Here is a 144,179-nt window from a genome sequence, read left to right on the forward strand (position 1 = left end):
CATGAGGTGACACCAAGTTGTTTCAGGACAATGCCTTGCCAAAAGTTTCAGTGTACCAAGCGCGTGAGGAAGGGTAGAACAACTGAAGACGAGATGGGATGAGAGAGAGAGAGAGAGATAGAGATATATATATATATTTTTTTTTTTTGAAAAAATTCCCAGGATGAGTTGATGGCTGCTTGAAGACCCTGCCAGTCGGCTTGAGTGAAATGTTGGTGACAATTTGTTATAAAAGTTAAACGTGCTCATTTAAAGTGTTCATAAAGTGTTATAAAAGTTGAACATGCAGGTTAAAGTGTTCAATCTCATTTTTCTCTCCAGGACTTCAAGACAATAGCTCACCACAATCTCTGGTTCACTTATGATCTTCTTCACTCATTATCACCCTCCCCAAGTCCACTTGTTTTCGTGTTTCAAGGAATCAGCAACCCCCCCACCCCCATGCACACCTCCTGACTCACTCCTCCTTTTATTATTGTCCCATAGCTGCTTCTTCCTCAGTGTTCCCCTCCACTGAGTTTGTGTCTGTATACAGCTTGCTCACCCCCTTCCCCCACCCACCTCATCCTCAGGGTCTTCCTCCCGTATTTTGTACACAAGATCAAGGCTCATGGAAAAGCTAGTACTATGAACTAAATGAGAACAAAAGGTACAGTCGAGAGAGATTTGTGAGTGTGGGGGGGGGGGGGAGTTGAAGAGGGAGACTTGGATAAACTATGCATGGATGGAGGAATGATAGGTAGGAAAGGATGCATGGGGGTAGACGAGATGGATGCATAAGTAAACTCCCAGGACGGAAAACTGGACACCTGGACACCATTCCTTTCCAGGTTATTGTGCTTTCTCTACCCTTCCCGCCTTTTTTGTGTTTTTGTGAAGTATCGATTTTGTATTAATATGGTTTGGTTTGTATTTATTCTCATTGGAAGGATAAGTTAGTAACACCTTTCATGTCTGATTCCTACAACTAGGTCTTATTTTCAATTAAAAATTTTAACATCTAAAGATAAAGGTAAATGAAGATTGACACATATTACAAATGGAATCAGCACACTCAAATTATGTTAGTGAAATTTTTTCCAGGTTTTCCCCAAAATGATTCGAGGGTCCTGTTTTCTGGAAAATCCACCAACTATCCCTCCATTGTATCCTGAAACTACTGCTTATGTGTTTCCCCACTTTACACTTTTTCTTTTGTGTGTTCATATTGGATTAAAGACCAAAAGGATTTTATTTTCTCCCAACGTCTAGCATTACTCCAAGACATCACCAGATGAAGCAAGTCAATGCACCAATCTCCTCTAGTTTTCTCTGTTCATTTTAAAACCTGTTGTTCCTCTTCTTTTCTAATCTCTCAATCCTCACCAGGTTGCCACCTTAAAGTCTTGACCGCATTGAACAAGCTCAGACAGCTACAAGAGCTGGACATCCGTGACAATCCGATACATCCTTTGACAGTGCTGCAGCAGATCACTTGTATCGATCTTTCATGGCGCCTTGTGCTGCTGGCCGGCGAGCGGCTCGGGCCTAGCCAATGCCGCTGCTGGAACGACAGCCTTGCCAATGCGGTGAGTTACGGCAAAGGTGTGCAGATTCGAAGTGAGACAATGTCAACAAGGGAGTCGATAATTGACCTTGTCATGGCATTGGCAGATAAATTTTAAGGCAGAAAATGATTTGTGGAATTGAACAATTACGTTTAAAAAGGAAAACTATAACAAAAACAACTACATACAGCACACTGAACTACGTACATCCTCTTACCCAAAACTCAGCACCAGAGCAATTTGGTTTATTCTTCTTCCTTTCTTCCTTTTGTAAGGGGTGATGCCGAATGGTACCAAGCTTCTGCCCTGCTTTGAACACGATACTCTTCCACTTCCCTCTGTCCTCAGTCAACTCTCTCCACTCTCCAAGCACCCCTACCTTACGGATATCCCTTCTCACACAATCCTCCCATCGCAACTGCGGTCTACCTCTTTTCCTCCAACCTTGCTCCCTCAAGCTATCCACTTTGCTGTTCTCTCTTCCCCCATCCATAACACATGACCTGCTCACTTCTTACCAATCTCTTCATCAAACTTACTCACACACCAATCTCCTCTCGCGGTTCATCCAATCTCTTTCTATCAACCCTCTTCACTCCCGCAGTCTGCCTGAACCAGTTTTTCTCGCAGACCTGCAGCCTCTGTTGTTGTTTCTCTGTCAATGCCACCATCTCCAGACCATAAAGGTAGGCCGGCGTTACACAAGACACCAGAAATTTGCCCTTCAATTTCCTTGATATTTTTCTGTCTGCCATCAATCCCTCCACCCTCATCCATGCATTTTCACCTACCTGTATCCTCCTCTGCACCTATGTCTGCGAACTACCATCCCCAGTCACTGTTCCCCCCAGATACTCGGACCCAGCGGTGGTCATTTATTTATACGATTTGGGGGAAGGGGGACCGGGCATTGCGAGGACTTGTCATATGAGATCTTAGAGCCAATGCCACCAAAAGCAAGAACAAAACGGTGCAAGGGGTGTATGGACGGATGTTGTCGTTACTGCTGTGACAAACAAGATACACAAAATGCACATGACATACAATGTATATGTAAAGTTCACCTTCCCTTGGATGTATGCAGTGTGTTTACTCCATGTTAAAATCCCCCAAATGTGTTGCGGCAGGTCCTGGTGATGAATTCTTGTTATCCCCTGTAAGTCTACTTCATTTAGCCGATCTTTATGTACGTGGCATATTGCCGCTGAATTTAACCGCAGTTGCCCCACGGTGTTTCAGAGCCAGGTTTTCAGCCGACGCAGACAACTGAATGAGTGGTCTGCTCGATTGGAAGTAACAGGGCAAACGCGCAGTAGCCAGTAAAGTTTCTCCACCTGGTAGAAAAGATGCCTCATATCAGGTGACATGGTAAGTAAGTGCTCCACAAACATCAAACAGTTTCAGGGTGGAAATTCTGATGGAATATTTTCAACTGGATTGGAAGTGCTTCTCGGTCGAGTTTCAGGATACATCCTGAGACAATTGTTAAACACTTCAGAAGTTAACAGCATTGTTTCCAAATACTGATATACAGTCAATACAATAGTTGATGCTGTGTTCAGTAGCTCATCATCTGCTGAAGGGTAGTGTCTACAATTGCAAAGAATGCTCATCTGCAGTGCTCCTTTGGACTGTTGGCATGGTAACTTGGAGAGGCACCATAGCAACTTCATGGGGTCCAGCTTGTGAAGTTCAATTTTGTGGTTTACAAGAGCAACGCTTGAAGAAAATTCCTCTTCAGTTTGCAGACTCATAAGTGCATTATTGACAGTTTTCACATTGTCGAGCATCCCTGATATGGTTTGCTTTTCAGCCTGCAAAGTTTTGTTGAACTCATGGAAAGATCCTGTGACATCCATCGCAACTCGTAGACCCAGATATGTCACCCCTAAGCTGAATTTCACATCGAGGGATTGTGCTTTTGCTGATGACTTTTGCTGAGTTACTTGACTCAACCATCTCATGCAGGCTTTTCAAAACAGCCTCACAGTTATTGTTGACTGAAGATACAGCAGTCAGTCGACGCAGCCATTATGTTGGGTAAAGTGGCTTTATCTTTGCTTTTGATGGGAAGTTAGTTTCTGCGCTCATCACTGAAAACATGTGATTATATTTTCCACTTGTTCTGCACAAGTTCACAAGTTCCTGCACCAACTATGATACTGCGTTGAATTCCGTGAGAGAACGGTGTCTGCACTTCTTCCACGCACTCATGGGAAGTAAATTTTGTTGAGTGTTCAAGCCACTGCTTCAAATCATCATCTTCAGCTTGAAGCTTGAGCAGTTGCTGGAGGTTGCCCTCGCTCTCTAAATGTCCACGGTTTGCTAAACGAAAAGATCACTGATGAAGTGGATGTCACATCTTTCATTCATTCAACAATGACCTTTCTTCCACGCAGATTCACTGCAACGAAACAAAATTCACTGATAAGTTCCACGTTCGAGACGCACAGGTCAGCATGGCTTTCGGCGATGCATGTTAATCATAAAGCCAAAGGCACCAAATTACTCATTAAATTGACAAATGAGACTGTCGAGTCAGCAAGCCTGGGATGGCGGGAGGGCGAACCAATAAAAATACTGGACCAATGAAAACATGGAACCAATGAAAATACGGAACCAATGAAAATATGGAACCAATGAAAATATGGAACCAATGAAAATATGGAACCAATGAAAATATGGAGCCATTGAAAATACAGAACCAATGAAAATACGGAACCAATGAAAATACGGAAACAATGAAAATACGGAAACAATGAAAATACGGAAACAATGAAAATACTGAACCATTGAAAATACGGAGCCAATGAAAATACGGAGCCATTGAAAATACGGAACCAATGAAAATACAGAAACAATGAAAATACTGAACCAATGAAAATACTGAACCAATGAAAACACGGAAACAATGAAAACACGGAACTAATGAAAATAAGGAAACAATGAAAACATGGAACCAATGAAAATACGGATCCAATGAAAATACTGAACCATTGATAATACTGAACCAATGAATATACAGAACCAATGAAAATACGGAACCATTGAAAATACGGAACCAATGAAAATACGGAAACAATGAAAATACGGAAACAATGAAAATACGGAACCAATGAAAATACGGAACCAATGAAAATACGGAACCAATGAAAATATGGAACCAATGAAAATACGGAACCAATGAAAATATGGAACTAATGAAAATATGGAACCAATGAAAATATGGAACCAATGAAAATATGGAACCAATGAAAATACGGAGCCATTGAAAATACGGAAACAATGAAAATACGGAAACAATGAAAATACGGAAACAATGAAAATACTGAACCATTGAAAATACGGAGCCAATGAAAATACGGAGCCATTGAAAATACGGAACCAATGAAAATACAGAAACAATGAAAATACTGAACCAATGAAAATACAGAAACAATGAAAATACTGAACCAATGAAAATACTGAACCAATGAAAATACGGAAACAATGAAAACATGGAACCAATGAAAATACGGATCCAATGAAAATACTGAACCATTGATAATACTGAACCAATGAATATACAGAACCAATGAAAATACGGAACCATTGAAAATACGGAACCAATGAAAACACGGAACCAATGAAAATACGGATCCAATGAAAATACTGAACCATTGATAATACTGAACCAATGAAAATACTGAACCAATGAAAATACAGAACCAACTAGATGGTATTCATGAATACTTACCCCATGCAGTCTTGAGAAGGACTTGGTGGGAGCAGGGTCACTGAGAGGTGAGGGGCACAGGTGGGGTAACTACCCCAGGGCTCAGACCTAAAAGGAGCCTGTAATTATTCCTTCAATTTTTTGTTTCATATAATGATTGTTTGTGATGATAAAACACCCGGTTTTTTCTGCTTTATTTTGTGTATTCCTCCAAGCCACTTCGGGTGATGATCTGACACGCCATTGCCATGGACAGTGACACCCTTCATTGTAAAATAAACTACTGTGGGATCAATTTACATTATTGCAATCGTAGAAATGACATAAATGAACACAGGAGTGTTGGCCACACCCCATCCTGATGAAGCATATTAAACAAATCTGTATGTCGAAATAAGTGAATAACACCCTAATTTCCCTTAAACACGGCATGTGTTTCTGATGACGAAAATACGGAAACCTCCGTATCGGTTGTCAAATTTTTTTGAAGGGGTCCAGATGAAGGGGTCCCGTCACAATATTGCCCTGGAGCCCATCATGGCTCTCGGTGGCTGTGAGTGCAATCCAATCAACTCTTCTGGTGGCAAATTTGTAATTGCATCGATCGACACTTCCTTAGGTAAACATACTTGGCAAGTTAGAGTTGACAAAAAACGGGTTAGTAGGAATCAAAACCGGGTTAGTTCGTTAGCTAGTTATTTATTTATTTGTTTGTTTGTTTGTTAATTTATTTAACATGATCAGAAGTGATACTGCATGTGGAAATCCTGGAGGATGGTGACGTGACCTTCGGTGAGTGACGTCACAGCCAATTGACTGGAGGGATACATTGCGTATTTGTTGCAGGTTGCTCCAGAGGGTGTGTGTGTGTTCCATTACGAATCAGCTTGCAGAACACTTGCCGCCAAGTGGCTTAAGCACTCAAGTAAGCACTCCAACGAAACACTGGCTGCTTGATAACTAAACACATGCCTCCAGGGATGTGTTCCATTATCAATAAGCTTGCTATCGCTTGCCAAGCCAGACATTCTTTGACTGTGTCGAATGGAATGCTTGCTTGAGTGCTTAAGCCAGTTGGCGAATGCTCCATGTGAAACCTGGTAACTGAAGCACACATCCGAGGTCTATCAGTCTGTGTCTACATCAATCTGTGTCTCAATCCTTGCGAGTGGAATGGAAGCGAAGCATTGTGATTTTCAAAAATTCATCGAACTTTCCATCCAAAAAAGTATTGAATGATACTAAAACGGGTCAAACCTGTGAAATGCGGGTCACTTGCCATCTATGGGTAAATGTGTACAAATTATAGTTTGAAATTTTTTAATGAATGCTCAATATGCACAATATCAAATGGACATGTAACATGCGGTAAAGTTTCAGTTTCCTCCGGTAAACGGTTTTCGATGTACGCTCTTCACAAAATGCAGACGCATACGTATGTACATTTATAGATGTACTCGACCGATTGCTTAACCTCGCTTCTTGCTTCGCGGAAATGGGCTCATGAAGCATTGTACGGAACCAACGATGTACGGATTGCAAAATGCGACGGGAAAGCACAGCAAAGCACATCAAATCAACAGTTAATTGAATGCCGAGATTAGTAAATTCATGGTCTTCTGTAGCATTGGATATTTGTAATCATTCCAACCTCCAGCCTCGGCATCGCTCCCTCTCCATGAGCTTGTACGGGATTTTCGCCCATTCCTGCTTTCAATATTTCCTCGTGAGCGGCACAGACAGAAGGTGCATCAAGTCTTGCTTCATCCAAGCTTGCAGGTTTCGAGAAACATTGAAATCCGTCCACTCTTGAAATCTGCTTCAAATAATGAAGCAACTACTTTATGTTGAATTGTGGACGCCGAAGTACAGTCGTGTAGTTAATTTATGAAGATCAGAAATAGGATGGATCCTAGAACACTGCTTTGGGGCACTCCAGCCTTGACATGGAGAGGAGATGAAAGGGTGGAGTTGCTCTTGGATGCCATTGGCAGAGAGTTTGGAGAGTAAGGTGGGATGACAGACTGTATCGAAAGCTCAACATATATCTGGAAAGACGATCCTGATCTCATGTCTGACATTGAGGGACTTCATCCATTGGTGGCAGAGTAAGAGCACCATGTCCAAGGTGGACTGACCTGGACTGAATCCAAATTGGTGATCTGAGATGAGGCCGTTGGAGAAAAGGAACCAGATTACGTCCTTTGTGGTAATTTGGAAAACTTTTTTTGTGGTTTTTCTTCTATCATTTGGGGAAATCTACATAAGGAGAAAATACTTGTTGGAGCAGGGGTAAGGGAGAAATCTGCATTTCAATTGGCTGTCTCCACCATGTTTGGGTGATGTCTCGCGATCCCTGGATCCCTACGCACACGGGCCTTGGTTCAAATGAAGACGAAAAATCGTTTTCAAAATATTTATGGCACACATCTTGTCCCATCCCTTTCCTCTTACGATTGCCACTCATGGGTTAGTAAGATTTCATTCTTTCTTAGAACAGAAGGGAAATAACAGCTGGTATTGGGATCGGAAAATGTCCCATGTGCCCCTTCGGGGAATCGCTGTCGAGAATGAAGCTAAACAAAAGGCTGTGTTGGTTGTTTTTTTTTTTAATTATTCTTTTTTTGTGTGTTGTCCAAGATAATAATAGTCCTCACAATTTAAATTGAAGTTGCTCGTTTGTAAACCACATGGCTCTAATGTACGTCGGTCTGCCGATGATGCCATTTTCTGCAATGTCTTTGATGTTGGCTTGTTGTATTTTTTTATTGAGCATTGATACTGCAATTGTAAGGACTCGCATCCTATTTGTCCTTGTGTTTTGTTTGCAGCCACAGCAGTTGAAACAGCATCTTCTTTTAATATGTGACAATACGTGTGAGGACATGAGTGGGACCCGTTGCTTCATGACGAAGCAGAGCTGGTCCTATGATCTCTCTCGCTGCAGAGACACTGGGATAAGCCGACGTGTCATGCAGCCCGATTTGCCACCACGGCGCATCATTCACCCACCCGCAATTACACGGATATCAGATCAACCTACTACTAGCATCATTTGTAAGCAGTTATGATTTGTTACAACGCCATTTATTGATAAATGTTGTACATTTGTGTTGTTATTTTAACGAACATTATATTAATGCCACATTGAATAACGTGATGTTTCTGTGCTGACTTGCCTCCCAGGTGCTCTGACTTCATTGGTGGCTCTACTTATCACCGCTGGAGTTCTGTTCACACTGGCCAGGTGCCATTGCCAAATTATGCAGGCAAGTTCCAAGAATCCGAGCATGACTTTCCTGCAGGAAAATAGCAACTCCTCCGGGAGAGCAGTCTCCACATGTCAGGTCCCGCCGTCGATCCTGATTTAACGTACACAATCTGGAAGATGTTCCTTTGCCTTGCGATTCATTTCACGAATACTGGAGCTCACACCGACAGGGAGGGGATGGTAGTTTAGCAATTCTTTGTGATTCCTCGTGATTTCTAATTTGCCAGTTTTATAGATTGTGATTATTATTAATTAATTATTATTATTAGAAATTGTTAAGTCTGTAGTTCTGATTCAGAGGATGATTGAAACTCACTCATATTCATTGTTTATGCCAACTATTATCAAAGGGTATATTAATGGAAATCCCAAGCGATGGCAAATTGCGCTTTTCAATTATGTATTTAGCTCTTATTTTATTTTGGTAATTCTGTATGAGATGTTTTAAAATAACTCCATGTGGCTGAGATGTTGATTAATCGCCAGAGTGATTGAATTACTTACAAAATGAAGCACCATTATAATTATTATTTTAAGACATTGACCATAATTAAGGCTATAAAAGCTTTAAAAAAACTTTTTTTTAAACAATTAAGTGTGGGGAAAATCATTGAGAAACATGTCATACTTTCTTAAATCCCACCTGCCCTGACCTATCTAAGCCACACCTGTCCACATTGTTATGTTTATGGGGTACATGGCAGTCAATGGTTATGAGGCCTTCGCACTGTTTGTGTTTGAGTAGCTTACAGGACTTTTGAACCATGTATTAAGGACATGTGTTAGGGATCATTGTGTGGCGTATGGCTCAGAGAGGGACGGGACGAGCCTTGTCTATTTCAGATTAGTCAGGGTAAGATTGTCTTGTAGGTTCGTTGTGATTCTGTGCCATCTGTCCTGGGCCAATACAATTATTCTAGTAATAGGCGTCCACAGCCATCCACAGCCATCTCAATTTTTCACCTTTATTTGCTTTTACAGTTCGTTTTCTCCGAAACCGCTTGAACAATCGACACAAAACTTTCAACATAGGAGCGTCTACCCACGAAGAATGTTCTCATAAAGTTACATGATGATTGGATGGAAAATGTGGCCTACCTTCCAAAAAAAATCTGTTATCTGTAGGCACGGGTCGTTTCACATATCGGGAATAATCGGCCTCAACCTCGGCATAATTATTGATTATTTCTCAAAGGCTGTGTGTCCATCGAGTTCCCACCATCTTTCCTGCTCTGATGATTCGGTTTATTGATTGATAACCCCCTGAAGGCATTGATTGGGGAGTTGCTTCATTATAATTGAAGCACCATTAGACTGCATTCTGAATAGGATGTGACATAATGTGCTTGCTATCGCCTCGTCCAACTTTCGTTGTGGGATTATAATTCCCAGAATGTACATTTAACACCTGAATTGCCAAACACCCACTATCTTATTAATGTAAATGGTGTTTACTCACAATGCAATAAACTCGAAATGAAATCCTTCAGGTTTGTATTCTAAGGTTTTCTCTGTCTCTGTCTCTGTCTCTGTCTGTCTCTCTGTCTCTCTGTCTCTGTCTCTCTCTCTCTCTCTCTCTCTCTCTCTCTCTCTCTCTCTCTCTCTCTCTCTCTCTCTCTCTCTCTCTCTCTCTCGCTCTCTCTCTCTCTCTCTCTCTCTCTCTCTCTCTCTCTCTCTCTCTCTCTCTCTCTCTCTCTCTCTCTCTCTCTCTCTCTCTCTCTCTCTCTCTCTCTCTGTTGGATTCGCTATATATGCTAGATATCCCTTATTGTCGGGTTTTCCGTGTGTGTGTGTCTGCAATGCGAGGCTCCACAGCACGAACCAGCGAACCAATTTCGATGAAACTTTGCCAACAGGTGCCATATGGGGTGGGAATGTGCACGTTTGAATTTCGTTGCTGTGCAGCGGCCGAAAAACTGCGTACAGTATTTTCAATACTTGTCCTTCAGTTTTGAATGTAGAGAAACGAGACTTCGGAATTAAACACTTCGAGATATTTAGAAAATTTTACTCGAGCCGATTTTTGATTGAGGTTTTATTTTTCAAATGGTCGTCCTTCAAAAATCGGGTGTCCATTCACCGTCATTTTTATGAGGGGCTTTAGAAAGTGGGCGGAGCTTCGGGAAAGTGGACGTGGTTGATGAAAAGTGGGAGTGGCGTAGGTAAGTGGGAGTGGTGTAGGAAAGTGGGCGTGGCTTATGTAAAATGGGCGTGGCTTATGAAAAATATTGTGTGGCTGAGGAGGTGTGGTCAAACAAGAGCATTGAGAGAAGTTTATCGGGGTGTGTGTGTGTGTGTGTGTGTGTGTGTGTGTGTGTGTGTGTGTGTGTGTGTGTGTGTGTGTGTGTGTGTCTGCCTGCAACGCGAGGCTCCACAGCACAAACCAGCAAACCGATTATTTTTCAAATGGTAGTCCTTCAAAAATAGGGTGTCTATTTACCGTCATTTTTTATGAGTGCCAGTTGGCAAAATACACAATAGGAAAAATCTTGCCAGGCAGAGGAACAATTATATGTGAACCAATACGTCTTGGCAATGAATCTTCGTCGGTAGATCGGTCAGAATGAAAATCATCGTGTCCAGCGCTTCGATCCTAGCGAATCCCTCGTCGCCTACCGGCTTGTCTCTGTCTCTCTGTCTCCTCTCTCTCTCTCTCTCTCTCTCTCTCTCTCTCTCTCTCTCTCTCTCTCTCTCTCTCTCTCTCTCTCTCTCTCTCTCTCTCTCTCTCTCTCTCTCTCTCTCTCTCTCTCGTCACAAGTTACTTAATTGGAGTTATCTTTCATTCTATGCCTGGTGTTGGCTTAATGGTTCGGGTGGTGGGCTTGGGATCCAAGGATCCTGAGTTCAAATCCCCCTTGGCTGTTGAATTAATACCAGGTGGGGTTGACTGCCTGTCATCCTTCTGAGGTCAGCAAAATGAGTGCCAGCTTGCTGGTATCCTGTGTCGGAGTGGCGTCCCGTCCAGGACTATGTCCAAGAGCCAAGGAGACTACTTAGGCAACACCAACGCTCCGCACAGAGTGTGGTCCCAATGGATGGATGGATGTTTCATTCTGGATTTTATAGATCCTTTTGCATGATCAGATCACACCATATAGGATATGCAATTGATTACGGGCAAACGTGATAACAACCATAACTGGCCTGTAGACGTTGTGCTTTGTCTTTTCTCCAAAACATTTGCATTGAGAACAATAAGCGTTCCACATCATTGTGACCGTTATTGTTTTGTAACGGACAATGATGATTGGGTATAATGGCGTGGTGTGTCCTGGAAGCAAGAGGGTAATTGCTTGCTCTGGAATCCGGAGTTGAATTCTGGAGCTTCCTTTTACAAAGTGTGTATTGTGGGGTGGATGACACCACGGCAATTCAGGTGTTAATGCACACGTGATTAGAGCAATTTGATGGTCATGCACACCTCCATAAAGACATTGTGCTTGCAGGGAAAGCTTTGATGTACCAATAAAATCACAAAAATGAATCTGTGGTGTTCTTATTATTCCACCTAGGTGCAAGTGGCATCATTTTCTGGGTGCAGAGGTGTGCTGCTGATGCAGTGCCCCTTATAGTTCAGAGCAGGAATTTGTAATTTGTTTAGGGTGCCAGAGATAACCTGTTTGTACTTCATGAAGGACACCATAGGATCTTAACATCCACCAACTAATGCTGCCAGACAGGACACCCAGCTCAACATCCATCCAGTTTATAGCTCGGTCAGGATTTGAACCCAGGCCAGATTTGAACCCAGGCCAGACAGCTGGAAGGTAAAGATTGCATACCTCTCGGTTTTTCTGCCAGCACTTCAATTTGTGGTCTCTGTAATATTTGTTTGTTTTTGTTCTTTCAGATCTTTTTGAAATATTAATTTTGGAATAAAAAGTCTGTGTTGATTAGTGTTTCCATCATCGATTGTGTTTATAGATTAGACAGGTGGGTGCCATCTGTAATCCTTTTTCGTCATCGGATAATCGTGTGTATTTCGGATTCGGACATTGATGAAAACGACGTTTGCCCTCAACACCTGGACATTGTGTCATGTGATGCCTTCCACCGGCCCTCGAGTAGGTAGTGCTATTCGGTAGTAGGTAGGGTGAGGGTAGGTTGTAGGTAGTGGGGACTCCCCATGGAGAATATTTTATTGCTAACTCTGATGTCATCATTGACATGGTATGGCAGCCATATTGGATTAAAGTAAAAAATTTGGACATCATTTTCTCCAAAACCATTCAACAAAAAAATTTGAAACTTGGCATATGTCATCAATTCCTCACGGGTTATATAGTGATAATGATGATGTTATCGGTGAAGTGGTATTCCAGCAAAAATTGGTTAAATTTAAACCTTTATTTGAAAAATCTGATCTATGACCAGATGTGAGTGAAGAATTAAATTTATGACATAATCCATGCAAAGAAAGTATGTGACATAATGTGGTGCATGGATGATACGGGTATATAGGCTATGACAGCAGTGGGCCACAGCAGCAGCGTGTTCAGTTAACAATTATAGTTTTGTTCAGAATGAACACGCAAGGTGAGATTATGCGCCGTATGAGTGCTGTTTTAGTTTATTTTGTTATCACATCTCGCTGAATAAATTTCCTACCGGACTCATACTTTTCCATCCCACTGTAATATCCCAGCTTTCCCATTTAATCCAGGTAATGATAATTATGTAGCTCGCCCCAAGCAAAGAATTTGGGCATGGTCTGAGACACTCAAAATATACCGATGGAATTGTTCATATCGATGACCTTAAAGCAGATGGGATGGTCGACTTTACATCCCATGTTAGAATGACCGTCAGAAAGACTGCATGCTTCCAGAACAACACTCGCTTCTCGAAGCATTGCTTTGTAACAGCAAGTAGGAACATCATGAGGAGTGGACAACTCATAGGAGAGCTCACCATGTAAGCTTTGATTTGTACCAGCGTCAAGTGTCTCCCTGATTTAAAAAAAAAAAAAAGCTCAGTGTCACAGTTGTTCTAGCATCTAGAGACTAATTAATTAATTTTTAAAAGCAATGATAACTCCACATATTTGCACTCTGATTGACTTATAGTGTTAGTCGAACCTCAATTGCTTGGAGGTAGAGGAATCCAACTGTCGCAAGGTATCATATCTATCGGGTGCATCATAAGTCGCGTTACCCCACCCCCCTTAATCCCCCGCCCCCATAAGTGTCATATATGCACGAGCAAAAGTATCCATCCCAAGTGACAGGAAATGGTCAACTTAGACTATCAATTTAAATTATTTCATGGACTTTAAAAACGTTAATTGTGTTGCACTCTTGGTTTCACTCAGAGCCAAAGCTCTTTCACTGTGGAACACAAGATTTTCGGTTTCAGAATCAAGTCTTTGTTCAACTGAAATGGTAAAAACCTCTCAAAACCCCTGCCAGGAAACCCCGTACCAGAAAATGGTCTGATAAACCAAAGCTAAATCGTCGTTACGTACAGTATTACGATGCCTCTACACTGCTTCCCCTCCTCGTGCATTCATCGAACAGAAGGTACAAACGAAAAACAATATGGTGTCATTAGAGATGGAGACTCTCCATGCAAAAATAAATAAATAAATAACAATAATAATAATAATAATGATCAAAGTTACAGTAAAGAGAAATTGTCAACAAGCAAAATGCACTCTCATACATATGGTGCGGGGAAGTGTACATGATGCCCATAGCAAGCGGTATTTGACATTAAGGGTACTCTTGTAGAAAGTGTCCACCTGTTGGTCAGTAGGAGTGTCGGCTCTGGTGATACATCAAGAAAAACTGGTTACAAGCGATCTATGGAGACGTATCATGATCACTGTTCATGTTGAAGATGAAGGTCTTATCGGAGCATTGTAGAACCTTGCAAGGTCTGTCATGAGGTTGCTACAGGGGTTTCCCGACAAGTCACGCCGCATGAAAAAGTGGGTGCACGTAGAAAATTCCTAGGAAATAACAACTGAGCATGATGAAGGTGTACCTGTCGGTGTCGTCTGGAGGTCCCACATGGCCTAGTGAAGCTGGTTAATGTAGTTGGTGGCTTTGGGCAAGGTGTCATCAGATGCTGAGAAGAATTCTCCAGGGAGACAAAGCGGTGCACCGTACATTAGTCCTGCAGTAGAGCATCCAAGGTGGTCTTTTTGAGCAGGTCGTGTACCAAGCAGGACCATAGGTACATCATACGTGTACGACATCAGTCCAGTGTGTGTAGTTGTCATGCACTTTAACAGAAGACGAGTTGGCAGTGGAAACACTCCACCATACTATTCGCTACAGGATGGGAAGTGGTGGTTTGCACATGGTCGGTTCCTAGGAATTGAGTCAGGTCGTGAACTAGAGCTGATTCGAACTGGCTACCATGATCTGTTGTGATGGTTGATGGAACAACAAAACTTGTCATTCAGGTGTGGACAAGAGCCATGGCGATGGTAGATGCAGTGATGCCAGCGACTGGTGTAGCCTCCGGCAAATAGTTGAAGCGGTCAACAGAGGTCAGTAAATAACTCAAAAGGACGCCGAAGACCCTGACTACCCAAAAGTCCCTGTTGTGGGTGTTGCTACTATATCTTGAGGATCTGGAATTACCGGAACTCTTTGTCATTTTCCCTTCTGGGATTATTTAATGATGAAAGTCGTTGCTTTAATCCCGTGCGCTGGTTCAATCATTGCAGTCCCCAAGGACCAAAAAGACCCAAAAGTCACCGTAGACCCAAAAAGACCCAAAAGACTGAAGACCCAAAAGTCACCGTAGACCTAAAAAGATGCCGGAGACCCAAAAGACGCTGGAGACCCATGCCTTCTGTCAATACTTGTTGAGAAATGCGATACAGTCAGGCTCAGATGAAATCGAGTTTAATGCGGACAACGAACAAGACTTGGTCGATGCGGAGTCTCGAACCACAAGTGCCGGAGTTCGACCAGGATCCGAGAATCTTTCAAGTGATTCTTCTCCATTGATAGATAGGGACTGGGCCAAAAACATCATATAGCACAATATCTCAAAAGGTTATGGACCGGTTCCGACGAAACTTGGTGGACAGGTTGGAAGTGCCACTTGGAAGAATTGAATCAATTCTGGTGAAGATCCGAATACACATCTGGATGCGCGAATTATTTAATTTACAAACGGATTTTTTACCATTGAGTGATCGGGCTGAAACGATATGGACGAGAGAGCGTGATATCTGAAAAACTTATTGACGGATTGGGACAAAACTTTCTGGATGAGTTGGTGAGGTGACAAGAACAAGCCGATTACATTTTAGGTGAGGTCCGAATCCAGATCCGCCCTTTGAGTGAAATACAAAACGTAAACTGATCATGTCGCCTGGTCTGGGGGTTTGTCATGGAACACACCTCCGCAGTCAAAACCTTTTAAGCCAAAATTGGCTTCACGGGATTTGGAACCAAAAGGACCAAGTTACTTAATTATATTTCGTGTACGTGTAGAAAAGATATTATCTATCTATAATTCCAGCAATCCCCGTGTGTCTGTCTGTCTGTGACCGCTGTTCCTTGATAACCACTGGTCCGATCTAATTGAAACTTGCCAGGTATATTGCTGGGGACCTGAGTATGTGCCTTTTCAAGGTTTGATATTAATCGGACAAGTGGTTCCCAAGTTATGGCCATTTATTTACCAAACCAATGACAGGACATGGTGCTATGACGTCACAATTCTTATCCTTCCTTTTATATGACGTCACAATTGACGCTGGGGACCTCAGTATGGGCATTTTCAAGGTTTGACATCGTTCTTCTTCTTCCGTTTCAGCTGTTTCCCAAGCTATGGCCATTTATTTACCAAACCAATGACAGGACACGGTGCTTTTTTTTTGTTGCACGTACGGCCACGCACCTACGGGCACGTACTAGTTTTATAATAATATACCGTAATCACGTTGTACTGCATCAAATCGCAATTCTACGGCACATCGAATCGCAATCTACCTCGTAAAGACCGGGAAATCGAAAGGAATTCGACTATCCATACACCCATGTGACCTGTTTTGAAAAAAAATTCCCGCCATTTAAATACGATGACGTCATAAATCGCCCTCGGTCTGTTTTGCCGCTGCAGCGCACAGTTTACACTTATTCTACGAGACATGAAAAATCTTATAAACCGCCATTATTGTTTTCATTTGAAACCAACGTTATGTAATAGTGCCTGTTAATTAAAATTAATCCATTGTCTCGTTGCTTGTGCAATGTAGTTCGCCATGGTGGTATAGTAAGCGGCAGTGGCTTTGGCGCTGATTGTGGAGGTTTAAATAATATTTTCTCATTGCTGGTGAAAACTTAATGTTGCTATTGGTTGTTGTTTATTTTTCGATATTATTTATAATTTTCATCTGAAAATTTCGGCCGTACAAAAACAGACAAAAAAAAGTAATAATCTGAAAAACGGTAAAAACAAGACGTTGGACGCGGGCGGATTTGAATGAGGAACTACAACCAGGTGGTCATGCAGTAAAAGTGAGTGCGAAGTGACGGACCCATGCCTCATCGTGAGGTTATCGACCGCGTTTTGTTTGTTATTGAATATTTTGCTCGATTAACAAATTTGACGATGCATCGAATCGTTGAAAGGACGGATCTATTATTTTGGCATTTGTAGACAGGGCCGCGATATTATATTGTTAATTTTACTAACTTGTGTAAACTGGTCACCTTCACCTCGTGATCGAAGGTGCGGTTTGAGTTTTATTAATTAATTTACACGCAAATTGCAGCTGTAAAGGTTGGCGGTATTTTGTTTGTCACATGGGTTCACGAAATTCCGCGTCCCCCGACTGCGTCCCCCGACTGCGTCCCCCGACTGCGTCCCCCGACTGCGTCGTCGTCCTCCGACCTCGTCGTCCTCCGACCTCGTCGTCCTCCGACCTCGTCGTCCTCCGACCTCGTCGTCCTCCGACCTCGTCGTCCTCCGACCTCGTCGTCCTCCGACCTCGTCGTCCTCCGACCTCGTCGTCCTCCGACCTCGTCGTCCTCCGACCTCGTCGACACCACTCTCCGATAACATTTTGTCAGGAGGTGGAAAAACAACAGGTCTCTTTACACTTTAGACTTTCTTTCACAAATTTAATCACGGATTTTCAGTCGAGAGTACCTGTGGTCCAGTTGGGATAAAATATCCGGCAGTCTGGTTGTTTACACCGTCCTTCAGGTTTTTTTATTTACACCGTCCTTCAGGTTTTTTTATTTACACCGTCCTTCAGGTTCTTTACACCGTCCTTCAGGTTCTTTACACCGTCCTTCAGGTTCTTTACACCGTCCTTCAGGTTCTTTACACCGTCCTTCAGGTTCTTTACACCGTCCTTCAGGTTCTTTACACCGTCCTTCAGGTTCTTTACACCGTCCTTCAGGTTCTTTACACCGTCCTTCAGGTTCTTTACACCGTCCTTCAGGTTCTTTCTTTGCGCCGTCCTTCAGGTTCTTTCTTTGCGCCGTCCTTCAGGTTCTTTCTTTGCGCCGTCCTTCAGGTTCTTTCTTTGCGCCGTCCTTCAGGTTCTTTCTTTGCGCCGTCCTTCAGGTTCTTTCTTTGCGCCGTCCTTCAGGTTGCTCCTTTGCGCCGTCCTTCAGGTTGCTCCTTTGCGCCGTCCTTCAGGTTCTTCCTTTGCACCGTCCACATTTCCCGGTTGGGTGACATCCCATCCTCCATCAATAGGAACCTCGAGTACATCCTGTTCGTCTCATACTGCCCAAAATCATCTGATCTCTGTGGGAAGGTTAATTGGTGAATTTGACCTGGGCATCCTTGGGATCCAACGAATGGGTGAACACCACAACAGAGCCTCCCCGCTTGGTACACTTCCACCACTGAGTTTACGTTTTCTTATAAATCCGTTCCCAAATTATACTAAGAGCTGACAGGATGGTCTGGAGGTACCAGGTATGCACACTAGTCCAGGCCTGGGTTCAAATCTCGACCCAGGCATAGACTGTCATCCGAGTGTTTCACAAGCAGGGTGATTCATCGACATGTGTGCCGTCCATTGGATGGACATTAAGCTGGATGATCGGTCTGCAGGCATCAGTTGGTGGACTATAACGATCCCACGGAGTCCTTCGTGAAGAATAGGTGAACTATCGCCGGCACCATGAACAAATTCCAAATTCCTGCCTTGACTTCCTGTGTCGGAATGATAACCCATCCAGAATTGTAGCTTCGTCACTGATTTGGCAGCACTAACACTCTGCATATCGCATGGTACATGATGATGATGATGATGATGATTTATGGAAAGAAGTTCCCATGGCTCCAGAGGAGTTTTGGTTGTGTAATCCTGGTTTAAAGGCTTTGCCGACTGCTTGGTCACAAACCTCATTGTTTCTTATTGCTTCACGAGCAGGGATACAGCACAAATGAACAATTGACCCACTCCAATATGGCACTTTCGAAATGACGTAACCGCCCCAGATTGCTTGATGCAAATGTGCAGGAACCCCTGGTAACGGTCATTCGGGGCGGCCTGGATGTTTTTCACGTGTGTTCGATAACAATTGTAGAATGAAACGCTGAAAAAAACTTTTAAAGAAGCAAGTAAATACTTGCAAACGTACCTGCAAGAAAAAGGTGTGTCTGAGCAATGAAAAATTTGGAGAACTTCCTGATCAAGTTGTCCAAAAAGTTGATATGTTGCAGTCTGCATTGCAAAAACTCCCGACGATGTGGGCCAGTGCAAGGCCGAATATTCGTGGATGTGTGTGTGTTCTAACCAAACCTTTGTGCTTATTAACACTAATGGGAAGGTTATACTTGTGGATTGTCGATACACGTGGTCAGTTTAAAATGATGATATTTACTTTTTATCATGTAGGTGTGGGAGTTGTGGTTGTCAACTGTGATGGCCGTGAGAAATATTGTACACCACTGCTTCCCAATTCCGTATCCAGGCGATGCATGACATCGTCGCCGGGCGCCAAAGGGAGGGAGTACTCGGTGTTTACTCCGTTTGTTACTTACGAAATCTAAAGATTTCGTAAGTATATTGATGACTTCCGTCCTCTGTTTGTGTGTTTGCTTGTAGGCACGATAACTTGAGAACGGAAGAAGCTACCAATGTCAAATTACACCACGTGATTCAGGAGGGTGATGTCTAGCGCTGATTAGATTTTCGTCAAAGGTCAAGGATACCGTGAGGTCAAACATCCAAAAAAAAGTTATAACTCAAGAACGGAAGAAGCTACCAATGTCCAATTACACCACGTGATTCAGGAGGGTGATGGCTAGCGCTGATTAGATTTCGGTCAAAGGTCAAGGTCACAGTGAGGTCAAACATTCGATTTTTTTTGATGGTTTGGTACAGAATCATCGTAGAAACTTCTGCTTTGCGTCGCTACCTTCTCTGGAGACAGCTTTTATTAGACAAGGTCAGAGGTCAAGTTGACTATTTCGTAAGTACCAGTCCATGACTGCTTGTTTGTTTGTTTGTTTGTTTGTTTGTTTATTACCTGCAGGTCACAATTCTAAACCGATCATCATGACATTTTATCAAGTTGTGGAGGTCTATTGATTGAACCTCACCTGGATCAGGAACAACAATCACTCAAACCCCCCGCAGACCCCATTCGACCTTGGTTTTTTTTTTTAATGTCGTGAACAAACTTTGGTGCATCACTGATGATGAAGGTTGTTGTCAACTTTGAAATTGTGTCATTGAAATTGTGTGTGTAGTTTTGGAGAAGAGAGCAAATGCCTATGTTTGGCGGGGGCTTAAACCCCCAAGACGCTTGTGTTTTTTATGCCGTGAACAAACTTTGGTACATCATGGGTGATGAAGGTTGGGGTGAAGTTTCAACGAAATTGTGTGTGTGTAGTACTGTCGTTTCAGAGAAGAGAGCAAATACCTATTTTGTGGTGGTCAAACCCACCCACCCCCCCCCCATCCCCGAAGACCACCTTAACGAGTGCAGATTTTGATGCGGTCAATACACCCTCATTCGGCATCATACAGTATATGAAGCTCGTGGCCAAATTTCCTCAAAATTGTGTGTTTGGTTCAAGCGATAATGACTGACGTGTTTTCTGACTTACTCACTGATTCACACCTACAGATACTGCTCGATCACATAAGCTCACCGGACTAAAGTCCAGGTGAGGTTAAAAACGTTCAAGCATTGCTCTTAGTCTGAGCTGATCAACATCCAAACTACATCCTTGCACTCTATCATGGGATTTCTTTTCATTTGGTTTGTGATGTCATGCTTTGCCATTTTCTTAGATTCATCTGTTGGTTTTATTTGTGTGATTGCAGTGTCAAATCAGACTTCGACCACAGGCTCATCCAATGGATCTGAGGAAGGTGAGCAATGGAGTAACTGTTTTGCAACAGAGCATTATCCACTGTGACCTTGTATTGCTCAGATTATTCCTACCCTCTTGTGAGATCGGCCAGGGTAGTTTTTGGTCCAAGTGTTTCATGAACCATCAATCCAGGCTTGATTTTTGACTGGAGTCATTTTGGACTTAAGAATATTGTAATTTGTTCAGCCTGTTGGCGATATCTCCCCAACTCTTCATGAAAGCCCTTGTGGGATATTTGTCGTCCCATGACCGGTCCTCTGGCTTATTGTCCATTCAATGAGCGGCGAATGCATCGATGCCTTGGCCTGCATGGGAAACACCAAGGTGACGGTTTATAGCGCGGTTGTGATTCAAACCCGGTGAGACAGCTCAGAGGGCAGTGTACAACTGGACATACCTATCTGCTATCCGTCAGCACTTTTGCAGCAGATCTTTTGTGGAGTGTTGATCAACAATGAAGATTACAAACTTGTATAGCTACCTTGTCAACAAGGCTCAGGTGTGATGTTTCAACTCTTGTCTCTGAGATCTCCATCCGACCCAATTCAGAACTGTCGATGGTCGAAAATGTCGGGATGGATCCTTACTGACTTGGCAGTTATACTAGTTGGTGGTTGAAATGAGAGCGAGAGATGAACCTTCAGAGTTTAGGCTTTATTCCATTTGATTGGAGCCGCTTCTGTGGGCACACCAGGAAATACAGGTTCAGCTAGGAGTACATAAGCAGTAACGTATACATGTGCAGTTAACCATTGCAGACTAAATCCGCGTAAGCACGGAGTTCGATATAATCTCCATTCTCACCAGTCAATGAGCACCTTCAGTTAACGAGCATCAAGTGGACAGCCGATGTCAATAGCAATGCCCCGGGGACAATCACTCGTGCCGCAGAGAGACATCCCCTTATACGCGAGACGCACAGCATGTGATCCCGCGTCATGTCCCTCGATTCACGTTAATTCACCACATTCTCCTCACCTTTAAAATGTAACTAGGGGCCCATCTTACACACCATGATTGCTTTAGCACTATAGGAGTATACATTTCAAGCAACGCGGACTAATAGATCTACAGAAGCATACATGCCAAGCAGTGATTATTTTGAGTTGTAGGAGCATGGAAATGAGCATCGATATATGATATAATGGGCATATAGGAGCATGAGCAGCGAGAATGCCGATAATCCCCTTTACAGATTGAGTCGTCGAGGGGGCCTTATTCGTCGACCTCTCCGGGAGTAAACGGCAGTTTCACTTGAGGGAGACTCCCGATCCTCTTGGTGAGCCTCGACTTGTGCCGGGGATGACTCCTCGATCGCTCTCGGGTGGAACGCGGCAGCCCCGTCGCCTGGCGGAGTTCCTGGGGGGGAAATGTCAGAAGGAGGAGTGCCAGAAGGTGGTGTACCGGCGGGAGGAGTACCTGAGGGAGCCAGATGGCGAACCGACACAGTGGTCTCCCTGCCATCCGGGAGCCTGACATGAGCATACTCTGGATTAGTGTCAATGAGTTCGACCCCCTCCACCAGGGGTTCATACTTGCTTTGTCGTACCGGGCGTTTCATGAACACTGTACCGGGGTGGGTCAGCCAGTTGGGCACCGTTTGACCGTCAACATAACGTCGTTGGTGAGTAAACATACGTTCGTGAGGAGTGGCATTTGTGGACGTGCAGAGCAAAGAGCGTATGGAATTCAGAGCGTCAGGAAGAGTAACCTCCCATCGCTCGGGGCCCAGTCCTCTCGATTTCAGCGCCAGAGTTACGGCTTTCCAAATTACTCCATTATACCGTTCCACCTGCCCGTTTCCCTGTGGGTTGTAACCCGTCGTTCGACTAGTTGCTATGCCGTGCTCTAATAGGAATTGTTTTAGCCCGGCCGACATGAAACACGGCCCTCTGTCTGAATGTATGTACGAAGGTCTCCCAAACATAGCGAAGACGTCAGAGAGACATTTTACGACAGTGCCCGAGGTCATATCCGAGCACGGAAACGCGAAAGGGAACCTTGAATATTCATCAACAACGGTGAATATGTATCTGTTGTCTGTTTCGGTCGGTAGGGGCCCTTTGAAGTCGATGTTTAGTCTCTCGAAGGGGGAAGTAGCCTTGATCAGTCTGCCAGAAGCCGCGCCATAGAATCTGGGTTTTAGTTCAGCACAAACAGGGCATGAAGCATTCATTTGTTTAATATCTTCAACAGAATAGGGAAGATTTTGTCTGCGTACGAAATGTGCCATCCTGGTTACCCCTGGGTGGCACAGAGACACATGGAGGTCTTGCAAAGCCTGACTGATTGTTGCCGAACTGTAGACCCGGGAGAAGGTATCTGCAGCAGGGTTTTCTTTCCCGGGCCGGTAAACAATGTCGTACCTGTAGCAAGCTAGGTCTATCCGCCATCTCATAATTTTTTTCATTCTTAATTTTCCCGTTATTTTTCCCATCAAACATGAATGCCACGGATCGTTGGTCCGTAACGAGCGTGAAGTGGTTTCCCAGTAAATAATGTCTCCATTTACGCAGCGCTTCGACGATGGCGTACGCCTCCTTCTCTATTGCCGAGTGTCTCTGCTCGCTTCTAGAGAGAGTTCTCGAGAAGAAAGCGACCGGCCGCCCAGACTGATTAAGTGTAGCAGCTATGGCGTGATTTGAAGCGTCGGTCTCCACCACGAAGGGCACCGAGCTGTCGATCGATAAAACCACGGACTTACTGATATCATCCTTGAGATTGTGGAAAGCTTTTACGACAGCGGCATCTGGTGGAAAGTTTTTGCAATGCACTAGGGGATGTATTTTCTCGGAGTATTGCGAAATCCATCTTGCATAGTAAGCGAACATCCCGATCACCCGGCGCATTGTTTGCAAGTCCTGAGGTGGTGGAAGCTCACGGAGCGGGCCCAATCCGCTCAGGATCAGGCTTAATTGTGCCGTCGGCCAGTGTAGCCAAGAAGGTCAATTGACCTTGCCGAGAATACGCATTTCTCGTAGTTGAGAGTCAGATTATATTTTCCAGCAATGCTCAAGAATCTGTCCAGATTCCTATCATGTTCCCTCTGATCCCTACCGCACACTGTGACATTATCCACGTAAACAAAAGTGTCTTCGAGGTTTTCATCTGAGATGATGTCGTCCATAACCCGTTGGAAGCAAGCTACTCCATTCGTGACACCGAATGGTATCCTTCTGAACTGGTAGAGGCGCCGTCCTGCCTGGAATGCAGTGTACGGTTTGTCTTCCTCTCGGATGGGAATTTGATGATAGGCGCTTCGCAAGTCGATGGTACTGAATACCTTATAATTGGCCACGCGTTCGACCATCTCATCTATGCGCGGCAGGGGGTAGGCGTCGAGTTGGGTGAAGCGATTGACCGTTTGGGAATAATCGACAACCATCCGTTTCTTATGGTTCTGACTGCTGGTTACCAACACCTGTGCGCGCCATGGCGAGTCGCTCGGTTCTATAATTCCTTCTTCCAGTAATCGCTTGGTTTCTGAAGTGATGAAATTCATGTCAGCAGTGGTATATCGCCGCGATTTGATCGCTATCGGTTTGCAGACCGGCGACAAGTTAGCGAACAGCTGGGGGGACGTCACCTCCGCGGTGGTCAACGCATTTAAAATTAGACGAGGCTTGCTTCCTCCAAAGGGTATTTCGACGCTCGTGTGCTGCTTGAGGACATTATGACCCAGAATTACGTCTGCGCACAAATCACGAAGCACCAGCACCTTTACATCCCGATGCGTGTACCCTTTTACGTCCAATTCAACATTGCAGTACCCTCGTACGCGGGATTGTAGTGAGGTGGCGGCCATGCATACCGTATTGTCAGTCGGGTGGATTACCCATTTCCTGCCCTTCACTAGCGAGCTGTTGACGAAACTTTCAGAGCTACCGGTATCAATCAGTGCCTCAGCCATATGCCCGTTAATTCGTACGTTGATGATAGCCTTGGATAGATTCCCCGGGGAGGCTGCAGTCAATTTATTTTGCGAGTAGAGAGCCGCAGAAGTGGGTTTATTTCTCCTTAGAGTAGATTTACATACCCTGGCATAATGCCCTTTCTTGTCGCAATTCATGCATGTGGCATCTCTGGCGGGACATTTTTGTGAGGATGCCTTTTGTACCCACAAAAGAAGCATTTACCGACCGGAGCAGTTGCTGAGGAGTTTGACGTGGCCTGGGTATCCGGCTCCTCGGGTGTTTCTCCATCCCTCATGTCTGGCTGTGTCTGTGCCAGTGGGGTTCCTTGGGTTCCCATCGTAGCAGCGTTCATGAGCAGCATCGGTGTCCCAAATGACTCAGATTGCTGCTGAGCCGTATCCATCGCTCGAGCCTGATCGACTACCTTGTCAAGAGTGGGTTGCGCTTTCTCTAGTAAGCGTTGCCGTATGTGGGCTGATCTGAGTCCTTGGATGAATGCCTCCCGTGTGGCTTCCTTTCGGTGTTCCTCGGCGCTTACGGCCCGGAAGCTGCAGTCTTTTCCCAGCTGATTCAGAGCTTGCAGGAACTGATCGATTGTCTCCCCGGCTGCTTGCTTGCGTGTGTTGAGAAGATGTCGTATGTATACCTCGTTCTTGGGCTTCACGTAGAGCGCCTGCAGCACGTCGATCGCTGCTTCGTAAGTGTCGCACTCCGAGAAGAGCCTGTACATGCCGGGCGAGACATGATTCACGAGAGCGGCAAATTTGTCAGCTCCCTCCGCGATGATGGTCAGATAGTGTGAGAAGGAGCAGAACCAATGCGACCATTTCATTTCTGCGTCAGTCGCGTTCGGGTCTGCGTCGAACCTCTCTGGTTTGTAGATCTTGTCCATCTTTGGTTGAGAGAGCCGAGAAAATCAAATGGAATAAATTGAAATGAGAGCGAGAGATGAACCTTCAGAGTTTAGGCTTTATTCCATTTGATTGGAGCCGCTTCTGTGGGCACACCAGGAAATACAGGTTCAGCTAGGAGTACATAAGCAGTAACGTATACATGTGCAGTTAACCATTGCAGACTAAATCCGCGTAAGCACGGAGTTCGATATAATCTCCATTCTCACCAGTCAATGAGCACCTTCAGTTAACGAGCATCAAGTGGACAGCCGATGTCAATAGCAATGCCCCGGGGACAATCACTCGTGCCGCAGAGAGACATCCCCTTATACGCGAGACGCACAGCATGTGATCCCGCGTCATGTCCCTCGATTCACGTTAATTCACCACAGTGGTATCTATTTTTGAATGTATGGATCTGCCCAACCCTAACTGGTGTTCGGTGAAAGTAATTATATGTTCTCTTCTTTCTTTACCTTGACTATTTTTTTCACTTGTTTCACAGTTTATGGCTGGTCAGGTGATTGAGATATTTGTTTTCTTGAACCAATGTCCCTCGGCTATTTGCTTCCTCTTCCGCTTCCCATTGCAGATGCCCGAGAAAATGCTGCTCTTGCCCCAGATGGTGACTTTGACAGAAAACCCAGAAAGGAAAACAAAGAAGGAACCAGGTTTGCTGTCCTTGAGTTTGCCCCCCCATCATTGCACCTGTCTCTTCATTTCCTTGACATGTAACTTGCAAGCAAAGACGAGTTAACGCATTGACAGGAAGGGATGTTGCAAATTTAACTTTAGTCACAGTTTTACCTTGATGTATATACCTAGTTGGGTTGACATGGCGGCTTGGAGGATTACGCACACGCCTCTAAGCTGTCTAGCCTGGGTTTCAATCCCGACCCAGCTAAAAACTGTCGTCTCGGTGTTTCACAGGCAGGTTGATTCATCAATGTGTGTGCCGTCCCTCGGATGAACCTTCAATTGGGTGTCCCGTCTGCCAGCATTAGTTGGTGGGCGTTAAAGATCCCACGGTGTCATTTGCGACTCGTAGGCGAGTTTTCACTGGCACAGTGAACCAATTACAAAATCATGCCTGAACTACTGTTCGGAAGGCAATGGAAAACCTCCCAATGTAACCCTTGCTCGGGAAGCTGTTTCAACAGCACTGAACCTGCCTCTGGGCTCCAGAATACTAATATGTATACTGTACTGTACTTGGTGCAACAATGAGTACCTGGATACATGTTATTGTGTTTGAAAAGCTGCCGTATTAAACGATTTTTCACTTTCAATGCGTCCCCTTGTCAAATCGAGAGAAAGTGGAACTCTTATTTCAGCGACATACGGTGTTTAAATGATCTGCTCATTACACTTGACACGTCATGATTACTCGTTCCTAACTGTGATGTTGTTCATTGTTTTTACAGCAAACCTGTTGATCAAGCAGGTCCTGAAAAGGGATCAAAGTCTGTCAGAAAAGGTGATTGTAGAAAAAGGAGAAATTAACATTTGTACCTTCATATATCTGAATACTTCTTGAAATGGATTGCATCCTTCCCTATGATGATTTGCTTTTTTTTTTGTTTCCTGTGTCGAGATTGCTGGAATACTGCAACGTAAACATGATAGGCAAAGTAGAACCTCTGTTGAGCTCCAATGAGCTGAGTGGGAATGCTATTGATTGTATTGTGATGATGAACATCGATTTCCCCACTTGATCTTTCTTATCCATGTTGATGAGTTGACCATGTACTTGTAGGAAAGATGGTGTCATCTCGTTACATGAAGGCTGCAGCTGATGTGGTGGTGAAGAGGCAGGTAAGACCGGTGAGTTGTAACGCTGATACTTCCAACATATTTCTCGAAACCTTCAGGATATTTGAGTAGTTCCATGAGGCTGTGGGAGTATTTATGCTTATCCTGGGTTTTGAGGGTTGTACCTCCGCTGCCAAAGGCATTATGTTTTTGGGTTGTCCATCCATGCATTCATGATCGATTTTTTCTTGCTGTGATAACATGTGAACCATTGAAGGGATTTGTTTTTTTTTTAGCCAACTTGGTACTAAGGTGTATTATGATCCAAAGATGAACTGATTAGATTTTGGGTTCATAGGTCATGTGACCTTGAGCTGAAAGTAGCAGATTCTAGTTACCATGATAACTTGTAAACCACTTAAGGGATTTTGACCAAACTTGGCATAACTATGGACTAATACAAAGACGACGTGATGAAATTTTGGGTTCGAAATGAAAGGCCTAAAGTCAAGTGCCCTTTAATTTAAAATCTGTGATTACTGCAATTACCGATGAACCACCCAATATATTGCAACCGTACGTGACACGTATGCACTGTAATACAAAGATGAACTGATTCAATTTTAGGTTGAACAGCTCAACAGTCAAAGGTCATGTGCCTTTTGAAAATAATCTTGTACACCATAACGTGAGTTGGAAGCATATGATCATATGATGTTGAGTCTCTCTGTGTGTGTGTCTCTCGCTCTCTCGCTCTCTCGCTCTCACGCTCTCTCGCTCTCACGCTCTCTCGCTCTCACGCTCTCTCGCTCTCACGCTCTCACGCTCTGTCTGTCTGTCTGTCTGTCTCTCTCACTCAATTTGTGCCAAATTGTATATTTTAGTTTATTTTATTTTAAAGGGTGTTATTGTGTTCCTACCGGCCATTCTATGATTGCTCATCTTTTGTGTCATTGTATGTGCAGTCGAGGAATCCTGCAGAAATGGAACATCTGCAAAGTAGCTTTTCTGCTGCTACTTTTGGGAGGAAATCTCAGACACCGTTTGGTGCTTCCAGCAAAAGCCGGATACCAGACAGTACTCCCAAACACATTGTTGCTCAACAAGGTAAATTAACGTGATAATTTCAGAATCATGTAAGTGTATACCTGTTTGTCTGTGTGTTTGTTTTTTTTGTTTTCAATAGATTTCTGAACTGCTGAATGGAATGAGATGAAAACAGGTGGTTGTACCTGGGGTGTGTATGCCAATAATTTATTGGGTTCCAATTATTTTTAGAAGTCGGTATTACAAGTCAGAACTAGAATGGCACTTGGTAGAGCCCATACCTCCACCAGGTTGAATAGTTTACGTTTTGTAACCCACTCTGCATCCTGACCTTAAACCAAAAATCCAATTGGCTTACACTTGTCACCTACCCAATGCATCCACCGAGTTTCATCCAAATCCGTCCGTAACTTTTTGAGATATTGTGCAAGTCATCGTTTTTGGCCCCATCTCCTAATGGTGAAGAATCACTTAAAAAACACGAGAAGGGCATTCGGTAGAGCGCATATCTCCGCCACGCAATGCCTGATCCACAAGAACATATCGGGCCCAATACATTTTTTTAAATACACAACATGGCCAAAAGTATGTGGACACCTGCTCGTCCAACATCTCATTCCAAAATCATGGGCATTAATATGGAGGTGGTTCCCCCTTTGATGCTATAACAGCCTCCACTGTTCTGGCAAGGCTTTCCACTAAATGTTGGAACATTGTTGTGGGGATTTGCTTCCATTCAGCCACAAGAGCACTAGTCAGGTCGGGCACTGATGTTGGGCGATTAGGTCTGGCTCGCTGTCAGCGTTCCAACTCATCCCAAAGGTGTTCGATGGGGTTGAGGTCAGGGCTCTGTGCAGGCCAGTGAAGTTCTTCCACCCCGATCTCACCAAACCATTTCTGTATGGACCTCGATTTGTGCACGGGGGCATTGTCATGCTGAAACAGGAAAGGGCCTTCCCCAAATTGTTGCTACAAAGTTGGAAACACAGAATCATCTAGAATGTCGTTTTATCCTGTAGCGTTAAGATTTCCCTTCACTGGAACTAAAGGGCCTTGCCTGAACCATGAAAAACAGCCCCAGACCATTATTCCTCTTCCCCCAAACTTTACAGTTGGCACTATGTATCCGGGCAGGTAGCGTTCTCCTGGCATCCGTCAAACCCAGATTTGTCAGTCGGACTGCCAGATGGTGAAGCATAATTCATCACTCCAGAGAACGTGTTTCCACTGCCCCAGAGTCCCATGGCGGTGAGCTTTACACCACTCCAGCCAATGCTTGGCATTACGCAAGGTGATCTTAGGCTTGTGTGCGGCTGCTCGGCCATGGAAACCCATTTTGTGAAGCTCTCCACGAACAGTATTTGTACTGACGTTGCTTCCAGAGTCAGTTTGCAACTCGATAGTGAGTGTTGCAACCGAAGACAGATGATTTTTTTCGCGCTTCAGCACTCGGCGGTCCCGTCTGTGAACTTGTGTGGCCTACCACTTCATGGCCGAGTCTTGGCGATCACCCTTCCCTTTCCAGAGAGGGACAACAAGGCCCTCTTCCAGTCAGTTGAGATGATGCCTGTGTTCCAGGCAGAGCACAGAACTGCATGCAATGACACGAGTGCAGCATTTCCACCAGCCTTGAGAAGTTCAGCGTGGATGCCACAGATCCCTGGAGCTTTACCCCATTTCAACCGGTTCACCGCAGCCTGTGTTTTCACAAGCGAACTTGATTGACTGTGGACCACAGTTGATTGGAGGGTCAGCAGCAGGGATTGTGTAACACCCCTGACGTCCAACTCGACAGCTGGTGGATCAGCCTGGTACAACCGCTCAAAGTAACTGGCCCAGCGGGCCTTCACTTCGGACTCCTCTTTCAAGAGCCTACCACCCTTTGCTCTAACTGCAGTACACGGAGGGATGGGCTTGGATGAACGCAATGCGTGAATTCCCCTGTAAGCTGGATGTAACCTTTTCCAAGGGGGTGGTAGGAAAGTTCAGACAATAGAGGTATGCACACTCCCCTCTGAGTTTTCTAGCCTGGATTCACATCCTGACCCTGTGCTAAACTGCCATCTTGGTGTTTTCACAGGCAGGATGATTCATCAAAGTGTTTGCCGTCTGCCAGCATTTGTTGGTCGACGTTAAAGATCCACCAGTATGCTTTGCAAAGAGGATGCAAGCTCTCGCTGGCACCATGAATGAATCCCAATTTTTTGCTCTAACCTACAGGGGGCACTGCATCAGCAGCAACACAATGCCCCTCCCCGCATCCGCAGCCCCAGCAAATGATGTTAACCACAGTGATGTACTGCATGTGATAGAATAAGAATACGAATCTTCTCTGAAGTGGAATTGTTTCTGAACATGCTTATCATGTTCCAGGTAAAGTTGAGGTTCCGTTGCTCTTGAGTCTCGATCTTTGTGTCTTTGTGGATCTCAGTGGATCAAAACACTGTCCCGGTTTTTGTTTAATGGAGATACTACCTTTTGTTACAACATCCACAAATATGCAGAACAGTTTTCTTTTGCAAGATTCCCTCTACACGATACAATGTATGGTGCCAACAAATGCTGCTTTCAATGACAGTACAGTAAACCCTCCAATATCGCGGGTTCTTATATAATGGGTTTCTAACAATCATGGGCAACCTATTGTGTTCTGATTTCGTGATCGCGGTCTTCAATTTCAGCCGATCACAGTTTTTGAGCTAACAGCTCCACACATGTTGATGTATGTATATATATATGTCCAGTCAACCCCCGCTTTATCGCGGTTCATCGTGGGTTTTCCCTTGGAACGTAACTTTTTTTCTGCGGTTTCCCCCGGTATATCACGGTAATATATAAATTAGTTCAGCAATAAATTATCATGCGTGGTGCTCGACCAGTCACACACCACACGAGACAGTTTCGCTTGTGAACTTTGAATATTTTCTACGTTTTTTTTCTCCAAGCCCCACGATACCGCCCAAACGCCCTGCACCTTCCTAGGCTTCTGTCAAGGAACCGAAGCGCCAGAGGAAGGTCCTGACGCTCCAGGAGAAGGTTAAGGTGCTCGATATGCTTCGGGAAGGAAAAAGGTTTGCCGCCGTTGGACGAGCACTGCTCGTACCCAGCACCTCAAAACCGACCAGACCAGATGAGTCAATCTCCAGCACCTCAAACCCAATCACCGCCAAACCGACCAGATGAGTCGATCTCTGGCACCTCAAACCCAATCACTGCCAAACCGACCAGACCAGACGAGTCTATCTCAGGCACCTCAAACCCGATCACTCCCAAACCGACCAGACCAGACGAGTCGATTATTTTTATTTTTTTTCGGGGGAGGCGTCCATTTATCGCGGATTTTCGCTTAGCGCGGGGAAGTTTGGAACGTAACCCCCGTGAGAAACGGGGGATTACTGTATATGTATGTATATGTATGTATATATGTATATATATATGTATGTATATATGTATGTATATATATGTATGATGTATATATATGTATATATATGTATATATATATGTATATGTATATGTATATATATATATATATGTATATGTATGTACGTATCATTATAGATTTCTGAACATTCCTATAGCTTTTAATCCTCAATTTTCCATTACGTTATCTACTATACTAAAAAAATAGAATATGTTTGTTTGTTCGTCCGTCCTTTATAGGCGGCCGAACCATTGGATGGAATGAGATGAAACTTGGCATGAGTGATCCTTGGGACATGAGAACGGACATGGGGGGGGGGGGGGGTCAAGTCAAAGGTCACGGGGTCAAGGTCACCGGGTAACTTCAATTTCTCAATTTCATCCGATTGAGACGGAACCAACGCCATTTGACAGATAATCAAATTTAAATGACACAGTTGATTGACGACATTCACTTCCGACTTCCGGTTTTCGAGTTATGACGTCCTAAATTGACTAAAACGTCAATTTTTCATGTTTGTCCTTTATAGATGGCCAAACCGTTGGATACAATGAGATACCTAAGCTGTTGGGGTTAGGGTTAGTTGTTAGGGTTATCTAACCCCAACCCCAACACTGCCTTTCCATTCCCTCCCCTCATTCCCCCCCCCACCCTACGGGCAGGTACTGTCGAGTTCGTTCTAAAATCTTAATTATACATTTCTCCCAAATGTGTAATTATATATATATATATATATATATATATATATATATATATATATATATATATATATATATATATATATATATATTTACATACACATATACACACACATTTCTCAATGCGGTGTTTTTGTGTCTCGACAGGACTGCCTGATTGGACTTTCCTCTCAAGCTCCTTGGCCTCTGGTTTGACTCGCTCCATGCCAAGATGGGATGTATCTTCTGTTTTACCCACTTTGTGTAGGTTGCTCATCACCCATGTCATCTCACTGTTTTACACCCTTGGGTACCTTATCATTTGCTCTTGCTTGTCACTTATTAAGATTAGTGAAGAACCTGTCCTTACAGATGGGTTATTTTCCCCAGTTTTGTTCGACTTATAATACTCCCTCCTACCGGAAGCACTGCTATATCAAACATATTTACGCAGAGAGAATTGTGTTCTTCCCCCACCCTTAATCCCCGGAACCATGAAAATATTCACCATCCAATACCTTCCTGGACACATTCTGGGTAGAACCATCAGTTTTCAATTTACTCTGTCCAGCGGGTTAGGAATGCATCAAAATTAAGCAAACCAACATAAAAACAAACATTTTTGAATTTGTGTGATAAAGGGGTAGGGGGGGGGGCGGGAGGTTGGTATATGGATACATTTATGGCTTGTGTTGAGTGTGACAAATGGCATAAATGAAACGCCCACCCTCACCCCCCCGTAGGCGAGAGTGAGCTTACAAGTGAGGCACTGTTTGAAGCTGATGATCCAAACGAAATTCCCAAGGTGAGATGGTTAAATTGGTATTGCTGCTTCAGCCAGAATCCATTAATGACACAGAGGGAGGGGGGAGGGTTCAGGTGTCAATACCCCTCCTCCAGCCCCCAACACATGCTCTATAATTCTGATCAAAATATTGAATCTTAAAAATGAGCAAGTTATTGGACTAGATGGGGATGGTGGGGAAGGGTAAGGGGGGGGGGGAGTGAGTGACGTCCCTGTGCTTGCCCCACTATAAACCTGCCCTGGTCTGCTTCTGGTGTTCTGACCGGCCACACCAGTACAGTAATAACAAGAAAAAGAGCAATCAGAGATTGCAGACCCTCACCAGGACTTGTTTTGTGTGGTGTTTGTGTTGCTTTCTGTGGTGTATTTTATGTGGCGTTTGCAAAGTTTTGTGTGGTGTTTGTGTACTGGTGTGTTACAGAATAAGACGTAATTAGAACTGCCACTTTATAACTGCTGGCAGTGATGACCGGGTACGACGTCCCGCTTTGATTGGACACCTGACCCTGACCCTGACCCATGACATTATTATTCAATTGAATTCAGAATGGGATTACAATAAATTCAATTCAAATCAAATGGAAGACCAAATAGGTGCAGTCATGCATTGGAGTCATCAGAAGGAACCCAAATAAGGAAAAAGCAAAGATGAAGTCCTCAGGAGGAACCTGGATAGGATTCACATTTCAGCTGCTACTCCTCTACCCTCAAAGCCATCCAGGCACAGCCAAGTGAGCCTTAGTCAAAAACAAATTTTTTTTTTAAAAGAACCCAGATCAAAAAAAACAAAACAATTCTGCATGCCAGAGCATGCGTCTGATTAGGTTTAATTATTATTTAATTTATATTAGGGAAAACATGTATTCCCCATCACGACGAGAACATAATTGTGAAGTTTCACTTCGATTGATTGAGTGGTTCCAGAGAAACATTTATTATTTTGATTCAATCCTATATTGCTGCCAACCCGTGACATCAATTATTCCTTAACAACTTGTACACCCATAGCTTGGGGAACACATGTGTGATGTTTCCCCTCGATCTGTCCAGCCATTCTGGAGATTATTATTATTTTTTTTTTATAGGTTTTAGGGTCACTCCAATATGGCTGCCAAACCATGTGACCTATGATATGTGTGAACGTTTTGTTCCTCATAGATACGTGCTCAGATGTGTGAAGTTTCACCTCAATCTGTTCAGCCGTTTCAGACATCTTTGAAGGTTTAAAAAAATATGGCTGCCGAACCACGTGACTGATCATCAATTTTTTTCTGTGTACCAATTTATCCTGAGATGACCCTCAATTTTTCATAATGATTGGATGTAGGATGCAATTATGGATGCAATTATGATGTCATAACGAAGGCACCAATGACGTCATAAAATATATACCACTTATTCACCATGAGGAGTACTTGCTGTGTGCCAAGTATCAATTATTTCCTTGGTGCGGTTTCAGAGATAGAGGTCCAAAGTTTTTCGTTTTTTCCAACATGGCTGCCACACCATGCGACCTATGACATCATAATTATCATTAAAACATGATACATTAGTTACGACGGTGAAAAATTTGTTTCGATCCGACAAGTGGTTACAGAGAAAAACACTCATTTTCTGTGTGGATAAACAAAAAGACAAACGGACAAAGAAACGGAACCAAATGCAATACCCTCTCCTCTGGCGAGGCGATTTAACCAAGTTATTTACATCCAGCAATCCATTGTTCATGTGGAATATTGGATTTGCTGTACATGAATGTAAAGGTCACACTTTAGTGCGGTATACTACTGACTGGCCTTTTTCAGTCTCCGGCCTTTCTTCGTGTCCAACACCAATAGGATGACCGTTCGAAAAAGCACACAAAACGGAAGCATTTAATTCTGAAATTCGTTGGAATCTCGCTTCAACCATAAAATCAATTTTTAAAATATTTGGACTTTGTTGGCCAACAGGCCCCCATTGAATGGTCCTTTCCATCCCATTGTGTACAAAGGGCCAGCAGCATCATAAACGAAATCACAAGTCCAAAGGAAATGGCAATAGTGCCTGCATGAGGTTGTTGTGCTTTGACCTTGTGACCATGTGTGAGGTTGTACTAAACCATCTGAGAGAGAATTTGCAAGATCCTCAGGTTTGGGGATACAGAGTCGTTTGATTATTGAATAAGATTGAGCGTTGCAGATCCATCATCTGAAGAACAAGGATGTTGGAATGAACGTGTGGGCTCAGATGGGAATCAAATGGGATAACCAAACAGATGTTGCACTTTTTATTGTTTACCTAATATAAAGTGGACTGTGTGCAGTTTAATTACAATTCTGCTCATTACACGTCAAATGTCAAGCATGTGTTTTACTATAAAGTTTGTGCTCCATCGTGATGATCATCGACGCGTGTTTGTGTTTCTCTGGTGAGGTGAAGACCTCTGCTGTTCCTGTCACAGAAGAGGATCTGAAGCTCCTGCACACGGATTATCTGATGTCTCACTACGCCGAGATGCAGGTGTGATGCAGACCAGCCCGGCACTGCCATGGCAGTTCAGCCTTTACTTGCTAAACTCGAAGCAAACTTCGAACATTGATGTTTTTCTCCACCAAGGCCCCTTGACCTCCCATGTTGATCCTCAGTGGGTGACCTTTCACTTTAAGCCACACACACAGTAGTTTTGGCCTAAACGTCGATGTACATTACGCTTTTTATTTGCAGATGCAGGACTTGTCCCGGCGAATGAATCACGAAATGCGTTCTGCGTTGGTGGCCGTCTGGCAACAAAAGCAGGAAGCCTTGATGGAAAAGCATCGACTCGAGTTATTGTTGCAGCGAATAAAACAGGACCAACATCAGTATGCCGCTCTGACTGCCGAGGTTGCACTTTTTTATTTTAAAATAAATGTTCTAGGCTCATGGAAGAGCTATGACGCACAAAATCGGGACACAACACAACAAAGAGAACGGCAGAAGAAAGGGGAAATGCCAACAGCAAGGCGGAGGGAGAAAGTAGATGGAGATGGACAAACAAGGGATGCAGGTAACAATGATGGGTAAGGGAGAAAGTAAAGGGTGGACAAGATGGATAAATCAACAAAATTTTGGGAGGGGTGGTTAAACGGGTCTGGAAAACATCATGATTTTGGATGGGGGATGACTTGAGATGGGGGTGAACAGCTGTCTTGAAGACCTAGAGGAAAGAATGAGATTGAAGAGAGTATGGAAGGTGGTTCCACAGTTGGCAAAAAAGAGGAATAAATGAGTGGAGGTGAGCAATTATTTTGGATTTAGGTCGTTTCACCAGGAGGTGTGTCTTGGAGCTGGTGGACCGTGCGTGCCCTGCAAAAACCTGGGGGGGGGGGACGAAGCATGGAAGGAGCAGAGGATTGAAAGACATGTTTCAAGTGTTTGACCAGTTTGTGATTTTTGTTAAGGCCTGAAGAGAGGGAAGAGGCTGCTACCTGTCTGCAGGATGAGGAATGTCACGGCAGAGGGTGGAACCATCTCAGCAAATAGATGGAGGATTTTGTAGAGTCGGACAGATCATTAATGAAGATCAGGAATAGGACTGGGCTCAGAACACTGCCTTGGGGCATGCCAGCCTTGACAGGGAGAGGAGATGAATGGATTCCATTGAGTGCCACACTTTGGCTATGAGAGTAGAGGAAATAAGTAAGGGATGTGTGGAGTTAGTCTTGTATGCCATAAGCAGAGAGTTTGGAGAGCAAGGCAGGATTCCCGTTTCAAAAGCACGAGATATGTCGAGAGAGACGGCCCTGATCTCAAGTCTGACATTGAGGGCCTCCATGCATTGTTAGGTGTGTCTTGGAGCAGCATGTCTAAGGTGGGGTGACCTGGTCTGAATCCAAATTGGTTATCGGAGATGAGGTTGTTGGGTAAAAGGAAGGATTTCATATCAACTGCGTTGAAAGTTTATACAACCTTGCTGATTGGAAGGAAGCTGATAGATCTGAAGTTCAGGGGATCAGTTTTTGCACCTTTTTAATGCAATTTTTGCAGTGATTTTAGATTATTTCCAAATAGACTGAAGATAATCTCGTGAAAATGGCGGCAGAGAGAGCATGTGTAAGAGCAGGAGAACAGGTTTTTATGACTCGCGAGCTGATTCTGTCCATTCCAGTTGCAGAGTCGAGAGTTAAACCTTCTCCACCTTCTAAGCTGCAAAAGGCACAGAGTCCAGGAGCAGTTGGGTACGACTGGGAAGGATGGATACTGAGAGCGAGGGGTTGGGGACACAAGATTTGGAAGCAAACACGGAATTGAAACATTCTCGAGTCGACCACCATGTGTGTATCATGGTTAGACAATATGCGCAACAGGGTGGTGGGGATCCCTCCAAATGTCATTGTGAAGAAAATGTATTTTTATTGATGATTTGATAATGGTAGTTTTCCTTCGAGTATCTTGTGTCCGGTTTGGAATTTAAACCTTCATTATTGGTGCCTCAGCTGCATTTGAACCCACAACTTCTGGTGAAGACACTGCTCTGCTGGTGATGTGTCCTCACCATGAGAACACCAGACCTGAAATGTGGAATGAATGGCAGTTTGTGCATAAATTGATTTTTATCTTGCCAAAACGAAGTTTTTACAAGATATGTTAGCCAGCCTGTATGTTTTTTTTTTTTCTTTTTTTGACGTGCATGAAACTCGTTTTATTTTCATTCCAGAAAGCCTTTTTGACGGAACAATTGAAGAGTTTTGAGGACGGGTTTATCGCCACATTTACCGAGTGTGGACGCGCTTTGGAGACTGCAAGTCGCTCCTTACCCACTCGTAACCTCCACGGTTCTGAGGAACCTTGCTATACTGGTGAGGAATTGCTGTCGTGGAGAACCTTGGGAATGGTCTACTTATTATGAAAGCAAGTACGGGGTTGGGAGTGAGGACATAGTATTGAAATGGGAATGTGAGGGTGAAAAACGGCAAAAAGGAAAGGTTTGAATTAAGATGGTACTGTATATAGGATAAGGGGAGGGTGGCTCAAAGATTTTCCGTAATAGGTATGTAAAGAGATTCGTTTAACCCTCCAATGACCAAGGGATACTATGTCCCTTAACTCTAAATTGGTGTATTTACAATATTTTCCCTGCAAATTTAGATTAATTTGTTTGTACATTGGTAAACATTGTAGCCAACAATGGGTAAGAGCCTTTCGTAGTTTCCATCATTTGAAGCTCACCTGGATTTTAGTCTGACCACGATCAAGCATTTTGCAATCGAGCAGTGTCTGAAGGTGAGTGAGTGAATCAGTCCATATTGCTTGAACCAAACGTATGATTTTGATGAAACTTGGCCACAAGCTTCATATCTGACATCCAGCGAAGTTTTATTCACCGTATCAACATCTGCGCTCATTAAGGGGATTTAGGGGGTGGGTGGGGCGGGGGGGGGTTAACCATCAAAATTGATATTTGCTCTCCGAAACCACACACAATTTCAATGAATCTTCACCCCGACCTTCATCACCCATTATGTACCAAAGTTTGTTCACAGCAGAAAAAAAAATCAGGATTTATGGGGGCTTGCGGGGAAGGGGGGCCCGCATTATTGTTCATGCACAGCCGAAGGGGTACATCGATGAGGGAGGGACTGGTCCAGGACTGGGTGTGCACTGACTGGGGTAGTAGGTAATGGTGGTCTCACCCGACAATGGAGCATGCTAGGCCTGGACGCGTTCATTTGTCACAAGACTGACACCAAAGCGCTGCTCCGTCGGACCAACACCGATCTCGTCATCACTCCTGCAGCCCCTTGATGTGTCCATCAACAAGCCGTTCAAGGATGGGTTACGTCGCTGCTGGTCCGACTGGATGAGTGGGGAGAAGACCTCCACCAAGAGTGGGAGGATGAGAAAGGTCGACCTTCTGGATCATCAAGTGATGGGAGGAGATACCGTCGGACATCATCAAGCGAGCATTTCTGAAATGCTGTATCTTCAACAATATGGACGGCAGAGGATGACATCATTTTGGAGGAGGAGGCTGCAAATGACGGTGACAGCGATGGGGACTTGCTCTACCCTGATTCGAACAAGGACTTACGTGCCGTCTTCGACAAGGAAAGCATTGACGAGGATTTCCTCGGGTTTAGTTGTAAAGCTTCGTCAAACCCAAACGGCCCTTTTCAGGGCCACAGATCCACAAGAAATATGAATGATATGGGTAAGAATCCCTTTTCTTCCCTTTTCTAGTACAAAAAAACCAAAAAAAACCCTGTTTATGATGTTAAAAAATAAGAAAGAAAAATAAAAACTTCTTGGTATCCTCTCCTCTCTTTCCAACTTTTTGAAAATAAGAATAAGAATGTTGGACTAAATTAAGTTGACATGGGAGTAAGCATGTTGATACCTCCGTCACTTTGTTCTGTACAAAGTTAATGTACAAATGTATTCAGATGTGTTGTTGTTCGTCTTTCAGCTGCTCCCGTTAGGGGTCGCCACAGCGGATCATCCGTTATGATCCGCATACTGATTTGGCAGAGGTTTTACGCCGGATGCCCTTCCTGACGCAACCCTGGTCGCCTCTTACGACACAGGGATATGGATTGGGTTTCGCCATGATTCCGGGCTGCCCTACACCCTCTCATAGCGCGGCCCAGTGCAGAGCACCTGTCCTCAAGCGATCCTCCAACCCAAGCCTCCGAGTAGCCGGATTACAGGCGCACGCCACTACGCCCGGTGTACAAATGTATTCAGATCTAGATGAGAAAATATAATGATTAATATATTCATTTCTTTTGAGACTGAAAAACAGGAGTGCAGTTGATGCACTGGAAAATACCATAATAAAATTGGACTTTAATCTGAAAATTATTTTCAAAATACTTGTGGTCCTCAAAGGGTTAAGACTTGCTTTCTTTGTTACCTTTTTACTGAGAGTGGAAGAGATTCGGGAGTTAAAGGGACTGTTTCGAAGTTTGATTGACATTGTGGTTTGTCTACACCTTGGTTTTTCAAACCCGGGGGCGTGACCCCAAGTGGGGTCGCCGAGCAAATTTTGTGGGGTCGTGGGCGTCCGCTTGCAACGAAAAAAAATTGTCGATTTTCGATCGGTGTTCGCTTTTACGGGATGTAATATAAACGGTTCGTTCAAAGTATGGGAACTGGCGCAACATGATGCTTGGAATGGGATCCAGCCGATGCCCGGGCTCGCTGAAGGGCGGTTCATTTTGGCGGGAAATTAGTGGTTTGATCCACGGCCTCTCAGACTCTGACTCTATCATTAACGTCCATTCACGTCTCCACGTACGACTCGAAACCTTATTTGTGATGGCAGCACCGGCCACCAGCAAATCTCGAACATTCTTACCAGGATAAATTTCTGGACCTTGGATTATACTACGTGGTGGATGAAAGTGGAGCACAGAGGCCTCAGTGTGTGATTTGTTTCGAAGTGCTTTCTACAGAGTCCATGAAACAAAATAAGTTGCAGAGGCATTTGACTACAAAACATGCACCTTATCAGGATAAGGAGAGAGCGTTCTTTGAGAGGAAATTTCTTGCACTCAAGAATACGCGTCTTGACAGAGAGGGTACATGCCATCAGACCAATTAGAGGCCTCGTATCGAGTGTCACTCCATGTTGCCAAGACTAAAAAGCCTCACTCCATTGCGGAAGAACTCGTGCTGCGATGTGCAAAGGACATGGTATCTCTGATGGTTAGGGAGGAAGCGGTAAAGAAACTGGCAGTTTTTCTCCCTCTCTGACAACACCATCCAATGCAGAATTGAAGATATGAGTCTGGACGTAATGGCTCAGGTCGTACAGAAGATCAAGGAATCGCCGTGGCACGCCATATAGTTGGATGAGTCCACTGATATCGCATCGTACGCACAACTCATCGTCTGGGTCTGCTTCATCAAGGCTGATAACTTTGTCGATGAGCCTCTGCTCATCAAACCATTGGAGGCCACCACCAAAGGCGAGGACATTTTTGAGAAAGTAGAGCAGTTTTATCGTGACCATGATCTGGACTTCGGAAAGTTGCTCGGTTCTACAACAGACGGCGTGCCAGCAATGTTAGGAGTGCGTTCTGGATTCAAGGCTAAATTGCTTGAGGTGGCTCCCCAGACCTCCATGGTACACTGCATGATTCACCGAGAAGCGCTCGCCTCTCGTACTTTGCCAGAAACCTTGCAGAGCGTGCGCTCAGAAGTCGTAAAAATGGTGAATCACATCAAATCGAGCGCCCTCAACACTGGGTTATTCAGGCTATTCTGCCAGGAGATGGACGCCGACGATAAGAATTTACGATTCTACACTCAAGTCAGATGGTTATCTCGAGGAAACCTTCTTCTGCGCGTTTACGAACACAAAGATGAACTGAAGGAGTTCCTACGCACACAAAGGAAAACGGCATGGGTAGCGTTGCTTGAGTCGGACTCTTGGCTGTCAGAACTGTGCTATCTTGTTGACATCTTTGAACGTCTCGATGTCCTCAACCGCTCCCTCCAAGGCAAAGACGCCAACCTTATGATTTTTCACGACAAAATGAGCAGATTTCTGGTGACTCTAAAATTGCTGGCAGACAAAGCAGCTGTTAAGCGCTTCAGCCTTTCCCCCCCCGTCTGGTGGAGCATCTAACGACCTGCCAGTACGATGATACTGAGCTCGACAGTCTTTCTGGGGAGATAGCACGTCACCTTCGTTCGCTCATTGAACAGTTCGAACACTATTTCCATGAGCTGGATGTGCAGTCCTTTTCTGTGGTTCGGGACCCTTTCACGGCTCCACTGGACTCGATTGCTGATGAAGATGATACAGCACAGGAAGAGCTTTTACAGCTCCAGCAGGATTCAGGAGTGCAGGCTCTTGCACGGACGAATTCGTTGTCGACATTCTGGTGCAAAATGCTGCCTTCGTACCCGACCCTGTCACGGCACGCCATTAAGGTTCTCATGCCATATCCTTCATCATACTTTTGTGAACAGTCGTTCTCCACCATGGTGGTGATAACAAAGTACAGAAATCGCCTAGAAATGGAGCATGATATGATCCTGGCATTGTCATCTACTTCTCCATGAATAGAGAAGTTGGTTTCTGAAAAACAGGCTCATCCTTCTCACTGATATATCTAAATATCATTGGGACTAAACTTCTGAAATAAACTAAACTACCTATTTGGATACTGTCGGCTATTCTCCGTTTACTCGTCTATGAAAACATGACGATGGTGAATAAAGTAAACAGTAAATGTTCTTGTGTCTTATGAAATCTTATCTTGTATATTATGAATTGGGTTTTGAATATTTTGGGTCGCGCGATGTAGAGAGGTTCTGAAATTGGGTCGCCACTAAAATAGGTTTGAAAACCACTGGTCTACACTGTAGATGAAAATTCAGGGTCTTGTTTGTATGTCCTGAATGTGATCCAGTTGTTTTCCCACATTGTTAAATCTATATAAAGCCTCCATATGGCCTGCTCTGGAATATTGTTCCTCGGTCTGGGTTGTTGGACCTATTTTTCATCTTTCTCCTTGACAGCATCCAATAACATGCTATCAATCTGCTGGGGCATGATTCGGCATCGTCGTTGGAACCTCTTTCCAGCCGGCGTTCTGTATCTACTTGAAGTCTCTTACACATATATTATGATGAAAGGTGCTCTGGATGTCTCTCCTCCGTTGATCCCCTGACCATACCTTGACGTTCAATGCCTTTTTCAGCTTCTTCACACCCTTGTACTGTATATTCCATTCCATCTCTAAAACTCACCTTATATATGTAGCCTTTCCCTGGAGGGACCTTTAACCTTGTGAAGGGCGAGCTCAGTTAAAAAAGATATATCAAAAAATGGCTCTGCGTTTCCAAAGGTGTGGTTGGACAGCCCTGCGTTTGATTGTACCAATGGGGTGTGTGTTAATTTATTTTAACGGTAATATCAAGCTGAATGGAGCTTGTTTATATATCAATCATAGAGTTTAGATATTGGTCGACATCATTGTACTTCGACACAATTTTGAAGGACACCATTAGACAATGGACAAACAGATGATGTAATATGGAATTTGAATCTTCTTCGTTTGTATGCAGCACGATGCTGCGAGGTAGCATCATTGGCTGAGGCTGAGGGTGTGTTTCTGATGAAATGCCCTCTGCTGGTCAGGGCAGGAACTTGTAATGGTGCCGGTGATAGCTTGCCGAAACTTCGCAAAGGATATCATGGGATCTTTAATGTCCACCAACTAATGTTGGCAGATGGGACGCCCATTTAACGTCGATCCGAAGGACGACACATTGATGAATCGTCCTGTCCTGTCTGTGAAACACTGGAATGACAGTTTATCGCTATAATCAGGGTTCAAACTCTGACTAGAGGTGAGTGTGTGTACCTCAAGGCCATCCTGCAGCCCCCCTGAGGCATAAGAGTTTGAAAAGGTATTTGATGTTGCAAAACATGAGAATGCTCTTTCTTATTTACTCCATTTGAGTTGGGGTGGGAGTGGGGGCGGGGGGGGGGCTCCTATGATGGGCACTGTGGGTTGTGCTTTTTCTAAACTTATGAATGAAATTACATGATGGGGTTCCTAACAGCAACACAGTGAAACATGATAAATATTTTGTGAAACGTTTTTGTTGTTTAATATTTGTTTTTAATTTTGCATCAACATGGAGATCAATTGTAAAGGTTTGGCTGTATGAGCTTAGAGAGATGTATGTGTACAGAGCGTCTTCGGGAGCAGCTCGATGTGGTTATGAACGAGTCTGAACTGTTAAAGAATGAACTCTCATCCCGTCTGACTGGCCTGCAACCAGTCACCAACGCCGCCTCCCAGCTCCGGCAAACTACCTCTTTGCTCGTCGCTGAGGTACCCAGGTAAGTTCGAATTCCATTTGTGCAGGGTTCTTCCCATCCTCCGATTTCTCATCTGTAGTCGCATTTGTATATTTGCTCAACCCACCTGCATAGCTTTGATTACCATTTCATTAAAAGGGAGTTCCAGGATCACTGCTCGCCTCCACTCATTCGTTTTTCTTTTTTTCTTGTCTGTGGAACCACTTCTACATGCTCTTCAATCTCATTCTTCCCTCCAAGTCTTCAAGCCAGCTGTTCACCACCATCTCAAATCATCCCCCATCCAAAACCATGATCTTTTCTAAACCATGATCATTCATCCCCCATCCAAAACCATGATCATTGATCCCCCTGACCCAATTTTCTCTCATGAGAGTTTGCTTCTGTATCCATCTTGTCCACCCCATGAGTCCTCCCCTACCCCTCATCCATTGTTGTCAGTCTTGTATTTTTGTTCCTCACTGATGCTGTTGTCTTTCTGGTGTTCCTTTTGTTCTGTGTTCTGATTCGTTGCATGTTTGAGCAAATTTATTTTCACATTATCACCTTATGGGATTCCAGTAATGAACAATTTCTTCCTTATTTTTCTACAGTGTGTGACGTTCTCATTATAGGAGTGGAGTAACCAGGTGGGTTGACTCAGCCTGTCATCCTTCTGAGGTTGGCAAAATGAGTACCAGTTTACTGGTAACAGGGGAATATTCCTCCAGTGATAATCATGGAGAAAATAATTGCATCAGCAGCACATCCAGGCCCTCAGAAAAGGATGCAGCCATTGGCTGCGTACGAATAGTGGAGTGGAGTGGAGTGGGGGGGAGGGGGGGGTCATGGATTATATGGCATCCTTTCAGCTTCTTACTCATACTCAAATCATTGTAATTCCTACTCTGGGTTGGATCATCATTTCCTTGTAATTTTCCTTGTAATTCCAAGCTCTTTCATTGTAGTTCTTGTAGTTGTAGTTCATCGTTTCCTTGTAATTCCAAGCTCTTTCGGAATTACTTTATCTGCTTTGACTTGTGCGGATACATTGGTCACACAGACTGGTACAGTGCAATTGATGCAATGAATCAGAGGTTTGTTACACATACCATTTATATTTCTCTGTTAATACTAATATGAAAATGTTAGTTTGAAATCCCAAATTGGGATGAAATCCCGAATTCTGTATTCGATGGCATGACAGTTTCAGCTTGGTGTGACGCAAATGTAAACTGGGTCAGGTAAACAGCTTTACATTTCATGCTCTTCTTGGTACTTGACCCATGGGACTAGTTTCACCTTGGTACCTTAATATTGGGCCGATCACAAGAATTACCCCAAAGTTCAGTACATGTACAATGCAGATATCTCACAAGATGCTCAATACTCGAGCTTCACACTGCACCGATTACCTTCATCCTATTTGAATGAAAGAATCAAAATCTTCTCTATTACCTTGATCCTGAGGATTAAGGGCAGACTGCTTTATGTTAATGTTTTGCATCTCCCACTGTACTCTTCCTTTCAGGTTACTTGATTGTCAGCAGCAGTTCAATGATCTTGTGCTGGAGGAAGCTTCTCTACTTCTACAGCAGGAAGAACAGCCCGAATAATGCATTCATTCGCTGTAATTTGTACAGGTAAAATATATACCATGGTGTAGAGGGGACCAAGCTGATTGGTACAAAAGCACTGTGGAATCTAAGGGTAAATACAGGTGTTTGTCGACTGGGGAGATGGAGGTTATAATAAAAATGCTTTCAAAGTTCTTGTATCAATATTTTATATCATGTCCATTTCTACAGAGTTGACACCGAGTGCATGAAAAGAACCATATTTAGAAGATACGCAGAAGGTAGACCAAGCCTCAACTTTAAAATTGCATATTTGACCAACCCAAGAACCACCAATTTGTGCAAACTGGACCACTTCACAACTACAAAGAGAGAACCATGTGTACCAAGTCACTCATATAGCCAGTCATGAGTGCAAGACTTCCAAGTGACGATCTCCTCCCGTTTGAACCACAGGGCGATCTCTCGCTTCGCACTTTCCACAGAGTCGCTGCCATGGACGATGTTCCTTTGACACAGATGAGTAGGTTGAATGAATGGTTTCATTTTGACAATATGCATTTTTATTTTTACACCCATTCCCGATCACCACTTACCTGCCGACGTTGATGCAGAAATCTCCCCGGAGTGTACCAGGAAGGGAATCCTGAGGCTTCGTCTCCCCCAACAGCATCCTCCCCATTGCCACTACACCACTGCCCTCCCATACCTGTAAATAACAAATGTGAACCATGGTGGTGTTAACATTCTTGTTTACCAACTCAGCTTTTATAATGCAAATTACAAAGGGATAAGTATCCAAGTGGCAAGTGAAAAGATAAATAAAGTACAGGTGGTAAAGTGTAACATCAGAATTTGTTGAATGCCTTGTTACCTGAACATAAGGAAACCTTTATTTAGCTAAATGCAGATTCTATTAAATTGCTTTGGTGATTATTTTAAAATACCTGATTTTTGAACCTGATTCAAAAAAAAAAAACCCCCCATATCAAAAAATTTAATCATTCTCTCTGCCAGACCAAGCATCTGATCAAGTTTAAATTTAAAGCATGTATTCCCATCACTACGTGATCAGAAATGTGGTTTCATGTTGATCGATTAAGCAGTTCCAGAGAAACATTTAATATTTTTCTTCAATGCAATATGGCTGCCAAACCATGTGACCTATCAATTATTCCTTAATATTATACACCCAAGGCTTGGGGAACATTTGTGTGAAGTTTCCCCTCTCTGTCCAGCCGTTCGAGAAGTCTTTTTAGAGGTTTTAGGGTAAATCAATATGGCTGCCAAACCATGTGACCTATGACATGGGGTGAACCTTTTGTTCCTCATGGATCTTCTTCTTCTTCTTCTTTCGGCTGCTCCCGTTAGGGTTAGCCGGATGCCCTTCCTGATGCAACCCTGGTCGCTTCTTACGACACGGATCTGGTACACCTATTCTAACCGGGGTATACACCGGCTCAGTACACTGGTACTCACTTCACCGACCTCGGAAGGATGACAGGCTGAGTCAACCCCCTGGTGTATTAATTCAGTGGCCCAACGGGACTTGAACTCAGGACCTTTTGGATCCCAAGCCACTGCCCTAAACTCAGGACCTTTTGGATCCCAAGCCACTGCCCTCACTACTGTGCCAACACCAGGCTCTTTTGTTCCTCATGGATAGGTGGTCATAAATGTAAAGTTTCGCCTCAATCTTTTCAGCCACTTCAGAGATTTCTGAAGGTTTTTTTATTTTAACAATATGGCTACCAAATCACTTGACCGATGACATCAAATTTTTTTTCTGTGGACCATTACCCTGCGATGACCCTCAAATATTTTCATACTGATCAGATGTAGTGTTTCACATATGCAATGACGACGTCATAATGAAAGCATACGACGTAATCAAAAAAACTCATTCCCCTTGAGGAGTACTTGCCGTGTGCCAAGTTTCTATTTTTTTTTCCTTGGTGTGGTTTCAGAGATCCAAAGTTTTTCCAACTTGGCTGCCACACCACGTGACCCATGATGGCATAATTATGATTAAAGCATTCTACATGAGTCGTGCATCCATTGTGAAAATTGTCTCAATCGGACAAGCGGTTGTGGGGAAAAAACATGAAAGTTCTGTGCGGACAAACCAACGGACCCAAACGCAATATGCTCTCCTTCGGCGAGGGTAACAATGCATCATGACCACGATTATGTGAATTACTCCTAAGGTCGTTTTTATGATGAGCTGTTTTTGTAGAAGTTAGCTGGGTACAAAAGCTTGCATGTGCGTTACGTGATTAGGTATCCACCAGGCAGGAGACCGTGTATACGTTGGTGTTGCGTATCCGCCTTTCCACACAGGCAGATTCATCTACTGGTTATCACATTGGAATGACATATTCGTTTACATCAAGAGTGTTTGTTTACGTTTTTTTTGTTGTATTAATGGTGTAGTAATACTTTGTGATTCAAATCAAAATATATAGAGATTAAGTTTATAATAAGATGGAGGGAATTGTAAAAGGGAGCAGGGAAAAGGAAAAGGCAGGGTTTCCCCCAATCAGAAAGGAAGGCTGTGACGTTCATTCATCCCTCGTAAGCGATTTATAATCACTGTAGAAGACTACTTGAGTTACTAATGAGACGGGATTTACTATTTATCCTTTAGTAGAATTCTTCTTCAATCGTCTCACAAAAGGTCAAGGAGAACTTGCGTGCCATTACGATCTGTAGCGGCATCGTCGTCAGGTTTTATGTAAATATTCTCGGGCTCAGGTTGATTGAAACCGGGTACAACTGGAAACGATGAGCGGGTTGTTTGGTCGTGGGTGGAATAAAGGATCGACTGGGATTCCAAATGCGTCAGACGTCTCTTCCTTCTACGTTAAAGATCCGCCTGCTTGTTTTGGGCACGAACGGACACCATTTGTTGGTGTCCATCAGATGCATTCCACTCTTCAGAGATCTTCTGTGCCTGGTGATGTGCTGAAAAGGGCAACCCTTATCATGGAGTTTCGCTGGTAACGATTCTTCACTTGACAATGACACCTTCTTGTGGCTTGTGGGTAGAGAGCTCTTTGCCTTTGTGGCACCTTGCACATCTCACATTGCCTTACACGGGTTGGTGAAGCTCGTCTGAAGAATCCGGAGTGGATTTCTCTTTAGATCGCTTAACATTCCTGCCTTCGGTCCTGCCGGGTTCCAAGAGGGCTATTCAGTGAAGTACCTCGGCAACTTACCATTCCCTTGTGGCATTTCAACTCCTTTCAGATGTATTCCCGTCACTTATACGTTCACAACTCTGACCGCTGGTCAACGCTGATGCAGTGCCCCCGTTACTCATTTTTCTCACCTCGGAAGGATGACGGACTGAGTCAACCCACCTGGTGTTAATTCAACTGTTGGAGAGGGGCTCGAACCCAAGACCCTAAGATCTTAAGCCAGCCACCCTAACTGTTAAGCCGACACTGGACTCCAGCAATGAATGTTCAGGTGAAATAAAATAAAATAAATCTTCTCCACATATCACTTTCATTTGCATCGTTTTTTTTTTTGTTATAATACAGACAGGATCACCCCCAAAATTCACATTTTGAATTATTTTTTCAAAATTTCCCATTTTTTAGGGTGAAGATCCTAATTGGGGCAGAGGTATGCCCTCCACCGCGTGCCCTTCGATTTTTTTTTAATTTTTATTTTTGAATACATATTCAAGGCTCTTGGAGGAGCCAGAACACAGAACATATCAAGACACACAACACAAGGAACAAGAGTGAGGAGGGGGGAGGGTGAAAGAACCAACAGCAGGACCAAGGGAACAACTCGAAGGAGATGGAACACTGAGGATGAAGGGGAGGATAGAATGCAGGGGGGAGGGTAAGATGGATTCATTCATGAGTAGAATGAAATTTTAAAATAGGGGTAATACTCCTGCGTGCTCAACTATTCGAATAATAATAATACTGAAAAGGAAGTCAATGTGGGAGGGAATGAGCAAAATGAACCAATAAACCAATGGTGAAGCATAATACCTATTTTGGGGGACAGCCCCCCACGTAAATCCCCTTCGACATCAATTTTTTAAATAATGTGAACACGCTTTGGTGCATCCACTCACGGGTGAGGAAGGTTGCGGTCAAGTTTCATCGAAATTGCGAATGTAGTTTCGGAGAAGGAAGCAAATACACATTTTGGGGTGCCAACCCCCCCCCCTTCAGTCCCCACCCCCTTATACCTCCTTAGACCCTAATTGTATTAATCTAATGTTGTGAACAAACTTTGGTACATCATGGGTTATGAAGATTGTAATTTGTGATCAAGTTTCATCGAAATTGCGTGGAGTTTCAGAGAAGTTGCAAACACATATTTTGGGGGGCACCCCCTTACATACCCTTGGACCTAGATTTTTTTAATGTCATGAACATCATGGGTGATGCAAATTGTAGTCAAGGTTCATCAGAATTGCAAGTGGAGTTTCTGAGAAGAAAGCGAAACCTCTTTGTGGGGGGTGGGGGGTGGGGGGGGAACAACCCCCCCCATAAACTCCCTCTTTTGATCCCCTTAGACCCCAATTTTTTCAATGCCATGACCAAACTTTGGCACATACAGTGATGAAGGTTGTGGTAAAGTTTCATTGAAATTGTATGTGTAGTTTCAGAGAAGTTGTTGCAAGTATTTGTAGACAGACGGACGACACGCCATTCCATTAGCTTCTTGGAACTACATTCCATGCGAGCTAAAAATCATTTCATGAAATGTTGAAGGATTTTTAACTGAGCATGACAACCAATTGGATTGTTCGACCAACCCCAGTGGTGAAGTAATGTACCCCGTCATGTAATGAACCACAGCATTCTGTTGGTGTGATAAATGTGTTCAAACAATACGTCTCTGTCAAAATGAATAACCATATGCATTACCATGGCAACCACCGGTCCAGAAGCCATGTAGGTACAAAGGCCCGAGAAGAATGGCTTCTCCTTAAGATCCTTGTAATGTTCCTCCAGATGTGCAGATGATGCCTGAAATGACACCAGGTTCAAGTTAAAGCCCCAGATAGCAATAAAGGTTGTTTTTAGGCCAAAAGTAGGGACAAAGTCAGTTTAGATTGGTATTCCAGTGAAAGAACAAGCGTCACTATTGAGGAGCAAATTCCAGTATGGTATGAATTAAAAACAAAGACAAGTCTGAAGACGACGATGATTCACGAGCGGTATTTGACGATGTAGATTGTTTCAGAAGTCAAGGATGAGACAATGTGATAATTTTTTACCAAGTTATTAAAATGATCAACATGATATGGTACGAGTGACAGGTTATTAGCTGCAAAATGTCGAAAACCCGGTTTCGTTTAACAACTTTCAAAATTTGACCTTTGCATAACCTTTAAAGGTCACAAAACAATGTTGTGGACATTAAAATAAGGAACCAGGATACGTGCTATAGCTTATTGGAGTTGGTTCATCGAAGAAGGTCGAAAACCCGGTTCGATTCCCACAACTTTGAAAATTTGACCTTTGTGAACTTTAAAGGTCAAGGATTATGACCTTTGGTACAAAACTTCCTCTGGAACATTCCAGGAACAATATAACGTCATATAGGCAATATGGCATTTCGCACTCCTTGGATTATCCAGACTTTGATGAAATCAGCGTAAAAACAAACTTGAAGGGGGCGCCACGGGCAAGGTGTTTGAGATAGAGCAAATGGTTTCAAGACTTTCGGTGGGGAATGACCTCAAGATTATGCATAAAAAATATTGTCATCCGAGCTCTCAAAGTTTGGGCGGTCGTATGATTTTTATGTCAAAATTCGCTATTTTCTAAGTTCGTGACCTTGTGACCTTGACCTTGGGACGAAAATGAAAAATCGAGCTCCGTGGGGCTATGCAGGTGTCATTGGGCTAACCAAATACCGAAACCCCTGCCAGATTCGACAAACCCCTCGGAGAAGATGGATTTTTATGTCAAAATTCGCAATTTTCTAAGTTCGTGACCTTGTGACCTTGACTTTGGGACGAAAATGAAAAATCGAGCTCCGTGGGGCTATGCAGGTGCCATTGGGCAAAGTAAATACCGGAACCACTGCCAGATTCGACAAACCCCCTAGAAGAAGATGCAAATTGAAATTGGCTACTTCCTAAAAACACAATTCGCAATTTTCTAAATTTGTGACCTTGTGACGAAAATGAAAAAAAAAAATAAAAAAAATCGAGCTCCGTGGGGCTATGCGGGTGCCATTGGGCTAACCAAATACCGAAACCCCTGCCAGATTCGACAAACCCCTCGGAGAAGATAAATTTTTATGTCAAAATTCGCTATTTTCTAAGTTCGTGACCTTGACCTTGGGACGAAAATGAAAAATCGAGCTCCGTGGGGCTATGCAGGTGCCATTGGGCAAAGTAAATACCGGAACCACTGCCAGATTCGACAAACCCCCTAGAAGAAGATGCAAATTGAAATTGGCTACTCCCTAAAAACACAATTCGCAATTTTCTAAATTTGTGACCTTGTGACGAAAATGAAAAAAAAAAAAAAACGAGCTCCGTGGGGCTATGCAGGTGCCATTGGGCTAACCAAATATCGAAACCCCTGCCAGATTTGACAAACCCCTCGGAGAAGATAAATTTTTATGTCAAAATTCGCAATTTTCTAAGTTCGTGACCTTGTGACCTTGACCTTGGGACGAAAATGAAAAATAGAGCTCCGTGGAGCTATGCAGGTGCCATTGGGCTAACCAAATACCGAAACCCCTGTCAGATTCGACAAAACCCCTAGGAGAAGATGCAAATTGAAATCGGCTACCCCCTAAAAACATGTTTTTTGGGCGTGGCTCCGCCCATAATGGGCGTACCATGCCCATTCTCTGGAAAACACAACTAGATCATGATATAAACCTCCCACCAAAATTTTATCAGGATCGGATCAAAACCCACGGAGTTATGCTCGGGACAGACAGACAGACAGACAGACAGACAAGCCGATAGGCGTACATGGGTAGTCGACTACCCAATATAACCTGACGTGATGGGCCCGTTCGATGGGCAATGACCTGAGGATTAAGCACAAGAAAATTAATGATTCTAGCTTCAAGGGTTAATGCTGCAGATTGTTTTTTCGTTAAAATCCCCCCACATTTAGAGGTTTTTCGGCCATTGCTAGGCAACGGAGGGGTCCATGGCAACGGTTCTTTCTCACACATAACTAGGACATACCATGAACCTACCATACCAGTTTCATGTATATCTGACTCAGTCTCTGAGATACAACGAACTTCATTTTTTTTATTGTTTTCGACCAGGGTTCATTCAAAGTCTATCTTCTCCGACAGTTTTCATAGGACCCGGCTGGAAATTTTTGACAATATGGCTTAATGTACTGCCCACAGTTGCTCGTGGCCCGATTTTTGATTTTCGAAAAAATAATTTTTTTTATGATTTTTCAACAATTTTAAAGTCCCGTTGCTGGGCAACGGTGGTGTCCATAGCAACAGTTCTCATTTGCACACAACGAGGTCATGGTATGAACCTACCAACCAAGTTTCATCGAAATTGCCATTATATTAACGGAGCACTGGACCGAACAGAGGGACAGACAGACAGACAAACATATCCACAGAAATCTATCTATAATTCCAGCAGTGTGTGTGTGTGTGTGTGTGTGTGTGTGTGTGTGTGTGTGTGTGTGTGTGTGTGTGTGTGTGTGTGTGTATGCGACCGCAGTTTCTCGACGACCGCTGATCCGATCGGATTGAAACTTGCCAGGAATATTGCCGGGGTCCCGCGGATGTGCCTTTTCGAGGTTTGATATCAATCGGACGAGCGGTTCCCAAGTTACGGCCATTTATCTGTCGACCAAAGACAAGACAAGGTGCTATGACATCACGAATGACGTCACCATTAATGTTAATTTTATTATTATTTTTTGCACGATTGACGGTCCGATCCGATTGAAACTTGCCAGGAATATTGCTGGGGACCCGCGGATGTGCCTTTTCAAGGTTTGATATCAATCGGATGAGCGGTTCCCAAGTTACGGCCATTTATCTGTCAACCAATGACAAGACACGGTGCTATGACGTCACGAATGATGTCACAATCGACGCTGGGAGCTTAGCATTTGCCTTTTCAAGGTTTGATATTAATTGGACAAGCGGTTCCCAAGTTACGGCCATTTATCTGTCAACCAATGACAAGACAGTGCTATGACATCACAATTAATGTTTATTTATTTATTTTGCACGATTGATGTCACAATTATTTTTCTTCTTCATTTGCTTTGACGCTGGGGACAATTGACGCTGGGAAAAATGTGCCTTTTCAAGGTTTGATATCGTTCTTCATCTGTTTCAGCTGTTTCCCAAGGTTTGAATTAATTGTTCAAATTATTAATTAATCCCAAGGGTTGGGGGGGGGGAGAGAGGGGGAAAACAATTTGAGAGAGGAGCGGGCAAGAGAGGGGGCGTGAGAGTGGGGGCGATAGAGAGGAGGGAGGAGAGAGGAGGGGTGAGACTTGGGAGAGAGGGGATGAGAGAGGGGGGGGCGTCACAATTCTTCTTCGTTTGATACGACGTCACAATTGATGCTGCGGACCTGAGTATGTTTCCCAAGTTATGGCCATTTATGATACGGTTGGTCCGATCTCATTGAAATAATGCCCCAATCCAGTCGTCGTTTATGAGAGTGAAGGAACGAAGTTGCACCTACGGGCCCGCACAAGTACTGATAATAAGGGTAGAAAAAATCTCAGATGTTTTTTTTCACAACATCGACTACCCAACACACACACACACACACACACACACACACACACACACACACACACACACACACACACACACACACACACACACACACACACACACACACACACACACACACACACACACACACGCACACACACACACACACACACACACACACACACACACACACACCGAAAATCGTGGTCACTTATTTTTTCGTGAACCAATGATTCCCCTTTCTGCCATCACAATGCCAAATCACATGATTATAACACCCCCAATTTTTCTTCCACAAACTATTGATGGATGTACAAGGGGACAATTACCGTACACTAAATACATATATGCCATGTACAAGGGGAGAGGTACACCAAATATTCCGGGCTCACTCACCTGCACCATTTTCATCGCCACCAGCTTGAAGCCTTTCTGCTCAAAACGTCGGACGGTCTCCCCCACGAGACCTCTTTGCACACCATCCGGCTTCACTGCAATGAAAGTCTGTTCCATGGCTACTACAGAAAAAAAGTGGTTAAATCGAACACCATGGTTAGAAACCGCTTGCAGAGTGCAAAGGGAGATCATTTTTTGGCAACTGATGCTACAGGGAATAAATAAACCAATGGTAATTCATCATCACGTTTTCACCAAGGCTTGACATGAAACATCCCAATATCCATTCTCTGGAGTTTTCCAATGTTACTGGGGGTGAAAAAAAAATAAAAAAGTCAAAACAACAACTGTTTCCATTTAGCAGCCAAGGACGAACACCAAAACAAATCCAAGAGCCTTCCATGGTGAGTGAACAAACACGACCACAAGGGAATGACCAAAAATATATCGTGAGGAAGAGATCACCTGAACCACCACTCGAAAAGGGAAACGGCACGCACTTTCAACAAGTTCCTGCCTTCATGGCTTCATCAGAGGAACAGTTTGTAATTGAAACGATGAAAGAAATTCTTTAAAGAAAACCCTTTCCTGGCAGAGGTGAAGGCGAGGGCAGGAATAGCTCGAAGATTGAGAAACAGAATGGAATGAATGAACCCAAAGTTAAATGCTTTTTGAGTTTCTGCATAAATAAACTAAACGTGACCTTCAACCTCAAAGCATAATTTGGACAGCTCCATTTTCAGTCTGATAGCTTAGCCCCCACTCGCCATGATGAAAGCTGATATTCAAACGCGAGGCTCGCCTTGCCACCCAACTCTGCCCGAGAGTACCGATGACCCGAAACGAGCACAACATCGAGGGAGAGCAAAGGGAAATGACGACCGATGGAAGACCGCAAGATGATGGCTGATGCGCGCCTGGTTATTTGGAGTTTGGAATTTGGAACTCGGTAACCAGACAACACAAACAACACAAAGTGCTGACGTTCAGATCTCCAGTTTATATTTGATCGCTCCTCCCAAAAGTCTCTCCACAAACAGAACAATATTTCTAACAGGATATCCTGTTAATTTAGATCGTTTTGTAGAAAAAAAATAAAAAATAAAGGTTTACCTCATAAAGAACACACAGTCCCAGACTTACACATGCCCCGAAGGAGCACGAGAATCCATAACCATGAACACAAGCGATCAAGGAACCATGGAAACCATAAACATTCGTGCAAGCACTCAAGGAGACCTGGAATCCATAATCATGAACAGAAGCACTCAAGGAGCTCCAGAAACCATAAACACTCATACATGCACTCAGGGAGACATAAAATCCATAAACACTTGGACATGCCCTCAAGCAGCCTGTGGCTGCTGGTTGCGTCATTCCCTGGAAGCACGGCTGTGCCGCTGATGCAGTGCCTCTGTTAACAGTGCACTGGTACTCATTTTTCAGACCTCGAAAGGACGACAGGCTGAGTCAACCCACCTGGTGTTAATTCAACACGTTACACAGGGGCTCAAACTCAAGACTCCAAGATCTTTAGCCAGCACCAGGCTTTCACCGGCGTTCGCCGTCACCCCGGTGTTACATTCGATCTCAAAAGAAGGGGGAGAGAGAGAGAAGAGGAGAGGAGAGGAGAGGAGAGGAGAGGAGAGGAGAGGAGAGGAGAGGAGAGGAGAGGAGAGGAGAGGATAGGGGAGGAGAGGAGAGGAGAGGAGAGGAAACGATAGGAGAGGAGGGGAGAGGAGAGGAGAGGAGAGGAGAGGAGAGGAGAGGAGAGGAGAGGAGAGGAGAGGAGAGAGGCGTGGGAGAGAGAGGGAGAGAGATCAGATGCTTCCAACTCGAGTTATGGTATCAGAAATGATTGATGGGCACATGACCTCCGACCTATTAAACCGAGCTGTCATCGATCCGAGTAATCGGTTCGTAAACTACGAATGTGTCTCTGTTCATGTTTACATGAAGGTGCATGCTTTTGCCAAATTTAGTTAAAATCCCGATGAAGGACGAACCGAAAATGAAGACTCCGACCTTCGGCTGTGGAGGAATAACGAGTCCTCCTCGCAAGGCCTGAGTTTCTTCGGTCTCAACCCACGTTCTCATCATGACGTACACACGTAGGCCAGCAGTATAGGTCAGATTTTTTGGTACTTAATCAACTGGCTTTACACAAAGCTACAAGAGGTCTCATATGAAAGATGGGGATCTCAGTAACTCATTTTGCCGTTGTCCTCCTTTCTTCGTGTGCGGCCCATGAAATATTCACACCTGAAGGATACCCCCATTAGAAAATTTTGACCATTTCCGAAAATCAGTGAATTAGCCATAACCACAAAGCAATGCGCCATATTTTTACATGATTGGTATTTAAATGTGCAGAATGAACAGTGGAATACTACGTGTTACTTAATGGAATACTTCCAGATAAATATATGTACATTAGAGTGCTTTTAATAGAAAAAAAGATAATTCTCGGACCGCTAACTTCGAAAATCATCAACTACAGAAACAAACATCTGCCAATTGTCATATTTTTTCTTTATTTTATATGTGTTCAGTTTACCATATATCAATATAATGAGAATATTTTGAAACAAATTTCTACTAGCAAATTATACAATATAGTGACTGAAGTTTGCACAAGTGATGTGATAACTATATGTTACACCAATACACATTGTTCTACGAGAAATGAACTGAAACATATTTTGAGCGAGTGTCCTCGATATGTTCAACCATCACTGTCCGTGTCATTTTGGTCACCATGTGACATTTCGGCCTAATTGCAGAGGCATGATCAGATCTCGTCGAACACAATGAATGGTAGTTTCAACCAATGAAAGAACTTTACGTCGTTTGTTGTCGTTCAGTAGGTACGTCTCGTCAGCTGTATCAAATGCCTCTTTGCTAATCAGCCATACAAAGAATGTTTTCAACATCGCAGGCAGAGCATTTTCCGATGAATCCATACTGATATCACCAGGTGTTGGCTATTCGGTTGTTGCCATCATCTGACTAATTTAATCACGAATATTTCCAACTACTTTGTGGAGAGCTGACTTACTTGAGTCCAACTGGTTATCGTCCTCTAACAGTATGGCGTCCGTTTCCATTCGGCTTTGACTGAAGTCTTCTTTGAGCTGTGCAAACGCTCGAACTGCGTCGCCCAATGACACGAGGCTGCTCATGATGATACTTGGCTTTGATTGCCCACGTTGTGAATGAACAACGATAGCATCTCCGTAGTGATGTTTTAGTTGCCGCTGTAGTTTTTGCGTGGTGTATGAGGTTTCTTCATTGTCCCCTAAGATAGTTTTGAATCGATGTAATAGATTCTTCATTTTGAAGGCTTTCCCTCCTCTAAGGTCAGTATCTATCTCATCAACAAGATGGGAGAAGGCATTTTGATGTTCATCAGATTCAGGTACATCTTGCTGGTATTTCCCAGAGCTCATGTTGTGGGTGCTGATGTATGAAGCCATGCAAGTACTATGATATATAGCATTTTTTGCAAACAGGTCCTCGCCTTCAAGAAGACCAAGCATATCCTGATCGTCACGCGCTTCTGCTGCTTTGTGAACTGTTGCTTGTCTAGGTCCTGTTCAGACACGGTGAAGTTTGTCACGTTTCCTGGAATGGCAGATGAAACAGGTTGACCAATCAGTCATCTTGTGGGTATTTGCTCGCGTGTGTTTTGGCTCCACAATCTTTGGTTTCTCCTGTGATGCATGTTCTGAGATGAAGGATAAGTTCCTCTTACTGGTGTACGACTGATAGCAACTGCGGTGGTAGAATATAGACATATGCGTTCCTCCCTTACATGACTCCAAACACTGGGCAATTTCATCGTTCCGTATTTGTGAAGATGACTTCAAGGCTTCCAAACCCGTGCTCCCAGCTTTGTTGACCTTCTCCTTTGACGAATTCTGACATATGATGCATGTATCCCATTCTGTCGACAACCTTCGCTTCTTTTTTGGCAACTGTAACTTCAAGGGACTCGATCCCGGTTCATCTGGACACCGTTCAGCCATGTTGGAGTCCTATAATAAAGGTAAATTGAAAATTCCGTTAAATGATCAATAAAGGCATATTTTGTCAATAAAGGCATATCAATTTACATATAATGATGTGGTTGTGATACTACATTATTCTCCTGTCCAATCGACACATTTCAATACCAAACGTGTATGAAGAGGGCTCTTTGTCTTGTAGTTTATGGGAAATTCTGTGATTTTGTGAAATGGTCCAAATATTCAGACGGGTGTATCCTTCAAATGTGAATATTTCATGGACCGCTCACCAAAATATGAGGACAACAGGGCTAAATGTGTTACCGAGATCACCATCTTTCATATGAGACCTGTGGTAGCTTCGTGTCAAGCCGGTTGATTAAACTCCTAAAATATAGTCCTTTATCGAGTCCTCCTCGCAAGGCCCGAGTTTCTTCGGTCTCGACCCACGTTCTCATCATAACGTCATGACGTACACACGTAGGCCTCACGTCCTCCCCCCCCCCCAGGCCACAAGGTTTAATGGCCGTCCACGTGTAAGAATACCCCCACGGACACGACTCAAGATGAAGACAGAGAGAGGAACACTTGAATCCAACCGACGAGATTAAATATCAAAAGGATTGCCTGTTAAGATAAAGACAGAGAAAAATCATAACGTACTCACAGTCAATTAGGCAAGTGATGAGGAAGAGAGGAAGAATTTACAAGTTAATGCTGAAAAAGAAGAGCCGGAAAAGGAAGTTAAGAAAACAGCAACTCCCTTTCCGTGACGTCACTTCCGTTAAAAAAAATTTTAAAGATAAAATTTTTATTCACAAATAAATGAGCAGAAAAATAATTCAGTACATACTCGTCAGAGCACACGAGCTTTAAAAAAAATAAAGTGCTGGTTTGTAAATTCACCAACCTTTCAACGGACAAACTGCCGCCCTGGCGCAGCGGAGATTCTGCAGGGACGTCAATACTTCCGGGTGGCCGTGTGACGTCATCGCGTAACAAACCTAAATATTATAGTGCTGAAGACTCACCTCAGCGCTTTGTGTCCTCGAGTTGGACGAAGTCCAGTCGTCGGACGTGCCACGTGGAGTCCACGTTACAGTGGAAAATGGACTCATCTTACACTCAGAAGCGAACATCGATTCGGCCTCGGCCAAGCTCCTGAAACGCACTCAAAACGCCATTTTTGTTACAACATTCTATCCCTTGAAGATGTCTTCTCCATGGCTCGATGTTTTCAATGAAACGAGACGCCATGTGATGATGTGAGCAAATTTTATTTTATTTTTTTAATGTAGACAGTCGAGGCTCGAAGAAGAGATATAGTGTAGTAGATCGTAGAAAAATCGTGCAAATGATGATACAAGCATCAAATTTGGCATTTCTGTTCTGCAGGGCTTTCTGATCAAATCTGCCCCATTGGTCATTTGAAAATCCAAATTTTGAAAAATTTGAAAAAAACAAAAAACTCCAAAAAAATTGGAAGTCACAGCTGGCTGAAATTCTTGAAGCGCAAGTGAACATCCCAGACAGAGAACAAAGGGGAGATGCAGTCATCATTGATGGTTCAGCACTTATCAATGCCCTACCTCCACACACTTCAAAGATATTTGATGACTATGCTAAAGAAGACATCATCCCGAAGGTGGAATCCTCTGGTGCCAGGTACGAGAGGGTGGACGTAGTGTTTGATGTGTACAAGAAGTCAAGTCTGAAGTCCGAGGCAAGGTCGAAAAGGGGGCAAGGAATCAGAAGAAGAGTGACAGGAACCAGTAAGACCCCAAGTAACCAGAGAAGCTTTCTTCGAGATGACAGCAACAAGACTGAGCTGTTTCACTTCCTTGCGGAAAAGATGTGTGAAGCACAGACGACAAGCACAGTCATTGTCACAAAAGGAGAAGATGCCATTAGCAACACAAGGAAGTCACTGGATGCTGTGTCTCCATGTTGTCATGAAGAAGCTGACACTCGAATATTTGTACACGCCAGGGATGCAACGACGGATGGTAGCAAGTCCATTATCATTAAGGCTAATGACACGGACGTACTAGTCATAGCAATATCTGTACTGCCATCCTTACAGGAACTAGGTCTTGAGAACATGTGGATTGCCTTTGGCCAAGGAGCCAAGGAGCGATGGATTCCAGTCCATGAGGTAGTTTCTGCAAGAGGGCCTGAGAAAGCTAGAGGGATCCCATACTTGCATGCGTTCACTGAATGTGACGTCGTGTATGCCTTCCGCGGTAAAGGGAAGAAAACTGCATGGCAGACTTGGAACATCTTTGATGATGTTTCTGAAACATTCACCAATCTCAGCCAGCATCCAACATTGAATCGTGATCTTGACTTTTTTGAAGTTTTTTTTTTTTTTCAAACTTTTCAAAATTTGGATTTTCAAATGGCCAATCAGGCAGATTTGGTTAGAATCCCTTGGAGAACAAATGTGCCAAATTTGATGCTTGTATCATCATTTGCACGATTCCTCTCAAAAATTGCTGTTATCTGCCCCACTAATAGTACAAGTACACTGATTGCTTCAGGACGCGACAAGACAACTTGGGAACAGCAGAGAGAGGGAGGAAACACCAACGGCAGAGTTGAAGGCCATGACAGGGGAGGGAGACAAACGATGGCTGTGGGGAACAATGGACGGCAGGAGAGGATGCATGGGGGTGGTCAAGATGGATGGAGAAGGAAACTGTCAGGAGGGAAAACTGGTTATTTGGAAGGAGGTGCGCTTGTAGGGTAGGGTTAACGGGTGTATAAAATATCATGGTTTCGGATTGGGGACGATATGAGATTTTGGTGAACAGGACGTGATTTGTAAAAATTTCTATTTGGGGGGAATAAAATTAACAGACAACATGGGGGGGGGGTTACACCCGGACCCGAGGCCCCAAGTGTGGGACTCGGGACACTTGATGGTTATTTTGCCAACGGGGGGGGGGGGGGGGGGGGAGAAATGAAGAATCATGGCGACCGACCTTCCTGAATTGAAGATTTTAGAGATTTCAGTGGTTGCCATTAAGGCAACGCCAGGCATATATACTTACATACATATACATTGTGATAGTTTTGAAAATGTACAGTACCCTGGGGGAGAAGAGTCTTCTCCATAGTATTGGACATTGGACACGCCGGAGACCCAAGGATGAGTTATTTCATTAGTCTACATGTAGGTTGACCTTTTCCCCTTCTCTAATGGTGTTTTGGGTAAGAGGTGGGGGGGGGGGACACGCATTGAGGTTCGTTTGTGTATCCTCGGTGTGATGTCTTCCCCCCACCCACCTCTTCTCCTTTCAATCTTTGTTTGAATACCCCATAGGTCTGTTCCAAACCCACTGCTCCCTCTCAATCTTCCAATACCCATCAGTGTGTTCAAAACCATCTACTCCTTTCAATCCTTCTTTCAGTATCCCATCGGTCTTACCTTCAACTCCGGAGTAGGTTGGTCATCCCTCGGTCCATCGACATGCCTCTCCATTACCACTCCATCAGTACATTATTTTATTAAGCACATTCGGTCCATTTGTGGTCATTTGTGGTCAATGAGAAAGAAGCTCACACATCCTACAAGTTTGTCTTGGGTGGAGCAGATATGAGAACAGAGTGCGGAGGAGAGAAGAAAGGAGTTCATAGTGCAGAGGAGAGGAAGAAAAAAAGCCCAGAACATGGCTTGGCTTGTGTGGAGCTGTTTGTCTAGGGTGCACAGTAGAAACGGAGCGGCATGCCATTGGCATATCTGGTACATCAGAGAGGACCTGCCTACTGGTGCTGAACACCTCAGGGATGCGGCTGCGTATCCTATGGCATCGCATCACCACTCCAATGTGCATCGTCCCCATCCTTCCCCTACTCCCCCCAATCCCAGTATATTTGGACAAGCACAGCCATGTTGGACTGTGTGAGGTTGGGGAAGGAGTCAACCCCACGCTTCATACTTTTCTTTTCTCTCAGTTTTTCTTGTCTTTTCCTCCCGGACTGAATGATGGCCACATGTCTTTTGTGTAAATAACATTTTCTAAGAATACGTGTTTTGGTTAAGTCTGCTGTTCTGTGTCTTATCCCTGTAAATACCCACTTTAATGATTGCTTGCTTTTGTGAATAAAGACCTGTAAATTAATGTGCTTTTCACAAGTGTGTGTGTGTGTGTGTGTGTGTGTGTGTGTGTGTTTGTGTGTGTGAGTAAATAAATAGACTGTTGGTTGTTCTTTCAAATCTTTCTCAGTTGTCCTTTCCTCCATTGGTCCGACACAGTGTACAGGTATAGATAGATGGGAAGTTGTACCCCATGCGATTTGCTCTCGTTAACCAGTGTATACTCAACTGTATCACTTGGCAGTGACCCGAGTGTGGGCTGAAGGCATGGAACTCAGTTAGCTTTGTCACCTTTTCAGGTAAATGGAGTTTGATGGATAACCCTGTTAGAATTGACTAGGTTAATTGATGTTCATGTTTGCTTAGCAACCCACCAGACCACGGAGTTATCCACGGCTGGTACCCTCAGGGCCAGATGTTTGGAAGGAGCCTGGGGGCTTCCTCTTGTGGCGAACTTCGAACCCCAGGCCGTAACATTTGGTGTCGTGGAGTGGGATCGTTAGAACCCCTGACTACGTAACATCGGGAGTCAGGATTGTGAAAATTTGAAATTGTGACGGAGTGTGATTATGGTGCAAATTTTAGTTAAAAGTAATTGTGCAACGATGTCAGACCAAGGCAAGCAGATCATCCAGGTGGGTTTTGATGAAGATGATGATATAGAGGAGGAGCCTATGGTCCAGGAAACAGTATATGACAATGAGGGAGAGGGTGCAATAGGGGCACCATGGAAATGCCAAAATAGCTCGAATACCCCTACCCCCATTCCCTGGAAAACATGGCACAGGATATAGTGGATTGGCATCACCATCACAGTCCGGCAACGATCAGATGATGTTATTCATGAGACAGATGATGACAAAGATGTAGTTAGGTCTGGAAGCATTGGGAAGCAAAATGGAGATAGAACAGGCAGAAGCCAAGGCTGACATGGATGCATACGATGGGGAAAAATATGGACGAGGGATTGGCAGAGGTGAAGGCAATGGGTGATGATATGGCATTGAAATTCCAAGCTGTATGGGATGAGGTGAATGGAGTAAGGGGGTGTGCGGGCGGGTTCCGGGAAGAGATGAAGGCGGGTCAGGTCAAAAGGACAGATAAAATAAATAAAACACAGATGGAGATAAAAGGACTTAATTAAGGAAGGGCAGAAACAACTAAGAATAGAAATAGGAGGTAATACAGAGGTGATAAAAGAATTGAAAAAGGCCCAGAAAGAAACCAAGGGGGAACTGATAGCAATCAAGAAGGAATGTAAGGTGAGACACGACAAGGTGACCCAGAAAATAGAGTTGATGGGACAAACGACAGAGACAAAAGAGCGGGAGATGAACGAACAAATGAAGATCAAAGAACGACAGATAAAGGAACATATAGTGACGAGGGAACAGAAAATGAAAGAGTATGGAAGACACGAAAGTAATTCGAGAAGAGGAACTTCAGGGAGCCAAGCAGGAGATCAGAAAGACAAGACACGAGATGAATAAAGTGAAGGAAGAGTGAGTGGAGATGGTGGAAGGGGTTAAGGAAATTAAATCAGAATTGATGGAATGTGTTGAAACAAGGCTTAAAGATCAAGATTACACATTGCAAGTACAGGTGGAGAGGATAAAGGACCTTGAGGTGAACAAGGATGAGCTGAGTCTGATCAAGGTAAGACGGTGTGAGCCGACATGGATGCATGTCAAGCTTGGGGGGAATAAAGGACCCGGGGTTTCTTAGAGTGATGAGAGGCATGGAGTATGTGTGCCAAGTGTGCAGAGAGTGTGTGACGAAGTGCATACCAGGAGTGAGTGGCTACATATATATATATATATATATATATATATATATATATATATATATATATATATATATATATATATATATATATATATATATATATATATATATATATATATGTGCAGTGATTGATGTTCATAGAAAAGCTGAACGACATTGGGGTGAGAGACCAGCAGTTCAGCAATGACGAGAAGGGAACATGCATACAAAGGAAGGGAATCAGGCAAATAACAGACAAACAAGCAACATAAGTTAGGACATACTGGATGGACAGGAATGTCAAATGTTCAGTCGTCCCTTTCTGTATCCTTTAAAATAATTATCATCCTGAGCTGTTTTGTTGCTTCATGAAGCTTGGCCTCGTATAAAACGCACACACATTTAGCTATCACGAGGTATTTTAAATACTGGACCTTGCCACATCTGTTTTGGCCATTGTGCTCCACAGTCCTGAACCCTTAACCCCACTGTTAATGATCATAGATCTAATCAAAGACAAATAACAGCAGCAAAATATATTGTGAGCTGCAACATCCCTGGAGGAAGAACACTGAGTGAAGTGTCCTGTACAAGGCAGTTATGGGAATCCTTTACTTTGTGCTTCTACTGGGTTCCACAGTGTGTTGTTTGGGTGAGAGAGGGACATCGAGCTCTCTTTTTTCACCCTTGGATTATCATGAAGACAAATATCATTGAATCAAAGAACTTCAGTTTACCTGGTTCTGTGCTAGTCAACCTAACTCGTGGCTTTATTATTTTGCCATTCCTTTCCCTTTTAGGCCTGACTCAGCATGACGTCGACACACCTGTGCAATCCATGCAGTTTGACGGGTGGAACTTCACCTACCCGAGTGATACTGGTAAGTCAAACAGCTTGGACAATTGTTTGGCAACGATGAGATTCACAAAAAGGGGAGTCGTTATTAATGGTCGTGTGCGTGTTTTATCAGAAATTATCCATCTTCGAAGTGGTCTCAAACTTCATGCTTCAGCCCTAAGCTATGGTGTTCTTCATCGGGAGATTGTCGCCATGCCCCATCACCTGATCTTCTGCTACACAGCAATACAACCTGCTATCATGGAGGTTCTCATCACAATCCACCAGAAATACATTTCACTTGTTGATAGAATCATGGTTCTGGCCTGATAATTCCACTGGGCAACACAAAAAAAACTTTTCGTCTGCTACTAAGGGGAATCAATGCAGGTGTTATTGGCTAAATCTGGGCCACTGATTTCAAATCTGTAGTCAGAACTTAGCCAGTACGTCAGGTTTTCAAAATATGCGTATGTATTAATGATGCCCAACATGCTCGAGATGAGATACTATATTATTGTGGATCGCCGCATTGTACATCCAATATCAGTGCTTACTAATTACTTTAGTGTGTAGTATACAAACTAAGAACATAAAGAAGTTGCAGAAAATGAAGTTAATAAAACATTAGAACATGGTAATATTAGGAAAGGTGTAAACTTGAAATGGAAATCTGCCCCCATTGTGAGTGATCAGGAAACAACACTTCAACTTTACACTCTTCCTTTCAATATAATCAGCATAGGCAATGTTCAGACGTGTTCAGAAGTGTGTGAGACACTTGCTCTTGCGCTTCTATGTTGAATTGGTCTCCCGTTGTAGGAACCAGCAGTAATCACCCATCACGTTTGGGTTGAACCGGCCTTGATACCGAGTTTCCATAATCAAAACTTTGTGGTGGAACCTTTCGCCATGCTCATCGCTTCCCTTACCCAGATTAGGTGGGAAGAAATCAGGACGAGAATGCAAGAAGTGAATTTTAAGAGACATCCTACAGCCCATTCGCTGATAAATCATTAGCAAGTTGTCCACTAATTCTGCATACTGTTCAGCTCTATGGTTCCCAAGAAAGTTCTGCACAACCAACACAAATGCTTCCCATGTTGCAAACTCAGGTGGGTTCAGTTTATTTTTGAACTCGGGATCTGCGGCCCAATGAAAATGCCTGTTTTGAGTTTGGCATCAGTTTTCTCTGCGCCAAACTTCTCTCTGACATATTGGAAGCCATTAACGTCGGGATCCAACGCCTTTACAAAGTTTTTCATAAGAGTTGGGGAAATCTTCCCCAGCTCGGTTAGTTAAAAATTGTAATGCCGAGTGGAAATTTTTTACTTAAAAATTCATAGCTTGGTCAGTTTTCATCCATTTTTAATCATTTCAAGTGCATTCTAAAGCTCTTTTTAGGAGAAATAATATTCTATAACAGTTGGATTGCTATAATTGAAACAAGAAATACATAAAACAATATTTATGATCACTCAAAATCACCCACCAGGGCAAGCTACTGGAATAGGACCATACGTATAACTCAAAATCCTGACGTGCTGAGAAAATTTTGACTTCGGATTCAGAATCAGCAAACTGGGTTTAGTCTAGGGCACATGTTTCTATCCCAGTAGCAAAATCTTTGTTTTCCACTGAATCGATTCACCTTCATTTAATTCTGTTCAGGAATCCTTTGATAATGCAATCGATGGACTATCTTTCCTTTAACCTTGTGACATACAGCTTTATCTTGAATAGCATTGTGAATTCCAAATGTGCAATCACGTGACAAATGACACACTGAGGAGCCGAAAAATGTCCCGTTCACAAAATGGCGGATTTTAACCCTTACCACTCACATCTCCCCAAACATTGCCATTTTCCTTATTCATCGAAACATCCCCATTATCCTTTAACCCCTCCCCCGCATTTTCTACCCGCACCACCTCTTCTATTTTGATATATATATATATATATATATATATATATATATATATATATATATATATATATATATATATATATATACACTGTATATATATATATATATATATATATATATATATATATATATATATATATATATATATATATATATCTTTTCTACCTTTCAAATGTGCCGACAGTCCCTTGAGATAATTACCCAATTGGCACAAAATCTTTTTGGGTTCTGTTTGGGTTATATATGCCTAGGTTGATGTGGACACTGAAGACTACTGGGAGCTGAAACTTCCTACATCGAAGAATGAGAATTGCCTTTCGTTCCGTCTTCCACTAGTGAGAGATTACGTAAGTCAACTCTTGAATTGTAAAACTACTGCATTATGAAGCTGGTTGTGTTATCTGGTGCATATGATAACTATACGTGTAATCTATAATAATAAATGTCAGTGTGTGTGTGTGTGTGTGTGTGTGTGTGTGTGTGTGTGTGTGTGTGTGTGTGTGTGTGTGTCAGTGTGTCTCCTCCATAACTCTAAAACCATGAAACCTATCAGCCTGAAACTTTGTATGCATACTTAGAGAACTCCAAGGAAGTGCTTGACTGAAAATTGGGTGCCTGGGTTCATTAAAACACTCCCTTTTGAAGATAATTAATGTCCTTATTTAATTATATCCTTCATCAAGGCATCATCCTTGATGGTCACCTTGCTATCCCTCGCTGGGGTCTCAATTCGCCAATTTTTGTTCTGCTCAACAATGCCTTGACTTGAGAAATGGCCGCCATGATTTCTTAATGATAACGTTTTGGTTTTTTAATACCGTCCTCACTCATGTTATCGAATGCCTGTTCATCATAGCTACGAATCGCTGGATAGCTTGCAATGCTTATAGACACCTGGAGACGCCAGCATTCGTGGTTTTAAATCATTTCCATACATGCGATAACCTTGAGAATCTCTTAACCTCAGCTAACTTTCAAAATTTAAACTTCTTCATTGACCTCGGCAGCAGTTCCGACTTAAAAAAGTGTTCATTTGTCCAATTTGGATATTGTTTGACATTATGGGAGGTGTTTAATATGACCGATTGGCTATCGCTAATCACTTTCCAAGCCTGCCGTTCCTTATCAACGGATGGATGGATGGATGGTTGGAAGGGATGGATAGAAGGGATCTAAAGAAGGGATAGATGAGTGACACTTCTTTGGCACTCCAGGAATCTTCTCCAGGCAGTGTGTGACCCCCTCGGAGAGATCTAGTTCCAGTGTCGATGGATGGATGGATGGATGGATGGATGGATGGACCAAACCAATGTTTGTAAGCCATGGCGAGAGAGTAGATGGCAGTTTAAATGGCTATCAAATCACAGCTGTTGTCGTTTTTGAAAATAATATTACAAATTGGCATTCAAGACAATGTTAGGTGATAATGTAAATTAAGTACATATATAAATGTGTATTTCATTGTCTCAGTTAAATCTGACAAAAGTTTAAAATATAACCTTCACCTTGGAGCAGTCATACTGACCACTACCTGGAGATATTCAGACACACCCCGTGGTGGAGTACTTTAGAGGTTACTAGACGATCCATGAACCCGTTGGGTTCCCGTTGTGACAGCAGTTGATGAAAAAATCATTTCAAGAAAGAAAAAAAGATAGCTCCGGCAAACTATACCGCTGAGGTTGTTTGCATTGATCAAATACTCCCGAAGAGTACTTGACTGAATCGGGAATTGATTTTTAAATAATTTTTCGTTGCTCGATTTGAACGAAACTTGATACTGCACACCACAGGAGAATGGTAAGTAAGGTGGCACAAAAATTTTTGTGCTATCGTGTACTGTTTTGGCTGTATTTCAGGAACATACATACATGCATACATACATACATATATACAAGATGAGAGTTTTAGTAATATATAGATTAAGGGAGAGTTGTTTCCAAAACCCAAGCTCATTGCAGATGCTCCAGGGAATGTAATGGCAGACGAAGGAAGAGCAGGTGGGAACTCATTCATTTATTCATCATTCATTCCATACACCTGGTGTTCACTCTATGAGATTGGAGTATCGTGTGTTCATGAATAATTGTGGAACATGCTGTGAATCCACTTTCCATCCATACACCCCTTCCATCCATCCCTTCCCTCCCTCTCATTCCTCCATCCTTCATCCATCCATCCATCCTTCCCTCCATCCACACATCTCTTCTCCCATTTCGTCCTTTGTCCTCGTCCTGCCCCCACCCCTCCTTCCTCCCTCTCTTCCCTCTCTCACCCTTCTTCCAACTTTCATGAAGTGATAAACAATGGGTGGTTATGACAAGTTCCCATCGGTGGTGGTATTGTGGTGTTTGTGTTGTGTTTTGAGCCCGGAATGATGGGGAGTGTGCGGATTGGGTGTATGAGCACTTTTTTGATGGTTGGAGCTGCTGCTGGGTTTGATTGCACAGTTTGAATTTTGGGATTCGGCTCGGGTTGAGAGATTCTGGGGATTATCACATTTTGGTTGTAAAAAGTGTGCTGAAATTAAATAAAGGCACGAAACACTGGTGTTTCCAGGTGTTTATAAGCATTGCAACTTGGGTGGGCTCTCGGGTCTCTTGGCGTGAGCTGGATTTTAGGGTTTGGATTGTGGGGTTTGCTTGGCAGTGGATATGGCTACTGGAGGGATGTTTGTTTTTCCGGTTCGCGCATTCTTTGGCACTCCAGGCATCTCCGGGCAGTGTGTGACGCCCTCGCTCCCACCCCCTCCTCACACCACATACCTTGCGGAGTGTATTGCAACATGTGGTGAAGCATTGCTCTCCCCTCCTTCCTTGCTCTTCCCTCCTTGCTGCCCCCCTTTCCTTGCCCCCCCCTCTTCACTCCTCCTTCTCTCCCTCTTCTCTCTCAAACTTGCTCCCTCCCTTCTTCTCTCTCCGTCCCCTCCCTCCCCCAACTCCTCCCCCATCTCTTCACTCCCCCATCCCTCCTCTCTCCCCCTCTCTACCCACTCCACCTCTTCACTCTCACCTCCCTCCTCTCTTTCTCTCTCCCCCCCCTCCTAATATTCTCATCGGTAAAGTGATGGGTTTTATTTGCTCGTGTACCATAAATTAATCACATTGATAGTCTTTTTTGATGGTTTTACTGATATAACCATTTTGAACAATTGTTGGTTCTTACCTCCCAAATCCCATGCTAGCTGGAACTGCGACTACTGTGGGATAACCTGGTGCTACACAAAGCCAGCTTGATACTTCCCAGCCAAACACAGTCAACAAGTAAAAAAACAAACCTGCTATTATGATGAGTAAGCTTGAAATAGTCAGGTAGGAACTAACACAATAGCTCAAATCACCTGAGAGTTTACCTTTCAAGTAGTAGCCCATTGTGTGTGGTACCCTGGTAAGTTTCAATACTCTACCTTAACTGCACCTGTGGGGATGAGCAGCACTATGTTGTGAGGACAACTAAAACGAACGATGGCTGCGAGCTACCCTTGTGGTGGCATAGGTATTCTCTAATGGTCAAGTAACATAAATAAAATCTGATGGTTTAAATTACAGCTGAGGTTGTTTCACGTTATCAATGACCTCTTAGATTATGCTTTGCCCCTGTCCGAATGACCAAGAAGGATGTAATAATTTGTGTATAAATGCAATTAGATTTTAATTTTTTTTTCAAACCATAACATTTTTTATCCATAACTGGATAATTAAATTAGGTTTTAGCCAAGTGAACAAATCTTTTACAATCAAATTTGTTACAATGTGAAAATGTCTGTAATGTCTGTCTCCAGGCCCCAACGATTCCCCCAATTGCCAGTTGAACGATATACCTTTGGGTGTGGTCGTTTGGGGTGACATCAGCCAGGTGGTGACCCCAGGAACAGCTCTTGACTACTCATGCATGTTAGGCCCAGCAGCTGTGCCGGGACTCTCAGTTACTCAACAAGCATGGTGCCGGAACGATCTCACCTGGAAGGATCTGTTTTGCGTCCAAGAAAAACAAGGTGAGCTCAACAATTGGAAACAATTTTGATAATATTAATTCAGAGTGCTGCATTTTGTGCAAATATTTGTACATTTTAGTCATTTCTCTATTTCACGGATTTTTCCTTGGTAAAGGAAGATGTTAATAATGTTATAGTTCACTTTAAAGTATTTTTGAAGTCATAAATACCACTGGATCTTGAGGGAGTTTGTGAAAACAGAAACTATTTGGTTCTTCCTATCACAAATGTTTAATTGCGTTAAAAACCTCCTCTTGGGACCAGCTTTCTTTAATGTAGACTTTTTAATGTTCCGCTGACGAAGTCGCTGGAGGCATTATGTTTACAGGTTGTCCATTCGTATGCAGAGTACCGAGACGAGGTCTACACCCCCTTTCAAAATTTTCACCTTTTGTTGCATTAAATCAGACTTTTTCCACCTTTATTTACACATTGCTACTGAACAACTTTCAAGTGAACAACAAATTCTATAAATTTCAGAAAATTTATTAAAAATACAAAACTAGAATATCTTCGTTGGATGAGTGTCCACCCTCCTGAGTTAATATTTGGTGGAAGCTCCTTTGACAGCAATTACAGCTGTGAGTCTGTTGGGAAAATTCTATACCAACTTTGCACACCTTGATTGGGCTATATTTGCCCATTCTTGTGTGAAAAACTGTTGAAGCTCAGTCAAGTTGTGTGGGGAGTGTTGATGGACAGCAATCTTCAAGTCATGTCACAGATTTTCAATTGGATTTAGGTCGGGGCTTTGACTGGGTCACTCAAGGACATTTATCATTTTGTTCCTTAGCCACTCCATTGTAGCTTTGGCTGTGTGCTTCGGATCGTTGTCATGCTGAAAAGTGAACTTACGTCCCAATTTCAGCTTTCTTGCAGAGGGCAGCAGGTTTTCCTCTCGGATTTTTCTGTAATTTGCTCCATCCATTTTCCCTTCTATCCTGCCAATTGCCCCAGTACCTGCTGATGAGAAACATCCCCATAACTTGGTGCTGCCATCACCATGCTTCACAGTAGGGATGGTGTAGTTTGGGTGATGTGCTGTGTTGTATTTGCACCAAACGTAACGTTTTGCATATAGGCCAAAAAATTCCATCTTGGTTTCGTCACACCACCAAACGTTTTGCCACATGGCTTCAGAATCTCCGGAGTGTTTTTTTCGCATACTTCAAACAAGACTTAAGGTAGGATTTTTTGAGTAATATAATGGCTTCCTTCTTGCCACCCTAAAGTACAGGTCAGACTTGTGGAATGTTTGGGATATTGTTGTAACATGCACACAATGACCAATCTTTGCCATATCTTTGGTATGTAGCTCTTTCAAAGTTGTCAATGGCCTCTCGGTAGCCTCTCTGATCAATCTCCTCCTTGCTTGGTCATCCGGTTTGGAGGGATGGTCTGATCTTGACACGGTCTTGGTGGTACCATATGCCTTCCACTTCCTAATGATTGTCTTGACTGTGCTCCAAGGGATATTCAAGGCCTTTGAAATATTTTCATACCCATCCCTTGATCTGTGCCTTTCGACTACTTTATCCCGGAGGTCCTTTGAAAGCATCCTTGGTGCTCATGGTTGAGTCTTTGCTGTGAAATACCGAGCAGAGGAAACCTACAGGATCAGCTGATTTTATTCTTAGATAATCAGAATCACTTGAATTTAACACAGGTGGAGGCCAATTAACTTGGTGTGTCATTTTGAGGGTGATTGGTTACACCTGAGCGAATTTACAATTGCTATTACAAGGGGAGTGAACACTTATCCAACCAAGATATTCTAGTTTTGTATTTTTAGATCCTCGTGGAGGATCTCTAAGTCTTACTCACGTTGTTGTTCTTGTGGACTTTTTTGTTTCACAGCCTACAGTTTTCATCGAAACTTCCTGAAACTTGGCATATATATGTGAAAATACCCTGCGCAGACAGTAACCATCTCCGATTTTGAAAATTCCTCCAAGAAAAAAAAGTTATGACGTCAAAATATCTCCGCTAATGGAAATTGCCTAAAAATTATCTCCGAAACTAGGCAAGCTTTATGAATTCTGTTTGCGGGAATCGAACAGGGCATTAGCAGAGATGAATTACCACACATATGATACATCACTATGACGTCATATCAATTTTTATGACGTCATATCAATTTTTATGACGTCATTCCTATTTTTTGACTTTTTGTTTCACAACCCAGAGTTTTCATCGGATCTTCGTGAAACTTGCCATGTATATGCAGAAAGCCCACGCGCAGGCAGTAACCATCTCCCATTTTGGAAATTCTTCCTAGAAAAAAAAGTTGACATCATAATATCGCCGCTAATGGAAATCGTCTATACCATTATCTCCGAAACTAGGCAAGCTGTTTGAATTTTGTTTGCGGGAATCAAGCCGGGCATTAGCACAGATAATTTATCACAAACCTGATACATCACAATGACGTCATATTCGTTTTTATGACGTCATCATTAAGAGGAAGAGGATCTTAGCTCATTTGAGCTTGTTAATTAATTTTCTGATATTTGTGAAATTTGTTTTTCACTTGGAAATTGTGGGTTACGATGTGTAAATAAAGGTGAAAAAAGTCTGATTTAATGCAATTTAATTCCAGCCTATAAGGCAACAAATGGTGAAATTTTTTGAAAGGGGGTGTAGACTTTCCATAGGCACTGTACGTATGTCCGTCAATGCTAATTTTCTCTGTTTTTTTTCTGCAACCGCTTATCTGATTGACACAATTTTCACCATTGGTGCGACTACTCGTGTAGAATGTTTTAATGATAATTATGACATTGCAACTCACATAGTGTGGCAGCCATGTTGGAAAAAAGGAAAAACTTTGGACCTCTGTATCTCTGAAACCACTCCATAGAAAAAATTTAAACTTGGCACATGTGAAGTACTTCCCATGGGAAACAAGTGTGACTTTTTTGATGATGTCATAGGTGGCTTCATTGTGACACCATATTTGCTTCGAGTCATATCGGGCTAAATTGTATGCGGGGAAAACAATTGATGACATCATCCGTCACATGGTTCGGCAGCTATATATATTTTTTAAACATAAACACTTTCAAAAATCTTCTTCTCTGAAACAGCTGAACAGATCGAAGCAAAACTTTACAGGTATGATCGCCTTTCCATGAGGAACAAAAAGTTCTCCACCTATGACATCATTGGTCACATGGCTTGGTAACTATGATTTGTTTAAGAAGAAATCTTTCAAATGTTCTTTTCCAGAACGGCTTGACAGATCGAGGGAAAACCTCACCCACGTTCCCCAAGCCTTGGGGATACCAGGGTGTTCACGAATATTTTATAGGTCAGATGGTCTGGCAGCCATGTCGGATTCGAAGAGAATCTTAAAAACATTATTTCTCTTGAACCGCTTCATCAATCGAAATGAACCATTACAATTATGATCTCGTAGGCATGGGGAATATGTTTTAATTTTCAACCTGATCGGTCGCATGGTCTGGCAGCCAAAATTATTTCATATTTTGAATCTGGGTTCAGGGATTTTAATCAAACTTGGTGCAAGTATGTATAATGATGTAATAATGTGGGTGGAGGGATATCTGGTGGCGTCGCAATGTTGAAGAGTTTTTCAAATGCCCTTGTATTATATCTCTCTTTCAAAACGCTGGTAGATATTTCTGGTAGTGCTGCTCCTACATTTTCACAATACTGGGGATCACATATCCAGCCACATGATGATTGATCACCAATTCACATGATCGATATAATTTGCATGTTTATATCAAGTTGATGCCATAAAGGAAATGTATATCTTCATCGTGGAGTACACTTGGTATGCTTATGCAAATAATATTGATCATGTGATAAGTTGATGCAAAAAACTAAATGGAATCAAATAATGCAATCTATTTATCTCAAATAAAGAGAAATTTGCTTGAAATATCTTGTTGGTTCTATCTTGGCTTCACTCTTCATGGTACAAACACCCTAACATCAAATTTGCAAATCACATGACATGAACACCTGATCATCATCACCTCGATCATCATCATGTCGATCATCATCATGTCGATCACCATCATCTCGATCATCATCATCACCTCGATCATCATCATCATCATCATATCAATCATCATGATCATGTCGATCATCACCATCATGTCCATCATCATCATCATCATGTCGATCACCATCATCATGTCGATCATCATCATCATCATCATCATCATCATCATCATCATGTGGATCATCATCATCATCATGTGGATCATCATCATGATCTCGATATCTTTGGAATGGTTTCTTCCCTCGTTTCATTTGCAGATTTGAGACAAGTCATAATGAGAGATTGGGTGCTAACTTTGCAAGCAGATGTTGGTAAGTATTAATTTGTTTCTCGTTGTTTTAACCATTATTTGTGTATTCCAGAAACTTTTCTCACATCATCACAGGACTTGCGATAAAGTGATTAATGTACGACTAAATGTACAAAACATGTCAATGTATAGTTAGTGATTAAGTGAAAACTCACTTTCAGTGATGGATTCACGTTCAGCTCAAGACTAATTAAATGCCTTTATGGTAGTTTCTCCCTTCTCTGAGTCAAACCCCTCCCTACATGTGCCACAACACACAACTGATGCTCCACCACTTTTATATCACCATTCGTTTTTACCTGTTCTCTAATTTTCTTTTTTCTTTTTTACAGGATCTAATGCTCATGGTAGAGCTGCCCACCACACACACACACACACACACACACACACACACACACACACACACACACACACACACACACACACACACACACACACACACACACACACACACACACACGGACGTGCAGACAAATACACACGGCACAATACAAGACTGTGAGATGAGACAAACACGGCCACTGAGCTTGACGGAAATGCCGTCACTTCCTGCGGCACTCTGGGAACCAGCAAAGTCACAACAATGGCGTCGTTTTTTCACTGCGTGCAGCGGGACATTTCTGAAGGAGTAATTCCCTCCTCACCATGGATGCCAACTTATGGGGATTGTCTGAGCTCCTATCCTTTTAAATGTTGAACGTCAAGGAAGGAAAGCAGCACGTACAATTTTAAAAGTCTTTTGTATGATTCGGCCGCGGTTAAAACCACCGACCTTGCAGACTCGGACAAGACGGCCATCACACCACCGAGTCCGGTCATAATATTGTTTAGTTTTCATCCAGTTTTTTTTTTTTGGTGAAGTTTTCATACACTGTGCAGTGTCCATTTGTCGACTTCGATACAGACTCACTTTCGACCAATTCACACAAGTTCATGTACGGTACAAGTGTAATGGAAAACACTGGTGTATAGGTAGAACAGGCACACGGGTAGATCAACAGGTACGCAGGAAACAATGCATCGAGGTATTCAAACCGCCGTGGGAAAAGGAAGAAAAATTTGAAGTTTTGGTTAGTTCACCCTTCGTCAGAGCAAACAGGTGCTCAGTGTCTGATTCCAACCATTGATGTACGAGTGTGCTTGCCTGTGGCTTTGTTTCACGAGCTGACATCTTTTATCAGAACCCTTAAAACCCAAGAGAAACTTTGAACGTTGGAAGCAAAAAGACTTGCGCGATGAGCGTGAACTGTTCACCAGGTGGAGGGAGTTCATTTTCAGTCTCTCAGTCTTGGTGTGGACTAGTTGTCCATCGAACCGCCATCTCGTCACCTTAAACCGGTCCCTGATGGAGCAAACACTCGGTGATGGTCATAATGCTGCAGATTAGAAGTAATAGATACGGAGGTGAACCAGTGTATTAGCACACAGCGGCCTACACTTTTCATCCAACAACTATTGGTTCAATGGCAGCTTGTGGTGCAGCCGGATTAACGTGTCTCTGAGGAAAGTTTACAATGGGAAGAACCGAACTCGTTCGAGCGCATCCCTCCATCAGGCTAAACAGGTTACATTTTGTATCAACTGATAGACTGGATCTGGATCCGGACCTTAACCAAAATCAAATGGGCTTGTTTTGTTATAACCAGTCCACGATGCAACCATTGCACAGGTTTGATGGGCCGAATGGCATTCTCCTCTGTTGAGATTCCTTGTAAGGGACTCGTATTAAGAGGTACGGGAGAAGGATTTCCCTCATCCCCATTCCCCCTCCTCTCCGTACCCCCTCGTTCCCTTACCCTTCTGACCCGTACCCCGCCTCCTCTTTTCTCCTCCTCTCCATACCCTCCCCTCCCCGTAACCCCCTCTTCCCATACCCCCTCCTCCCCATACCTCATCCTCCCATACCTCTCCTCCCTGTACCTTCTTACCTTCTCCTCCCCATACCCCATACCCCTCATCCCTGTACCCCCTTCTCCCCTTACCCCTCATCCCTGAACCCCTTCTTCTGCTTACCCCTCCTCCCCATACCCCTCATCCCTGTACCCCTTCTCCCCTTACCCCCTCATCCCCGTACCCCATCCTCCCATACCCCTCATCCATGAACCCCTTCTTCCCATACCCCTCATTCCCGTACCCCATCCTCCCATACCCCTCATCCCCGAACCTCCTTGTCCCCATACCCCTCATCCCCGTACCTCCTTGGCCCCATACCCCCTCATCCCCGTACCTCCTTGTCCCCTTGCCGCATTCTCCCATACCCCTCATCCCCGTACCTCCTTGTCCCCATACCCCTCATCCCCGTACCTCCTTGGCCCCATACCCCCTCATCCCCGTACCTCCTTGTCCCCTTACCGCATCCTCCCCTTACCCCTCATCCCCGTACCTCCTTGTCCCCTTACCGCATCCTCCCATACCCCTCATCCCCAACCTCCTTGTCCCCATACCCCTCATCCCCGTACCTCCTTGTCCCCTTACCCCCTCATCCCTGTACCCCATCCTCCCCTTACCCCTCATCCCCATACCTCCTTGTCCCCTTACAGCATCCTCCCATACCCCTCATCCCCGTACCTCCTTGTCCCCATACCCCTCATCCCCGTACCTCCTTGTCCCCATACCCCCTCATCCCCGTACCTCCTTGGCCCCATACCCCCTCATCCCTGTACCTCCTTGTCCCCTTACCGCATCCTCCCCTTACCCCTCATCCCCGTACCTCCTTGTCCCCTTACCGCATCCTCCCATACCCCTCATCCCCAACCTCCTTGTCCCCATACCCCTCATCCCCGTACGTCCTTGTCCCCTTACCCCCTCATCCCTGTACCCCATCCTCCCCTTACCCCTCATCCCCAACCTCCTTGTCCCCATACCCCTCATCCTCGTACCTCCTTGTCCCCTTACCCCCTCATCCCTGTACCCCATCCTCCCCTTACCCCTCATCCCCAACCTCCTTGTCCCCATACCCCTCATCCCCGTACCTCCTTGTCCCCTTACCCCCTCATCCCTGTACCCCATCCTCCCCTTACCCCTCATCCCCGTACCTCCTTGTCCCCATACCCCCTCATCCCGTACCTCCTTGTCCCCATACCCCCTCATCCCCGTACCTCCTTGTCCCCATACCCCCTCATCCCCGTACCTCCTTGTCCCCATACCCCTTCATCCCCGTACCCCATCCTCCCATACCCCTCATCCCTGAACCCCTTCTTCCCATACCCCTCATTCCCGTACCCCATCCTCCCATACCCCTCATCCCCGTACCTCCTTGGCCCCATACCCCCTCATCCCCGTACCTCCTTGTCCCCTTACCGCAGCCTCCCCTTACCCCTCATCCCCATACCTCCTTGTCCCTTTACCGCATCCTCCCATACCCCTCATCCCCGTACCTCCTTGTCCCCATACCTCCTCATCCCCGTACCTCCTTGTCCCCTTAACCCCTCATCCCTGTACCCCATCCTCCCCTTACCCCCTCATCCCCCGACCATGCGATCAACCTCCGGCTCTATGGATCCCCATTTGTTCTCTCCTTGGATTCCCTCACTACCTTTGCGACTGCTGTGAAAACATCCCTACTTCATAAACCCTTCCCTCATGTATAACATATTATTGAATAGTCGTGTCCAGTTTTTCGATGTGTTCATGTGTTCATCTTCATTATTAATATCATTCACCTGTATTCCTTCATGAACAGTGAAGATTCACAAAATATCTTTGTTTTGCTCAAAACGTTTAACATTGAACAATTTTTAAAATTAAAATTCAGTTCAAAATTAATTCTCATTTACTTCTCCCCATCTGCTCGTCTTTCCCCACCTGTCCCCGACAGACATCACGACTACCATGAAGGGGTTGAGGATAAAGGCGAACACCGTGCAGGAAGCCACCCTCACTTGGAACCGCACGGAGGAACCAGGAGAGCTGGTCCTTTGCTTTGCAGACACGACATACGCACACATACAGGTGATCAAATCAAAATGCACCTGTGATTGAGCAAAACGTTCACCGACTGAACGACGACACAAAGAAACCTTTGCAAACACCACCACTGATAGACCTCAAGGTGTGCCCGAAAACCAGGTTCTTCCATGCACCTGCTGCATGGGAATCCAAGGGCACGTGCACTCATGTGAACCTTGTGACTTCACCGGTGGTTTTCAGGTGCAGGTGGGTGGTCAGGAGATGATGGAGGTGGAACGGCATGATGGAGTCTGGGCCTGCAAGGAGCTTCCAAGAGCAAGGGACGAGAGCGTGAGGAGCACGAGCTTGATGCATGCACCGATACAAGCAGTACCTTAGCTAGTTAGGAAGATAAGTTCCTTTTCATGATTAGAACTGTAACAATAGTTTTAAAATGTGGTTAAAACAAAACAAAAACAGATTAGTAAGGAAAGAAAAGGCTTACAAACAACATGTTTGCCTCTTCATTGTTATTGCAGCTTCAACTGAAGCTCGTGTTCCATAATCTCATCTTGAACATCACACAAAAGGATCCATCGCAATCTCCCAGCAGCGCAGGTAAATAATTATTATCAGCCTTTCCATCATCAGGAGCCATGGTACCGCCAATGGATGAGAATGATCCTTGGGGTCATCTATTTATTACGTATGTATGGCAGCAGAGGGGGGATGGGGAAGAAGAGATAAATTGAGAAAAGGAATAGAAGAGAGAAGGACAAGCTTTCGGAGATGTGGGAGGAGGAGGAGGAAGAAGAGGGAAGACGTTTGGGAGGGGGCAGTGTTATGTCCTTCAGCTGTGCATGTAATGAATAGGTAGATCAATTTTCTTAAATGTTGAAGCCACAACATCATTGGACCTCGTTTCGTTGTTGCATTCATTTCTTCAATGCCACTCAACCCATCTTTCTCTGTTAATTTGTTTTTATAAACACCCTTCAGAGTTCAGAGCAACACCCAGGACAGCACACGGTCAGATTTGGACTCCCCAGGAACTTTATGAGCACCCATTAACAGACGAACACGAGTATAAACGAACACAAATACTGTACATGGATGTTGTGTGTGCAAATCACCAGATATGTTGACCGAAGCATTCAAGATAAAGTACACAGAGACTTTGAAGATGAACTTCTCTGGCTGGGAGTTGTTGTACCCATCCCAAACATGTAAGTACAGCACTGCAAGACTAAGACCATGGTCCAAAATGGGTATAAACAGTATAAATGGTATTCAACTGATAGGATAGCTCACTGGTAGAACATTCACCTCTGATTTGTCATCATGGAATAGCATCAGACGATAAGGTGCAATCCTGGTTCTTTGCAGGAAAGCCATCACACCACGAGAAGGGACTACCAAACTGGACGTCTAGTTTTCCAGATACGGACTGACCCACTTATTGTCCTGAAAGTTGACCTGATCCATTTGGAAAATATTTGTGCGTTGGACCCTCGGCGAATGGTCATTCATGACCTGACTGCTACTGAGGAGGCAAAGGCAAACCACATGTAGTGTATTCCTAGTCATGATCAGACCGCTTGAGCAACATGCTCTTCCAGTAAAGAGGATAGTACATTGTGGATAGGATTAGTTATTCTATAATATTAGCTCAGATTGTGACCCGAAGTGTTGATTGAAATTTCAACCCCATTATTTGTCATACCACAAGTGTAAGATAATGATCTGATATGTCAGTTTGGAAACATAACCTTTGTTTGTTTTTCTAGTCCTCAGGCAATTGCGTCAAGGCCTAAAAATGACTGCGACTTCTCCACAACATGTCAAACTGCGTCGAAGTGATCTACACAGCATGGACTGTGTGGTGTGGTGTTATACATCTCATAAGAAAGGCCTTCTAAAGGTTCGTGTCGAGGATAAAGTGCCATCTTGGTGAGCAAAGTCTGAGATTATACCATGTTGCACAAATTGCTCAAGATATGCACAAGAAAAGGTGATCTTGACAATACCGGAATTATCTTGTGGCCCACAACGAACATACGTTGGCCGACGCATCCCAACCCACGCTCTCCTCTCCCTCTTGAATCCCTTAATCACCCCTTTTCCAAAGGGCATTCCTCTACCTCTTCCCAGGCCCACTGTAAACCCTCTCTCCTCCCTGGAGAGGTGTATCATGAACCGGGCACAGTCTGAAAGTCCCTGTTCAAGGTCACTTGGTGACAACCATTTGACCTACGAGCCTTGTCCGTAGATTATGTTTTATTGGTTAGTGGTGCCTGCGGCTATGCCACATAGTCTGAACACCATCAAAACACCAAATATTTACAACTGGGAATGAATGTTTCAGGTCCTGCAAGAAGGTGAGCTGCTGAAGAATATCACCTTATTCAAATCGAGGGAGCCCACATGTGACACATTCCATGTTCGCACACCTGGTGGAGAGGTAGGACACCTTTATATTGTGTGTCCTGCATTACACTTCTAACACTTGACGAGCCTAATGATAACTGCATTTTAGAGACAGAAATGGAAATGGACAGACAAAGAAAATGTTGTCATCCTTAGATTAAGAATGCCAGTAATATGAAACCAGTGTCACAACTCACAATCAATCACCTTCCAAGGGTTAATGTTCCCTGATTTTTCTTCTTTAGGTGGTACTGTGGGTGGCCTTCCAAGAGGTAACCATCACAAGTCTATCTGTGATCAAGAACTAGACTGCGGAGAGTGATTGTAACATTACTGCCTTGCATTTCAATCTTTTCAATCTTATTTTCATATTCCTCCTGCAGTATCTCATCATATTATCTTATGATTGCCGAACTCATGTTTCAGGTTTCCTCTGTACCCATGAACACATTCACTCGGTGTCATCCCAACCTTTTCTATTATCACATCCAGTTTGTTTGGAATAACCTTTTCCTACTTCCTCAGAAATAGTGGTTTTCCAAGGTTCATTTCTAAGGATATTACATTATGAAAAAACTATTAGAGCTCCATTCGGTGTTTAAAATGAAAAATGTTAAGGTTCAAAATTTGGGAATGACTACATGTGATGAATATTGAGTTTTTCACGTTACATTCTTGAGTGAAAAAATAAAAAATACACCGCACCATAAACTGGTCAAATTAAATGGAGTAAATTGTAAGGGTACTGAGGAGGTGATAACCATTGATTCCAGGGTAGAGGAGGTGGTACACCATTAATTTAAGGGTACAGAGGAGGTGGTACACCATTGATTTGAGGGTACAGAGGAGGTGGTACACCATTAATTTAAGGGTACAGAGGAGGTGGTACACCATTGATTTGAAGGTACAGAGAAGGTGCTACACCATTTATTTCAGGGTGTGGAGGAGGCAGTGTTTGATTGATTTCAGAGTGTAGACAAGGCAGCCTTTGATTGATTTCAGGGTGTAGACAAGGCAGTGTTTGATTGATTTCAGAGTGTAGACAAGGCAGCGTTTGATTGATTTCAGGATGTAGACGAGGCAGCATTTGATTGATTTCAGGGTGTAGACAAGGCAGCGTTTGATTGATTTCAGAGTGTAGACAAGGCAGTGTTTGATTGTGTTCAGGGTGTAGACGAGGCAGCATTTGATTGTTTCAGGGTGTAGACAAGGCAGCGTTTGATTGATTTCAGAGTGTAGACAAGGCAGTGTTTGATTGTGTTCAGGGTGTAGACGAGACAGCATTTGATTGATATCAGGGTGTAGACGAGGCAGCGTTTGATTGATTTCATGGTGTAGACGAGGCAGTGTTTGATTGATTTCAGGGTGTAGACGAGGAAGTGTTTGATTGATTTCAGGGTGTAGACGAGGCAGTGTTTGATTGATTTCAGGGTGTAGATGAGTCATTGTTTGATTGGTTTCAGGGTGTAGATGAGGCAGTTTGATTGATTTCAGAGTGTAGACGAGGCAGTGTTTGATTGATTTCAGGGTGTGGAGGAGGCAGCGTTTGATTGTGTTCAGGGTGTAGACGAGGCAGCGTTTGATTGATGTCAGGGTGTCGATGAGGCAGTGTTTGATTGATTTCAGGGTGTAGACAAGGCAGCGTTTGATTGATTTCAGGGTGGAGATGAAGCAGTGTTTGATTGATTTCAGGGTGTAGACGAGGCAGCGTTTGATTGTGTTCAGGGTGTAGATGAGGCAGCGTTTGATTGATTTCAGGGTGGAGATGAAGCAGTGTTTGATTGATTTCAGGGTGTGGAGGAGGCAGTGTTTGATTGATTTCAGGGTGTGGAGGAGGCAGCATTTGATTGTGTTCAGGTTGTAGACGAGGCAGCGTTTTATTGATTTCAGAGTGTAGATGAGGCAGCGTTTGATTGATTTCAGGGTGTAGACAAGGCAGCGTTTGATTGATTTCAGGGTGGAGATGAAGCAGTGTTTGATTGATTACAGGGTGTAGACGAGGCAGCATTTGATTGTGTTCAGGGTGTAGACGAGGCAGCGTTTGATTGATGTCAGGGTGTAGATGAGGCAGTGTTTGATTGATTTTAGGGTGTAGATGAGTCATTGTTTGATTGGTTTCAGGGTGTAGATGAGGCAGTGTTTGATTGATTTCAGAGTGTAGACAAGGCAGTGTTTGATTGATTTCAGGGTGGAGATGAAGCAGTGTTTGATTTCAGGGTGGAGATGCAGCAGTGTTTGATTGATTTCAGGGTGTAGACGAGGCAGCGTTTGATTGTGTTCAGGGTGTAGACGAGGCAGCGTTTGATTGATGTCAGGGTGTCGATGAGGCAGTGTTTGATTGATTTCAGGGTGTAGACAAGGCAGCGTTTGATTGATTTCAGGGTGGAGATGAAGCAGTGTTTGATTGATTTCAGGGTGTGGACGAGGCAGCGTTTGATTGTGTTCAGGGTGTAGACGAGGCAGCGTTTGATTGATTTCAGGGTGGAGATGAAGCAGTGTTTGATTGATTTCAGGGTGTAGACGAGGCAGCGTTTGATTGATGTCAGGGTGTAGATGAGGCAGTGTTTGATTGATTTCAGGGTGTAGACGAGGCAGTGGATGGGTTTTTGGGTGTAGATGAGGCAGTGTTTGATTGATTTTAGGGTGTAGACGACAGGTGTGCGATTCATTTATATATTTCTCGGACTGTGTCAGTATGAGTACATAAGTACCCTGGCAGTCTTGCTTTTTGTTCAGTTCACAGACACCGTCACAAAGTTTGAAATATAAGATGTGATCTTCTTTCTGAAGTTGGAATATTAAAATTTTCCTGTATTTTATTGGCTTATAATAATTTCATCATGTGTTATCCAAATAGAAAAGTACACATACTTGACTCTTCTACTTCACATCAAACGAAAAATCTGTGAAATATTCTTTCAATGAAATACTTTGTGGAAACACTTTCTTTTTTGTTTTCCGCACTTGACAAAAGTTGACTCTCAGTGAATTCGGCTTTGTTGTAAAACTTCATTTTTGAACGTCTTCTGGAATAAAATAAAACAAACTTTAAAACGCTGTCTCTCAAAATAAAAATCACTTTTATTGGCCCACGTGCTTGTCTTACATACAACACCACTTTATTTAAATATATTTTGTGAATGGTGAAACTTTTAAACTTAAAACAATTACAGTTTGAAGTACATTTTTTTTGCAGTACAGTACAAATACAGAACATCACAAATACAGAACACCACAAATACAGAACACCACAAATACAGAACACCACAAATACAGAACACCACAAATACAGAACACCACAAATACAGAACACCACAAATACAGAACATCACAAATACAGAACATCACAAATACAGAACACCACAAATACAGAACACCACAAATACAGAACACCACAAATACAGAACACCACAAATACAGAACACCACAAATACAGAACACCACAAATACAGAACAACACAAATAGAGAGTACGACAGATACAGAACGTCACAAATACAGAACATCACAAATACAGAACACCACAAATACAGAACACCACAAATACAGAACACCACAAATACAGAACATCACAAATACAGAACACCACAAATACAGAACACCACAAATACAGAACATCACAAATACAGAACACCACAAATGAACTTGACAATTTTCATGAGGGAATGCAATATGGCGATTAAAAACTCAAACATAACTCATAACATATCAAGAGGTAAATTAAACAACTGCTTCGGATATAAAACCACACTTCGACCAGGTGGTTTATGCAGGTTCTGTGTTGCGCACACACACACGCACACACACACACACACACGCACACACACACGCACACACACGCACACTATTGATTACCTACAGTATGTTACCAAAGTTGGGCAGAGGATGTGTTTTCACCCCTGTCTGTTTGTCTGTCTGTCTATGAGAAGGTATGGACGGATTCGGACAAAACTTGGTGGACAGGTTCGGTGTGTCACAAGGACTAATTGATTAGATGTTGGTTAATGATCTGGATACATATCTGGTGACGAGAATTTTTAAAGTGATTCTTTACCATCCAACGATAGGACCAAAAACGATATATATATATATATATATATATATATATATATATATATATATATATATATATATATATATATATATATATATATATGCTGGGAAAAAAAATAAATATATATATATATATATATGTATATCTTCTTCTTTCAGCGAGCTCCCATCTGGGGTCGCCACAGCGGATCAACCGTCTCCATTTCGCTCTATCCTCCACATCTTCCATTGACACTCCAACCACCTGCATGTCCGCCCTCACCATATCCATGAACCTCTTATTTGGCCTTCCTCTTCTCCTCCTGCCTGGCGACTCCATCTTCAACATCCTTCTCCCGATATACTCTGCTTCCCTCCTGTGCACATGTGCAAACCATCTCAATCTCGCCTCTCTCACTTTGTCTCCAAACCGTCCTACCCGCGCTGTCCCTCTAATATACTCATTTCTTATCCTGTCCATCCTCGTCACTCCCAACGAGAATGGCAGCATCTTTAACTCTGCCACCTCCAGCTCCGCTTCCTGTCTTTTTGTCAGTGCCACTGCCTCCAAACCATACAACATAGCTGGTCTCACTACCGTCTTATATACTTTCCCCTTCACTCTTGCAGCTACCCTTCTGTCACAAATCACTCCTGCAACTCTTCACCCACTCCATCCTGCCTGCACTCTCTTTTTCACTTCTCTCCCACACTCTCCGTTACTTTGGACAGTTGATCCCAAGTATTTAAACCCATCCACCTTCCCCACCTCAACTCCTTGCAACCGCACCATACCACCACCCTCCCTCTCATTTACGCACATGTACTCCGTCTTACTCCGACTGACTATCATTCCCCTTCTCTCCAGTGCGTACCTCCACCTCTCGAGCCTCGCCTCAGCCTGCTCCCTACTCCCTACAGATCATGATGTCATCCGCGAACATCATAGTCCATGGAGACTCCAGTCTGATCTCGTCCGTCAACCTGTCCATCATCATTGCAAACAGGAAAGGGTTCAGAGTCGATCCTTGGTGCAATCCCACTTTTACCTAAAACCGGTCCGTCATTCCTACCGCACACCTCACCGCTGTCACACTGTCTTCATACATATCCTGCACGATCCTCACATACTTCTCCACCACTCCCGACTTCCTCATACAATGCCACAACTCCTCTCTTGGCACCCTATCATAAGCTTTCTCTAAATCCACGAACACTCAATGTAACTCCTTCTGGCCTTCCCTATACTTCTCCATCAACATTCTCAAAGCAAACATCGCATCAGTGGTGCTCTTTCCTGGCATAAACCCATATTGCTGCTCACAGATCATCACCTCTCCTCTCAACCTTGCTTCCACTACTCTTTCCCACACCTTCATGGTGTGGCTTAACAACTTTATCCCTCTGTAATTTCCACAGCTCTGCACATCACCCTTATTCTTGAAAATCGGAACCAGTACACTTAATATCCACTCCTCCGGCATCCTCTCACTTTCCAAGACTTTATTAAACAATCTGGTTAACAACCCCACTGCCATCTCTCCTAAGCACTTCCATGCCTCCACTGGTATACCATCTGGGCCAACCGCCTTTCCACTTTTCATCTTCTTCATAGCAGTCCTCACTTCATCCTTACTGATCCACCCCACTTCCAGATTCACTATCTCCACCTCTTCCAACCTTCTCTCTCTCATTTTCTTCATTCATCAGCTCCTCAAAGTACTCCATCCACCTTCTCAACACACTCTCCTCGCTCGTCAGCACATTCCCATTTGCGTCCTTTATAACCCGAACCTGCAGCACATCCTTCCCAGCTCGGTCTCTCTGTCTTGCCAATCGGTATAAATTCTTTTCCCCTTCTTTTGTATCCAACTTCTCATACACCTCGTCATATACCTTTTTCTTGGCCTTTGCCACCTCTCTTTTTGCCTTTCGCCGCCACTTCCGGTTCCGGTTTTCGAGCAGCGAGAGGTCTCCTTCGGGGCTCCCTGCTGACGTTCTCAAAGCTAAGTTTCCGGATGTTATTTGTCCCGTTTTAACTGTTTAATTTTCTCACCTACATGTTACTGTGTGTTGCTAGTTCGGTTTTGTTTCAAAAATCGTGCTATTTTGTGAGTATTTTTGTCGACGTTCTTACCTGTGCTTGAGGCCTAGGCCTAGACTTGAGGCCGACCGGTTCCACTCGGTGTTCGATGGTTTTTTTTTTATTATTATTATTATTTTTTTTCTCCCCATTACCTTCAATTTCTAGCCTCCCCATTACCTTCAATTTTGATCCTCCCCACTTTCCAAACATCCCCCATTCTCCCAACTAATCTCTTTCTTATCTCAAGAAAAAAAAAAAAAAAAAAAAACCCACAACAACACGCTCACCTTCTCCCGATTCTGCTTCTTCTTCTTCTTCTTCCTCTTAACTTCCTCCTCGTCTTCTTCCTCGATTTTTTTTTTTTACACTTCCATGACCTAATCTGTTGAACTCTCATACATTATTTTTAACAACAAAAACCATCTTATAATGCTTCATCTTCCTCTCTCACACATGTGGTACTCTTTACTGTTTCACAATGCACTACTCTTCTGCTATTTTAACAGACTGCTCTCATTTCGACCTCTCCTTCATTCCTTGCCTAAAAAATCCAACTATTACAGCGCTTCTTCTCTCCATGCTCTGAATTCGCCTTCATTGCATCCATCAAGAATTGTGTTAAATCGCATCTCTGACCTAAAACTTTTAAAAACCACAGTTTGCCATGGATGCTCGCTTTCCATCAACCATTCTTTTTTTTCCAACTTCAGTGCCAACTCACCCCCTCACCCCTCACTCTCACTCTCAAAGCAACCATCCCACTCTTCTCCCTCCAAGCCTCCCTCTCACCTCTCTCAAAAACTCCCCCCTCACCTTTCTCCCACCTTTCATCCCCCTCACTCTTCCTTCTCAAAGTTGCCCCCTCTCTCATCCACCAACCTGCCTCCCTCCACTGCCCTCTCACCTCCATCTCTTCACTCCACCTCCTCAAATCCTCAACTGCCTTCTTCCTTGTCTCTTGTCCCCCCTCTCCCCCAGCCCCACAGAGCCTTTTCTCCTCCTCATTCGGCCCCCCCCTCGCTATTCTGCAATACCCCACACTCCTTCAGCAACCCTCCTTACCTGCCCCCCTCGTCCCTTGTCCTCCCCTCCCCCTCCCCCTCCACCTCCTGCACCCAAAGCCTCCTCCCCTTCCTCTTCATTAAAAGTGTGGACCTCAAATATCCGGGGCCTTCGCTTAAACCTTTCAGATCTTTCCATACAGGTTGCCACTGACAAACCAGACATTTACTCCCTCTTACGGTATGACAGACCTGAGACTCGTCCTGGTGGAGGTGTTGCTCTCTTCATCAAAGACTCTATTCCTCACTCTCCATGCACTGCTCTCACTCCCCCACACCCCCAGGAATACCTCTGGCTTCGGCTTCCCCTCCACTCCCACCTCATGTTTATATGTGTACTGTACCGTCCACCGAACAGTGATGACTCCATCTACACCTCACTATCCGAAAACATGGACTATCTTCTATCTTCTCATCCAAACTCTCTCTTCCTCTTATGTGGTGACTTCAATTGTCATCATGCCAGTTGGCTCGGTGTGGGTACCTCTCTCACCTGCCATGGCACCTCAGCAAAAGCTTTCTGCGACTCATTAGGACTGACTCAATCGGTCAACTTCCCGACCCGGATCTCAACCAATGGTACTCCATCTCTTCTGGATCGGATTTTGACAAATTTCCCTGACAATATCTGCTGCTCTTTGCTCCAATTGGTTCTTCTGACCACGTCCTTGTTAAAGTGGACATCTCTCTGGCTGTTATCAGAGAACCACCTCACCGCCGTCGAGTCTGGCATTTCACTCAAGCCGACTGGCAGGGTCTCCGAGCAGCCAAACTTACAGACTGGTCTCCTATCACTACTTTCTCAAACATCAACTCATCCTGGGAATTCTTTCAAAGAAACTTGCTCTCCCTCATGCACAGATTTATCCCCTCTCGTGTTCAGTTGTCTTACCCTTCCTCCCGCCCTTGGTTTACTGAAGCTTGTGGCGAGGCAGTTGTCCTGAAACAACTTGCCTTTGCCTCATGGAAAGCAAACCCAACTGAGGGCAATCTCAGTTCTTTCCACAAAGCTCGGAACAAGTGTGGATCTACCCTCAGGAGAGCCAGAAAACAACATCTTTCTCATCTCAAGTCTGAACTCTCAAACCTCTCTCCCTCCTCAAAATCCTGGTGGCGTTTAATCAAATCTGTTTCTGGTGTATGTTCCCCCTCCATCCCCTCCCTTACCTCAAATGGCCGCACTGCTGATTCCACACGTGATAAAGCTGAATGTCTAAACTCGGTGTTTGCAGCTAAATCTTGTGTCCTAAACCCATCACTATCTCTACCCACTTTACCCAGTCGCACCCAACTGTCCCTGGAATCTGTATCCTTTTATCCTGAGAAGGTGGAGAGCTTGCTTTCAAACCTCGAGTCAGATTCTGCAACCGGTCCAGACAGCATCAGCCCACATGTCCTCAAAGCCTGCTCTTCTGCTCTTGCTCACCCTCTCTCTGTTCTATTCACCCTCTCATTTGCCCGAGGTCATCTGCCATCTGCTTGGAAATCTGCTAACATCACTGCCCTGCATAAAAAAGGTGCAAAAACAGATCCCTATAACTACAGACCAATCAGCCTTCTCCCAATCATCAGCAAGGTGATGGAATCCATCATCGCTTCAGAAATGAAATCCTTCCTCTTCTCCAATGGCTTGATTTCCAATCATCAATTTGGTTTCAGACCAGGTCACTCTACCCTGGATATGCTGCTTCTGCTCTCCCATCAATGGATGGAGGTCCTCAATGCCAGACAGGAAATCCGAGCCGTATCCCTGGACATATCACGTGCTTTTGACACAGTCTGGCACCCTGCCCTACTCACCAAACTCTCTTCCCATGGTATTCAAGGCCATCTCCACTCATGGCTCGCAGACTTCCTCTCCTGTCGCAGTCAACGTGTGGCCCTAAATGGAGTTCTTTCATCCCCTCTTCCTGTGCAGGCTGGAGTTCCTCAAGGTAGCGTTCTGGGCCCTGTTCTTTTTCTGGTTTTCATCAATGATCTCTCGGACTCTCTGGAAAATCCTCTATTTCTCTTTGCCGACGACTCCACCCTCTGCCGTACCATCTGTCATCCCTCAGACCGGCAAGCAGCAGCTTCTTCGCTCACTGCAGATCTGGATAAAATCACAAACTGGTCCAACACGTGGAACATGTCTTTCAATCCAGACAAATCTCACACTCTCACTATGTCTCTTCGAAAGGACCGTTTACAAAACCCCCCTATCCACTTTCTCAACAATCCTCTGGAAGAAGTCTTTTCTTTCAAGCTTCTAGGTCTCACTATCTGCCATGACCTTTCCTGGGAAAGTCACATTTCCAACCTCGCCTCAAAAAGCCAGTCGCCGACTGGGAATCCTCCGTCGTGCTAAGTCCTTCCTCGGCCCTCTTGAGCTCCTGACCACTTACAAAGCTTTTGTCCGTAGCCTGATGGAGTACTGCTCTCCCCTCTGGGCTGGTGCTCCTGCCTCCCACCTTTCTCGGCTTCACGCTGTCGAAACCAGGGCATTTAAGATCATCGGCATCTCCCGCAATGAAGCTGAGTCTTTGGGCCTCTCACTCAATCACCGCAGGTTGGTCGGTGGTCTTTCTGTCTTCTACCCACTCCTCTCCAGCCTTGCCCCCCCTGCTCTCTCTGCGATTTGTCCCCACCACATTTCCACAGGGCGCTCAAGGTCCGCCAACAACCCCCTTCTGGTAAAACTAGCAAAATCACGAATCACTGCTCATCTTCACTCTTTCATTCCTCTTTTTTCCCGCCTTTGGAATAAACTTCCTCACTCTATTCTTTCCCATTCTTCCCTCCAGGCTTTCAAAACAGCTGTTCACCACCACCTCTTATCTTCCCCCATCCAAATCCTCGATCTTTTCTACCCCCGATAATCCACCCAAGCCCACTTCCTTCATTTCTCCTGCTTTCCTTCCTGAAAGTCCCTGAAATGTCCATCTTCTCTTCGCCATGTTCCCCGTCCCATCTCCATCCCTCTCCCTTCCACAGTTCACCTAATGTGTCTGTTCCCCACTGTTTTGTCCCTTCCACTCCCGCCCCTCTTGTCTCATGCCTCCTTGCTGTGAGTTGTGTGTTAGCTCTCATACGAGCCTCGATCAAGGTATACAAAAAAAAAAAAAAAAACTCCTTGTACTCCTGCCTACTTTCTTTATCTCTCTGACTATCCCACTTCCTTTTCGCCAACCCCTTCTTCCTTATACTTTCCTGTACTTCCTCGTTCCACCACCAAGTCTCCTCATCTTCCTTCCTCTGTCCAGATGTCACACCAAGTACCTTCCGAGCTATCTCCCTTACCACTTCTGCTGTAGTTGCCCAATCATCCCACCCATCTTTACCACCATCCAACGCCTGTCTCACCTCCTCCCTAAATTTCACGCAACAGTCTTCCTCCTTCAGCTTCCACCATCTGGTCCTTGGTTCAGCCCTCACTCTCTTCCTCAACCTCACCTCTAAAGTCATCCTACAGACCACCAATCGATGCTGTCGAGCTACACTCTCCCCTGCCACCACCTTACAGTCACTAATCTCTTTCAGGTTGCATCTCCTGCTTAAGATGTAATCCACCTGTGTGCACTTTCCTCCACTCTTGTATGTCACCCTGTGTTCCTCCTTCTTCTTGAAATACGTATTTACCACTGCCATTTCCATTCTTTTTGCAAACTCTACCACCATTTGCCCTTCTACATTTCTCTTGTTGAGACCGTTCCTACCCATCACCTCATCATCCTCTTTATTCCCTTCCCCAACATGCCCATTGAAATCTTCTCCAATCACCACTCTTTCATCCTTGGATACACTCTCCACCACTTCATCTAACTCACTCCAGAAATCTTCTTTATACTCCATCTCACACCCCATATGTGGGGCATATGCACTGATGACATTCATCATCACCCCTTCAATTTCCAACTTCACACTCATCACTCGGTCAGACACTCTGCTCACCTCCAATACCCTCTTGACATAATCCTCCTTCACGATTACCCCTACACCATTTCTCCTCCCATCCACACCATGGTAGAACAGTTTGAAACCACCTCCAATGCTCCTAGCCTTACTCCCCATCCACTTGGTCTCTTGTACACACAGTATGTCCACCTTTCTTCTCTCCATCATATCAGCCAACTCCTGCCCTTTGCCAGTCATAGTCCCAACATTCAGAGTTCCAACTCTCACCTCCACACTTCTACCCTTCCCCCTCTCCCACTGCCTCCGGACTCGCCTTCCCCGTCTCCTTCTCTTCCTTCGCCCAGCAGAAGCACAATTTCCACTGGTACCCTGCTGACCACCGGTACCGGTGGCGGTCGTTGGTAACCCGGGCCTCGGCCGATCCGGTATGGAAATTCGTTTTGTTGTCCGCATAATGATATATGAAAAATAATCATAATATTTTTGTCAGTATATTTATATAATGAAAAAAATAAAATAAATATATATATATATATATATATATATATATATATATATATATATATATATATATATATATATATATATATATATATATATATATATATATTGTTGCGGTTGACAAAATTCGCAAACCACCATTCAGGTCCCTTAGGTGAGATATCTCTGTAAGTATATGTGTCGTTAGGCCCAAACCCGTTGTTTAGAGGGAATAAATGTCATTCATGCGGGCTGCGACCCTTCTAGATAGCCGTTTTTCTTTTACTATCTTTATTTTGGACCAGCCGCCATTACTACCACCACCAACCACGTCTCAACAGCCATCACACAATAACCACCAACCGCAACGCCGCTTCACAACAACAGCCACGACCTTTACCGTCACAACTCGCCCTCGCAACCATCGCATCACCGTCATTCCCACGCTGCTTGTGGGCACCGATACTGGACTCGTGCAGGGCGCGCACCGAGCAGGGGTGCAAAAGCGCCGGCCTTTCCGAAGAAAACGGATCAAAAACGACTCACGCCCACTTCTGTTCCGTCCTATCGGTGAGCGTGGGGCGATTTGGCCCCGCCTCCAGGCACGTTGGAGTGTGGTCGCTATATGCAAATTCATGGATCAAAAAGCATTCACGCCCACTTTTCCTCGGTCCAATGGAGAGCCAGTGAGAGGTGAAGGGTCGGAGGTAAAGGGTCAAAGGTGAAGGAGCGAGGCCACGGGGGATATAAACGGCTGCGTTCGTCAGTCAAAGCAGTTTGCAGTCAAGAGTTGTCGGTGGAGCTGGGAAGAAGTGGTAGTAGTCAGAGTGAAGAGGACGGAGCTGTGGAGAGGTGGCGGCGGCGAAGGCGGTCGAGGGGGTGCTCGTGTCGGAGTCGGGGAGCTGCGGAGGGAGAGGCCGGCGGTGCGACCGAGGTCGTGGTGGAGACGCTCGTCGCGGGACCCGAGACAGGGAGATATCCTCCTTTCCCCCGAGCATCAACAACCCCCTCCTGTTTCCCCCCGCGCTGAGATAGTGCGAGAAGGGAACCCCGTCCCCACCCCATACCAGGCAGTCCCAGCGAGGCCCGCGGAGTCGGGGCGCCAGCGCCATTTCGCAGCTCATCGCCAGACGGGTAGGCCCGACGCGGTCTCGGCCCCAGGCCCGCCTCATCCTTGAGGGTGGTCCTTTTCTTTTGCTTTGGGTATATGTGTTGTCGGCGCCGTCTGTGAAGTAAAACTGCATAAGTGTTGCCGTGTGCTCGCGTAGTCGGTAATAGATCTGCATTGTGTTTCTCTTTTATATTTGCTTTTTGTGTAATATTGTGTTTCTTCTTCTTTTACATTTGCTTTTGGTGTAATTGTATATGTGTGCTTTCCGTTCATCGTGAAATAAATGTGCTTTATGTTGAACTGTTTTCCCGCTTCGCTTCGTCTTTTCCTCGATTGAATCTCCATCTTACTTCACGTAAAGGGTTGGTCGTGGGCTAAAACGCCCGATAATTAATCGAACCGTCGAGGCCGACGATAACACCGCTCGGTTATCCCGATAGTACGGAACGGGTCGCTTAAAGTGGCCCGTGTCCGAAGTCGACCTGCGGCGAGGTGCGATCGCCCGGTCTACCCTCCGTGTGGGTACTTAGGTAGGTCGAATTTGGCGAGCAACCCTATCCCACGCGGGGGCCGATTGGCACGATCGTGGTGAGGCCGAAAGGTCCACCCGTGACTAGTTCCCGGCGTTAGTCCGAGAGGGTCACGACGGGATTGTCCGTCCGGTGGGCGACGTGCCGCGATTCGAGTTACGTGGCCGTTCGCACGCCGGCGGGCGTGAATCCGCAACACTGGTGTCAGGTCGTGCGATATAAACTCATCGCCCTCCTCGCGGCACTGGTATCGGAGAACGGGAAAACGGGCTCTCCTGTCTCCAGCTAAATTCACGGGAATCGGTCCAGGGGTGAGAGGAGCGACCCCCGATTCCCTCCAAATTACGAGCGAGTTAAATTAACCCTTTACGAGAAGCAAGATGGCGTCTCAAGGCGAGCGGGAGCCGGGGGTATTAGAAATGGATGTAGAATGTGTAGAATCCATGGCTCAGGATGAAAACCCCGTGCAGGAAATGTTGATTGTGCAGGAACATGAACTCCCTCAACTGAGCCCAGAGCCCGAAATAGGTGCGGCAGCGGCCGCGGTGTATGACACCTTCCCTCCCCCCCTCCCTCCGCCAAAACCCCCCAATCTTTGCCGAATCGGCTCACCCAAGCGCACCCGACATGGCCCAGCTATGCGCCATGCTGGCGGAAATGACAGCGAACATGAACAAGCAAATGAACGAAGTGAAAACGAGGATGGAAACGAATGGGCATGAAATTATAAACAAAATGAACGGAATGAACAAGCAAATGAAGGAAGAAACGAAAAAGCTGCGGGGTGACACGCAGAACATGGGCCGATGCCTGCAGGCGGGCATGAAGGCCGTTAGCAGGGAGCTTAAAATGGCGACTCCACGTGTGGGAGCGAACGAGCTGGGAGGGGGTGCAACGGCTGTCGGGCCCGCGGTGGAGGCGGGTGAAAAAATAATTCGGGGGGCGTGTTGGGCGAGGGTCGTGACGGAAAAAGTGACGGTAACCGAGAGGGACAAACTAATTGGGGTGACGGAGACGTGCACGAGGGAGATAAGGGAAGAGACGGAAATAATAGTTGAGACAAGGGAGGTAAAGGGTGAAGAGGTGACTGAGTTGGCAGAGACACGGGAGATGGGAACGATAGAGGGAAGACTACACGATGAAGACGGGGTAAGTGACGCACACACACACACGGAGGTAGTGGAGGATAATGGGGGTGAACTCGCGGACTGGGTAGAGACTCGGTGCGAGCAGTTGGATGGCCTCCTCCAGGAACGAGGGGAGGGAGTATGCCCCCTTGAGGCGAGTCACGACCAGATGAGTTCGGTCGTGCTTTGCGAGGTCGAGGGGAGGAGTGCTGTGGACAGGTGCACGGAGAGCTTGGGGGGTATAGAGGCCCCGGAGACCCTTGTGGGGACACAAATCCCCAGTGTGGTTGTCCCGGTGTGTGTGGTGCAAGGTGTGAGTGGTGTGGTGGCGATTGTGCCGGAGTACGTGCTTCCCAGCACGCCGTGTGTAAAAGGGGCACCGCAAGTGGAAGAGGCCGTGTGTGTGAGTGAAACGGCCAGTATGAATGGAGCACCACGTGTGAGTGGTGTGGTGGCGAGTGTGCCGGAGTGTGTGCTTCCCAGCACGCCGTGTGTGGATGAGGCACCGCGGATGAGTGCCCCCGCGTGTGTGAGTGAGGCACGGTGTGTGGATGAGGCACCGTGGGTGAGTGCCCCCGCGTGTGTGATTGGTATGGTTTGTGTGAGGGAAATGGCACGAGTGAGTGGAAGGCCGCGAGTGAGTGGAGCCACGTGTGCGAGGGAGGTGGCATGCGTGAGTGAGCGGCCGAGTGTGGGAGAGACAGCGTGTGCAAGGTCGTTGTGTGTAAGGGAGATGTCGGTCGGCATGTGTGAACATGCAGCCGCGTCTCCCGGTGTGAGTTTAATGGAATGGAGTGTGAGCGTCGAAACACGCAGGTGTGCGTGTGTTGAATGGCGACGACGACGGCGACAGAAGAAAGAAAGCCGAGTAGCTGCTGTAGTTGTTTCGGGGACCGTGCCGGGTTCACCCAGCAGTGAGCACGAAGTCCGTGCTGTGCAACGCACGAGGCCCCCACGTGCTCGCTTGCGAGAGTGAAGTCCCGGTCCGGAAACGCCAGCGGTGGATTTGCCGATCCCGCGGACGGACAAAGTTTAGGCAGGATAACGGATTTGGACCGGACGGGTTCTCCACACAATCGTGTGTGTTAAGCTCCAACGGGCAAAGCACATGTGTTCGCGTGGGGAACCCCTCGAGACGTGGGGCTTGTGTTTTTTTTTTTTATGCGCACGGTGACGTCATGGCTGCACGTGGGGTTGGAATCCGGCAGGAGGGGTATCCCTGCCGGATGGTACCGTCCAAGGAGGGACGAGGAACACGTGCAGCTGCATTACGTCACGGGCAGGTGCAAAGTGCGAGAGCTTTGAGTTGCCGCGCTGGTGCTGCGCAGGTAAAGAAAAAGGAAAAAGCAAGCCTCACTTTCGGGTGCACAGGATTCCTGGGCAAGGGGTGGAAGACCCCCTTGACCTGGGCACAGGATGGAAACTAGTGAGGGGGAAGGGTTAGCTTAGCTAGACCGGCTCCATGGGGCAGGGGTAAGTCCTCATGGGGCCCGTGGAATGGATTAGTTAGAGGGATTGTAGCCAGATTTAGGTTGGGAAATAAAATGATTTTTTGAGTTAGGAGACAGTGACAGACTTGTGGATGTGTAGAGGGGACGTAGTTTAGCTACGTAGTGTTAAATGGGACGTGCTATAGTTTAAGGGACGACGTGCTATAGTTTAAGGGACGACGTGGGAGCACGAGTTAGTTAGGGGATGTAGTTAGAAGGATGGCAGGGTTCGGCGGTGTGTGTGTTGAAGAGTTGTGGGTTGTGAGGTGAGTACGTGTGCTTGTTGAGTGAGTGAGGCCAGCGGGTCTGTGTGAGTGGAGCGAATGGGGAATGCATGGTGCGATGAGTGATTGGGGGGAGGAGTGACTCCCGCCCAAGGGACCCCGGGGTCAGTGTAGAGTGAGTTAGCTGGGTTAGTCAAATTAACAAAAATGGAGGTTGTTTTGTTGTTGGTGGGAGTGTAGGCTCGAAACCCGTTTGGAGGGGTGCAGGAGCCCTGTTGACGGGCTGGGAGCGTGGCTGCGAAAAGTGAGTATCGCTGAGTGGGTACCCCGGGCACCAGGCTAGTCGGCCGTGGTAGGCCAAGGGCCCATGGGGGGCCGGGATAGCGTAGTGGGCACGGGTGCGCCTGCTTGGTGCGGGGGCCCGGGGCGCCATTAGCCGCGTGGGCAGTGTTGTGGGCACGGGTGACCCTCGGAAAGGGGCCTGGGAAGCCAGCCTGCCACGTGTGCGTTTCAGGGGAGGTGCCATGGGGGGCACTCCCCGGTGTTTAGGGAGCTGGTAGGCTCGGAGGCAGTGTAGTGCCCGGGGGTGCCATAGCGGGAGAATCGGCAGAGGGGGTGCCTGCCAAAGGGAGCCACGTGTCCCAGCCATGAGACCGTGTGAGGGCACGGAGAGAAAATTGGGGGGCGAGGCCCGAAATTGTGAGGACACTAACACAGGCGACGGGAATCTGGGTTGTTAGAACCAATAGTTTAAGCGAGAGGCGCTTGTTGAAAGCCCCGGGGTAGTTTAACAGTTAAATGGATAGGGTAGATTAGGAAGTGTACCCCTCCGCACCATCTATCCCCTCGCTCTCGTTGTGGGCCGCTGGACCCACTTTGTGTTATAGATTGCTGAACTCTGGGGAGGCCATTCTGAGGCTTGAGTTGGGCCTCGGCACAGGACGTTAGCTCTCCCTTATTCCCCTCCGGGAAGGGAACGTAGGGGTTGGGAGTAGGCTAGGTGACAGGATAGGTTAGCCGAACAAGGACACTACAGGGGGTTAGGGGACGATTTATAGTGGGGAAGTAAAAAAAAAAAAAAAAAAAAAGTTGGGGCTAAATTGGGGTTTGACAAATTAAGGGAGTGGGTATGTACAGTGACAGGCAAAGGCGATAGGTGGGAGGGAGACAGGTAGGTAGGTCCGAGCCCACCTTCCAAGTGGCCAGCACCACCGCACTCCCTCCACCAACCTCCACGGAACGGCAAAGGATGGCCAACTTCATCTGCAGCTGCTGTGCTGCAAGGCCTGTGCCGGCTGGATCGTCTGCAGCTGCTGTGCTGCAAGGCCTGTGCCGGCCCACTTCATCTGCCGGCTGGCTGTTTTCTTCAAGGCCTGTGCCGGCCAGTTCGTCTGCCGGCTGTGTTTGCCTGCAGCGGCCTTCTTCTGCGGGCTGTGTTTGCCTGCTGCCTTTGCCATGCCATGCCCACTGCCCCTGTTCACCAGCCCCGTTCAATTTTTGCTTTGCCCCCCCTGTTCATTGCCATGTGCGCCAGGATCAAGGCAACAGTTTGCAAGCTGCAAGAACTGCCCTGTTGGCAGCCACAACACGGGCCTGCAGTGGCGGCCCGTGCACCGTGTTTGCGTCCATCCATTCATCCATCCATTCGTTGTGTTCATTGTGTGTGCCACTTGAGCTGGCACGGAGACTGCATTTGTGCAGCCCATGCACCGTTGTGGTTCACGGCGTTCAGTTCAATCCATTCATCCATCCATTCGTTGTGCTCATTGCGTGTGCCACTTGAGCTGGCACGGAGACTGCGTTTGTGCAGCCCGTGCACCGTGTTTGCGTCCATCCATTCATCCATCCATTCGTTGTGTTCATTGCGTGTGCCACTTGAGCTGGCACGGAGACTACGTTTGTGCGGCCCATGCACCGTTGTGGTTCACTGCGTGTGAGCAGCCGGCCACGTTCCCTGTCACCTGCATTATTTGAGCCAGAGACTGCATGTGAGCAGCCTGGCTCCCTGCTAACTGCTTTCTTTTTGCAGAGCTCAATGATCCTGGGCCATGGTTTAGTGTAAAATTTGTAAGTTAAGGTTAAGATGTACTGTAAATATGAGTGCGCCCCCGGCATGTCTGTCCTAGCGCCGGCAATTTTATTTAAGTCGTCCGTGTGAGTGAGTTTGTTTAGGTAGTTACTCAGCCCTCAGGTTATTTATTTTGGGGACACGAATACCATGAATGTCGCACTCAGGGATCCGTAGGTAAAATGTACTAGGGGAAAACTACACATGATGGCACACGAAAATTTGACGACTCGGGATGAGTCTGTAAAAAGGGGAGGGGGTAGTGTTGTGGTTGACGAAATTCACAAACCACTATTCAGGTCCCTTTGGTGAGGTATCTCTGTAAGTATATGTGTAGTTAGGCCCAAACCCGTTGTCTAGAGGGAATAAATGTCATTCACTCGGGCTGCGACTCTTCAGGATAGCCGTTTTTCTTTTACTATCTTTATTTTGGACCAGCTGCCATTATTACCACCACCAACCACAACGCCGCTTCACAACAACAACCACCAACCACAACGCCGCTTCACAACAACAACCACCAACCACAACACCGCTTCACAACAACAACCACCAACCACAACGCCGCTTCACAACAACAACCACCAACCACAACGCCGCTTCACCACAACCGCCACGACCTTTACCGTCACAACTCGCCACCATCGCATCCACACCATCTCGCGCCACTCGTGGGCACCGATACTGGACTCGTGCAGGGCGCGCACCGAGCCGCGTATTCAAAAACATCACGGACTTTCCGCAGAAAACGGATCAAAAACGACTCGCGCCCACTTTTGTTCCGTCCAATCGGAGAGCGTGGGCGATTTGGCCCCGCCTCCAGGGCGTTGGAGTGAGGTCGCGATATGCAAATTCATGGATCAAAAAGCATTCACGCCCACTTTTCCTCGGTCCAATGGGGAGCCAGTTAGAGGTGAAGGGTCGGAGGCAAAGGGTGAAGGGTGAAAGAGCGAAGCCACGGGGCTTATATAAACGGCTGCATTCGTCAGTAAAGCCAGGTGTGTGCGGAGTTCAAGAGAGTCGTCGGTGGAGCTGGAAAGAAGTGGGAGAAGTCAAGAGTGAAGAGTTGGGACGAGCCAAGAGAGGAGACGGAGAGGGCGAGTAGACGGAGCTGTGGAGAGGTGACGGCGGCGAAGGCGGACGAGGGGGTGCTCGCGTCGGTGCCGGGAGCTGCACAGGGAGAGGCCAGCAACGCGCCCGAGGTCGAGGAGGAGACGCTCGCCGCGGGACCCGAGACAGGGTGATATCCTCCTTCCCCCGAGCATCAGCAACCCCCTCCTGTTTCCCCCCGCGCTGAGATAGTGCGACAAAGGGGGCCCCTTTCCCACCCCCTACCAGACACTGTCCGCGAGGCCCGCGGAGTTGAGGCGCCACCGCCGCTCTGCGTCTCATCATCAGACGGTAGGCCCGACACGGTCTCGGCCCCAGGCCCGCCTCATCCTGGAGGGTGGTTTTTTTCTTTTGCTTTGGGAATATGTGTTGTCGGCGCCGTCTGTGAAGTAAAATTGTAAAAGTGTTGCCGTGTGCCCGGTAGTCGGTTAGATCTGCATTGTTGCATTTGCTTTTTGCGTAATATTGCATTGTCTTCTTCTTTTACATGTGCTTTTGGTGGAATTGTATATGTGTGCTTTCCGTTCATCGCGAAATAAATGTGCTTCATGTTGAACTGTTTTCCCGCTTCGCTTCGTCTTTTCCTCTATTGAATCTCCATCTTGCTTCACGTAAAGGGTTGGTCGTGGGCTAAAACGCCCGATAATTAATCGAACCGTCGAGGCCGACGAATAACACCGCTCGGTTATCCCGATAGTACGGAACGGGTCGCTTAAAGTGGCCCGTGTCCGAAGTCGACCTGCGGCGAGGTGCGATCGCCCGGTCTACCCTCCGTGTGGGTACTTAGGTAGGTAGAATTTGGCGAGCAACCCTATCCCACGCGGGGGCCGATTGGCATGATCGTGGTGAGACCGAAAGGTCCACCCATGACTAGTTCCCGGCGTTAGTCCGAGAGGGTCACGACTGGATTGTCCGTCCAGTGGGCGACGTGCCGCGATTCGAGTTACGTGGCCGTCCGCACGCCGGCGGGCGCGAATCCGCAACAATATGTATATATGTTTGTCTATATGACAAGAGAGCCGTTTGTCTGTCACCATTTTTCTCAGAGATGGCTGAACGGATCTTCGTAAAACTTTTACAAGTTCATCAGTGTTTGCCAGTGAGGGTTGTAGGCAAAAAAATAAACATAATAAGAAAAAATTTAAAGTTCGGTTTTGGGATTAATAAAAAAAAACGCTCTCTGGTGCCTCAGCATTTGTGGTGATGTGAAAGGTAATAAAGTAGCAAACCAGGACTTTGGTAACATCCTCCTCCATGATGACTCCATTAGCTTGAACTCTGAGCTCAGCATCTTTCATTTGCTCTTCTATCAGTCTCTCTTCTGTGAAACCAGACGGTTCGAATTGGCCACCAGATTTTTCTTCTGATCCAAGAATATGGCCACCACCACTATGTTCACTGACAAAATCATCACCGACCTGGCCCATTAAAGTATCCTCTAAACTCGAAAGTGTACCTGGGTTCTAAGTCCAAATAATTTTTCACTCTGCTTTTGAGAGCGCTTCCTAGACTTGGAATGAGTCACTGTACATGACAGAAAAATATCAGGAATCTTCTGCTCCAGCTGCTCCATGTTACTCTCAGCACTCTGTTCTTCCACAAACTGCGTGTTAACCGGGACTCTACCACCTGCTAAGTCATTTCCGATGATAAAAGAAACTCGTTCAAAACGAAGAGTAGCCTGCAAGCCAACAGTAACAGGTCCTGATCGCACTCAGACTTTAGGTGAACCACCTGAAGAGGTACATTAACAAAACTGCGAACACCTTGTAACACTACACTGGCACCAGCCATCATCTTCTCAGATAGTGGCAAGATGTCCTCCAGCATCAATGACTGAAATGCTCTCGTGTCCCAATGTTTGAACAGGTTTCTGATTGGCAGTCTTACCTACAGCTGACACAAAACTCACTGTAAGGAAAGGTTTATATACCTCGAATAATGTATGCCTGGTGTTGGCTTACTGGTTAGGGTGATTGGCTTGGGATCCTCGGATCCTAAGTTCACATCTCCCTTGGTTGTTGGATTAACATCAGGTGCGGTTGACTGCCTGTCATCCTTCTGAGGTTGGCAAAGTGAGTGCCAGCTTGCTGGTACTCTGTGTTGGAGTGGTGGCTTGTCCAGGGTTGTGCCTAATAGCCAAGGAGACTGCTTAAGCAGCATCAATGCTCTGCACAGGGTATTGTCCCAATGGATTAATAATGTTTAGATTTAGTGTCACTTCCTTTTTGGGTGACCCTTCAATTGTCACTGCCTACAAAGGGTGGTTTTTAATGGCTGCAAGTGCGGTTGGAGTTGCCTTTGGTGTATAATAACTTTGGTTTCTCTTTTCTGAAATACTACACTGAGATATTATGTGTCTTCTCCTCTTGCAATATGCACAAGTAAGTCTTGATGACAACTCTGTGGTCAGTTTTTGAACACCAGGAAAATTTAACTTCTGGTTGGCAAGCTTAAAATAATCAAACTTGGCATGAGTGTTTTCTGGAGGACCTATAAGTAAGGGTCTCTCTCTGATTTGGTTTACTGTTGCTCCCCAGGTTACTTTTGGTTGGAAAACCTTGCTTGTGGAGATATATTTTGTGATTCGGAGCATAATCATCAGCGACTAGCCGAAACCCCGTCACAGACGGATTCCGTTCCATGAGCCCAATATGACAACCAGTGGCGGCTCTTGTAAGAGCCGGATCCCAGTCGATGTACTCCATGGCCTTACCTAATGAGGCCGACAAAACGTCCTTGTACACGACATTTTTGGTGTACACTACTCCTTGTGAAGAAGTCCCCTGATTTGTGCACGTGTCTACTTTGACGTACAAACACCGTGTCAAAACATCAGGTCACAGTACCGAGAAAAACATGACACGACTGCAAGGAGGAGCACAAAATTGGTCCTTCAGTATTAATATATAGATACAATGTTTCTTGTTACATATTTTGTGTCAAATTCACATTCTGAGGAAGTCAGCATGTGCAGAAGAGGGTTTTACATTGCATACGCTATTTTCGAGGAGTGGAATTGCACCTCTCAACGGTAACGGTCTGTCGACGACAGACGTAATGACGTCGGCGAATGACCGATGTCATGATGTCCTGATTCCTCTCAGCGGTGACGTCACACGTCGCCATGTAAACGAATGTAAAACGAAAAGTGTTTATTCTGCTTCAGTGTTGAAAGTTGACTATCGCCACTATGTGCAATGCACTCTTAGAGGTACGAAGTTTCTTTCAGTCCAGGTCACAGTACCGAGAAAAACGTGACGCGACTACGAGGAGGAGCACAAAATTGGTCCTTCAGTATTAATATATAGATAGTTGCTGCGGTGTGCAGCTCCTCCACCTTTTGTTCATCCAAACGTGTCCGAATGCACACACTGTTTAAATTCCTCCATTAACAACTGCCTTAATCTGTCAAAAATCTTTTGAAATTTCCTTCAAAATACCCCACCGATCAAATAAAGTCTTTTTGGTTCGCGAGTCAGTAAGTGACCACTATATTTGTTATGTGTCTGTCTGTCTGTCTGTCTGTCCCGAGCATAGCTCCGTGGGTTTTGATCCGATCCTGATAACATTTGGGTGGGAGGTTTATATCATGATCTAGTTGTTTTCCTGAGAATGGGCTTGCTGCGCCCATTATGGGCGGAGCCACGCCCCAAAAAAACGTGTTTTTAGGGGGTAGCCGATTTCAAGTTACATCTTCTCCGAGGGGGTTTGTCGAATATGGCAGGGGTTTTGGTATTTGGTTAGCCCAATGGCACCTGCATAGTCCAACGGAGCTCGATTTATTTTTTCATTTTCGTCACAAAGTCAAAAACTAGAAAATTGCGAATTTTGACATAAAATCATACGACCGCCAAAACTTTGAGAGCTAGGATGAGAATATTTTTTTATGCATAATCTTGAGGTCATTCCCCACCTAAAATCTTGAAACCATTTTGCTCTATCTCGAACACCTTGCCTGTGGTGCCCCCTTCAAGTTTGTTTTTACGCTGATTTCATCAAAGTATGGATAATCCGAGGAGTGCGAAATGCCATATTGCCTATATGACGTTATATTGTTCCTGGAATGCTCCAGAGGAAGTTTTGCACCAAAGATCATAATCCTTGACCTTTGATCTTTAAAGGTCAAATTTTCAAAGTTGTGGGAATCGAACCGGGTTTTCGACCTTCTTCGACGAACTAACTCCAATAAGCTATAGCACGTATCCTGTTTCCTTATTTTAATGTCCACAACATTGTTTTGTGACCTTTAAAGGTTATGCAAAGGTCAAATTTTGAAAGTTGTTGAACGAAACCGGGTTTTCGACATTTTGCAGCTAATAACCTGTCACTCGTACCACATCATGTTGATCATTTTTATAACTTGGTCAAACATTATCACATTGTCTCATCCTTGACTTCTGAAACGATCTACATCGTCAAATACCCCTCGTGAACCATCGTCTTCAGACTTGTTCGAAAGCAAATTCCACATGGGTTTCACCATATTTCTTCTTGCACTGCATGAACTTCTGCCTGTAAGCCTCTGGGACCAGTTCATGTCGACTTGAAGAACTGCCCTTTTTACCTCGTCATTCTGTGAACATTAGTCAATAGATAAAGCAGAGTAAATATATTGAGCTTTGCTGAGAAAACCATTTTGCAATAACATAATGCAAGACTGCTTCGGCCAATCCAAGGTTTGTGCCACTTTTTCAAAGTGAAGGAAGTACTGATCTACTTCGCTCTCATTAAAGGGGGGGTACAAGTATCATATGTCTGCTAATGTCCCAAGACTTTTGACTGGTCGACCGAGAGAATTGTGAAGAGGGATTTTTATTAACCTCCGCCATCGAAAATCGGAGGTTACTGTTTTCACTCCTTTCAGTTTGTTACTTGCAAAATCTAAAGATTTCGTAAGTATATTTATGCCTTCCGTTTCTGTTTGTTTGTAGGCACGATAACTCGAACGGAAGAAGCTACCAATGTCAAATTACACCACGTGATTCAGGAGGGTGATGGCTAGTGCTGATTAGATTTTGGTCAAAATCGGTCAAAGGTCACGGTGAGGTCAAATATTCGATTTTTGATGGTTTGGTACAGATAACTCGAGAACGGAAGAAGCTACCAATGTCAAATTACACCACGTGATTCAGGAGGCTGATGGCTAGTGCTGATTAGATTTTGGTCAAAATCCGTCAAAGGTCAAGGTCGCAGTGAGGTCAAACATCCAAAACATTCGATTTTTGATGGTTTGGTACAGAATCATCGTAGAAACTTCTGGTTTGTGTCGCTACCTTCTCAAGAAACAGCTTTTATTAGACAAGGTCAGAGGTCAAGTTGACGATTTCGTAAGTGCCAGTCTATGACTGCTTGTTTGTTTGTAGGCACGATAACTCGAGAACGGAAGAAGCTACCAATGTCAAATTACACCACGTGATTCAGGAGAGTGATGGCTAGTGCTGATTATATTTTGGTCAAAATCGGTCAAAGGTCACGGTGAGGTCAAATATTCGATTTTTGATGGTTTGGTACAGATAACTCGAACGGAAGAAGCTACCAATGTCAAATTACACCACGTGATTCAGGAGGCTGATGGCTAGTGCGGATTAGATTTTGGTCAAAATCCGTCAAAGGTCAAGGTCGCAGTGAGGTCAAACATCCAAACCATTCGATTTTTGATGGTTTGGTACAGAATCATCGTAGAAACTTCTGGTTTGTGTCGCTACCTCTCAAGAGACAGTTTTTATTAGACAAGGTCAGAGGTCAAGTTGACGATTTCGTAAGTACCAGTCTATGACTGTTTGTTTGTTTGTTTGTTTGTAGGCACGATAACTCGAGAACGGAAGAAGCTACCAATGTCAAATTACACCACGTGATTCAGGAGGGTGATGGCTAGCGCTGATTAGATTTTGGTCAAAGGTCGAGGTCACAGTGAGGTCAAACATAATTCCATAAATTAATGTGGAGAAATGGAGTATTTTTGCTTCGCTCGACGTTACGAGTTCGTTTTAACTTCGATTTAAATTTTGTCTTCGGTTTTTGCGATCGTTTAGGACGCTTAAAACTCGGTTGTCGAAATTCTGGTAAAAATCGGATGTTTTGGAGACGTTTTAAGATTGTATAAAAAAAAAATTTCACTCGCGTGTCACGGGTCGTCACGTGGTGCAGTGCACTTGAGCAGAGGCGGCGTTGATCACGTAAAGGTTTAGCGTGTGCGCGCTGATGGTGTTTTCGATAAAGATGGTGTTTAAAAGTCATTTTTATCCCAATAGAGGTTATCGTCGCATGCCTGACTCACTAAGCCGTCGGATTATGTAAACATTGTTGGTGGATAGCCGAATATTACGGTTTTGTGACTTTGATAAAATAATATTGTGACGTCCACGGGACTTGAACAGTCCCGCCAACGTAGAATGAGCCGAGACAATGGAGGCGATTTATTTGTTTATAACCCAAACATGGCGGTTCTAATCGCTCTACCGCAAACGGGACGAGGAAGGTGGCACGAGTCACTTTTCACTGAGTTGATGATGTTTATTTGTTTTTCTAATTACCAGAAATAACAAGACTCGGCAAGAAGAGGGATCCGGGGCGATTCGACGGGATGGTGTGGGATCGGGCGTGGGGAAAAACACAGACAATTCCAATGAATATAGAGATCTCAAACCTTCTAAGGCACCAAGCGCACACACACACACACACACACACACACACACACACACACACACACACACACACACACACACACACACACACACACACACACACACACACACACACACACACACACACACACACACACACACACACACACACACACACACAGCGTAGCTATTTCTGGTGGTCAGGCTGGACCGTGGTGTGGACACAACTGTCCCTGGATCGGCGTCGGACGAGCCGGCCTTGCTCTCGCCAGGGGGGGCAGGAGAAACCGGGGTGCTGTCGACCTCCTGGTCTTGGCCCAAGTCCGCCCACAGCCGCCAGGGAACCAGCTCCCGCGCCAAGCCGCGAGCAGGAGAGGGAGGCAGGTCCGCCCACTGCCCGACCCCATACTCCGAGTCAGCAGAACCCCAGAGCCAACCGAGGTGAGGCACGAGGCTCGGCAAGGCTCCCAGACACGATCAAGAGCACGATCGACTCAGCACAGCAGCCAGGACCCTCTCTGCCGCCACAGCTTCCACACCAAAAAAACACGATCGTTCTGGTTGTAATCTTCTTCTTCTTCTTCCTTTTTCGACCCCGAACAGAACCTTTTTATCCTTCGTCTTCGTCACTCCCAATCGAGCCGTTTATTGGCCCACCGCCATCGCCTTCCGCCAATCGTGATCACGGGGCGGAGCCATCCGCTGCACTGTCCTGTGACGTCACGGCCAGTCTTCAGTGGTGTACCAAAAGGGGTTTACGCAGACACACTTACCCTATCCCGTGTCCCTATCTAATTACGTGACATTTATCATTTCCCCCTTGAAGAAATGAACATTTACTAGACAACTTATCACCACTGAATCGCTACTTATTACATCGAGATCCTGGTAAACTCGAACAGCATGGCATACCTAATTAAACATCCTAATTACCCTTTGAATGCATACCCCCCCCCTCAAACGTAACACTGCCCCCTCCTCTGGTACCGCAGCTCCTGCAAGGTATATCACAGGCGCTACCGTACCAGCCTTAACACTTACTGACTCACACCTAATTAACCTAACGAAATAAAGTAGGAGGGGCAATGGGCAGCGAGTCGCAGCTAACTTACCTATCCTGCTTAATATACTACCCCCTTATGGCCTTATCCTCGCCTAAACAATCATTCGTTTTTTTATTTTTATTTTTATTTTATTTCATGAGAGCACTGAGCGAAGTTGCACTCCATCCTCCGGATCATCGCTCCTGCCCAGCACTCTTCCAGTGATCTGGGGAGGGGAAACAAAAGGTTCCACAAAAACACAACACTTATACTTTACATTCCTACTCTAAGCCTTAACGACACTATTCACAGGATATTTACACTTGACCGCCTCCCCCAGTGGATGCTAATAGACCCAGCGTTACCTGGGGAGCCAATTTTCAAATTTGCTTGCCCCAAAATTATGCGGACATCATGCCCTTGCTGCACCTGTCAAGTTGTGCGGGATCGGGTGGGACTCACACATCTTCACAACACTCACACCATGGTCATCATCACATTTCTAGGTCATGGTCCTCATTTTAATCATGCAGGCTGAATCCCGTCGTGGCCGTGGGGTGGGTTACCACAAGATGATGGGGGCATCTCAGGTGCAACCATGCCCACAGGTAAGCTTTAGTCCAACCCGGACGCTTCTCCGCCCCGCTCCCTTTGATTCCCTCCCCCCTGGTAGCCATCAGCTTTAATCCCGTACAACACACTGGAAGGGGTCTCACTGGCTCCTCTGGCCTTCCTGGGTCGCCAAGGTCCTACCCGCCTTGGTCGCCCAACCAGACCCTCTCCCAGTTGCCTCCAGACACTGTCACCATTAGCCACCAGGTGGTGAATCTCCTTGAAGGGGGTCGCAATTCACGCTCACCGTGAGCTTCAGCAATCCCTGTGGACAAGCACATCATCCCCACCCACAAAACCCACATGACTCCCCCACCCCATCGGCCTTACATGTGACACCTGCATTTCTAACACTTCACCGACCATGACCTTCCCTGTTACCACACCATGCCCAATAAAAAAACAATGTGTGCACCATACATTTCACTTAAAACAACTCACACAGCACTTCTCACCCGATCCACGCACCAGCCATTGGACAGCCACTCGTGCCCGCTTTGTTACCAATTACCCACTGTCCCGATTGTCACTCTAAAACCCAGCAGAACTTACAAACCCATGCCAATTTTCCCACAATTCATTTTTTTTTCCACTAAAGGAGGCACTTCGCCACAATCTCACCAGCCGTGCATGGCCTTATATGCTCAGCCCGATCTAGTCTCCCGGACCCCCGACAGTGATCTCCGGACCCGACCTATGAAAGGGCATCTCGGATAGACCTGGCGGTTCAGGAGGAGGATTCATCCTCTGAAGCATTTGGGTAATGCCAATTTCTCCCAGCCCCCCTCCCTGATCCTGAATCTCCGCCTGTCGGATCGTCACCGATGGCCTCTCGGGCACCCGACCCGGCCGCCTCCACGAGGCCAGCCTGGCTGCGCACTCAGCCGCTCGGTGAACGGTGGGTGGATCCTGTAGCTCCACTAGCGCTCGGACCTCAGGGTCCGGAAGAGCAGCTAAAAATTTCTCTAGTGCCAGTCTGTCCCACGCCTCCACTGTAAGGTCCCGATACGCGATCCTGACTGATTGGTAAATGTCCTGTGCCAGCTCCTGCACTGTCTCACCCGGCTTTAATCTGCGGTGCTGGAGCTGAGCCCGCACCAGATCACAGTTCGCTGCAAACCCAAACCGACGGCTCAACGCCTCGCAAATGTGGGAGCTGGTCAACATCCCCTCCGCGATCACGTTTAACACATCTGCGGCTGGTCCCCGCAACGTTGCCACCAAATTCCCTGTACGTTCCTGCTCAGTCCACCTGTTTAGTCGGGAAATGCACTCAAATTGCGTCAGAAAAGCTTCAAGGCTCCCTGACCCGTCGAAATTTACCAGGGGGATCACTTTTACGGTGGCCCGCTTCTCAGTTTCTCCCTTGTCCGAATCCAGCCCAGGGATCAAACACCCTTGTGGCTGCGTATCCAATTTCGGAGCCCACTGTGGCCAAAGATGTTTTGTGGTGAGGGTCTCATGGGTCAATTTTGCCTCCTGTTCCAAACGTTGAATGGACCGATTCACCTCTTCCCGCAGGATCTTCTGGGCCCGCACAACCTCCTCCAAGGCTCCGTCGTGAGTTTGTAGCTGCTCCTCAACCAACCCGGACACTACTTACAAAAGACGGCTCTACCAGGCCTTTATCCAAGACTTCATCTTGGCTCATAATTTTATCTTGTTCGTCCAAACGAGCCTCCAATCCTTTTACCTCCTCCGCCAAATTCATCCCTTGCTTCCTCAGCTCTCCCCACTCTTCAACTTGCAGCTGCATACGAGCATCCACACAGGCACGATGACGTTCCAGGCTTTCATCCACTTTATCAACCCGAATGTTCGTTGCATCAATTTTATCTACCAATTTTTTTTGTATATTTTCCCCCTCCAATGTAATTTCTACCTTTGTTTCCTCCAATCTATCCTCGAATTTACTTTGTATTTCTCCCAATTTAACATCCACACACTCCTGCATCTCAGTTTTCATTTTCTCCATCTTTTCCCCCAATTCATCCCTCATTAAATCATTCCGTGCACCCAACTGTACCCCCAATTGATCTGTCATTTCTGCCCTCTGTGTCACGAATTGATTTGCCATTTGTACCGTCATGTCCCCTATTAAACGTTCCAACAGTGTCTGGATCGTCATCGCACCGATTTCCGGCACTGCCGGCCCCGTTATGGGCAATGAAGCACGGTCCATGCTTGGAATGGGGGAGGTTCCAACCCTACCCCCGTCTCTCCCTTCTTCCCCCGACTCGCTGCCAGACACGTGGCCTTCCTCCTCAAACATCTGCACATCCGCCATGGTGCAGAAGTCCCGTTTGCCGCCAATTAATTTAAATTTGAAAAATCCCGCCAAAATTTTCCCGCGCTCGCGCGCTTTTCTGTAGTAATTTTATATTCCAATTCGTGGCGAGATTTTAATCCTGGTATATAATTTAGAGGGGTTCGAACATCCCACTCCTGACACCAATGTGACGTCCACGGGACTTGAACATTCCCGCCAACGTAGAATGAGCCGAGACGATGGAGGCGATTTATTTGTTTATAACCCAAACATGGCGGTTCTAATCGCTCTACTGCAAACGGGACGAGGAAGGTGGCACGAGTCACTTTTCACTGAGTTGATGATGTTTATTTGTTTTTCTAATTACCAGAAATAACAAGACTCGGCAAGAAGAGGGATCCGGGGTGATTCGACGGGATGGTGTGGGATCGGGCGTGGGGAAAAACACAGACAATTCCAATGAATATAGAGATCTCAAACCTTCTAAGGCGCCAAGCACACACACACACACACACACACACACACACACACACACACACACACACACACACACACACACACACACACACACACACACACACACACACACACACACACACACACACAACGTAGCTATTTCTGGTGGTCAGGCTGGACCGTGGTGTGGACGCAACTGTCCCTGGATCGGCGTCGGACGAGCCGGCCTTTCTCTCGCCAGGGGGGCAGGAGAAACTGTGGTGCTGTCGACCTCCTGGTCTTGGCCCAAGTCCGCCCACAGCCGCCAGGGAACCAGCTCCCGCGCCAAGCCGCGAGCAGGAGAGGGAGGCAGGTCCGCCCGCTGCCCGACCCCGTACTCCGAGTCAGCAGAACCCCAGAGCCAACCGAGGCGAGGCACGAGGCTCGGCAAGGCTCCCAGCCACGATCAAGAGCACGATCGATTCAGCACAGCAGCCAGGACGCTCTCTGCCGCCACAGCTTCCACACCAAAAAAACACGATCGTTCTGGTTGTAATCTTCTTCCTTTTTCGACCCCGAACAGAACCTTTTTATCCTTCGTCCTCGTCACTCCCAATCGAGCCGTTTATTGGCCCACCGCCATCGCGGTGACGTCACGGCCAGTCTTCAGTGGTGTACCAAAAGGGGTTTATGCAGACACACTTACCCTATCCCGTGTCCCTATCTAATTACGTGATATTTATCATTTCCCCCTTGAAGAAATGAACATTTACTAGACAACTTATCACCACTGAATCGCTACTTATTACATCGAGATCCTGGTAAACTCGAACAGCATGGCATACCTAATTAAACATCCTAATTACCCTTTGAATGCATACCCCCCCCCCTCAAACATAACAATATTAAATAATTGCGTGGAGAAATGGAGATTTTTGCTTCGGTCGACGTTACGATTTTTGATGGTTTGGTACAGAATAATTGTAGAAACTTCTGGTTTACGTCGCTTCCCTCTCTGGAGACAGCTTTTATGAGACAAGGTCAGAGGTCAAGTTGACGATTTCGTAAGTACCAGTCTATGACTGCTTGTTTGTTTGTGTGTTTGTTTGTTTGTCCGCACGATAACTCAAGAACCGAAGAAGCTACCAATGTCAAATGACACCACGTGATTCAGGAGGGTGATGGCGAGCGCTGATTCGGTTTTGGTCAAAATCGGTCAAAGGTCGAGGTCACAGTGAGGTCAAACATAATTCCGTAAATTAATGTGGAGAAATGGAGTATTTTTGCTTCGCTCGACGTTACGAGTTCGTTTTAACTTCGATTTTAATTTTGTCTTCGGTTTTTGCGATCGCTGAGGACGCTTTAAGCTCTGTTGTTGAAATTCTGGTAAAAATCAGATGTTTTGGAGACGGTTTAAGATTGTATGAAAAATATTTCACGCGACGCGTAACGGGTCGTCCCATGATGCAGTGCGCTCGAGCAGACGCGTCGTTGAGTCACGTATTGTATTGTTTTGCGTGTGCGCGCTGATGGTGTTTTCGATAAAGATGGTGTTTAAAAGTCATTTTTTATCCCAATAAAGGTTATCGTCGCATGCCTGACTAGCTGAGCCGTCGGATTATGTAAAGATTGTTGGTGGATGGCCGAATATTATGGTTTTGTGACTTTGATAAAATAATATTGAATAATTGCGTGGAGAAATGGAGATTTTTGCTTCGCTCGACGCTACGAGTTCGTTTTAACTTCGATTTAAATTTCGTCTTCGGTTTTTGCGATCGTTTCGGGCACTTAAAACTCGGTTGTCGAAATTCTGGTAAAAATCGGATGTTTTGGAGACGTTTTAAGATTGTATGAAAAATATTTCACTCGCGCGTCATGGGTCGTCACGTGGTGCAGTGCGCTCGAGCAGAGGCGGCGTTGATCACGTAAAGGTTTAGCGTGTGCGCGCTGATGGTGTTTTCGATAAAGATGGTGTTTAAAAGTCATTTTTATCCCAATAGAGGTTATCGTCGCATGCCTGACTCGCTAAGCCGTCGGATTATGTAAACATTGTTGGTGGATAGCCGAATATTACGGTTTTGTGACTTTGATAAAATAATTGCGTGGAGAAATGGAGATTTTTGCTTTGGTCGACGTTACGATTTTTGATGGTTTGGTACAGAATCATCGGAGAAACTTCTGGTTTGCGTCACTACCTTCTCTCGAGACAGTTTTTATTCGACAAGGTCAGAGGTCAAGTTGACGATTTCGTAAGTACCAGTCTATGACTGCAAGTTTGTGTGTTTGTTTGTTTGTTTGTGTTTAGGCACGATAACTTGAACGGAAGAAGCGACCAATGTCAAATTACACCACGTGATTCAGAAGGGTGATGGCTCGTGCTGATTAGATTTTGGTCAAAGGTCAAGGTCACAGTGAGGTCAAACATAATTCTGTAAATTAATGTGGAGAAATGGAGTATTTTTGCTTCGCTCGACGTTACGAGTTCGTTTTAACTTCGATTTTAATTTTGTCTTCGGTTTTTGCGATGGCTTCGAACTCGGTTGTCGAAATTCTGGTAAAAATCGGATGTTTTAGAGACGTTTTAAGATTGTATAAAAAATATTTCACTTGACACGTCACGGGTCGTCACGTGATGCAGTGCGCTTGAGCAGACGCATCGTTGAGTCATGTAAAAGTTTTCCGTGTGCGCGCTGACGGTGTTTTCGATAAAGATTGCGTTTTAAAGTTATTTTTATCCCAATAAAGGTTATCGTTGCATGCCTGACTCGCTAAGCTGTCTGATTATGTAAAGATTGTTGGTGGATGGCCGAATATTACGGTTTTGTGACTTTAATAAAATAAAATAGAATAATTGCGTGGAGAAATGGAGATTTTTGCTTCGGTTGACGTTACGATTTTTGATGGTTTGGTACAGAATCATCATAGAAACTTCTGGTTTGCGTCGCTACCTTCTCTCGAGACAGCCTTTATTAGACAAGGTCAGAGGTCAAGTTGACGATTTCGTAAGTACCAGTCTATGACTGCTTGTTTGTGTGTTTGTTACTTACGAAATCCAAAGATTTCGTAAGTATATTGAAGACTTCTGTTTCTGTTTGTTTGTTTGTTTGTTTGTTTGTAGGCACGATAACTCGAACGGAAGAAGCTTCCAATGTCAAATTACACCATGTGATTCAGGAGGGTGATGACTTGTGCTGATTAGATTTTGGTCAAAATCGGTCAACGGTCAAGGTCACAGTGAGGTCAAACATTCGATTTTTGATGGTTTGGTACAGAATCATCGTAGAAACTTCTGGTTTGTGTCGCTACCTTCTCCGGAGACAGCTTTTATAAGACAAGGTCAGAGGTCAAGTTGACGATTTCGTAAGTACCAGTCTATGACTGCTTGTTTGTTTGTTTGTTTGTAGGCATGATAACTCGAACGGAAGAAGCTACCAATGTCAAATTACACCAAGTGATTCAGGAGGGTGATGGCTAGTGCTGATTAGATTTTGGTCAAAATCGGTCAAAGGTCAAGGTCACGGTGAGGTCAAATATTCGATTTCTGATGGTTTGGTACAGATAACTCAAGAACGGAAGAAGCTACCAATGTCAAATTACACCAGGTGATTCAGGAGGGTGATGGCTAGTGCTGATTAGATTTTGGTCAAAATCGGTCAAAGGTCAAGGTCACAGTGAGGTCAAACATTCGATTTTTGATGGTTTGGTACAGAATCATCGTATAAACTTCTGGTTTGCGTCGCTACCTTCTCGAGAGACAGCTTTTATTAGACAAGGTCAGAGGTCAAGTTGACAATTTCGTAAGTACCAGTCTATGACTGCTTTTTTGTTTGTTTGTTTGTAGGCATGATAACTTGAGAACGGAAGAAGCTAACAACGTCAAATTGCACGAGGTGATTCAGGAGGGTGATGGCTAGTGCTGATTAGATTTTGGTCAAAATCGGTCAAAGGTCAAGGTCACAGTGAGGTCAAACATTCGATTTTTGGTGGTTTGGTACAGACTCATCGTAGAAACTTCTGGTTTGCGTCGCTACCTTCTCCAGAGACAGCTTTTATTAGTCAAGGTCATGGTACCACCACACTTCACAACTTGCTGAGAGAGACTCGGATGAGATTTGTTACCTGCATAGTCCGTGAGCGTCAGTTGCGGCTGTATGGACATGTGGCTCGTTTTCCTGACTCTGATCCTGCTCACCAGATTCTCTCAGCGAGGGAGTCTCATGAGTGGAGGAGGCCAGTGGGTCGACCACGTGCCTCATGGTTGCAACAGGTTGACCATCATCTCAAGGAGATGGGGATGGGCCTGGCATCTGCCTGGGGGATGGCCAGACGGAGGCCCCTGGAGTACCGGCGGAAAGTGGACGCAGCGACGTGCTGTTCTGGCACATGCTCCCATACCTGACCTGACCTGACAGATGTACAGGGGTGAAAACATAACCTCCATCTCCCTCCAGTGGTGGAGGTAATTAAACTATATTTAATCATCATGGACAACCTTTATAGATTGGAAAAGATGTCTCCTTTAGTATCATGGCATCAATTCAGCACTTTGTAGAACATAACATTTCATCATATCTCTTCAATTACACTTTTACCAAACAAGCTCAGGAGAACCCCCCCCCCAAAAAAAAACCCCAAAACATTTCTTGCAATTCCATAAATATTTATTTCAATGCAAGAACTTAATATTGACAGAGAATTGCATAGATTTTAATTTTGTTTATAAAACCATAATATACAGAAGAACAAACAAGACAAAAACAAAAAACATTCGGATTTTCAATGAAAAAAGAAACCTTATAAATAAAATTCCTCCCCCCCCTGCCCCCTGCAAGCCCTCCGGCCTCTCCCCTCTCCCTATGCTGGGATTATTCAAATGCAATGAAGAAAAGAAAATCAAATCAAATACAGTATGTGTTTGAACAACAAGGACGATTATTTTAATGGCTTAGTTTTCCCCTTGTACAAAATGGTGCCTTTTGGGTTACGGGGGTGACTCGCTGATGAGGACTGGATTGGAACCCCGAAGGTTGTGGGTTCAAATCCAGCTGAAAGCAGCAGTGTTAGTGATTTGGATTCTAATTTTCAGCAAGTCAACTTAGTTTCAGGATAATTTCCCCATCACTATTGCATTGTTGCTAAAAACCAATCTTGTTCATCAATGATCCTCGGTGGGGATGATCTGCCCGCCCCACCCGATCTGGTCTACATGTGACGCTGGTCCATACACCGTGGTTGACGCTGATTCCACTTGCTACAGAAGGCCATTGTTAATGTCTACAAGTTCGTCTCTTCTCCTGTACTTACGATATTAAAAAAACCAGAGTTCATAGAACACATTACCCCACGCTGTGTTGAGAAACAAGGATATGGGCGGGGTCTACGAGCGGCAAATTTGATTGGTTGAGATGATGTAAAATGCCACAATATTTTTGTCCAAGTACTGCTAAATGGAAGTTTTTTTTTTTGAAAGTGGCAATAAGGCGATTTGCGTTCCACAGTGTTCCAGTATATAATTAAAGTGAAATAAAATAAAGATTTTAAAGGTCAGAGAAACTTTTTCTGGAAATTTACCGCCGTTGATGCGGCATCTTCTACGCCACTTTATTTAACAAGTTACATTAGTTCTTCGTGCTTGTTGTTTGTGTCCTTTATGACGTCCTTAAAAACAGTACGTTTCCTGTTTGGAATGATTTTCAATTTTGTTTGACTGCCGGACAGGCAGACGGAGGGGAAAAAAAAATCTCACTCCTCTCTGCACGTGTGCAGTCGGGACAAATTCAGAGACAATGTGCTGCTGAACAACAGGTTTGTTTTCCTATTCATGTTCAAAATATAACATTCAAATGAAATAAAGTTGTTCCTCCATCATAAACTGACGTTTGTAGACAGGATAGACAGACAGAGAGAAGTGAACCAATTGCTTTGCCCCGCTTTTTGCTTCTTGTGCATGGGGTAATAGAATCGTACTGAAAATGGGGTTATTCGCCAACACTATCCAAATAACCGAGTCCATAGACAGTGGATTTCTCTCAGGAGTTCCCAATGAATATGTACATCGCTACAGGGCTCCAAATGCAGCACCATTGCCCGAGGCCTGCTCTGTGGCGTTGAAATACAAATGTAGAGAATTCCGATTGTCTGTTGCATTGGAAACTGCAGGTGCCTGCAGGGAAGCAGATGATTGGACAATTATTAATACAAGTGAGCACTCTTTCACAGAAATATTAAATCACATTGTCCAATGTACTAAACTGGCTTCAGCTTCTGGAATGGAGAACGATTACTGAGCTGAGAGCAAATTACATTTTATCAAAATCACAGATAATCATTGTAATGGTTATCATCGTTTGAACGATCACTGTTAGCATCAATCACCCCTGCCATCGATCAACAACCACCATAGATAACCCCCCCTCCCCAACCCACCATCGATTATCCTCCTCTCCATCATCGTTTAACACCCCCACTCCCACCACCGAGTATCCCCTTCACCATTGATCATCGATCACACCCACATTGATCATCAGCCACCATAGATCACCTCCCCCTTTCACCATCAAGTATCCCTCTTCCCATCATCGATTAACCCTCCCTCTCCTTCCACCATTGATCACCAACACCCCCGTCCGCCACCATCAATCACCCCAACCACTGATCATCCTCACCATCGTGTCAGATATCTCCGAAAGCTCCTGCACCATCTGCTTGTACTTTTCTGTTAAGTCAGCATGGTATTCCCGCTGGTCCTCCTTGACAAGTCGTTTGTTTATCTCCAAAGCTTCCCCACAGGTATCCACGAACTGTCTGAGTGTCCGTGGAGTACAAGCACCCACATCACAAACCATTCGTGCACTCGCAACCACACACCTTGAGAGGTATGTGACAAAGCTTGCACAGGTGCACACCGCACGCATCTAACCACACACACACTTCATCATCATATCGTGCGATGATAGTATATTTGTACCTTCATTGTGGTGAGTTCATTACTGTGTTTACATGAAAGATGATGTTAAAATGATGTACAAGATAATGTCAAAGGAACGCAGGAATAAACGAGAGAGGTTTACCTTGTGCATGGACAAAGAAGATATGATGGATGGGAAGAGTCAATATTTAAGATTGATCGATATTATATTCCATTTAGTGTTTGAAGAGGTGAGGTTATAGAAGAGAGAGGAAAAACATAATCAGAATGTGAACTCCAATGATGAGGAGAAATCAGGTGGAGGTTTTATAATAGTGTATGAAGAGTAGTGTGTGTCAGGTGTTCCAGAATTCACTCGAGAGACTGCAATTCAGCACAACGGTGAGCATGAGAATGATGATGAAAGAGAGGAAGGGAGAATACACAAGGACGGACATAAAGGGATGAAGAAAAGTGATGATGGAAGTGAGGAAGTGGGGGATGCAAGGTGATTAAAACATGTGAACAAAATGACCGGTGCCACTCTCAATACGGGAGGGTTAACTTATTCTACATGAGAACAAACGGTAAGCTAGGTGAAGGTCGGTAGATGGAAAAGTGAACACCACAAGTTTTTCTTCATTCTTTTGCAAGTTTTGATCCATCTAGTTGACGCATTGAATACACAAAATGGGTAAAGCTTAGATTTCAACCTCCTCTATTTATTTTCTTCCTCCTCATTTTGTTCAAATGTATGTTAATAACTTTACATCACCACCACACTTCTGCCTTGTGCAAGTTGGCAATAGGTATGCAGCTCAAAGAGAAAAGGTGATTCAACTTATCATGTCCCCTTTACACTCATGTGTAGTGCACTTAATCTATTGTCATCAACTTATTATAATAGAACATACCCAAAGCTGTAACACTTGTGTGGACCAAACCGCCTTCCCACCCCGCACATCGTCCAACTACATGTACTACAACTACAGTACAATACAACTTCCCTACAGTACAACTTTCCCGTGTGCCTACAACAACCATTTGTTTCACCCCTCCCATGATGTCTGTCTCTGTATATATAATTGGGAATCGTAAGAAGTCCACTTTGCAGAGGTCGTCTGCACATGACCATAAACTCCCCTCCATGTCCATTAAATGGTGTCAAACCCCTCCAAGTCAGTACCTCCCCACCCAATCACCTCTTACATGCCTGTGTCCTCTAAACCCCATCCCTTATATGTCTGCGTCCCCCTGTTCAGCTTCCCTCCACATCATGCCCGGTTTCTGCTTCCTCCTTACCCACCCCTCGCAGCTTCCCCCTTCACTTCACCCCATCACAGTCTCCCGTTAACCTCACCCCGTCTCACTCTTCCACTCTCTAAGTTGCTCACCCCCTTGTAACATTCCTGCATCCTACCAACAGTGTCTCCTCCCATCTACCTGAGTGGACTTCAAACATCCGAGGCCTCCGCTCCAACCTTACAGATCTCTCAATCAAGGGCACTGCTGATAAACCGGACATCATTTGTTTAACAGAATCCTTCCTCCCACAATGTCCCTGACTCCTTAGTGTCTCTCCCCGGCTGTTATCTCCTCCGGTTTGAGAGGCCTGAACCTCAACCTGGCAGCGGAGATGCACTTTATATCAATAACTCAATTTTTTCACTGCCCTAGTAATGATCTTACACCTCCCATTCCCCATGAGTACCTTCAGCTGCGACCTTCCCTCAGCTCTCACATGTTGTTTGTCTGTGTGTTGTGCCATCCTCCAAACAGTGACAAATCCATCTTAATCTCTCTCTCAGACAACATGGACAAACTTTTAACCACTCATCCCAACTCTCTCTTCTTCATATGTGGCAATTTCAATTGTGACCATGCAACTTGGCTGGGGGTGGGTCCCTCTCTCACCAACCATGGCACTTCAGCAAACGACAATGACTCCATAGGACTGACTCAACCTGTGAACTTTCCAACCTGGATGTCTGCCAATGGCAAATGCTTCCTTCTGGACTTGGTCATGACCAACTTTCCTGCTAATGTCTCCTGCTCTTCCTCTGTTCCAATTAGTGTGTCTGATCATATGCTTATGAGAGTCAACATCTCTCTGCTGTCAGAGAGCTGCCTGGGCACCAGAAAGTCTGGCAGTTCACTCAAGCAGATTGGCCGGGACTGCAAGCAGCCGTCTCTCTTCAAGACTGGTGTCCCATTAATTCAGCCTGGGAAATCTTCCATAGAAACCTGCTCTCTCTTATGCACAGTCATCCCATCGAGTCTTCAATTATTCTACCCCACTCCCCACCCATGGTACACTGAATTCTGTGGTGATGAGGCAGTTGCCTTGAAACAACTTGCCTTCATTTCCTTGAAGGCAAGTCCAACTGAAGGCAATCTCATGGGTGTCCACTCTCACGAGAGCCAGGAAAAAAACATGAATCTAACATCAAGAAACGACTTTCAAACTTGTCTCCCTCCTCTTCAACCTGGTAGCACCTTGTTAAGTTTGTCTCGGGAGTATGCTCCCCTTCCATCCCTTCCCTCGCTTCAAATGATACCACAACAGACTCTGCTCGTGAGGAGAGGCTGAATTCCTCAAATCTGTGCTTGCTTACAAATCTTGTGTCCCCAACCCCTTAAGTCCCCATAGCTATCCTTCCCTGTCATACCCAACTGCTCCTGGATTTTGTGTCTTTTGCACCTGAGAAAGTGGAAAAGGTTCTTTCAACCCTCAACTCTGATTCTGCTACTGGATCGGACGGCATCAACTCACATGTCCTAAAAAACCTTCTCTGCTGCTCTTGCACTTCCTTTCAATGCCCTTTTCACCCTATCATTTGCCCTCGGTCATCTTCCATCTTCTTGGAAAGCTGCCAATATCATTGCATTATGTAAAAAAGTTTCAAAAGTGGATCCCTTTAACTACAGATCTATCAGCTTGCTTCCAATCATCGGTAAGGTCATGGAATCCATCACTGCAGTTGACTTCAAATCCTTCCTTTTGTCAAATGGTATGATCTCAGACCATCAGTTCGGATTTGGTCACTCTACCCTGGACATGCTGCCTCGACTCTCCCAACAATGGATGGAGGACCTCAATATCAGACATGAGATCAGGGCCATCTCTCTTGACATATCTCGAGCTTTCGATACAGTCTGGCATCCCTGACTCACACCTTGCTCAGCTTGACATTCAGGAAACTAAGGACTTCAAAATCATTGGAATCTCCGATAATGCAGCTGAGTCTCTGGCACTGTTCCTTTCATATCGCAGACACATCGATGGTCTCTCTGTCTTCTACTGCCTCCTTTCTGGTCTTGCACCCTCTGACTTTTCCATGCTTTGTCCACCCCAGGTTTCTGCAGGGAGCACACAGTCCACAATCAACCCCCTTCTGGTAAAACTACCTAAATCCAGGATCACTGCTCACCTCTACTCATTCGTTGCTCTGTTTTCCCACCTGTGGAACCAACTTCCTCAGTCTCTTCAATCTCATTCATCCCTCCAGGGCTTCAAGGCATGTCCACCGGGTCACCCGATCCACGACTGATATTTCAATAACCCTCCCCAAACCCAGTTTTTACTTCCTAATTTGCTACTGCTGTCCCAGATTGTTGCTGTCAATCTTGTTCACCCACTGTGTCCTCCTCTTGTCCTGATTCTTCTCCACATCCTATCTTCCTCCAAGTCTCCCTATAGTCTGTTGTTGGAGTGTCCCCCCCCCCCCTTTCTACTATTGTTTTTGTTCTCCACAAGCCTCAACACTGCATACAAGAAAGTTAAGTCCAACTGAACGTTTACATTTTCCTTATTGTACAACTGCTTGAAGTGGATATGAAAAATACTAACGAGGAATTGCTTAAACGATACTTTATTAATGATCAGACTTAGACTAATCATTTATTTCAACAAAAGGAGTTTGTACTTTATGAATGGCTTCTCCCACAGACACCTACAATCCAATTTGCTCAACCACAACACTTCCACTCCACCACCAATAAGTGAGAAATACAATGAATTTATTAATTTTGGACTGAAATTAAAAAACAATCACACCATATCGTGAAAAGAAAGATGAGACAGCAATACCATTGAACTATTCACTCACAAACAGTCAGTGACATCACTAACACTTTACCATTCAACGTTGCACGTACAGTACACAGCGAGCAACATGGAACCAGTTACCACACTTACCGAAAAAGAACCCCGAGCAGTTCAACCTCAAGCGCAGGGTATTTGGAAGCATTTGCTTTTTGAAGGAAAGCTCTCGCGTAAGTCATCGGACCGGCATTGACCTGCAAACATGATGCAAACTCTTCACCGCTCTTCTTTGTGGCTTCGTCACTGCTGTGGAGTGGAGGTACTTCATTCACAGGGAGAAATAAAAGGTACACACACCTGCACACAGATACTGCCTTGCAGTTTGAGCTGAAGCTGGATCATATTGACTCGGGGCTCCAAGCAAAGATCCCGGAGCTCTTGGAGCTTCCGTTGCATCTCATCGACTGCCACTGCCACAGGGCCCAAATCAACAACGTGTTTGGAGAGCACTGGAATCCGTTTGCAGATATATGGGAAGGATTTGCTTGCTGATGGGGTGAGGGTGGTGTGGGGATACAAGAACAGAGAAATAGGACGTCACGGGTCGACTTGCACAAGGAATCGCAGGCACACGGGGGAGGAGGGTGGAGGAGAGGGGGAGGGTGGAGGAGAGGGAGGAGGGAGTGGAGTGGGGGGAGGAGGGAGTGGAGTGGGGGGAGGAGGGAGTGGAGTGGGGAGGAGGGAGTGGAGTGGGGGGGAGGAGGGAGTGGAGTGGGGGAGGAAGGAGGGAGTGGAGTGGGGGGGAGGAGGGAGTGGGTGGGGGGAGGAGGGAGTGGAGTGGGGGGGGAGGAGGGAGTGGAGTGGGGGGGGGGGGGAGGAGGGAGTGGGGTGGGGGGGGGAGGAGGGAGTGGAGTGGGAGGAGGAGGGAGTGGAGTGAGGAGGGAGTGGGTGAGGAGGGAGTGGGGGGAGGGAGTGAAGTGGGGGGGAGGAGGGAGTGGAGTGGGGGGGAGGAGGGAGTGGAGTGGGGGGGAGGAGGGAGTCGAGTGGGGGGAGGAGGGAGTCGAGTGGGGGAGGAGGGAGTCGAGTGGGGGGGAGGAGGGAGTCGAGTGGGGGGGGAGGAGGGAGTCGAGTGGGGGGAGGAGGGAGTCGAGTGGGGGGGAGGAGGGAGTCGAGTGGGGGGGAGGAGGGAGTCGGGTGGGGGGAGGAGGAGTCGAGTGGGGGAGGAGGGGTCGAGTGGGGGGGAGTCGAGTGGGGGGAGGGAGTGGGGGATGGAGGGAGGGGAGTGGGGGAGAGGGGGAGGGAGTGGAGGGCGAGGAGGGAGGGAGTGGAGGGAGGGAGTGGAGGGAGGGAGTGGAGGGAGTGGAGGGAGGGAGTGGAGGGAGTGGAGGGAGTGGAGGGAGGGAGTGGAGGGAGTGGAGTGGAGGGAGGGAGTGGAGGGAGTGGAGGAGGGAGTGGAGGGAGGGAGTGGAGGGGGAGGGAGTGGGGTGGGGTGGGGGAGTGGGGTGGGGGAGGAGGGAGTGGAGGGAGGGGTGGGGGAGGGAGGGGGAGGGAGTGGAGGAGGGAGGGAGTGGGGTGGGGTGGGGGAGGGAGGAGGGAGTGGGGGAGGGAGGAGGGAGTGGGGTGGGGGAGGAGGGAGTGGGGTGGAGGAGGGAGTGGGGGAGGGAGGAGGGAGTGGGGTGGGGGAGGGAGGAGGGAGTGGGGGAGGGAGGAGGGAGTGGGGTGGGGAGGGAGGAGGGAGTGGGGGAGGGAGGAGTGGGGGAGGGAGGAGGGAGTGGGGGAGGGAGGAGGGAGTGGGGTGGGGGAGGGAGGAGGGAGTGGGGGAGGGAGGAGGGAGTGGGGTGGGGTGGGGGAGGGAGTGGGGTGGGGTGGGGGAGGGAGGAGGGAGTGGGGGAGGGAGGAGGGAGTGGGGTGGGGGAGGGAGGGAGGGAGGGAGTGGGGGAGGGAGGAGGGAGTGGGGTGGGGGAGGGAGGAGGGAGTGGGGTGGGGGAGGGAGGAGGGAGTGGGGGAGGGAGGAGGGAGTGGGGTGGGGGAGGGAGGAGGGAGTGGGGGAGGGAGGAGGGAGTGGGGTGGGGGAGGGAGGAGGGAGTGGGGTGGAAGAGGGAGTGGGGAGGGAGTGGGGGAGGGAGGAGGGAGTGGGGTGGAGGAGGGAGTGGGGAGGGAGGGAGAGGTGAGGGAGGGAGAGGTGAGGGAGAGAGGGTGTGGGTGGGGAGGGTGGGGGGGAGAGGGGGAGGGTGGGGGGGAGAGGATTAATTCAGAGACTTCTGCAGTTGTTTTCATTCACAAAGTACATCCTTTTGAACCATTTAAAGTTTTGATGAAACACATGGTGGTGAAGGAAAAGATTATGGAAAATTCTGGATGCCACATAAAGAACCGACATGTAGCAACTGGAACTGAAAGCTAATAAAATTATTAATTTTGACACTAAGAGAACCAGGCTGAACAGTTTTCATTTTGTATTCCACTGAATCTGCATCCAGACCTTATTCAAAATCTTACCGGCTTGTTCTTGTCACCAAACCATCTCATCCATCAAGTTTTATCATAATCCTTCCACATATTTTTGAGATATCGTGCTATATATCGTTTTTGTCTTGTCTCTCAATGGTGAAGTTTCACTGAATAAATTATGAAATTCGGATCAGGATCTTCACCAAAATCGAATCAATTCGTCATTGTGACACACCCAACCTGTCCACCAAGTTTCGCCTGAATCTGTCCATAACCTTTTGAGATATCATGCTCGCAGACAGACAAACAGGCTAAATAAATACATAACTTGTCCATCTTTGGTGGCAGAGGTAAAAAGATTGAAGCAAAGAAGGAACATAGGAGGGTAAAACATAAACGAGGAAACCAAAGCAAAGGAAGAGATGGAGGGGTGTAAAGAGACTCAATGAGATGTTCAACACATACTGGTGAGGATCGTTTTCCGCTTGCACTGTTCTTCTACACTTCCGTGTTTACGACCATCTTGGGTATACGGTGTTTCAAATGAAAAGTGCCGCACGTCTCCACGGCTTCCTGGTTCCACCAGCTGCACTCCATCGGTATTCTGAGTGAGTGGTGTCACAAAAGTTATCTGGACGTATGCCACTTTGGGGTCCAGCAGTTGAATGTCAACCTGGATGTTTGAAAACACAAAAACATGGAGTCACTTTTGCAGATGTGAAACAGGAAGTGGTTTTTGGTGGTGAGTTATACCCAAAAATAATTCAACAAGGAACAGATTTGAAGGGAAACATAGAAGTAGGTGAAGAAAAATAAAACAAAACTCACCGGGTTAGAGTCTTGAATGATACGGACATTATCAGCTCCGAACTTGTTGGAATATAAACGTTCAAAACGCTGTGATACTTCAGACAAACCTGTCAACTGTGGTTCTTTGTAGACATACTCTTTCCACTCCTCGTCATCAAAATTCCCCTGAGGGGCAGTGAGTAAGTGAGTGAGAGAAAGTCAAAACAGATGGTGAGATGTGTGCTGAGGGAAGTTAAGCACAAAAGAGCAAAGATTAGGGTTGAGATTAGAGTCTCTGCGGTATGGTACAAATCGGGTAAATGTGGGGTCTGAGGGCGACGTGAAATATGGGAGTGTGTGAGCGGTTTGCCATACAGGTGTGGTACTAATCAGCTTAGTAGCATCACAAAGCATAAATAACCCTTACACAAAGGTTAGCAACAGTGGCACGATGAGTTAGGGCCTGTTAGGAGAGACACAACAAGCAAAGATCAAACACTTACTATAGTTTTAGAAGCATAAATGGAGCATTATGCGGCTGCCAAATCAGAAAATGAGGATGGCTATGGACCAAAAGATCCAGAGGGGAGCCGTTCAAGGGAAAGTGACCGACCATCTTATAAATCTAGCCATGCTAGTCTGATGGAAAGTCATTATCCACTACATCTATACAACCTGCAAAATCAGGATTTGTAACGATTGGACAACAAACACAACAAGTAGGCATGATGGGAGACGTGTCTGCTGTTTAGCCAATTGAGAGATGTTGATTTTGAAGGCAGGGTTAGGTCACTGCCAAGGGTTAGATGCAAGCAAAGGCATTCAGAGACATCCTTGGAAAGCAATAGTAAAATGCATGAGGTGAGAACTTACCACCGCCTGCACACCATGAGGGAGAGGGTGAAAGAAAAAGATAAAAGGGAAATTGAAAAATGTAGAATGTGGACGTAGGTGGGAGAGACGTTGGGGAATGGGAGATGCTAGGGAGGGGAGACGTTGGGGGGGATGTTGGGTGGGGAGACGTTGGGGGAGACATTAGGAGAAGACGTTGGGTGGGGGAGACGTTGGGGGGAGACGTTGAAGGGGGGGCAGACATTGAGAGGGGTGAGAGGTTAGGGAAGGAGACATAAAGGGGTGGGGAGATGTTGGGGAGGGGAGACATTGGGGAGGGGAGATGTTGGGGAGGAAAGACGTTGTGGGTGAGACATTGGGGGGGTTGGGACGTTTGGGGGAGACGTGGGGGGGGAGATGTTGAGAGGAGGACAGATGTCTGGGGGGGAGGGGACGTGAGGGGGAGATGTTAAGGGGGAGGCATTGGGGGGGGCGTTGGGGAAGTTGCAGAGAGAGATTTTGGGAGGCGACGTTGTGGGGAGACGTTGGGGGCAGACGTTGGGGGGAGACGTTGAGGAGAGACATCAAAGTAGAACAATGTAATAACACAGTCAGCCAAGAAAATTCCTCCAAATCCCACAAAACAAATTCATACAATGCCAATAGAAAGTCTACACACCCTTTCAAAATGTTCACCTTTTGTTGCCCCGCAGCCTGGAATTAAATCAACTTTTTCTACCATTATTTACACATCGTAACCCACAACTTCCAAATGAAAAAGAAATTCTGCAAGATTCAGAAAAATAATTAAAAACACAAAACTGGAATATTTTGGTTGGATGAGTGTCCACCCCCCTGAGTTAATACTTGATTGAAGCACCTTTGACAGCAATTTCAGCTGTGAGTCTGTTGGGCTAGGTCTCTACCAACTTTGCACACCTTGAATGGGCAATATTTGTTGATTCTTCTGTGTAAAACTGTTCAAATTGAGTCAAGTTGTGTGGGGAGCGTTGATGGACAGCAATCTTCAAGTCGTGCTACAGATTTTCAATTGGATTTAGGTCGGGGTTCTGATCAGGCCACTCAAGGACATTTGTCTTTTTGTTCCTTAGCCACTGCAGTGTAGCTTTGGCTGTGTGCTTTGGATCATTGTCATGCTGAAAGGTGAACTTCCATCCCAATTTCAGCTTTCTTGCAGAGGTCAGCAGGTTTTCCTCTAGGATTTTTCGGTATTTTGCTCCATCCATTTTCCCTTCAATCCTGACAAGTGCTCCATTCCCGGTTGATGAGAAACATCCCCATAACATGATGCTGCCACCACCATGCTTCACAGTAGGGATGGTATTCTTTGGGTGATGTGCTGTGTTGGGTTTGTGATAAACGTTAAATGATAAAGTTCCATCTTGGTTTCTTCAGACCACAAAATGTTTTGCCACATGGCTTCAGAATGTCCAGAGTGGTTTTTTGCTTCCCTCAAATGGGACTCAAGGTAGGCTTTTTTGAGTAATGGCTTCCTTCTTGACACCCTACCATAAGGGTCAGACTTGTGGAGTGCTTGGGATATTGCTGTAACATGCACACAGTGACCAGTCTTTACCATAAAGGTATGTAGCTCTTTCAAAGTTGCTCTTGGCCTCTCGGTGGCCTCTCTTATCAGTGTCTTCCTTACTTGACTCCAGTTTGGAGGGACAGCCTGATCGAGGCAGCATCTTCGTGGTACCATACACCTTCCACTTCTTAATGATTGTCGTGACTGTACTCCAAGGGATATTCAAGGCCTTTGAATTATTTTTATTCCCATACCCTGATTTGTGCCTTTCCACAACTTTATCCCAGAGGTCTTTTGAAAGCTCATTGGTGCTCATGGTTGAGTCGTTGCTGTGAACTACACCACCTAGCAGAGGACACATACAGGAACAGCTGATTTTATTCTGAAATAATCAGAATCACTGCAATTTTACACAGGTGGAGGCCAATTAACTTTGTGTGATTTTGAAGGTGATTGGGTACACCTGAGCTAATTTACAATTGTTATTATAAGGGGAGTGGACACTTATCCAACCCAGATATTCTAGTTTTGTATTTTTAAGTAATTTTCTGAAATTTGTAGAATTTGTTTTTCACTTGGATGTTGTGGGTTACGATGTGAAAAATCCTGATTAATGCCATTTAATTACAGGCTATGTAAGCCTATAAGGCAACAAAAGGTGAAAATTTTGAAAGGGTGTGTTGACTTTCTATCGGAACTGTAGGTTCCTTAGTTATTGAAATGATTACGTCACTCATTTATCACATGGTTATGTTTTTACATATTTTGTCTGTTTAACTAATCACCAAATATGATAACAAATAAACAGGTAAACAAAATAAAAAGCTTACCAATCCAAAGAGTGCAATGCGGAAGTAAGAGTCTTGAAGACGTGTTCGAGTCTTTGTAATAAGACGGGCATACACGTTGTGCAAAGCTCGGTACACATCACTTAGTCTCTGATCAAGGAAGGTCCATGAGATATAAAAGGGTGAAGGAAACAAAGATAAATGAAAAGTATATCTCCTTACCATGCTCTGTACACAAAGTCTTGGCCATTTGTAAACCTGACGTCTAACTCAAAAACCTCAACCCATCGAGAAGAACAGCTTCCATATCACCGAACAAATTTAAAGGTGACATTAGAAAGTGAAATTTAATATTACATTTAATAATTGAAAACACAATGGCCAACTGGGGAGAGATGTTACAACATTGACAAGAGTGTGCTCATTTAGGAGGGGAAGATAAAGGGGTTTATAAAAAAGCCTCAAGCATGCGTTTTGGAGGTCGTTTAAACCAAAGAACAACAGAATTTGGAGAGGGGAGATGGAGGGGAAGGGGAAGAGGGGGAAGAGGAGGAAGAGAAGATAAGGGATAAGCGATAATAAATAGAGGGGGAGAGTGAGAAGCAGAGTGACAAGCCCGAGGCTTGTTTGCCTGACACGTCTCAGAGTTGGAGGTTATACGCGGAACTCAAATTGCTGGGTTTTTTTTGCTCACAGTCAATGGTCATGGAAGATGCACAGCACTGAATGGATCAGGATGCAATAGAACGAGGAGAGAGACAGAGACAGACAGAGAGAGAGAGAGAGAGAGAGAGAGAGAGAGAGAGAGAGAGAGAGAGAGAGAGAGAGAGAGAGAGAGAGAGAGAGAGAGAGAGAGAGAGAGAGAGACACACACACACACACACACACACACACACACACACACACACACACACACACACACACACACACACACACACACACACACACACACACACACACACACACACACTTGGACAGACAATGGATGTGGGGAGGAATAGAGGCAGGAGAGAATGTATGGTGGAGAATGTGGATAGAGAAGCAAACACTCAGGAAGGCAAAACTGAAAATATGGGAGCAGGAGTGATATGGGGGGGGGGAAGGAAACGGCTAAGGGGGGTGGGTGGAAAAGATTATCGCTTTGGATGGGGGAATATCTGAGATGGTGGTGAAAAGCTGTCTTGAAGATCTGAAGGAAGGAATGAGATTGAAGAGAATGTGGAAGGTGGTTCCACAGTTGGGAAAAAGAGGAATAAATGAGTGGAGGTGGGCAGTGATCCTGGATTTCGGTAGTTTCACCAGAAGGGCATTGATGGTGGACTGTGTGCGCCCTGTAGAAACCTGGGGGAGGAGTGGGAGGACATAACACGGAAAGAGCAGGGGGTTGAAGACGAGAAATGAAGCGGTAGAAGACAGAGAGACCATCGACCTGTCTGCGATGGGAAAGTGATAGTCCCATAGACTCCACTTACGACCATTCATTGCTGAAACATGAAGTTTTGAATGTGATTTGCAGCTTCCTTTTACTCCGAATTTCCCATAATAGTAAGAAGTGCTAAATAAAAGGTTATGTGGAAGTTCCATCATCAAATGAATGAGAGTTTTACAAAATTCAAATCCCTTTAGTTTATCTATCATTAGGGGAGTTTGAGGAATTTCCATTCCCATATGCTATCCTCTCAGATCCCAAAATGACAAACTGTGTATTTGTAAGATTGCAGTTAGCCCGTCCCCCAGCACAGCAGGACACAGGGTTTTGAAATTGCTTCTGTGTGTGTATGTGTGTTTGTGTGTGTCTGTCTGTCCAGGCCATAACTTATTTTTTTAACGATTTGAGCTTTTGTTATCAAATTTTCAACTTCAATATGAGAACGTGGAGAGCACAAATTAATAAAATGTACATTTTTTTAAAATGCCATTTTTGTCAAGTTTAGTTTTGTACATAACAAAGTGGATGTGGACAGGATTTAGAGATGTTTTCTAGTTACCTCCGCCACTGAAGGTGAAGGAGGTTATGATTTCAACCCTTTCTGTCTGTTTGTTACATGGCAATTTTTTTTTTCACAAGTATGTTGATCGCCTCCATTTGTTTGTGTTTGTTTGTTTGAAATTATTTTTTTTCACAAGTTTGTTGATCACCTCCACTTGTTTGTGTGTTTGTTTGAAAAAAATTTTTTCACAAGTATGTTGACCGCCTCCATTTGTTTGTGTTTGTTTGTTTGAAATTATTTTTTTCACAAGTTTGTTGATCACCTCCATTTGTTTGCGTTTGTTTGTGTGTTTGTCTGTCCACTCGCCTCCAGTCCAAACCACTCAACCGATCCTTTTTTTCATGCAAACAAGCCTCGGGCTTGTCACTCTGCTTCTCACTCTCCCCCTCTATTTATTATCGCTTATCCCTTATCTTCTCTTCCTCCTCTTCCCCCTCTTTTAATTTTCAGAGATTAATGTCACCGACCCTGCGACGGTCCCGCATTGCAGTTTCATAAAATTTGGTCGACTGAAAAGGTCTACATAGGCCAAAAGGCCAATTTGACCCAAATTTTCTAAATCCTCAAATTCCATCCGATTGAGTTGAAATTTGAAAAGTATTCACATATCAGGTCACTGAATTCAACTACCAATGAATTTTAAGGTCAAAAGGTCAACAGGCCTAATTTTTAAATTGATAGATGAGGGCAAAAAACTAAATTTATCACTATATCTCAAAAAGTTGTGGATGAGTTATGGCAAAACAAGGTGGATGAGTTGGATAGGTGACAAGAACAAGCGGATTGGATTTTGATTCGGATCCATCCCATCAATGGGATACAAAACGTGAACTGTTCCACCTGGCAGGGGTATGCGCTCTACGGATTTCCATTCTACTTTGTGCTGTTACCAAGTTGCCACTCGATGAGTGATTTTTCATTTGTGTGTTTGTCCACTCGCCTCCAACCGAAACCACTCAACCGATCGCTCTAAAATTTTCAGAGATTAATATCACCGACTGTGCGACGGTCCCACATTAAAGTTTCGTAAAATTCAGTCGACAGAAAATGTCTACATTGGCCAATAGGCCAATTTGAGCCCAATTTTCTAGAATCCTCAAATTTCATCCGATAAACTTTAAATTTGAAAGGATTTGCAAATCAGGTCAATGAATTCAACTACCTCATACTTTTAAGGTTATCATAGGTCAAAAGGTCAACATAGGCCATAAGGTCAATGCAGAATAGGCCAATTTTTTAATTGTTGCTAAAATTATAAATTTTCATCTGATTCACTTGAAATTTGAAGACCATTTGCAGAACAGGTCACTGAACTCAACCACCTATTAATTTTGAGATCAACATTGGCCAAAAGGCCAATTTGGGCCGAAATGGCCCAAATTTTCTAAAATCCTCAATTTTCATCCGATTGACTTGAAATTTGAAAAGGATTTATGTATCAGGTCACTAACCACCTATTTTTTGTGAATACCACAGGCGAAAAGGTCAACATAGACCAAAAGGCCAATTTTGGCCAAATTTTCTAAATCTTCAATTTTCATCCGATTGAGTTGAAATTTGAAAAGGATTTACATATCAGGTCACTAACCACCTATTATTTTGGTGGTTACCATAGGTGAAAAGGTCAACAAAGACCAAAAGGTCAACAAAGACCAAAAGGTCAACATAGACCAAATTTCTAAAATCCTCAATTTTAATCCAATTAACTAGAAAATTGAAGAGCGTTTGCATATCAGGTCACTGTATTCAACCACCTATTAATTTTGAGGTGAACGTAGGCCAAAAGATCAAAATAGGCCAAAAGGTCAATTTGGGCCAAATTTTCTAAAATCTTCAATTTTCATCTGATTGACTTGAACCATTTTCATAGCTGGTTGCTGAATTGAACTACCAATTAATTTAAAGGCCAAAAGGTCAACACAGACCTAATTTTTTAAATTGAAAGATAGGGCCAAAAACTCAATATATCACAATATCTCAAAAAGTTGTGGACGAGTTATGACAAAACAAGATTGATGAGTTGGATAGGTGACAATAACAAGTGGATTGGATTTTGGTTCGGATCCAACCCATCAATGGGATACAAAACATGAACTGTTCCACTTGGCAGGGGTATGCGCTCGACGGAGTTCCATTCTACTTTGTGCTGTTTTGCCAAGTTGTCACTGAGTAATTTTTCATTTGTTTGTCTGTTTGTTTGTGTGGAGAATATCTCAAAAAGTTGTGGACGGATCCGGATGGAATTTTATGGACAGGTTCGATGTGTGACAAGGATGAATTAGATTTTGGTGAAGATCCAGATCCGGAGACTAGAATTTTTAAAGTCATTCTTCACCATTGAGAGATAGGGCCACAAATGATATTTAGCACGACATCTCAAAAAGCTGTGGACGGATTCAGATGAAACTTGATGGACATGTTGGGTGGTGATGAGGAAGAATTGAATGAATTTTGGTGAAGATTCGAATCCGGATCCAGATTCGATAATTTTTCAAGTGATTCTTCACTTTTGAGAGAAAGGGCTAAACTAATATATAGTACGATATCTCAAAAAGTTGTGAACTGATTCAGATGAAACTTGGTGGGCAGGTTGGGTGTGTGGCATGGATGAATTAATTCGATTTTGGTGAAGATCCGAATCTGGATACGGAAATTATTTAATTTTTAAAGTGATTCTTCACCATTGAGAGATAGGGCCAAAAAAACGATATAGTACTGTGTAGCATGATATTTCAAAAATGTATTGGGCCTGATATGTTCTCATGGATCAGGCATTGCGTGGCGGAGGTATGCGCTCTACCGACCGCCCTTCTAGTTTTGTTTGTAATATATCTAATCTCTCAGGAGTTTATTTTATAGCAGCTGTCAGAAGCCAATAAAACTATTGATTCTTCATCACGGATAAACACCTCTTTTGTGTGAGTCATCAAGGTTGGATGCAATTTGTTCACTAGGTGATGTCATGCGATGTTATCAAAGGAATGCACAATGTTGAGACTTGATAAATTATTTATAATAAATGAAGCATACAAGTAGTAGATACAGTAATAATTCCAAAAGCAATTCAATTATAACTGGAAAATCGAATTTTACACTAATTCGTCAATGGATATGCCTCTGAACTTTGACCTGTAAAACCCAAAATGTAATCAGTTCATCTTTGTGTTTCAGTCCATACTTGTGTCAAGATTGGTTGAATTCCGTTCAGTGATTCAAGAGTTACTATGGCAACAAAACACCAACGGATACTTGTACGTACAGCCGGATGCACAAGTTTAAAAGTAATGTCTCTGGCCTTCAGCTGCAGAGGACTAATAGGGATGTTATTTTGCAATTTACAAAACCATGTCCACAGTCAGTTAATGAGACTAATACTATCCAAATTTTGGTATTTGAATTAATCATTTTCTTTCTTCTTTATTCCTTCTTGTACTTCTTAGAATGATCATCCATATTTCATCCTCCTACCACTCCCCCCTTTTAACTAGACTCAACATTTTCCTTTCTCACCTCATAGTTCTTTTTTTTCTCGTAAATGGGCACCAGCAGTTTGTAAACAATCGGGACAAGTTCATAGCACTCTGCTTGTGTGAGTAAGACTGCACAAGCTTGAATCCGCTCCACAAACATCTCCTGCGCACATATGCACATATCATAACACACAATGACACGTGACATGTAACACGACATTGAGAATTTTTCTAGCACTTGCTTCACCTGATCCTAATATCTACCTCCCTTTACTCTCACCTCTTCATTCCAATCTCCTCATAATTTTCCTTTTCTCCATCTCCCCATGTTCCCTTTTCTTCATTCTATTGGGTTGCTGAAATAAGTGACCCTTATTGTCAGTAATTCTGTCTGTTTGTTTGGATGTTTGTTCGTTTGTCATCAGCATAATTGGTAGTAAACGTGGGCGGATTTTGACCAAACTCGGGTGGTAGGTACATCTTATGACCTAGTGCTTTGGAAATTGTGATGGTTGCTAGGGACGCTTTGGTTCCCTAGCAACAACCGAAAAACCTTCAAAATCGGGACCGTTCACACGATATCGATTCCGAAAGCCATTATCCTACGTAGGGTTATGAAATTTGGCACAAATGATCTACAGGTGATGCTCTATCAAATATATTCCAGTTTTTGTGATACATGGAATACTTTACCCGCAGCGCCCCCTACAATTAGGGTATGCACGAAAATTGAAGGCCCTCTAGCGACCAGGTGAGTGCATCGATACAAATGATACTTTGCAGGTTCATGGTACTCAATGAGTACTACAACTTTGCCACAGGACATATTGACCGATTTCACTTAGGTCAGGGGTCAAAGGTCAATTAATGCAAAAATCAATAATATACGAGAGCTGGAGGTGCCTTCGTGCCAAATGCTACTCCTCCTGGGGTTATGGTCGGATGGTCATGAAAATTCACACTAATCGTCTGGAATACATTGTGCACAAACGATCGAGCCGGATTTTCGATTTAGAGCTTTGTTCACCCACAGCACCCCCTCGAACTTTGGGGATTTCCGATTTCAAACTGTATTTTCGGTACTTTTCATTCAAATGGATACCGAGTAGTTATCAGTCGATGGAACTGGATGAGATTTGATATGCATAATCTTAAGGTGATTCCCTATCCGCTATATGACATCCATTTTGCTCTATATCTTATAGTTTCCATGCTCGGCGACCCATCGCCGCCTACCGGCATGTCCTCCCTTTACTCCGTTAAATTGTACTTGACTTCACCTACTTGACCAGGTAGGTAAATTGTACCTACCTCCTTGTGTACCATACATGAACTAGAAAGGTACGGGTGGGTGAATAAAGGTGAGAGGTAATACTCGTCACTCAAAATCTCGCTAAGTTGAAATGAGAACGATATTACAGAGTATAAGAGTGATAGGAACACAGACCTCTGTGAAGTGATCCTCTTGTAAAGAACCACCGTCACCGGAAGAAGGATTTTCATCGGCAACATTTGGAGAGAGTGGCACCAGAGAGGCACTACCACGCTGTATTGCATCTACAGTAGTGTAGAAGTACAGCAAAGAATGATAGGAAAAGGTAAAATAAGGTAAGGACAGAAAATAAACAATATCCATAGTTAAAGGATTGTCAACACTAAGGAAGAAAGTTATCATCTTGTGAGACAGGCTCAACAGAAAGGGCAAAGAGGAACAATAGACCAAATAAAAAGGTAAATTGTACTAGGAATCAAAAGTTAAAGTGAAAGGACCTCAGGTAGAACAAGGTGTATTATATAAGTGTAATTAAAAACAATGAGTTAATAAATCTCACCACAATCTCGCCATTGTTTCTCACCCTCAAGACCATTCTCTTCACCGCTTCCTCGGTGCTGCTGTGCTGAGGAAGGCAAAGAGAAAGCAAGAAATACAGAGAATGAGGGAGAAGCGAAGACAAAAACAAAAGTAGAGACATCTCATAGATAACTAGAAAACAACCGTTGAGAGGAGGTGTATAAAGTAGAATCTTAAGTGTGTTGGACACCTGCTTGTCAATTGATAAAGGACTTTTGAACGAAAAAATAAAAACAAAAACACCCGTGGCCTGGGGTGTGTTCCATTCCTAATAAGCTTGCTATCGCTTGTCAAGCCAGCTGTTCTTAAGCATTTCAATGGAGTGCCTGCTTGAGTGCTTTAGCCAGCTGGGCAAACACTCTTCAAGCTGATTGGTGATGGACCACACCTCGAACAACAAAGTACACGGCCATACAACAAACACACATCCTTCTCCCCAAAGACCAAAATGAACTACGTACAGGTGGTGGCGAGAACTACGTCTCGTCATACGACATCCAGTTTGCTACAACCATTTTGGGCCTGCTTGCAGCCGAGGCAAATTAACTCGTTAACAGTCTCCATGGTGGTCAGTTCCACCTGTAACAGAAGGTCCGGTGACTCGGCTCTGAGGCTCCGGATCTTGGTCTTCTCTCGTGAGAATGAGAGGTAAATGCCGAGTGCGAACAACATCTTGGAAGCGACGAAGAGAGAGGTTAAAAAAATTTCACTTCTCCATGAGCGAAAGGAGCATGGAGTCTTGGCTCATGAAAACTTGTTGACCAACCTTGATCCCGATGTGTGGAGATTCACAAACTAATTAATAATAGTTCACCAGGATAATGCCAGAGCAAGGGTTTCTATGTACAATGTAGTCAGTCTCACATGAACAAATGTGAATGGGTTAGTGTCCGAGTAGGTTTTGTCTGCTTGCCGATAACTCACCTTCCCTCTTCAGACACTCAGCAATGATTGCGGCAATGTGTATGTTGCACATAGCAGCCTGCAAACATACGAATGTCATGTGACATGCAATACACACTCAAACGGAAAGTAACATCATGCAAGTCTCGACATCACGACAGAAAGCACAGTGTACCATGGCGATCTTCAAGGTCTCACATGAATATTTGATTCTACATCAAGCCAGACACCAATGGCTGAATTAGCATCATTTTGCAGATCAGGAAGAGAATTGTAAAATGGATGTGGATAACACAAACCTCAGGATAATCATCGCCGTCCATGTGCAGGCGAGCCATGCTGTCCAGCCACGCGACACGCAACTGTGCCACACCTGCATATGAGTCGGCCAGACGACAATGTAGCTCCACCAGGGCATCGGGGTCTTGTCTCTGCTGCTCCATCAATGCTGTGGCGGAGAGTACATCACGAACTCTCCGCGTCAGTTCACCAACTTGATGGCAAAAGTCGCTTTCCTGCTCAACATGGTGGAGGGGGGGATAAAATTGCAAAATAAACAAAGAAAGAAATCATTCCTCTCCAATGTTCTCCCACCTTGACAACCCCCCCACTCCCCCAAACACTCACACAATCACAAGCAATCATTACGTAATTATGAGTTTTATTCTAACAATGTAGTGAAAAGGATACGGCCTTTGCGTGGGTTTTTTGATCTTCTAACACATACATGTTCATGTCCAGCTTGTGTGGTACTCTTGCGGTACTCATATTAGCACGATAGCTCGAGTTGTCCCCCAAACTCATCCTCACAGAGTCATCTCCCAGACTCACCTTTACAATCATACCCCAGACTCACCCTCACAATCATACCCCAGACTCATCCTCACAATCATACCCCAGACTCACCCTCATGGAGTCGTCTCCCAGACTCAACCTCACAATCATACCCCAGACTCACCCTCACAGAGTCATTTCGCAGACTCACCCTCACAATCATACCCCAAACTCACCCTCACAGAGTCGTCTCCCACACTCACCCTCACAATCATACCCCAAACTCACCCTCACAATCATACCCCAAACTCACCCTCACAATCATACCCCAAACTCACCCTCACAGAGTCGTCTCCCAGACTCACCTTCACAATCATACCCCAAACTCACCCTCACAATCATACCCCAAGCTCCCCTCACAGAATCGTTTCCCAGACTCACCCTCACAACCATAACCCAAACTCACCCTCACAGAGTCATCTCCCAGACTCACCTTCACAATCATACCCCAAACTCACCCTCACAATCATACCCCAAACTCCCTCTCACAATCATACCCCAAACTCACTCTCACAGAGTCATCTCCCAGACTCACCCTCACAATCATACCCCAAACTCACCCTCACAGAGTCGTTTCCCAGACTCACCTTCACAATCATACCCCAGACTCAACCTCACAGAGTCGTCTCCCACACTCACCCTCACAATCATACCCCAAACTCACCCTCACAGAGTCGTCTCCCACACTCACCCTCACAATCATACCCCAAACTCACCCTCACAATCATACCCCAAACTCACCCTCACAGAGTCATCTCCCAGACTCACCCTCACAATCATACCCCAAACTCACCCTCACAGAATCGTCTCCCAAACTCACCCTCACAATCATACCCCAAACTCACCCGCACAGAATCGTCTCCCAGACTCACCCTCACAATCATACCCCAAACTCACCCTCACAGAATCGTCTCCCAGACTCACCCTCACAATCATACCCCAAACTCACCCTCACAGAGTCATCTCCCAGACTCACCCTCACAATCATACCCCAAACTCACCCTCACAGAGTCATCTCCCAGACTCACCCTCACTATCATACCCCAAACTCACCCTCACAGAGTTGTCTCCAGCTGCATAGCACTTGAGAAGCGTGAGGGCTTTTTGGAATCGTGTCTCCCCCAGTTCTGGCATCTCTGCTATGAGTCGACTCACCGCTACTACAATCTGTGTGTGGGATTGAAAAGGGGAAAATATTTCACTTTGCTCTTTGGGGTTTTCCTCGTCGTGCATACGAGTCCATAGGTGAGAAATCTGCAATCAAGTACATGGATATTATTTTTAAAAGGTTTTAAATGTTGAACAAAGATAAACTCAAAAAGTGTTTTACTATTTAAATTCAGAAAATATTAGGGTAAGTGAGTGAGTGAGGATAGTTTTTGTAAAAAAAATTCATTTCAGATACAAAAATATTTAACTAATCAATAGATAACAGTTTAAGTTAACTGTATTACTCAAACAGGTAGACTGTATGAAGCTGAGCTTGAAGCGGTTGATGAACCTGTAGTTGTGGCAATAGATGAGGATGAGCCTGAGGTTGTGGCAATAGATGAGGATGAGGTTGTAGCGGTGATGAGGCTGAGCCTGAAATTTTATTGGTGGATGAGGATGTGCCTAAACTTGTGGTGGTGTGCCATTTTTATATGTATGTTGGTGGGTTGACTGCAGCTAGTTGTCTCTGTTGGCATTGTGTTTCCTGCTTCCGTGTTCCCGACCGACTTGGCCGTGTGTATTTGCCGCTCTTTGAATAAACTTGAGTCGTACTACCAAACCTCGTTGGTGTTCACGGCTGATCCTCATTTCCATTGGTGTTGTGGCAGTGTTGTCTGTACCCGCGTCCTTCGATCGGCGAGGTGGATTATTTCTGCTTTCTCTTTGAACTGCCGGAGAACTTTGCACACCTCCTAACATGGAGGCACATCGGGATTCTAAAAAATGGAGTCAAACGAAGCATGCAACAAATGTCTTTCGAGAACTAGTGACAAAATCTTCAGTATATTCTGTCCCTTGAAATAAACTTTTCATATTTTCTCATTGACGGCTTCACATTGGAAAAGAAAACCAACCAGTTGCTCCTTTGGGGCCTTGCAGATGATGGAGAGGACATTCCCGCTGCCATATGGCACAATGCACAACAGGTGATGCACTTGGACTTCATGCTGGGTGAAATCGCTAATTATTGTCCCATCATCTCCAGAAACTCCATCATGAAGACTTCTCCGTCTCTGGCCTACATTGGACAATCCATTCAGCTCCATTTTGGATTTTAGATATACTGGTTTTGTCATGAACATCTGGCTTGCTCTTTAAAGAGCCGGCTTTTCTGCCAGAGATTCCCGTACTTGTTGCCTACCTGCCTTCCTGCGCTCTGTATCTCCATGGATCCAACCAGCAGATCGTGGTGGTGTGCTGTGCGGGACGTGCCGGTGTGATCCAGCTGTCATTACATCTCAGTGCACTGGGGGGTGGGTCCTGGTGTGCACCTCGCGGCCGTCGGTGTTTGGCACAGTCCTCAGAGCATCAGATGAAGAAAAACCAGAGCACTAGGGTGCCATTCACTGTGGTCAGGGGGAATGCCCATGCCCTCCAGTGGCAGTGGGCTTCGTAGCTTCTTGCAACTACCCAGAGGGGCGTGCCGGTTCCCCGAAACCACCACACCAGGTCAGGAAGGTCCGTCTTATCTTCCCACAACTGTCTCTCCTTTTGTCCCTGTCAGAATGAAAGCAGGCCTATATCATAAAGGTGCTAAGTGACAGTAATATCCGATATTCTGAGGGTCGTGAGTGCTGCATAGAGGTAACAGAATGTTTTCTTGTTGTTGAAACAATTGCTAATGTACATATGTAATTGTGTAAATATGGATTGTGTCAATAAAAATGTTTGGTCTCTGTAAGTGTGGTGCATTCTGTTAACCAAAGAGTCAACATATGGTGGTTCAGAGGTTGAAACCAAAGAGTCAACATATGGTGGTTCAGAGGTTGATAAGATAAGTCATTGGTTAAAGGTCATCACGCGATGAGGAAGCTCAGCCTCATTAAATCTCAGATGGTCACGTGTTAACTCAGCGGGAGCCTTGCTCAAACCTGCGGCTCCACCGGGTGGCAGCTCAGCACATAGGCCCGAACGCTTGCTCAGGAGACATGGTGTCGGATGTCCCTTCTGGTCACACTAATGTGACTCATGGATTCACACCTGAATTATGCGGACAATGTTGTCACACCATTCACAACATGGTGGATGAGGCTAAGCCTGAAATTGTGGCGTTGGATGAGGATGAGGTTGTGTCGGTAGATGAGGATGAGGCTAAAATAGTGGTGGTGGATAAAGCTAAGCCTGAGATTGTGGCAGTGGATGAGGCTGAGTCTGAGGTTGTGGCGGAGGATGAGGATGAGTATGAGGTTGTGGAAGTGGATGAGGCTGAGTCTGAGGTTGTGGCGTTGGATGAGGCTGATGTGTCGGTAGATGAGGGTAAGGCTAAAATAGTGGCGGTGGATAAGGCTAAGCCTGAGGTTTTGGCGGAGGATGAGGCTGAGTATGAGGTTGTGGCAGAGGATGAGGCTGAGTATGAGGTTGTGGCAGAGGATGAGGCTGAGTACGAGGTTGTGGTGGAGGATAAGTCTGAGCCTGAGGTTGTGGAGGTGGATGAAGCTGAGCCTGAGGTTGTGGCAGTGGATCAAGCTGAGCCTGAGGTTGTGGATGAGGCTAAGCCTGAGGTTGTGGAGGTGGCTGAGGCTGAGCCTGAGGTTGTGGAGGTGGATGATGCTGAGAATGAGGTTGTGGAGGTGGATGAGGCTGAACATTCAGAAATGAACACCTGACCCTCCAACAACTCTCCCCCTACTCCTGATCCCCTCAGAGAAATATTTCGTCCAGTTTTTCTCACACAAAATATTTTATTTTCCTCAAATAATTTGCATGGAATAACAATTTAACACCAATAGGTTTTTGATTGAAAATGGCCGTTTCACAAGAATATCAGGATAAGTAAGAAGAAAGAAATCAGAATACGACTTTTGGCCTGACCAGCAGCAAAGCAGTTGCATTTCCAAGTGTTATGCAGTTATTATAATAATTACTTTGAAGAACACTGTATATGATTATTAACATCAGATCTGAAGAAAAACTTCGACTCAATGACTAAGTACACGGGGAACTAATGAGAGCGTTTCATAATTCATTGACAATTTGAAGGAATCAACCAATGGGAATTAAAGAAGAACTCATGAGGGGCAATGTGACCCACCTGGGTGTGCGTACGTGATAAGCCCGTCCGACCTGTGAGCTCAAAGTCGAGGCGCATGAGCAGGTGCAGGAGCAGGCAAGCATGGGAGCGCACGTCGGACAGGCGAGAACACGAACAACGCAAAACCTCCATGCACAGTGCTTCACACATGGCAGCTCGCCCACGGAAGAACGCCAACTTAAACTGCCAGGTAAACATCATATTAAACCACTGGTACACTATGCAGTAGGAAAATGGTGCAAATTGAAATAAAAATAAAACCAAAGAGAGAATAGTAAATATCCCAAACAAACAAACAAACAAATAAATAAAAAACAGAAGCACAAAATAACTATAAAGCACCGATCAACTTGTTATGATAAGTAAATCACGGTGGTGGTGGTAGGTAAAGTATCAGAGAGTACGCTCGTACTTTCTATGTTGTGATGGCGTGGAAATAGAGTATATTGGGGGTGGTGGTACGTGAAAGGGGGGAAAAAAAACCCTCACAGTGAGTACTTTTCAAAATGTTCTTACCTGGTTGAGAAACAGGTGAAAAGCTGCAAATATGTGAGCTTGTGCAGCTAGGGACTGTCCAATTTGCAGGAAGGCAAGGTACACCCCAAACACGTTACGCATCAATGCATTGTCCCCTTGGTCAATGAGAAGTTGCTCCTGTGCACATAACCACCTCTCATTGTGACCTCGTTTATAATCCTTCCCTTGGCATTGTGCATACTTAACACACAGGTGCTAAACAGATGAATTATCAGGTGATGTTGGAAGCCAAGCACAATTTAAAGCTCAACAACCATGGAGAAAACAGTGGTCGTTTACAGCATGAAGACCAAATAAAGTCAGGTGCCTAACCTTACAGTATCCTACGAAAAGTCATGCAACAACTATTATCAATCATGAGAGTCGCCCACGAGTGTACATGATTTGAATCAACATTACTATCCTTAACAGGCAAATCTGAGGCATCGCAAGATCATCTAGAAAGAGCAAGCAAAGATTGCAGACTCTCGCCAGGTCCACTCTTTTGCGGCAAATAAATTAAAGGTCATCAATTGCAAATGAAAGGACTAAATGGTTCAAAGGGATCCAAAAGGTTGAAAGGGTCTAAAGTGTCCAAAGGATCATAAAAGTTCTCAGAGATCTAAAGGGTGTAATTTAAGTTTGAAAGGGTCTGAATTGTATAAAGAGTCTTAAACCGTTTAAAAAGGGTCGAA

The 144,179-nt window shown here is 45.0% G+C and overlaps 6 protein-coding genes across 12 annotated transcripts in view; 3 read left to right on the forward strand and 3 right to left on the reverse strand.

Annotated features, from left to right (window-relative positions):
* LOC147012837 (uncharacterized) overlaps positions 1-12,017 on the forward strand; it is a 39,440-nt gene extending 27,423 nt beyond the window's left edge. The window contains exons 5-7 of the mRNA XM_085854107.1: positions 1,369-1,568; positions 8,094-8,319; positions 8,449-12,017. Of these exons, the coding sequence (XP_085710233.1) occupies positions 1,369-1,568; positions 8,094-8,319; positions 8,449-8,633 (611 nt within the window). The 3' untranslated portion in view covers positions 8,634-12,017. The remainder of the gene's footprint in view (positions 1-1,368; positions 1,569-8,093; positions 8,320-8,448) is intronic.
* A 5,021-nt stretch (positions 12,018-17,038) lies between these two features.
* On the forward strand, positions 17,039-45,923 carry LOC147012838 (uncharacterized). Its single transcript, XM_085853456.1, has 14 exons — positions 17,039-17,070; positions 17,282-17,589; positions 20,799-20,846; positions 26,248-26,326; positions 27,080-27,132; positions 27,412-27,479; positions 28,373-28,514; positions 32,721-32,816; positions 33,296-33,357; positions 35,773-35,859; positions 36,064-36,222; positions 38,036-38,177; positions 44,032-44,182; positions 45,672-45,923. The coding sequence occupies exons 1-14, from the start codon at positions 17,039-17,041 to the stop codon at positions 45,754-45,756; spliced, it is 1,512 nt and encodes a 503-aa protein (XP_085709582.1). The 3' UTR covers positions 45,757-45,923.
* On the reverse strand, positions 45,910-59,637 carry LOC147012839 (nucleoside diphosphate kinase B-like). 5 transcript variants are annotated; one of them, XM_085854113.1, is made up of 5 exons: positions 59,506-59,637; positions 54,832-54,953; positions 50,616-50,717; positions 46,314-46,426; positions 45,910-46,225 (listed from the first exon to the last, which is right to left on the reverse strand). In XM_085854113.1, exons 2-5 carry the CDS (start codon positions 54,946-54,948, stop codon positions 46,108-46,110), a joined length of 450 nt encoding a protein of 149 aa, XP_085710239.1. In that variant the 5' UTR covers positions 54,949-54,953; positions 59,506-59,637; the 3' UTR covers positions 45,910-46,107. The 5 variants fall into 5 exon arrangements, with proteins under 5 accessions (XP_085710239.1, XP_085710241.1, XP_085710240.1 ...); XM_085854115.1 differs by having other exon boundaries at positions 54,832-54,950; positions 59,506-59,611; XM_085854114.1 differs by having other exon boundaries at positions 59,502-59,599.
* A 178-nt stretch (positions 59,638-59,815) lies between these two features.
* Positions 59,816-85,206, forward strand: LOC147012840 (uncharacterized). 2 transcript variants are annotated; one of them, XM_085854109.1, is made up of 14 exons: positions 59,816-60,103; positions 65,502-65,582; positions 65,673-65,806; positions 67,718-67,813; positions 70,651-70,729; positions 71,248-71,460; positions 75,751-75,804; positions 79,621-79,754; positions 79,953-80,042; positions 80,231-80,309; positions 80,828-80,917; positions 81,479-81,612; positions 82,057-82,152; positions 82,364-85,206. In XM_085854109.1, exons 2-14 carry the CDS (start codon positions 65,540-65,542, stop codon positions 82,424-82,426), a joined length of 1,305 nt encoding a protein of 434 aa, XP_085710235.1. In that variant the 5' UTR covers positions 59,816-60,103; positions 65,502-65,539; the 3' UTR covers positions 82,427-85,206. The 2 variants fall into 2 exon arrangements, with proteins under 2 accessions (XP_085710235.1, XP_085710234.1); XM_085854108.1 differs by lacking the exon at positions 59,816-60,103 and adding an exon at positions 65,221-65,353.
* Positions 85,207-117,028: 31,822 nt separating this feature from the next.
* LOC147012841 (dedicator of cytokinesis protein 9-like) lies at positions 117,029-132,012 on the reverse strand. Its single transcript, XM_085854130.1, has 7 exons — positions 129,718-132,012; positions 126,547-126,693; positions 126,184-126,391; positions 123,625-123,815; positions 123,421-123,521; positions 118,981-119,119; positions 117,029-118,478 (listed from the first exon to the last, which is right to left on the reverse strand). Exons 1-7 carry the CDS (start codon positions 129,898-129,900, stop codon positions 118,374-118,376), a joined length of 1,074 nt encoding a protein of 357 aa, XP_085710256.1. The 5' UTR covers positions 129,901-132,012; the 3' UTR covers positions 117,029-118,373.
* The window catches only part of LOC147012842 (dedicator of cytokinesis protein 9-like), a 230,821-nt gene continuing 216,423 nt past the window's right edge, over positions 129,782-144,179 (reverse strand). The window contains exons 40-48 of one of the 2 annotated variants that reach the window (XR_015051080.1): positions 143,485-143,622; positions 142,969-143,151; positions 139,779-139,892; positions 138,191-138,406; positions 137,913-137,970; positions 136,969-137,029; positions 136,584-136,693; positions 135,177-135,299; positions 129,782-129,825 (exon numbers count right to left, since the gene is read on the reverse strand). Coding sequence is in view for 1 of the 2 variants with exons in the window: in XM_085854116.1 (XP_085710242.1) it covers positions 136,955-137,034; positions 137,913-137,970; positions 138,191-138,406; positions 139,779-139,892; positions 142,969-143,151; positions 143,485-143,622 (789 nt within the window). In the remaining variant the exon portion in view is untranslated. Of the gene's footprint in view, positions 129,826-135,176; positions 135,300-136,583; positions 136,694-136,954; positions 137,035-137,912; positions 137,971-138,190; positions 138,407-139,778; positions 139,893-142,968; positions 143,152-143,484; positions 143,623-144,179 lie in introns of those variants that run through there. The other variant, XM_085854116.1, reaches the window with a different exon arrangement.

Source organism: Eptatretus burgeri, chromosome 14 (assembly GCF_056783735.1).
Source record: "Eptatretus burgeri isolate ZD-2024b chromosome 14, Ebu_testis_v1, whole genome shotgun sequence".
In the NCBI taxonomy this organism is placed as follows: Eukaryota; Metazoa; Chordata; class Myxini; order Myxiniformes; family Myxinidae; genus Eptatretus; species Eptatretus burgeri.

Coding starts and splice junctions, on each gene's coding strand:
- LOC147012839 (XM_085854110.1), bottom strand. CDS start 55,686: ATGTTGTGCTCGTTTCGGGTCATCGGTACTCTCGGGCAGAGTTGGGTG. Junction 50,718..54,831: donor TGGCGATGAAAATGGTGCAG/GTGAGTGAGCCC, acceptor GTGTCATTTCAG/GCATCATCTGCACATCTGGA. Junction 46,226..46,313: donor TTCTGCATCAACGTCGGCAG/GTAAGTGGTGAT, acceptor TCTGTGTCAAAG/GAACATCGTCCATGGCAGCG.
- LOC147012841 (XM_085854130.1), bottom strand. CDS start 129,900: ATGGTAAGGAGATATACTTTTCATTTATCTTTGTTTCCTTCACCCTTT. Junction 123,816..126,183: donor GCGGAAAACGATCCTCACCA/GTATGTGTTGAA, acceptor TCACCCCATCAG/CAAGCAAATCCTTCCCATAT. Junction 119,120..123,420: donor CTGCTCGGGGTTCTTTTTCG/GTAAGTGTGGTA, acceptor ACGGACACTCAG/ACAGTTCGTGGATACCTGTG.
- LOC147012840 (XM_085854108.1), top strand. CDS start 65,302: ATGGGAATCCTTTACTTTGTGCTTCTACTGGGTTCCACAGTGTGTTGT. Junction 71,461..75,750: donor TTGCGTCCAAGAAAAACAAG/GTGAGCTCAACA, acceptor TTTCATTTGCAG/ATTTGAGACAAGTCATAATG. Junction 81,613..82,056: donor ATAAGAAAGGCCTTCTAAAG/GTTCGTGTCGAG, acceptor TGAATGTTTCAG/GTCCTGCAAGAAGGTGAGCT.
- LOC147012838 (XM_085853456.1), top strand. CDS start 17,039: ATGCCTCATCGTGAGGTTATCGACCGCGTTTT. Junction 26,327..27,079: donor GAAAACAAAGAAGGAACCAG/GTTTGCTGTCCT, acceptor TTGTTTTTACAG/CAAACCTGTTGATCAAGCAG. Junction 27,133..27,411: donor ATCAAAGTCTGTCAGAAAAG/GTGATTGTAGAA, acceptor ATGTACTTGTAG/GAAAGATGGTGTCATCTCGT.